Genomic DNA, 144,179 nt, shown 5'->3' on the forward strand with positions numbered 1-144,179 from the left:
CCTCATCAGCCATCTTGTTCCACATACACCTACACTCCAGCCCCACACAAGCACCGGGCCGTGCTCCAAAGGTACCATGTCCTTGACGTCTCTGCGCCTTTAACCATGCTGCCCATCCCCCACCTTCTCTTGACAAACTGCCACTCATCCTGCCAGAATCATTAACTCCTCCAACAGCCTCACTCCAATCACCAATCATTAGCCAGGTCCTCCTCCTGCATCTATCAAGCTGAAGGCAAGGAAAGTCAATTCCAACCTCAAGCCTTAGCAGGAGGCCATGTGGCATGGTGTCCAGAGCCCTCTCATTCCCGCTCACACCAGTTATGGTTGGTAAATACCAGACGTACAGTCATGTACAGCAAGCAAGTACTACTAAGTCACACTTTTTATCTGTTTTAGCTGTTTGGGTTCCATATCCGATTTCTTTAAAAAGAAAAGAATAAACTTGCTTTGTGCTTTTAAAAAAATTATGCTATGAATTTGACACTGGCTCCTGGGAACGGGTGGAGAATAACTGCGAATCAAGCTGTCGGAGACTACAGAGCATAGCACCTCCCAGACGGGACAGCGTTAAGTAGGGCTAGCCTGGGGGAAACAGGGAAGGGCATTTCGAGCCGGGGGTACAGTATGTACCAAGGCCCTGACTTTGACACATTCATCTGCCAAAGGCCACAGCCTCTGTCTATCTGCCCCTCTCTCCGGGTCCATGCCCCTTTGCCCTCTCAGGCCTGGCAGGGGCAGCTCACCCCTGGCGCCAGGCCGGGAGGCACTCACCAGCCCTTGTTGGTTTCATTTAGTTCTGCCCACAACTTTGTAAATGTCCTCTCAAACTCTCCAGTCACCCCCTTCTGAGCATGTCAACTGCTCCCCACCAGGACACAGACCTACATCGCCCACAGTCTCGATTCATCTACTCAACCATGGAGAAGAAAAGGAAGCAAGTCTGGAATTTGGAGAGTGCCCACATCAGACCAGGCACTTTGCCTGTGTCATCTCATCTGATCCTCAAACAATTCTGTGATACAAGTGCCATCAGTCCTCTCTTTTAGAGAGGAGGAGACAGAGGCGTACAAAGGTGAAGTGACTGGTCTAAAATAACAAGCTTTTTTCTTTTAATCCTAGAAGCATCTTTTCTAAACGTCTCTCTCTCACTGTGAAGTGACATGACTAAGGACCACTCTTGCTTCTCCCAGATTTATGTATACGGAGGATCTTGAATGATGGCCACTTAAGGTTAACGATGCTTATTGGAGGGTGGGGCGAGTGACAGGATTTGTGGTGTATGAGATTGTTTTCCTTTTACCTTTGTACTTTTGTATATTGCTTAAATTTTCAAAATAATGAACATCCATCATTTTATAAAAAACAAGGATAATTATTCTAAACAATAGAAACTGGGGCATAGGAAATAGTGGTGGGGAACATTTTGTGCATTCCTCTGTCATGACTGCAGGGCCAGAAAGGAGGGTGTAATCCCAACATCACCCTGATATCAGACACTGGCTCAGCTCACTGAGGCCACCCCTCACATTAAAATGGGTACCTGGGTTGCAAGTGTGTACTTTCATCCTACTCCAAAGTAATTTCCCCAAAATATTTATGAATTAGTAATTTTGTGACATAGAAATTTGCTTATATCACAGGCCAGAGTCATATATCTTGTTAGTGAAAGTGTTTCTGGTTCATATTTCAGGAATTAGGAGAATCTGTAGTTCCTAGTGTATCACAAAGAGCCCCGTGACATCCAGATGTGGGTGCTCCCTCCAGAATATATTTGTGACCTACTGGAGAAGGTGATATCCAAGGTCCCATCTACCCCAAGTGTCAAGATGCTGTGTATTAGCTGATGTAGATGTCAGCTAGAGATGATCCCATCTCCCAGGCTAAACCCAATAAAAAGTTGGTGACTGCCAGGAGTAAACTGAGAAGGATTTGATGTTACAATTGGGTTCATGGGGAAAAGAGCAATGATTGATTAGTCAGGTCTGCATGGTTGTGAGAGGAGGTGTTGGAGCAATAAAATCTCTCACCTGATTCCAAGTCCTCAGATTCAGGCAACTTGATCAAAATTTTGTTATATTAATTCCTCAAGATATTTAAAATTGTCTGAAATATTGCAAGGTGGCACGCTGCTCACCAATTCTCCACATTTCCTGCTCTCCTGGGCACATCTGAAGTTTAGTTTAGGCATTTTTTTTTAATTAATTAATTTATTTTTTTTGCTCTGTTGGGTCTTCGTTTCTGTGTGAGGGCTTTCTCCAGTTGTGGCAAGCGGGGGCCACTCTTCATCGCGGTGCGCGGACCTCTCACTATCATGGCCTTTCCTGCTGTGGAGCACAGGCTCCAGACACACAGGCTCAGTAATTGTGGCTCACAGGCCCAGCAGCTCTGCGGCATGTGGGATCCTCCCAGACCAGGGCTTGAACCCGTGTCCCCTGCATCAGCAGGCAGATTCTCAACCACTGCGCCACCAGGGAAGCCCTAATTTTTTCTTTTAAATTAGCTTTAGTGGAGTATAATTTACATACGATAGAATTCACCAATCATAAGTGTACAATTTGGTAAGTTTCCACAAATGTACAGTCATGTAACCACCACTATATTCATGATACAGGACGTTTCCATCACCCTGGAAGTTCCCTTGTGCCCTTTGGAAGTCAATCCCCTCCTCCCAGCCAGTGGCCCCTCCTACTCACTAGTCTGCTGTCTATCACTGAAGCTTTGCCTTTTCTAGAATTTTACATAAATGAAAAGAATTCATATAGAATCTTTGGCTTCTTTCATTTGGTTTCTCTCATTTAACATAATGCATTTGAGATTCATCCATGTTCTTGCACATATGAATAATTCAATACATTTTATTGCTGACTACTATTTCATTGTTTATCCATTCAAACACGATGAACATTAAAGTTTTCCCAGGGTTTTTGGCTATTATAAATAAAGTTAGGCAAAACCTTTATTATGTGAACCCATGTTTTTATTTCTCTTAGATAAATATCTAGAAATGCAATTGTGGGTCATACAGTAAGGGTGTACCTAGCTTTTAAGAAACTGCCAAGCTCTTTTCCAAAGCTGTGTATTATTTTGCATCCCCATTAGCAATATATGAGCATTCCAGTTGCTCTTCATTCTTGTTGGCTTTTGTTAGTCTCTGTCTCTGTCTTTTTAAATTTTAACAATTGACTGATGATGTTGTGCACGTTTTCATGTGCTTGTTTGACATTCTTGTATCTCCTTTGGAATAGTGTCTGTTCAAATATTTTGCCTGTTGTTTTTATCTTATTGTTCATCTTTTTATTATTGAGTTGTGAAAGTTCTTTTTATATTCTGGATACTAGTTCTTTCTTAGATAGTTGTTTTGCAAATATTATTTCCCAATTTGTGTCTTGCATTTTCATTTCCTTAATGGGACCTTTTGAAGAGCAAATGTTTTAAATTTGAAATCCACTGATTTTTTTGTTTGTTTATTTTTTAGTTCACCCGCTTTGTGTTTTATTTTTTAAATCTTTACCTAATTAATACAAGGTCATGGAGATTTTCTCTTGTTTTGTTTTTTTAAGTTTTATAATTTTAGCTCTTATATTTAAGCCTGTGATACATTTTATGTTAATTTTGAGGTGGGAAGTAAGGGTTGAGGTTCATTTTTTAGTATATGGATATTACCTTGGGACAATAGTCAAAAACCAATATGTATGTATGGTTCTATTTCTGGACTCTATATTCTATCCCATTGATCTATAAATCCATCTTTATGGCAATACTAACAGTCTTGATTATTATAACTTTACAGTAAGTTTTGAAATCAAGTGATGTGGGTGCTCCAATTTTTTAAATTATTTAGGCTATTCTGAATCCTTAATATTTCTACATAAATTTTAGAATCAGTTTGTCAATTTCTATTTTAGAAATCCTGATGGAATTTCAATTAGTATTGTTTTGAATACATAGATAAATATAGAGAGAATTAATATTGAGTCTTGCCATCTATGAACATAGTATATCTCTTCATTTCTTTAATTTCTCTAAGCAGGGTTTTGTAGTGTTCAGTGCACACACATGCATTTTTTTGTTAAATTTATTCCTTGAAATATCTTTTTTTTTATATGATTGTAAATTGTACAGGCATACCTCAGAGATATTTCAGGTTTGGTCTCAGACTGCCACAATAAAGCAAACATTGCAATAAAGTGAGTCACGTGAATTTTTTGGTTTCCCAATGCATATAAAAGTTGTGTTTACACTATACTGTAGTAAGTGTGTAATAGCATTGCCTAAAAAAAGTACATACTTTAAAAAATAGTTTATTGCTAAAAAAATGCTAACCCTCATCTGAACCATCAATAAGTCTTAGTAGTAAGATCAAAGATCACTAATCACAAATTACCATAACAAATTTAATAATAATGAAAAAGTTTGAAATATTGTGAGAAGTACCAGAATGTGACACAGAGACTGGAAGCGAGCAAATGCCATTGGAAAAATGTTGTCTATTGACTTGCTCAGTGCAGGATTGCCACAAACCTTCAATTTGTGAAAAATGCAATATCTGTAAAGTGCAATAAAGTGAAGCATAATAAAACAAGTTATGCTTGTATTGCTTTTTAAATTTTATATGACAATTATTCATTGGTATTTATAGAAATACCATTGACTTTTGCATATTGACCTTGTATTCTGCAACTTTATCAAATTCACTTATCTGTTCTAGTAGCTTTTTTGTAGATTCTTTGGGATTTTCTATGTGGAAGATAATGTCATCTGGGAAGAAACAGCTTTACTGCTTCCTTTCTAGCTTTTATTTCTTTTTCTTACTTTATGGCATTGTCTAGAATCTCACATATAGTGATGAACAGAAGTGGTAAATGCAGACATCATTGCCTTGTTCATGATCTTAGGGAAAAGCATTCAGTTTTTCACCATTAAGTAGGATGTTAGCTATAAGCTAACTTAGAAAGTTTCTTTCTGTAACTACTTTGCTAAGAGTTTTTAATCATTACTAGGTACTGAATTTTGTCAAACACATTTTCTACATACATTGAGATGATCATATGATTTACTTTCTAGTCTGCTAACGTGGTGAATTACATTAATTGATATTCTAATTCCTGGCATAAAACCCACTTGATCATGATGTATTGTCATTTTATATATTACTGGATTCAACTGGCTAAAATTTTAAATATTTATATCCAAGAAGAATATTAGTCTGTAGTCTTCTTTCTTGTAATATCTTTATATGGTTTGGGTATCAGGGTATGCAATTAATAGTATTCCCTTCTTAAATGGTAGATAGAATTCACCAGTGAAGCCAGCTGAGCCTGGAGGGATTTTTGTTGGTTTATTTTCGTGGGAAAGATTTAAGCTACAAATTCAATTTATTTGCTAGATATAGAGCTATTCAGGTTATTTCTTCTTGACTGAGCCTTTGTAGCTAGTGTATTTTAGAGAACTTGTCCATTTCATATAAGTTGTGGAATATATTGGCATTAAGGTGTTCATAGTGTTCTCTTATTATTATTTTAATATCTGTAGGACGTGTAGTGATGCCTACTCTCTCGTTCTTGATATTGACAATTTGTGTTGTCTTTTTCCTGATCAGTCTAGCTAGAGACTTATCAATTTTATTGATCTCACAAAGAACTAGATTTTGTTTTTATTGATTTTCTCTATTGTTTTTCTTTTTTCTATTTCAGTGCTTTCTGCTCTTATCTTTATTCCTTTTTTCTGATTATTTGAGGTTCAGTTTGCTCTATTTTTTCTAGTTTCTTAAAGTGGAAGATTAAGTCACTGATTTGATAGCTTATTTTCTTATATAAATATTTAGCGCTGTAAATTTCTCTTTAAGCACTACTTTAGCTGTGTCTCACAAATTTTTATGTTTTGTTTGCATTTTTATTCAGTTCAAAATATTTTTTAAATTTTCTTGTGATTTCTTCTTTGATGCATGAATCATTAAGTGTGATATTTACTTTCCAAATATTTTGGGAATTTTCCAGATCTCTTTTTGTTATTGACTTCCAGTTTAATCCTACTGTGATCAAAGAACATTAGTATGATTTCTTACCACTAAAATTTATTAAGACTTGTTTTTATAGCCCAGGATATTATCTGTCTTAGTGAATGTTCCTTACGTTCTTTAAAAAAAAATGTGTACTTTGCTTTTGTTGTTGAAGGGTTCTATAAATGTCAATTAGGTCACACTGATAGTGTTGGTTGGTAGTAATGTCTTCTACATCCTTTTTCATTTTCTATCTATTTGTTCTATCGAGTATCAAAAGAGGAGTATGAAATCTCCAATTGTAATTGTAGATTTGTTTATTTCTCTTTTTAATTTTTTCAGGTTTTCTGCACATAGTTTAAAGTTCTATTATTATATACATGTGCATTTAGGATTATTATACCCTCTTGAAGGTTATCATGGTCCCTTTTATAAGTGATGCTCAACTTTTTTGTCTGAGGCCCACTTAGTTGGAGCAAATGATCCTGAAGTTCACTACCCTGTCCATTCCCATTTTCCAAAGTAATTACCAAGAAAAAAAAGATTAACAAAATGAAAATCTAGAAGCTATTCTACCAGTATATTTACCAATGTGAGACTAGAAACCATTGAAAACGACTTGAATTCAAGACCACACTGATAATTCACTAATAACAAAGTGTCCCTACCCAAAACTAGGGAAATTTCAACTCTTTACCTATATATTTGATCTACTGTAATTTTGCATCAATGTCAGGAAGTCAGGTTCCTTGATGGAATGCTAAAATAAAGTTCTTAGTAAACTCCGGTAATGCACTAAATTCAATTTATGAGAACTATATTTGTTAACTTTGAATAACTCAATGAGTTACTGCTAAGTAAACATCAGCCATGCATAACAACAAAAATAAATGGGCTTGTGCATCATTCACAACTAAGAACTGGACTCAGAATGTACATTTCTAATTAGTTTGTGACTTTCCAGGAGTCCCTTACTTCCCACCAGTGTGCAGTGGACCACACATTGAGAACCACAACTCCATGCAAGGATTCATTAGAGAAACTGCTTTCAGATTAAAGTACCAGGAAACACTCTGCTTCCTCTGAAGCAGTACAATGACTATACTCATTGTATCCCTTTTCTCTTTGACAGCCAGGAAGCTCGGAGCCAAACTTGCAAATTGTCTTGCGTGTTTTCATTCTCACTTCTTCTATTTAAGGCAGCATTTGCCCTAATCGTATTATTCATATTGTTCTGATTATTAAACATTGCTCTTATCAGCCATCTCTTTATCTTTTTTCTTATTTGTGTGTGTGTTGAACAAAGCACTGACATGAATAAATAAATGCATGACTCTCTGTGGGTCGCTTCAGATATTCCCACCATCCTTGAATGCAGAATTCCAACCCCAGCTTTGCATTCTGTTAGTCCACTCCGGCCCCTTCCAAGGCGCTAAAAATACCCTTGCGTACTTAACTCTTTTAAGATAGAGGAGAAACAAAGTCAGCTTCCTGCCAGCCATCCCAGCATAAGAACATCCCAGAACTGCAGACGCGGCCAGGGCCTGGTGGGCATGAGATGATTGAGAAATGAAAAGCAATCCTGGTCACATGGCATCGCAGTGGAAGCCGGGGGATGCCTTGTGCATTCTGCTAGAGCAGTTACTGGGGTCTGGAGTCGCAGCGAGCATGACATTGTAATCTCAGTTATGTTTTATTTATGGGGAGTGGTGGCACATCGAGGGTGTGTTAACAAACAAAGATGATTGCTTCTGAGCCACTCTTGTCCTGAGGTAATTAACACAAAGTAATGCACCAGTTGGGGGATTCAAAGAGCCGACAACATTTTCCATAGGAAAATGATCTGCAACACCCAGGCCAAAAGGGTGGAATCTGGAGAAGTGAGGAAGTGTTTTATCTCTGGTTAAAGGTGCCTCATTAAAAGGCACTGGCATAAATTATCCTTCCTTTTTTAAAAAAATCCATATAACATTAAGAAAACTACAGAGTATAAAATGTCAGGGGCAGAGATGTGTGGATTTGCAGCTGTTGGTGAAGTGGGCCAGGGGCTCCTGGTGTATCTTGCATGGCATAAATTAAAAATATTGACTGCAACCCAAATAGCATTTGCAATCAGCTCAATGTGGCAATGTGTTATGCAGACCATTTGCTTTTAAAAAAATTAAAATATGAATCAAACTTGGATGACAAAGAAGTTCAACTCGGGAAAAATCAAATACATCATCAAAAGGTCACAATTCGTAGACAAATTGCTGTTAAAATTTATGACTTGTTTGCAAAATGTACTGTTGATCATTGGTAACTGCTAAATGCTTGGGCGCCTTCTGACAAAATAAATAAATAAATAAAGCACTCTGCATTCATTAGGGGGAAAAAATATGAAAAACTACCTGGGATGCTAATACCTAGCTGAGGGAGGGTAGAGGATGAGGCTGCTAGTCTGGGCGAGGCAGAGGAGGAAGGACTCGGGGAGCTCAGAATCCAAAAGCAAAGAGGGATGAGCATCAGCCAGGCTGACTCACGGTCACTCCTTGGGAGAATCTGAGATGGCCAATTGTCCAAAAATCACAAAAATCAGAGCATCTAAACATTAACCAGAAAGGTTCCTGAGGCCCCAGAAGACGTGCTTAGAGATTCTGTGCGATTTTAACCTTCCCGAGGGCCCCAGCTCTGACCCTCATCTGTGCCGGGTTCTCCAACCTCATTACCTACACATCTCTGAACTCCCTGGTGGCAGAGACCACGCCCAGGTCAGATGGGCCCCTCCAGTGCCCAGCAGAGCACCCAGCACCGAGCAGGGCAAACTGGAGGGCTTTATGGTCTCTCCCCAGCATCCCTTCCACCCTTCTTGCATTGGGCAGCAGCTACAGATCTAGGGTAGGGTAGAAATGCCCCCCCCTTCCAATCTTAGGCCCCTGGCCACCCTGATTGGTTTAGAAAACCAGGATTAAGCCAGTTGGCACATGGCTTTCTTCTGGCCAAGGAATTGGTTCAGAAATAGTCGTGTGGTCCATTTCAGGCCAATGAGAAGTGAGGGAGAGTTGGCTGGGGAATTCTAGGAAAGGGGGTTCCTCCCTCTTCTGAGAGAGACCCTAGAAACCTGTACCCTGGAATAGAAGGAGATGAAATGGGGAAGGTACACTGAACCCAGCTGTGAAGGATTTGAACGCCATGCTGAAGCCTCCGCAGCTCCCCCTAAAGTTAGGTTGGGGCCATGCCATTGCTTTCTGGCCAAGGGGCTGGGCACAGAAGTGATACTCACCACTCCCTGTCCTGACCCAGTAGGACACCTGCGTGTGACTCTCCATATTTCTGAATACTGATGGCTCAGCGCAGAGGATCCAGCAGAGACTCCCGAGGAGACTCTGATCAGCTCCATCCAATAGAACTTTCTGTGACGGTGGAAATGTCCTATGTCTGTACTGCCCAATATGATGACCACTAGCCACATGTGGCTACTGAGCCCTTGAAAGGTGGCCGGTGCAAATGAGGACCTGAATTTTTAATTTTATTGATTGTTAAAATTCACTTGAATTTAAATAGTTTCTGGTAGCTAACATATTGGACAGCACAGTTCTAGAAGATGGCAGCAAAACAAGACAGCAGGGGCTGGAGTCCCTGAATCTCTCCATAGGAAGCTGCCCACCATTCACTTTATGGGACTGTGACATTAACAAGATATCAACCTTCATTACATTGAGTCATTGAAATTTTGAGGTTGTGCCAGCAGAAGTGTGAATGATCCTGGCTGACACACTGGTGCTTATTGGGTGTTGACTCAGTGCACCGTGCTGAGCACTTTGCATGCCGTATCTTATTCAATCATTCCAACAACTGATGGAGGTGGGTAGCATTATTACCCACATGTTACAGATGAGGAAACTGAGGTGTAGGGTGGTCATACATATGGAAAGACGCTGAATGGGATTACAGCCCAAGACATCCGGCTTCAGAGCCCCTCCAAGGTTAAAACCAAGGGATCCATGAAGGATGTTCTTGTCGGGACCCAGATGGAAGACAGTGGCTACATTGGAGATGAACCCCAAAGAGTTCTATGATCTAAGGGAGCTCAGAGAAGAAGGCCCCTTGGCAAAAGAGGCACCAGGTACCTGGTGGTCTTGTTCCTGGCTTTGAACTCCTCCTTGCCATGCTGCTTTGACAGTGCCTCTGAGGGGAGGGTAGCTGATTCCCCAGGGTTCTGTACCCCCCCACACACACAGGTGGGTGTTCCCCCCACTGAGCACAATGGGACACTTCCTCCTTCCTCAACTCATAGCCCTCCAGGACCCAGGATGCTAAAAGCTACAGGGGACCGTGCCAGGGCCTATGTGCCCATAGGTGAGAAAGCACACATGGTCTGGGGTGCAGGAGGTCCAGGAGATGGGGCGGGAGAGGATCTCGATTCATACGTCCCGTAGGACATGGATGGGAGGGGACACGTATTCCTGAAGGCGGGGACAGAGTGGAGAAAGGCCAGATGTCTGGGAAGAGCTTGCAGTGTTCACAGGGGCAGGAGGCTTCCTCTGAGGGATGCGCTGTGGCAGGTGAGGTGGACTTGGGGTTGCCACCGTTCATTTGGTTGTTTATTTAATACATCCATCATTTTCTGATATACGTCTAGGAGCATAAGTCCTTCAGAGCCTTCCCCGTGCATCACCTCATCAATCTTCCAACCGTGCTGTGAGGACCGCACATCCACCCCTGTTTGCACAGAACGAAGCAGGCTGAGAAGTGACGGGACCCGTCCGGGGTGAGGCCTCAGAAAAAAACGTGGAGCCAGGAGGCGCCAGCTGATGGGGGCAAGGCCAACTCTCCCTCGCTTCTCATCGGCCTGAAATGGACCGCACCAGCTCTGGAGATGAGCACCCATTTAACCCACATGGGGCTTCTCGCATGTGAACCTCCCAAAAAAACCCGGCATCAGAATCTCTCAGGATTTATGTTTAAAATGCATACTCCATATTACTCAGCCACAAAAAAAGAATGAAATAACGCCATTTGCAGCAACATGGATGGACCTAGAGATGATCATACTAAGTGAAGGAAGTCAGACAGAGAAAAACATATATCATACGATATCACTCATATGTGGAATCTAATTTTTAAAATATGATACAAATGAACTTATTTACAAAACAGAAACAGGCTTACAGACTTAGAAAACAAACTTATGGTTACCAAAGGGGAAACGTGGTGGGGAGGAATAAAACACGAGCTTGGACTTAACATACATGCACTACTATATAAGAGAGATAACCAAAAAGGACCTACTGTATACAGGGAACTCTACTCAATATTCTATAATAACCTATATGGGAAAAGAATCTGAAAAAGAATGAATGTATGTACATGTATAACTGAATCACTTTGCTGTACACCTGAAACTAACACAGCATTGTAAATCAACTATACTCCAATTAAAAAATGCATATTCCAGGACCCAGACCTGCAGACTCAGAATCTCCGAGCAGCATGAGCTGGAAATCTGTATTTTAAACACAACCTCCATGGATGATGCTTCTACTAGTTAAAGTGTGAGAACCAGCAGATTAATCAGGTTTGGGGACTCCACATCTTCAGGGAGCCTGTGGGACTTTCTCCAAGAGGCAGCAGCCTCTGGACAGGGTCACTGGTCCCTAGAGCCCTCAGGATGATCTGGGTGGGTGCCACACAGCATCTTTGCCCAGAAGATGCTCGCCAGGGTGTGTGCACTGGGTGTGCAGTGCAGGGGAGGGAGGAAAGGATCAGAGACGAAAGAACAGAAGGAGAGATGGAGGCGAGTGAGGCTCAGTGATGACAGACAGACAGACAGAACGAGAAAGTGGAGGGAGAGGGAGGGGAGGGAGCATAAGAAAGACTAGAAGACAGAGGAGACAGTGCAACGTGATGGCTCCCATCTGCCAGGTCTCTGGCCCCTCCTGCGAGCGAGGGCTGGCCAGGCCGGAGCAGCTCCCCACCTCTGGAGCAGCGCCCACTCCACATGCCAGCCACCCCCTGCCCAGCTGCCCGGCACTCAGGGCCGGGGCAAGTGGGTGTCTCCGTGACTGTGCCCGGCAAGCCTCCCCCAGATGCACACATGGTGTGGGGTGCGTGATGGAGCCAGCCTTCCCAAGTCCAATCCCAATGGTGGTCAGGAGGCTGCAGGTCATCTGCAGACTGCAGGGGTCACGGGTGGGAAGCAGGGGGCAAAGAGGCTGGAGTGGTGAGGGGTGAGGGGTGAGGTCCAGGGCTTGCTGGGAACATGGGACCACAACCAGAAAAGGAAAGGGAAAGCAATGGAATTTTGTTGGGCACCTTGCTCGTACCAGGGGCCTTGGCTACCTTTTGCTGTTTGAGCCTCACAACTCTGCAGTGAAGAGATCTTGTCCCCATATTACAGATAAGGAAACTGAGGCTAAGAGATTACAGACCCCAGGTATTTAGCTGGTAAGAAGCAGACCCGAGATTCCTGATCAGTCTCAAGTGCATCCAATTCTGAATTCCATATTCTTTCCACTGCACAAAAGTTTCTAATTTCATAAGAGGACAAAGAACAGTACAGGAGATTTTGAAAACAGTGCAAGATGGCAATACCAGAGCCATCACAAGGCAATCAGGACCAATCATAGACAGGGATGTTTGGGAGTCTGGGGGATAGAAGAGTAGCTTCAGCATAATGTCTTGGGAAGGCTCCATGGGGTGAAGGGAGTTATCTATTTATTTATAATTCTCTATCTCACCATCTTCTAAAAAGTATTGAGGAGGTTACGATAAGATCACATATACAATAAAGCTGTCAAAATAGAAACTCAAAAATAATATAGAAGAAGGAATTTTTTTTTTTTTTTGCTGTGTTGGGTCTTCGTTTCTGTGTGAGGGCTTTCTCTAGTTGCGGTGAGCGGGGTCTACTCTTCATTGCGGTGCGCAGGCCCCTCACTATCGCGGCCTCTCCCGTTGCGGAGCACAGGTTCCAGACGCGCAGGCTCAGTAGTTGTGGCTCACAGGCCCAGTTGCTCCGCGGCATGTGGGATCCTCCCAGACCAGGGCTCGAACCCGTGTCCCCTGCATTAACAGGCAGATTCTCAACCACTGCGCCACCAGGGAAGCCCGGAATATTTTTTTTGACATCACATCGTAGGAGGAATATTTTTTTAAAAACTCAAACTATGTGGATGCTGTGGTTGAAAACTAAATTTACACGGAGCTTCCTGGCAGTTGTGGCAAAAAGGGAAATGCAACAAGTTACATGATTCAAATACAAGATGAACTATATGGACTTATCAAAAGAGATGTTTGTTTCTCAATGCTAAGTCCTAGAAATCAGGGATAAGAGTTCTAGATGAATAAAATATCACAAACACTTGTTATCTTGTTATACACTCAGACACACACACATATATAACTACATATATAAAACATGTGTGTATATAACAATATAGTTGTGTAGTTACACAGTTATACAACTATATAACTATACAAGTATAGTAGTGTAGTTGTATATAAAACTTGTATATGTAACTCTATATACTCTTATAGTTATATATATATGATTGTAAATACAGTATATAACTATATAGTTATATATACAACTGTAGCAATAGAGCTAAATAGTATATAGTTATATGGTACATAGTTATATATAGCATGTGCCTGTGTGTGTGTGTGTGTGTGTGTGTGTGTGTGTGTGTGTGTCTAAACCCAAAAGAAAGGGAATCCTTCCTGTAATAAACCATAATGGAAAAGCATATGAAAAAGAATATATATATATGTATAACTGAATCACTATGCTGTACATCAGAAACTAACACAACATTGGAAGTCAACTATAAGTTTTTTAAAAATTTAAGTTGCATGTACCTACTTAAAAAAAAAAAAAAGGGAATCCTGGAAAGAAAAAGGAATCAAAGCCAGAGTGGTGAGAACTGACTCCACAGCTCATGGGTTGCCGACCCACAAACAGAACCTGGAACTAGGGACTGGAGTTCTGGCAACAGTCCCTGTGATGCTGGGCACGTAGACTGGATCCTTCTATATAAAGCCTGGATTCTGAAGAGCTGCTCTGTTGGCAAAAACAGGACAAGAAACTCTATACCCACTGGAATGTAGTAAAGAAGTGTGTGGCCTCTCTGGGCCTTAGGTGGAAAAAAGTGCTGCGGCCAAGCATGTGTGGGACCCAGGTTTACACTCCTTTTCTAGACCAGCTGAAGTTGCTGGGGTCTCACAGAAGCATCCAGTAATGTGTTCTGAAGGATGTTTTTATAGCAGAAGTCACTAGACTCACCCAGAGGGGGAACCCACAAAGATTAATTCACAATCCGAAATCACAAACCACCATGGAATCAGATCCATGAGAGTCCTTGGAGGAAACAAACCAGAGAGAACTCAGAATGATGCAAAGAGCTGAGCAAGAGATCAAACTACTGTGTTTGAAGGATGTCAAACAACATAACAGAACGTGTCTTTAACAAACTTTTTGTTTGTTTTCATTGGCCATGGTTGAGAGAATTGTTAAGTGACAATAATTGTTTTCATAGCCAGCCCTAGAAATGACCATCCATGGCAGATGAAAGTATCACATTATAATGAACCCCATTTTAGGTGTAGCCATAGAGAAAAGTTAATTGCTAGTGCAGTTTTGTGAGGTTGTACCTGGAAATGAGGTAGATCGTGAAATTCAGAGAGAACTGGCCATCTTGAAGGATACAAGTAGTCAGACTCTGGTGAGAGTCTAAGTTCTGGTCTTCTTTAAGAAAGGGGACAGTCGTAAGCCCAGTTACAGGTGCTCAGAGGTTACCAAGTGGTTGGCTCACTGGATATGGAGGCACGTTTACAAAGAGTTATTAATCGAATCCTCATCATAACTCTATGACGTAGTGTCTTGATCAGCTCACGCTGCCCTAACAAAATACTACTATCTTCTGTCCTCCATCACCTGCTTTACCTCCTGTCTATGACAGGCCGCCCTCCACATGCAGCCAGAAGAGTCCCACTAAAATGTAATCCAGAATCAGCCACCAGTATCCTTCCCACGCATTTCCTCCTGGCACTTGTTTTGACTCATATGTGTCTTCATAAAATCACAAGTATATAACAGATCCTGTAATGTGTTTATTTTAAAACCTAACATTCCTCACAAACACCTTTGCAGTGCCATTTAAATCGATCCAATAACATTATTTTTGATACCTGAAAAATATTCCATTGCATGGAAGTTCTATCACTTACTTATCTCATCCCGTGTTTTGGGGCATTTTCTAGATTTCCAGCACAGTGAACATCTTTTTAGTTAAATCTGTGACAGAATTATAGTTTCTTGAGGATGACTTTATAGAAGAGACATCATGTCAGAGGTTAATCAAAAAAAGGCAAGTTTGCTTGTGTTGTGATCCATGCTAGGTTTAGGGATGTATAGGCATTTCCAAATTGCCCAATGGTAATTCTGTACGGAGCTTTTACATGTCTTAGAAAATCATCTGCTAGAGCAAATGGCTCCAAGAGAGAGCAAATACTGGAGAGACATTTATTAGAGCCTCTCTGACACACATTATTCACTTGAATATTTTCAGTTGCAAAGACATTAGCACTAACCTCCTGAAACTCTGGGAAAGGTAGGAGAAATGAGGCTCTCCTTGAAGCATCCACATCTGATATACTTCTATAGCCACACACACGTTTAGCTAGATAATTTGGAATCATAGCATATGAATATTTTCTATTCTTTTAAGAGTTAACATTAGGTAGGGCAGAAGATCTGAACATTTCTCTAAAGAATATGTATAGGGCTTCCCTGGTGGCGCAGTGGTTGACAGTCCGCCTGCCGATGCAGGGGACACGGGTTTGTGCCGTGGTCCGGGAGGATCCCACGTGCCACGGAGCAGCTGGGCCCGTGAGCCATGACCACTGAGCCTGCGCGTCCGGAGCCTGTGCTCCGCAGCAGGAGAGGCCGCAGTGGTGAGAGGCCCGCGTACCACAAAAAAAAAAAAAAAAAAAAAAGGACGTACAGGTGGCCAAAAACACATGAAAATGTGCTCAACATCACTAATTATTAGAGAAATGCAAATCAAAAGTACAGTGAGATATCACCTCACACTGGTCAGAATGACCATTATCAAAAAAATCTATGAACAATAAATGCTGGAGAGGGTGTGGAGAAAAGGGAACCCTCCTACACTGTTGGTGGGAAGGTAAATTGGTGCAGCCACTATGGAAAACAGTATGGAGGCTCCTTAAAAAACTAAACATAGAACTACCATATGATCCAGCAATCCCACTCCTGGGCATATATCCAGAGAAAACTATAATTCAAAAAGATACATGCACCCCAATGTTCATTGCAGCACTATTTACAATAGCCAGGACATGGAAGCAACCTAAATGTCCATCGACAGAGGAATGGATAAAGAAGATGTGGTACATATATACAATGGAATATTACTCAGCCATAAAAAAGAATGAAATAATGTCATTTGCAGCAAGATGGATGGACCTAGAGATTGTCATACTGAGTGAAGTAAGTCAGACAAAGACAAATATCTTATGATATTGCTTATATGTGGAATCTAAAAAAAAGGGTACAAATGGACTTATACAAAACAGAAATAGAGTTACAGATATAGAAAACAAACTTATGTTTACCGGGGGGAAGGGAAGGGCTAAATTGGGAGATTGGGATTGACATATGCAAACTACTATATATAAAATAGATAACTAATAAGAACCTACCGTATAGCACAGGGAACTCTACTCAATACTCTGTAATGGCCTAAATGGGAAAAGAATCTTAAAAAAGGGTGGATATATGTATATGTATAACTGATTCAGTTTGCTGTATGCCTGAAACTAACACAACATTGTAAATCAACTATATTCCAATAAAAATTTTTTTAAAGTTAGCATTATCTCACATACAGTTTTTCTACTATCACCAAAGTCAACCCCCTCATTTTAAATGGATATAAATATTCCATTTGAACAAAGTCTTTATCAATCATTCACTTCTTTTTTATTGAACACAGAGGCTACTTCCAACATTTGGCTGTCATGCATGTCATTGGCTGGAATTTCTCTTCATGAATAGTAAGCAGTGTGTCTATGTTTCTTTTTTCCCTTTGGCTACTGAGAAGCTTAGACTCAGATTTATGATTTAAGTGTAGCAACGTATAGCCTGCTTCTCTATGCTATACTTTTACACAGGTGCGTACGCCATGCTCTATCTTTTCTTCTCTCTGGTCCTATGTTTTACTGCTTACTTACATTTTATTATGTTTCCTATTGGCCTCCTCAGTGCTTTGTGGAATTATTGAAAAAGAATTTAATGAAATGTCAAAGTGACCATCTGTAAGCATATAACTCATCCTCTCTCTAGGAATCGCTGATGAGTATACTTAGTACAGTTGCTGAGAATAACATGACCAAATCAAATAATCACAATACCATTAAGCCCTTGATATGTACTACCCCAGAGCTTTCAGAAGGAAAAAGGGGAACGTGGTTGAAACACGATAGAGGTAACAAAACTGAATCCTCAATTACACCACCAAACACAGGCCAAATGGCTGAGTGCCAAAAGTGGTTGAACATCTGGGAGTGTCACCTGCAGTCTACCTCTTAATTTCTTCCTTTCACTTACCAATTCCTTGAGTCTGTTTCCACACTGTACTGTGGGCCATGGAGTAGATGCTTTGTACAATCTTGTCAATGGAAGGAGAAAGAAGGGCTATGAAGAAAGAAGGAGGAAGGAGACACCATCCCTGATCCTCAGTAGTTCCTGGCTTTGCTGGAAGACCTGCCTACCCTTTGGAAACTTCAGCCTGCAATGCATTTTGTGCCAAAAAATTTTCATATGGCCTGTCCCATGAGTGACATGCCAGTATTGTTATCACATCATGGGATTTAGACTGGGTGGGAGACCACCCACTTCCTCTAGACAGGACCCCTGGGTTCACATCTTGGATGTGTCCCAAATTAGACATTTCTTATTTTTTTACATCTTTGATTATAAAAGGTCACAGAAACACAAGTATATTTTCATCGTGGCCTGTGAGAAAGAGACCACAGTAAAGAGAGACAGTTTGGACTGCAGCAGGACACAGTGGGGCAAGGACTGGGTTTCTAATCTGTAATGAAGACATGAATGTCTCCCCCAGCCTCATGTTGGACCCTGAGCTCCCATCCAAAAGACAGAACCCTGCTTGTGTGTTCACTCACTGCCTCCCCAGCTAACTGGGAGTCATCCATGCTGTGGACTGCATCTCCAAGGTCTAGGAGCATGGGGCACTCAGTAGGAACGCCAGGGTCATTAAGGAAATAAATAAGTGAATAGATGGATGGATGTCCCATACTGCCAACTGAAAGATAAGCCCCTGGAAGGCAAGGGTGAGTCTTATTGATCTGTAACTTCCCAGCAGAGTCTGTGACACAGCATAGGTCTTTGATAAATGTTTATTAAATGAATAACTTGTGGGTGGTTGGCTGGATGGATGAATGGAAGGATGGATGGATGGATGGATGGATGGGTGGAATGGAATGGAAGGATAAATGGATAAATGGGTAGTTGGATGGATGAATGGTTGATGGGTGGAATGGATGAATGGATGGATAAATAAATGGATATATAGATAGAAGGATGGAGGGGTGGATGGATGGATGGACGGACAGATGGATGGATGGACGGATGGATGGATGTGCTATACTTTAGGGTTTGGGACATGATTCCGATATTACATGGGCTTGTAATAGATGACTTTTAATGGTCCCGGCCAACTATAAGATTTTGCTTCTCCATTGGCTTCACTGTGCTTTCCCAACATCCATGCATTTTCCTGTGCCATACCCTCTGCAAGACATGCCATTTCTCCCTCACCTGTCCTCAACTTCCCAGCGAATCCTTACTCATCTTTCAAGGAGCAGCACAATTTCCCTAGCCTGCCCTCTCCCCAGCGGATTAGTTGCTCCCTCTTCTGGGCTGCTCTCACTGCCCACATTGCCGCATCCTGCAGCGTTGTTTCATAATGCATTTCTTTCATTAAACAAGGAGTCCCTCGAGAGCAAAGACCAGGCCCTAGACCTCCCTGTGTGCTCAGGTCCGACCTCCAGCTCAGTCTTTGCTTTGGGAATTAAATAGACTTGTGAGCTCAACCTGCTTTGACTTCTTTAGCGCATCCTAGATGATCTTTAACCAGAATGCTATAAAATTGTTTTGAAGGCTAGACAGAGCAGGCAATTAGTGACTAAGATTTCACCTGCGCACAAGAAAGTCAGAATTTGATCCTACCTGGCTTGAAAGTTACATGAGTTTCATTATATATTTCATCACATTAACATTTTTTTAAAAGTTCTATTCATCTAGTTTTAACTCCAAAGCAGAAGAAGATGTTTTCTAGCTTTAATTGCTGAACTTACAGTTGAAGAGTGAGCTGTTTAGCAGCCTACTCTGATGTCCCCAACGTGCTCAGGACCGCTTAGAAAATGGGGAGACCCTGTGACTTGCAAGGTGGATTAAGACCCCGAGGTAAAACCAGCAAAAACATGGGATTTTCTGTTCTTGAGAACACATTCTCACCCTGAGTTTCGTCATCTGAATAGGGCACATTTCTGACCTTAACTTTCCCATCAAATTTTGTTATTCTGTGCACACACGGCATGCTCATCTGAAGGCAGAATGGGTCCTTCCAGATCACCTTAACTCTCTATTTTACAGGTGGGAAAACTGAGGCCCAGAAAAGGGAAAGGACTGGCCTGAGGTCACAGAGCTACCGATGGGACAATGAGAATTGAATGGAGCTTTTCCTTTGCCCTGCTGGTGATCTCCAAATTGGGCTTTCTTAAAAGGGCTGAGGGAAGGGATAGGCCATGAGTGTGAATGCCAAGCATTCACACATGTTCACACATCATCCCAAGCATTTTTTTTTTTTTTTACTCAGTTTAGGTGTCTGTTCCTCAACCCTAAGATGGAGGTTCTTCCCCAAATGACCACATCTCCGTATATTCCTATCAGAAAGCAACTGACCATTTCAGTTCTGCTATTTGCACCATTTTCTGGGCGGGAAAAATCACAAGTCAGTGGGGGATAGGCAGGACCTACAGCAAAGAAGAGAATTCTTCTCGGGGAATTCTTATTCCCTACACCCCTAGAAAGCAGGGCAGGCCACCTGCCCTGAATGGCTACCCACTCCGTTTTTAGTGCTGGACTTTAAATCCTACTACCTCTATTCATCCGGTGGTTAGATATGGCCTTGGGAGCATGGTGACTTTTTGAAGACAGCACACAGAGAAACACATCTCCCTCGTTCTTCCTATCATCTGGCCAGAACCCACGCAGCATCTTCGCAAGCATGGCTCAGTGTTTTCATTTTTTGCAAAGTCTCCTTGTGAAGATTCCCAGGCTGCCTACCTTGGTACCTGGTTTGTGGATGGTGCCCAGTGAGTTTGCAGAAAAGTGACTTGACTGGAATGTTCTTTGTGTCTTGAAGAGCAGGAAACATAAGAAGAGTGGTCGAGGGGGACGTCCCTGGTAGGTGGTTAAGACTCTGCATTTCTGCTGCAGGGGGCGAGGGTTCGATCCCTCGTTGGGGAACTAGGATCCCACATGCCACAGAGTGTGGCAAGAAAAAGGAAGTGTGGTCGAGAACCCAGTGGATCTTTGATCCCTTTTCACACAGGGGTGGGCTCTGACCCTCACTCATTGGAGGAAAGCAACAGTTTCCTAAGTGGGTGAAACCCAAAGGAAAGCTGCCATCTCCCTCTTCCATCTTGCCAGTTGCTCTGGGCCCAGCACGGGGAAAAGCCAAGCTAAAGGCTATTTCCTTCTGAAAGACATTGTCTCCTCCTGCAGATCTGAGATTATCCCCAAAGAAAGCATCCTCAGATCTATCAACCTCTCACACAGGGGAAGGGAAGGTGGTCCTCCTGTGTGATTCTGTTAAAACTCATGGATGGGTGGAGATGCTCTCTAGTCCAACAGCCTCCCTTCATGATGGGAACCCCAGGGGACCAGACCAGACCAAGGACACAGAGCAGCAGGGCCTCTGTCCCATTCATTTCTGACCCCTCGGTGCCTCACCCAGTGGCTCTCCCTGGGAATTCAGGAAATGTTAGCTGAATTACACTAGACCCGAGCCTTGTCATTCCCAGACAAGGGCTTTTAGTTCTAAACCACTTGTTCTCAAACTTGGCTGTATAAGAGTCACCTGGGTCATTTTCAAAAATACTCATGCCTGGATCTCACTTCCAGATTCTGATAGAAATTGGTCTGGGGTGAGGCCTTGGCAGTGGGATTTTGAAAAACTCCCATGTGATTCCAATGTGCAGGCAGGACGGAGAACCACTATTCCACATCACAGTGCTTCACAGGGGTAAACAAAGAGAACTGTTGGTCTCTCATGGCATTATTTCCTGTCCTCCCAAATACAGGAGTAAGGGGTTGAGTCAGGAGGAAAATGGAGAGGGACCTTTAAGTCACCCTTGGAAATAAGCTGTCCATTCCCTACCCTTGAAAGACACAGAAAAGGACAAGGTTTGGAGATCAAGTTAAATGTCCAATTTATTTTTATAACTTGAAACCAGAACAAACTTGGTTTTGAACAAGCGTACAAATGAAATGGCAGACACATGCTGAACTGAACATTGTGACATTAAGGGAAAAAAGAGGCCCAAAATCTTGTACAGAGAATAAAAGGAACAATAAATATTTTACTAAGCCATATTGAAATGACCTCCTGTCATCTCAACATTTTATCCATAATAAAAAAAAAGTGCCTGTTTCTTAAACAGAGCACAAATACCAAGCAATAATAAATAGTTCCAAACTTGTAGTAAAAGACAGAACCTCCAAGTAAACAACAAAATCTCATACAATAAGTAATAGAAAAGGTAATAAAAATATTTCGCCTTGCCAGTACAAATGCAAACAACTTAACTCAATGTAACTTTGCTTCACAGAGCTGATACAAAGAGCACCAAAATCATGGGTTTGCCTGTGTTCCACAAAATCTTTGACTGTCACTTAGGACAGGGGCGAAAGGCTGATTTCCCTACTTTTCACATTTTTGCTTAGAGGAATTCAGCTTCCTCCTCCCCCCGTGAAAGACCCTCAAATGGCAAGTGGCAGGTTCCAATTTGGGGCAACTTTGAACCAAGTTGTGGCAACTTTGAACCAAGTTGTGGCAGTGTGGAAACCGGCGGGGTCAGTGGGTCCCCCAGGCTCGGGGCCTCTCTCACTGGGTCATCTGCTTCAGTGTTGGCTTTTTAAACATGAAAGAGAAGCAAAATGCTCATTTCTCTGCAGTCAGCAGAGACAAAATCTTTGTGCTTTAGGATGGCTTAGTCCTGGAATCGTGGTGACTTTGCGGAAGCTGGTGAGAGCTGGCTAGCTTTTGTTAACTACAGGAGGATCGCCTTGGAGGCTCTAAAGGACCTTCCCAGGGCATCCGGAGGAAAGGGCGGTCCCTGGGTCTTTAGATCAAGCAGGTAGGAAATGGACATCTCAGCTTTATCTTCCACTTCCTCTCCCTTTCTTTCTACTTTGCAAAGGTAAATGGCAAGGAGCAAAGAGCATACTAAACAGAAAAGCGCCCAGAAGAAAGATTTCTGCATTTGGTAAAGAATTGCCCGACAGGATGCTTGGTTATACTTTTGTAACCTGAAATGGTTTCTTAGAGTTCCTGAAATAAAAAATGGCTTCCTGATATAGGTATTTTTTTAAAATGTATTATTCCCTCATCCAAAAAAACCACCATTTTATTATCTTAAAGCTACTTGGCTTTACAAAAAAAAAAAGAGTTGGGGGACAGAGAGGGAGAAATAAATCAAATAAAAACGAAAAGAACAAATAAAGGACTGACAGAGGCGTAAGGATGGAGAGGAAACACAGAGGAAGGAAAGAGAAAGAGATATGGAAAGGCACCGAATTCGTCCCAGGCCCTAGGCATTCGGAAACTGACGGAATGTAGGTTTCGGAGAGAAAAGCAGCAAAGCAGGTAAGAAAGACAACAGGCCAACACTCTCCAAGGGATAAAAGGTCCTGGTTGTGATGGGGACTCCTTCCTGAAATCCGATTTGCGCTGGTCCCAGCCACAGATCACGTCACCTGCGCCTAGCTGATACACCAGCTCCCTTTATTACAATTTTTGTTTGCTTGTTTGTCTAATGCTTTCTCAAGGACTAAAGAAAGCTCAGCTTGCATTTCTTTCTGCTCTGAAGGGCAGGGTGACGGCAGAGGAAGAAGATGCTCTGGGCTCTCCTCTACACCTGACATCTTTACAGATGCCTCTTAAAGAAAGGGAGGGCTCTGTGAAATGGTACCTATACCTTGACAAACACTGATTTTTCCACTCAACACGAATAAAGAATTTCCCATCTGGTCTGCTGTGGCCACACCAGGGAGCCTTGATGCAAGGTTCAGGGCATTCAGAGTGAAGCCCTATTCGAACAGTCCTTTGTAGAGGCCAATTCCGACAAAAATATATACAACTAAAATGATTTGTGAACCAAAGCATTTAGCTACTTCCTTTTGTTTCTTTTCCTCAAAGGTTGTCAAACAACCCTTTTTTCTCCTGTACAATAGGACTTAACATACAAATTTTTTTTTGCAATATTTTATCCTGCCAAATTAAAAAAATATATTATGGCAGCCTGCTTGTTTTTGTTTTTTTTTTTCTTTTTATTTCCAAATTCACTAACAAAAAGGTACATTAAATCCTTTTAAAAGGACAAGCTTACAGTTAAAAAATTACAAGCTCCAGTAAAAATACAGCAAGTGCCTACATCATATGAACCAACCAATATATCCATTCCAGAGAGAGGTGGGAGGAGAAAAATAAGTACAGATCAGAAATGTGGATTTTTTTTTCTGCAAAGCAATAACAATATTAAGCACTTTTTTTTCTACATACTTTTTCTACATGGTGTAGCAATCCCCTTTTAATCCCCAAATACAAGTTTCTATACATTTTTTTTGAAATAAAAATTCAACACCCAAGGCAGAAAAAAATTTACTAAAACTCCGACTTTACAGTTACTGTGACAAGAACAAATTATTATAGACCCCACCATTTAAATTTTACTGCAACATTTTCAAGGAAAAGAAAAGGGTTTTTTTTTTTTTCTTGTTTTGTCAAATGCCCAGGCATTCTCGATTATTACAAATACTGGTCCACTTTTACAGTAATCAAGAAATTTTCATATATATAATATATACTAAAACCCCGTCACCAAAAGAAAACAATATACACGCAGCCACTGTGGCATCTTTTTATAACCTATTAAGCAAACTCTGAAAAAAACGATCGCTCCAACACACATACACACAATTTTTTTTTACCCTTGTATGTATCCAATACTGTAAACGTATTTTTAAGACAGAGTGCACTAAATTTAACTTTAGAAAAAAATTAGCCGTTGTTCCTGAATTGTTTTTGTTCTGTTTTTCATTCAACGATATCAACTTGTACCTTGTGTCACTTGAGTTTTAATTCAGCAGTAAATCACCTCCACTCCACATCTAAGCAGCGTTGTCCCACAGACAAAAGGGGCTGAGGATAATTCAGCTAATGGATATCCAAGGTTGTGCTGGGTTTATTTCTTCATTTGATTGGGTCTTATGGCATTTTCATGTCTTCAACCAGAATTTTTGAAAATGTATTTAAAGTAAATGTGGCTTTGTTTGTTTCTAAAGAAATGTACTTTTCTCGTTTTACTTTTTTTTAAAAAAAGTCTTTTCATTTCAAAAAAAAAAAAAGTTTTGCATTTGTCTCAAGAGACTCAAATAGGAAGATCAGTTTTCAAGGCACTCACATCAAATTGAATGGCAGTAGAAAAACTGTCCAATAAATTATTTTATTTTGTTCTTTATAGTGCCAGTATTGTGAATGCCACGCTTAGCAATACTGACACTCAATCTCAGCCATCCCTTACAGTTTAACCCACCTCTGGGCCAAAAAGAAGAAGATGCTGCAATTTCTTGTTTAGAAGCCATTTAATTTAAATGCAAACAAAAGCTTTAAAGTGCGGGTCAACAGAATTCAAATGTCTAATCTTAACAGTCCAATGTTTAGTACCTTCCAACCTAATGGGATAGAAAAAAGAAAAAAGAAAAAAAAAAAAACTTGGGAAGTAGCGCTGGGCACCTTCGGATGGAACTCTTCCCGTTTTCCAGTAAAAGGGAACTGAAATTGGCAAGATCCTCCCCCAACTCCCCCCCCGCCCCCCCCGTACAATGTCATCAGTGTGCATTACGTGAGAGAATAGTAACTTCCCTCAATTCACTATCAGTACACCTGTCTGCTTGGGAAACGATCAGTTGTCACTGGCAGGAATGTATGACTTAGGATTTCTGTGGTGGGGGTGATAGAGAGAGAGAGAAGCTGTCAAGCCAGAAGAAGCCTGAAAGAACACGGTTGGTTTCTCTCCTTTCTGTGTCACTGCGGGCCACCACCATCTACCCCCAAAAGTACCCTCAGCCCATTTTATTTAGTCTAATCTACGGCAAATAGCAGAGATGGCATCCCAGGGCCCACCAACATTCCAAGAAAAGTACGGGATCTGCTGGGAATGCACAATTTTAGAATGCTTTTGGGCCATTTCCCAGGGGCAGCCCTCAAAAACTCCTGTTTCTCTGGCAGTGTGGAGTTTTCTGAGGGCCTCTCCCCCCACCACCACCACGCAAAGCTTTCCTTATGTATTGCAAAGTTGAAATCAACACAGAAAAGGCCTCTGTTACTCGGGACATCATCAGTGCTACATCTCCTTTCCGATTCTGAAACAAAGTGCTACAACTTTAAAGATTGTTATCCGCTGTTCATCCACCCCCTCCCCCAAAACAAAAACAAAAACAAAAACGCATGCCACTTTTTATTTCAGGACAAAAAAAAAAAAAGGAATAAAGAAGTAAACAACTTTAAAAGTCATTTAAGTGTTGGCTTCTTCACAAGAAATTACACATGCTTAGCTTAGATTTCAAAAAAGCAGCGCCCTCCCCCCCCCAAATTATAATTTAAAATATATGCTTCCCCTCTACATAGCTCGGGAGTCATCGCTCAGGCTACTACTGAGTTTTTAAAAAAAAACAAAAAACTGAAGAAGGGATGGATACCCAACAAAATCTCTTAAAGGAATTTCAACAGAAAGAATAATAATAAAAAGTACCTGCACATGCCAAAAAAATTACAAAACCCAATAAATACAGAAATTATTGCACAGTTAAAAGGCTCCACAATTTTTACTGCCTTAATCAACCCTCGGGTTTCCATAGGACTTCGCAGACACAGGTTAGGTTGGAGGGCCGCCTCCCCTGGGGCCCCAGGGGCTCGCAGGGGGTACCGAGCGGCGACGGCGACACGGAGGCAAGTGTCAGGTCAGCATTCTCTCGCTTGGCGACGGGGCTACTGTACAGGTGCGCGGGGGCCGCGCGCGCTTAGCTCCTCTCGGCCTGCTCGATTTTGACGTCGTTAGTCAGCAAGTGCTCGCCATGCCACTTTTTCATGTGTTTCTCCAGGGTGCTGTAGACGCTGAAGGGCATCTGGCAGATGTCGCAGCGGTACACCTCCTTGCCGATCTGCCCGTGCGTCTTCATGTGGCGCGTGAGCTTGCTGCTCTGAGCGCACGCGTAGTTGCACAGCTCGCACTTGTAAGGCCGCTCGCCGGTGTGGCTCCGCCGGTGCACCGTCAGGTTGCTGCAGTTCTTGAACACCTTGCCGCAGTACTCGCACGTGTCGCTGCGCCGGCCCTCCTTGGAGCTCGGCCTCCCGGGGCCCGGGCCGCCCAGGTGCGGCGTGCTGCCCCCGCTGGCCGTGCCGCTGCGGCCCGACAGCCCGCCGTCCAGCAGGTCCCCGGGCGGCGTGGAGAAGCGCAGGCTGCCGTTCTCGGACGAGTGCTCGGACGACGTGGCAAAGGGCGACTGGCGCGCGTCCGTGAAGCCCAGGAAGGGGTCCTTCATGAAGTGCCGTGACGCCGCGTAGCCCACGAGCCACTGCGAGTACACGTTCTCCGACGGGATGAGCGCGGCGGGCGGCAGCTCCAGGTCCTTCTCCACCTTGATGCGCTTGGCCGCGCTGTTGAGCCCGGGGCTGGGCAGCGGCGCCGGCTTGCGCGGGAAGAGGCCCGGGAAGGGCTCAGCGCCCGGAGCAAAGCCGCCGCCGCGCCCGTTGACTGCGCCGCCCGGGCCCGCATCGCCGCAGCCGCCCGCGTCGTCGTCGTCACCCGGGTCCCCGCCGCCCGCCGAGCGCTTCAGGAAGGCGCCGCGCTTCTGCTTGTCGGCCAGCAGCTCGCCATAGGGCGGCAGCGCGCCCAGGCCCACGTTCTCCATGACCTTGCCCAGCACCAGCGCCTTCTCGTCGGCCAGCGCCTTGGCCGCCCCGCCCACGCCACCGCCCGTGCCCGGCACCCCAGCCACGCCGCCACCACCGCCACCGCCGCCGTTCTCCCGGTTACGGCTCAGCTCCGAGTCCATGCTGAAGCTCGACTCGGGCCGGCTCTCGTTCTCCAGCAGCAGCTCCTCCTCCTCGTCCTCCTCCTCCTCATCCTCCTCCTCAGGCTCGTGGCCCAGCGACGGGTCGCTCTCGTGGTGGCGGAAGTCGCCGTCGGCCGCCTTGAGGCCCTCGCCGGCCAGCTCGCTGGTGCCGGGCTCCGGGGAGCTGGCGGCCGAGAGCCCGTCGTCGGAGCGGCCGGCCAGTGAGCCGGCCTTGTGCATGTGCGTCTTCATGTGGCGCTTGAGCTTGCTCGCCTGCGAGCACGCGTGGTCGCACAGCTGGCACTTGTAGGGCTTCTCGCCCGTGTGGCTGCGCCGGTGCACGATGAGATTGCTCTGGAACTTGAAGGTCTTGCCGCAGAACTCGCACGACTTGCTCTTGGCCGGCGGCTGGGGTGGTGGCGTGCCGCCGGGGGGCATGGGCGGCAGCGGCGGAGTGCTCAGGAACGGGGACTTGGGGCTGGGCTGGAAGGGGTTCAGGAGCCGGTGCATAGGGTTGCCGCGGCCCGGGGACACGGGCGGCGGCGTGGAGCTGTTGCCCGCCAGCTCGCGGAGCCGCCGCGAGAAGTCCATGGCGGGCGAGTCGATGGCCATGGGGTTCAGGCGCATGACTCGGTCGAAGGCACTGGGGTGCTGGGCGACGAGCCCCATCTCCTCGGCGCTGAGGCGGTGCGGGTCCAGGTGGTGGCGCGGCGGCGGGCTGAAGAGCGGCGGCGTGCCGGGCAGTCGGCCCTCGCCGAAGCCCGGGTGGTCCCGCAGGATGGGGCCCGTCATGCGCAGCAGGTTGAAGGGGTTGCTGTCGCCCAGGAAATTCATGAGCGGGGACTGGGCCACGGCCTCGGGCCCGAGCGGCGGCGGGATAGTGAGCCGCGGCGTGAGCGAGCTGCTGGCCGGCCCGGGCTCCAGGTAGATGCGGAAGCCGTGCGTGTTCTGCGCGTGCTGCAGCAGGAACCACGCGCTGTTGAAGGGCTGCTTGCATGTTGTGCAAATGTAGCTGGAAGGCTCATCTTTACCTGGGGAGACACACGGACGGAAAGGCAGAGAGAGCGTGAGAAGCGGAGGACGGGGGCTTGCGCACCACGGGGCCACTGACCTGGAGGCGAGCCGGGGCCGAGTGCGTCCCAGGACCCGCGGCCCTTGAGGGCGGCAGGAGCGGGACGGCTTCTGAGCAGGCCCAGGCCTGCGACCCCCTGGCAGGTCCCCAGCAGAGGGGCTGAAGAAGCCTGCTCTGTGGGCTGGCCGCCCCGGCAAAGCCCGGACCAGGCATGCGACCTCAGCAAGTTACTGCAATTCGGTAGACATCCCTCTGTGCCCCTAAAATACGGTGTCCTTAAGCCCATCACCTCAGAAGCCAAAGGAGATGTGTTTGTGAGAATGCCTGATTCCAGTAATAGGAAGTATGGGAATGCTGGACTGCATAAAAGATAGCAGGGCAGATTTCAGCCGTTCAGGGCTACCTTCACACTGGCCACGGTCTAGACCAGGGATTGTCAAGCAAGGCACTACTGACATGTAGACCCTGATGATTCTCTGCCTGGGGGCCGGGGGCCGCCCTGGGCTTTGTAGGATGTTCAGCAGCATTCCTGGCCTCTACCCACTAGAAGCCAGTAGCACTCCCTCCCCTCCCAGTCATGAGGATCCAAAATCTCTCCAGGGGCTTCCCTGGTGGCGCAGTGGTTGAGAGTCCGCCTGCCGATTCAGGAGACACGGGTTCGTGCCCCGGACCGAGAAGATCCCACATGCCGCGGAGCGGCTGGGCCCGTGAGCCATGGCCGCTGAGCCTGCGCGTCCGGAGCCTGTGCTCCGCAACGGGAGAGGCCACAACGGTGAGGCCCGCGTACCACAAAAAAAAAAAAAAAAAAAAATCTCTCCAGGCATTGCCAAACCTCCCTGGGCGGGGGGGGCAAAACTGTCCCCTCCCCCCCCAGTCACTGACTAGGCAATCTTTTTTTTTTTTTTTTTTTTTTTTTTTGCGGTACGCGGGCCTCTCACTGTTGTGGCCTCTCCCGTTGCGGAGCACGGGCTCCGGACGCGCAGGCTCAGCGGCCATGGCTCACGGGCCCAGCCGCTCCGCGGCATGTGGGATCTTCCCGGTCCAGGGCACGAACCCGTGTTCCCTGCATCGGCAGGCGGACTCTCAACCACTGCGCCACCAGGGAAGCCCGTAGGCAATCTTTGATCCAAGAAAGTTCTAAGAAGCATAAATCAAACCAAATCGCCTTGCGAACATTTTAAGAGAAACGGCTGATACCTCTGCATCACTCAGGATTTTAACTACAGGAAATCCCAGGGTTTCATACAGCAGGGTCCGTGCAGAAAGTGCCGTCAGATTTAAACACGGATGCGTAGGAACAGAAGGAATTCAGCATGTCATGAACATCACTGCTGGGTGACAGCTGCCCCCCACCATTGCCCTCCTGGCCTCACACACACACACACACACACACACACACACACACACCCCTAACCACCGTGTGGAATCTGGCCTCCAGAGACCCCTGGAGAGGGGGAGGGGTGAGGTCCTTTGCCAGAAACACTGAGTGAAAGAATGTCACATCTGACAGGACGGTCAGGATTAATGGTGGCAAGTGTGGATTTGTTACAAACTGGCTCTGGTGACATTGGGAGCCCGTCAGTGGACGCTGGTGGCATGGAGCCAAAACGTCCCTGTCTTTGTCCATCATTAGGGTCATCACAAAATGGAGCCTGGACCTTCCAACCAGAACCTCTTTTGTGGCCAACGTCCTCAACCTGCGGGTGAAGCTGGCTGCTTCTCCAGCCTGAACCTCTTCTCCTCATGCTTCACGTGAACAGGACAAGTGTGGGCAGGTCCTGCCTTCCAACATCAGATTTGCTCACTGGCTGGGAAAGGAAAAGGAACACGACATCACAGCCGAGATCTTGAAAAACCCCTTATTGTTTTTTCAAACCTTCTCGTACCTGGAAGATTTTAACGCTGATAAAGCACGGTAGCCGCAAGCTCCCTGGTGGAGCCAAACGTGCATGTTAATTTCCATACCCTGTATCAGGAAGGGGAGGGGGGAGTACACGGGGCAGGCTGGAGCAGACAATCCCCATCTCAGCCACTCCCTGGAAGATTAAGGACTTCTGAAATCCCGTACAGAAATGTATTTTTTTGGTTTTCCAGCCACAAATTATGTTTCTTGGGGGCTTCACCCTTAGCAGTAAAATCCAAGTGGCTCTGGGACCAAACGTCCCAAGTTCCATACAGGTTAAACTTGACCTCTCCCAAGGTCCAAGGTCCAAGGGGCCTGGACCTCCCTGAGCCATGCAGTGTGTGCGGGCTGTCCAGGGGGCAGGGGGGCAGGGTGGAGATTCTCCCAGACACAGAAGCAACCGGGCCACATCACCCATCACTGGAAACCAAGACCTGCCTTCCAGGTCTGGTGGTCTATGGGCATCACTGCACGCTCGTGTGCAATAGGACATGTGTCTGTGTGTTTGGTAGTGAGGAGACCAAGAGGGGTGTGGGGGGCAGGGAGGCCAAAAAGGAAAAAAGAATTCCGAAGGTCAGCTTCACCTCACTTTTAAACACAGCTCCAGGAGAACTTCGGAGGCAATTTTCTTTCTCCAGGGTGTCTGGGTAACTTCCTCCTCCCAGTATGTCTGTGTAATTCAGTTCCCCATGCTGGAGCCCCTGGGGAGAATTTCCCCACCTGGAAACGTGGCCTTTCCTTCCCAAGGCCCTGGGCGGCCGTGGTCCTTGCTGCGGAAGCAGTAGGCCACACGGACACCCCAGCCTTCCCATCCTGCGTGCCACCCCACTATGGCAGAGAGCGCCAGCTTCTTGGAGGCACCATCTCCTGTCCTGGCTTATTAGTAAACGCATGTGGGGAACAGAAGTCTTCACCTCAGACGGCCTCATGGGAAAGCTGGCCAGAAGCCATAATATTTAGAGTCGTCTGCAAATCCTTTTCTGGAGCAAGGCAGAATAAATAAGTAATAAATAAGAAGATAAAGGAAAAGTCCCTTTCGGACCCAGGAGCTAATACCACAAATGAAGCACCACCTCCCACAAGGTCATAGATCTTCCAATTAAAGATCACTCTGTACCCTTCACCTCTGCTGCAGCCACTCTCATTAACCAAACTACTGCACACAGCTGCTCTGGTTTCTCATGTTTTTAAGACGGGCCGCCTCCCTTCCCCCAATCTCTTTTTTCTTCATCTTCATTTCCTTGGGTCTCTCCAGAGCACTTCCTGTTTCTTCTTCTGATGGCTACACATTTTCTAGAAAGTTCTACTGCCCGTGAGGAATGTGGGTATCAGAAGACAATGCAAAACTCTTAGGCAGGCCAGGAATGAAATGGCCAATTAAAAAATATATATTTTTAAACTCAAACGGCAGTTGCTGAGAAGCATGTAGCTGCATGTTCTAAAGAGTTCAGATGTTTCCACGTTTTGTTTAAAAAAAAAAAAAAAAGAGCAAAAGACACTGCTAAAACTCTAACTTGGAGCAACCGGGAGGAAGTTAACTGTCCGGAATTCACCATCAGGGGGAGAAAAGCTCTGTGTGTATCCCTTGAAGAGGATTCCAGGGTCCCTCGTCAAGCCAGGGTAAGCTCTTTTCCCGCACCCCTGAACCCACCTGGCTCCCACACTTCTCTCCACGCCATGGCAAGATTCACTGCAGGTGCCGGTCTTCCCAGGATCTGACAGCTTCCAATGTTTTTAAAATCTCCCAGCCCTCAAAGGCCCTCCCTAGACAATGCACCTTCCACTCTCCTTCGGAACATTTTTCTGTTCAAATACTCACTAAATATTTTAAAGCCCCAACACACACAGTCACCAACGGCTCATTTTTAAATGCAGCGGAAGACCCTCGGTGAGAGGGCTGTTTTGGACTCAGGGCTGTCCCCACTCTTGGAGCTCAGGGCCACCTGCCCAGAGGTGAGCTGGAAGCTCTACCACGTGCCGACTTTGCTGGTGGCCCAGACAGGATCCACATCCCGACACGCTGCCACTGTGGCTGCCGACGTTCCAACTGAGAGGTCGACGCCTAGGTTATTTTGAAGCGACTTACCCAGCGACGCCAAAACTGGCCTACAGGCCTAGAAACGTCAGCTGCATTTGGATCACTACATCAGGCTTGGAGGCTCAGAACCCAGGGCCCGTGTCTTGTTTGCTTGCTTCCTTCCTTTTTCCTTCCTCAGACATTTTTGGTATCCATTGGCAGAAACCCACACTGGGTCTTCCTTTGCTCTCCTGGCTTTCAAGGGAGGCCCTGTGTTTTTCTCAAATTCAAAACCCTCCCTGCGATCTCTGTTAAAGAGAACCCTGGGGGCTTCCCTGGTGGCGCAGTGGTTGAGGGTCCGCCTGCCGATGCAGGGGACATGGGTTCGTGCCCCGGTCTGGGAAGATCCCACGTGCCGCGGAGCGGCTGGGCCCGTGAGCCATGGCTGCTGAGCCTGCGCGTCCGGAGCCTGTGCTCCGCAACAGGAGAGGCCACAGCAGTGAGAGGCCCGCCTACCGCAAAACAAAACAAAAAAAAAAATAAGAGAGAACCCTGGACAGCAGCGTGAGTTCATACCTCCGCCTTGACATTCCCAGCAGAGTGATGTTGATCAAGTCACTTAACCTCTCTGAGCCTCTTGTTTCCTCATCAGTAGAGTGGGAATAACATAGCTGCTTCCAAAGAGGGCTGGGGGAGCAAATGAGATCGTGCATGTGGACACACCCTACAAAATTCACACATCACTACGCACATGTTATGGTTGGGCTTTGCATGTTTTGTTTCTTATTATCCATCTTGTACCTGGCAGTGGATGTTTCAGGGATGCCTTTCAGTGTAACTCTGGCAGTAATAAAACCCTGGAGGAACTTTCTTTTCTTTTTTCTTTTTTAACATCTTTATTGGAGTATAATTGCTTTACAATGGTGTGTTAGTTTCTGCTTTATAAGAAAGTGAATCAGCTATACATATACATACATCCCCATATCTCCTCCCTCTTGTATCTCCCTCCCACCCTCCCTGTCCCACCCCTCTAGGTGGTCACAAAGCACCGAGCTGATCTCCCTGTGCTATGTGGCTGCTTCCCACTAGCTATTTTACGTTTGGTAGTGTGTATATGTCCATGCCACTCTCTCACTTCGTCCCAGCTTACCCTTCCCCCTCCCCGTGTCCTTAAGTCCATTCTCTACATCCGCGTCTTTATTCCTCTCCTGCCCCTAGGTTCTTCAGAACCCTTTTTTTTTTTTTTTTAGATTCCATATATATGTGTTAGCATACGGTATTTGTTTTTCTCTTTCTGACTTACTTCACTCTGTGTGACCGTCTCTAGGTCCATCCACCTCACTACAAATAACTCAATTTCGTTTACTTTTATGGCTGAGTAATATTCCATTGTATATATGTGCAACATCTTCTTTATCCATTCATCCGATGATGGACACTTAGGTTGCTTCCACGTCCTGGCTATTGTAAATAGAGCTGCAGTGAACATTGTGGTACATGACTCTTTTTGAATTATGGTTTTCTCAGGGTATATGCCCAGTAGTGGGATTGCTGGGTCGTATGGTAGTTCTGTTTTTAGTTTTTTAAGGAACCTCCATACTGTTCTCCATAGTGGATGTATCAATTTACATTCCCACCAGCAGTGCAAGAGGGTTCCCTTTTCTCCATACCCTCTCCCCTGGAGGAATTTTAATGCAGCCTGCCTAATGCATTAGAGGTTCCAGGGAAGTAGAAACTTGCAAACGTTGAGGAAACGTCATTTTTTATTGTGAGTCTTGGGAACCAACACGCAACTGGGCTCCTGCAATGAAGTGCTACCTCCCCACCACCTCTGCTAGTAGGAGTTTTTTTTTTCTTTTTTTAATGAGCATTTAAATAATTGTTCTTCCTTATTATGCTGGTTAATAATACCAATAAAGGTATCAGGAACGTTCAATATAAAGCACACCTTTAATTGAGTTATTATTCAATAAAAAGGCCATAATTGAGAGCAATAATTTAAGAGGGCTCTCCTAAGGCCAAGTGATACCCAGTAGAAGGGTATTCCTGCCTGCAGGGGATTTAGTGGTTCACGGCTGCTCAAAAGCCACAAGCAGATACCACCTCCCAGCTCAAACAGGGCCTGGGGTGATCACCAGCCAGGGCCTTTCTCCTCCCAAAGCTGGAGGCAAAAATGAGAGTCCTGACACTTGGACACTGAAGAAAGAACTGGGTCTTGGCTTCACGTGGCCCTCTACAGTTTGCAAAGCACTTGACAGTTGGTTTGGCATTTTCACAGCCATTAGCGCATTTCATCGTCACTCACACAACCGCTGAGGGAGGCCAGGCAAGGACCACCTCCCTGCTGGCACGTGATGGTGCTACAGCTCAGAGAGGCAGAATCCTCCAGCCAGCAAGGGGAGGGCCACGTCCCTGCCCAGGCTTCCAGAGCCCTGGCTCCATCCCAGCTGCACCCCCCAGCACCACCTGAGATCGTTCTCTTTACACTTGTCAGGGCCTGTTTCACAATGAAAAGGTCCTCCTGGCACACTGTGTGTGTCCTCCCAGTGAAGGGCACCGATTACCCTTTGATGGAGCCCAGTCGGGTCCACCACGGGCCTTGTCCCTGGAGTGGAGATGTTTAAGAGAACAGGTGAGCCTACAGGGCAACATGCCACTCAGGACCTGGCGAAGGGGTCATGAGACACCGGCAGCCAGATTCTGGGGAAGGCTGTTAGATCCAGGGTCTCCCTGTGGCAGGCCCCTTCCCCTCTCTGGATTTTAGGTTCCCCAGTGCCCAAGGAGAGGGCTGGATTCATTGGCCGACCACCCAATCCTCCTCCAGAATCTATGCCCGCTAGCAATGCCATCTCCTCAGTGCCCAAATGTTAATAATTATTGTCACTATTATCTCTAGATGTGTAGACCCCTTATTAGTTTAAAGACTGTCTTCCCTTTCATGATCCCAGAAAGAAAATGTCAGTTGGTCTCCTTGGGGAACTCTGTAAGTTTTGTGTTCATATTGTTTCTGAGCACAGTCACCTATGAAATCTATAAGCACCCCTGCTTGTTCTGAAAGCCTCCTATCAAACAAAACCTCAGCCTCTCCAAGAGAGAAGGTGGAGCTAAGGGAAGAATAACAGCAGTAACAAGAAACCATTATTAAACCCTTACATGAGCTGCCTGCAGCTAAGGAGAACTGTCCTCACAACTCCCAAGGTCAAGAACTATCATCAGCACCATTTCACAGATGAGGAAACTGAAGACTGGAAGAGATAAAGTGATCAGCCCAGAGCCACACAGCCAGCTGTGCTCTAGCTAAAAGCTTAGTCAAAAGAGGAAAGGGTGCAGACCTGGGCCCCTCCCAAGCCAAAGGACCCCAGGGTAGGAGACAGGGCAGTTGTGTGTGCCTCGGGATCTTACCTTTCGTTCCAGCCACGTGCTAGTGAAATGTGGAGACGTGTTGTTCTCGGCTAGAATTGCAACAACTTGGTGAAATCAGGCCAACTATCTCATGGAAAAGTAATAGATGCCCTTTGTTGGGTGTTGGTTCTGGTGGTGACGGCAGTTGCACTACTACTACTATAAATGGTCTCCCTGGTGATGAAGTGCTGAGCCAGCCTCAGTCTAACACAGCCAATGCCCCTCCGCCAATGCCCATGGCAGACATTGCCAATCCATCCCCACACTCCCCCACCAGGCCTCAGAATCCTCTTTAACCCAGAGCTCCAGACAGCCATTACCACCACAGAGTGTTTGTCTGCCTCTTTGCCGTCCCTGGATCCCAGCTCACATAAGCCTACTAAGTGGGGGGACCAAGATAGATAGAGCTGAGTGGACTAGGTAGCAGGATGAGTCCTGCTGAGAGCAATGCCTACGCTTGCCTTTCATTCATTCATTGAACACGTAGGAGCTGGGCACCCTTTATCCACTAGGTATTCTGCTGGTATCGAGGGATGCAGCTCTCGAATTCCAGGGGGAGACGAGAGCACCTAATAACCCTCTCAGTTATTTCATGAAAAGTATGAGTGCTGCTAGGACCAAGCTCAAGGTGCTGAGAGAGAAAAGCATGCAAGGGCTTGGCTGACTTTGGGGTTTAGAACCTGCATCACCCCATGTAGTCTCATGATAACTCTCTGCCCGTGACCACACAGGAGCAATAAGGGAGGCTCAGAGACTGCAAGTAAGTTGCTGGAGGCCACATGACTGGCCTTGGGTCATTTATTGAAAATTCATCCTCTGGTCTGGCTTCTAAGCTCCCTGAGGACCGGGGCTGAGCTGATCTTGTCCACTGCCGCAACTCCGGCCACCAGCAGGGTGACAAACGCACACATGCTTCAGAATTGCCGGTGCCTGTGTCAGCTGTGTTCTGTCTGTTTGCTCCCCCGTGGTCAACGTGGCTAAAGTCATCACAGCCAGAACAAGGGCGTCTGCCCAGGTCTGGGTGAACCTTCCCAGGCTGCACAGTCTGCCCTCCAGGCGAGGCCGCCTCTGGAGCAGGACCCCGCCCAGCATGCCCACGCCTCTCCGCTGGCTGTGTTCCAACCACCAGAGGATGCTGGGATCCAGGTGACTCCAAAGAACCCAGACGCTCTGCCACCGCCCCCATCCACCTCTAAGCCGCCCTGGCAGAGTGGGCGAGCAGGCCAGCGATCCTCCCAAATCACAGCCCTGACGGCCGCTGCTGCCCGGAGGAAGCACCAGGCTCTCAGCCTTCAGGATCCGGCCGGACTCACTGCCCACTCACGCGCTGGCCCCCCACCCTCCTGGTCCTCTCCTTGCCCGTGCATCTCACACATCCTTGCACCTGCCGTTTCAGCTGCCTGGAATACCTGCCTGTCCTCCTCTCCCTGCAAAACATCTTCTTAGACACAGCCCAAGCGTAGCCCCCTCTGAATCCCCATAGCCTTGGGGGTCATTACCTGCCTTTGACTCTGGTGGGCTTGACTCACATACCACTGCATGTGTCAGAGGTGGCCTTGTGGGCGCTCACAGCCACTCTGGAAAGTGGGCTCTAATCCAGATCTTATATAAAAGAGAAACTCAGTCCATCACAGTTAAGTGAGGGGCCCCGGGTCAGGCAGCCTGTGGGTCACAGAGCCCAGATTCACAGCTGGGTCTGAGCCCAGGGCCTGGGTCGTGTCTGACACACAACTGGCTGCCCCTCCACCGGGCCTGCAAACTCCGCCGTAACCGGCCCTGGACCAGCCACAGCACACCATTCCACCGGCCCCCGCGCACACCAGCGAGCTGGCCGGTGCCACAAGCTGGAGGCTCTGTGCAGGAAATGCCACGTGGAGCTTGGCTGAGAATCGAGAGGCCCCACGAGTAAGAAACCTCACCCCGCTGCGGTCCACTCACCCTGAGAGTGTCCATGCGGCAGAGGTCAGCTTTGTGCTTCCGATGCCCCGAGTTACCTCGGGCTGGAGGACTGGGCCTTCAGGCTTCACCACAGCCTCAAACTGAGGCCCCAGCATCCCCCTAGACAGCCAGGGGCACAAGAACCCCAGCAGAGCAAAAGCAGCATCCTGGGAAGTTATACTAAGGCCAAGGAAATCTAATCTTGTCCCAAATGGTCTAGGGACATCCCTTTCCCATTCATTCATTCATTCACTCATCCATCCGGTCACCATGTGCCAGGCGCTAGGACCCACAACAGGACCTACTTACTCGGAGGGGTCAGCCACAGGTGGGGGTCGGGGGGGCAGCGGTGGGTTAAGCTGTGGACACAAAGGATCCTGAGGCAGAGCAGCATCTGCCGAGGTACCTCAGAGCATCCAGGGAAGAGGCAGGCAGGAAACACCGCGTGGAGGTGAGTTCAAGCCAGACACAAGGAAAGTGGCACCTGCCCAGATCCAGCAGGGAAGGCACTCGGGGTGGAGAGCCCTGTGTGAGCACCCTCGGGGTGCACCAAAGAGAAAGCCGCTCTGTTGGCTGCAGAAGCAGGCAGGGGCGGGGAGATGGGAGAGGCGATGAGAAAGGCAAGGACCTGCGGAGAACTGTGCAAGCGTTTCCATCCGATGCATCCCCTGCTCGTTCTGCAGGGTTTCCCGTGCAGGGCTGTCCGCACTCACCCACACCCACCCTCCAAACCCAGGGCTAAATCGTAAACGTGAAGAAGATGCCCCTCTCTCAGTGTCCTCATTCTCTTCCTAAAAAGCCAGGAAGCCCCTCAGGACAACACCCAAGGTTGCCCAACACTACATCTGCACCCAGAAACCGCACCACTGGAGCAAAAGCTGAGAGGCTCTTCTCCACATGTCTGTTCATTTGCTCCTTCCTCCCTTCCTACCTTTACTCTACACATGCAGGCAGCGTGTGTCGTCTGCCAGGCCCGCACTGAGCTCAGGAGGGATATGCCCACGCAGAGCCTGCGGTCCAGGACAAGAGGCTCTTGACTCCACAAACATGCAGTAAGGGCTCAGGCCGCTAGTTCACTAAGAAAGGATGTGCCACACGGTGCAGGGCCCTGAGGAGGAGAGACTGACGTCCTGGGAGGATCGGGGGAGACTTCTCGCAGGAGGAGACCCTGGAGCTCAGCTCAGAAGGAAAAATGAGTCCATTGTGCAGAGAAAGGGCAGAAAGTGTGTGCCCAGTGGAAGAAACTGCAGGCACAAAAGCATGGAGGTGGGATCTTAAGATTCGCGGAGGGGAGGACCTGGATGTGGAACTGAAGAGGCGATGCAGGATCCACCTGAGGAGGCTCTGAAAACAGGCAAAGAAACTGATCTGGAGAGAGACCAAATTCCATTGCTGCAAATTCCATCACAATGAAAACTTTGATTTTTTTTTTTTTAATGAAGATTTCCAAGCCCACACTCAAGGTCTATTTGAATCACGAACTGTTCAGTACAACAAAATCTCAGTACAACGAAAGGATGGAGGTAAACCCCTCGGAGAGTTTGGTTGCAGACCAGACCTGCCCTTCCCAAACTAAGAAACCATAATGTATAAAGAAATGAAACTGGGGGGTGGAAAACACAAAGAGGGAACTTCAAGTACAATCTATGAGGATCACTAGCTTAGGAAGCGCGGTGGCTTCTAAATCACCCTCTCCAGCAGAAGTTCTATTATTCCAGCAAGCCTCTTATCTGAACACCCACGGCTGGGAAGCCCGCCTTCAGGAATGGGGTGGTCCGGACTCTTGGGACTGAACTATGAAAACTGAACTACGGCTGCAAGCCCCATACACCCCAGATTTCCCCCAAACAGTCTTGACTTCAACTGCTTGATTCTGTGGTCACACCAGGTGTGCAGTTCAGGCTCAGGAAACAGCCACCCAGCCCTGAAACAAAGCAACACCTCTAACTGTGGAGGGGGCATCTCGGGGCAGGGTGAGAACCGTGGTGTTTGCTAGTCAGATGGAAGAGCCAGAGGCAAGACCCACAGCATGATTTTATACGTGGCAACTCATTTACGGCATTCTGGAAAAACTACAGCGCACTCCCCAAGAGCATCTGTATACAGTTCCCCCGCTTTACACCAGGCTCTCACATGCGCTGGAGATAATGTCTTCCCCGAGATAGATGAATGCATCGCCAGGCTCCCTTGAAATCTGCTTTCTGTAGACTTCTCTGAAAAGGACCTACACTTTTCCAGTGCGTGTTGGTGGACTGAGAGATGAACGTACTTCCTCAACCCTTTCCCCCCCAATATAGGGTTTTCTGAAAGGATTCTAGAATTCTGGGGATGGGAATTTAGCAGAGAACGTGAAGAGGAGGCACAGAGCAAACCATCCTTATCAGTTAATGGAAAAATAAAGAGTGAATTAAGAAAGAAACAGGCAAAACCCATCACACAGTGAGCTGCTTGGGTGCTTGAGCGCTGGTGTGTGCACAGGTGTGTACACACGCCAAGCACATCTCACACACACATTCTGGCTGACACCGGAAGTCTCCCTTCTCTGTAATTCACGACTTCCTTCACGAGGCAGGTCTCCATCCTTCCCTTCCTTAAATCCCCAGAAGTCTCCACATTCCACCCCAAGAAGTATTGCAGGGGCAGTAAACCTCGTTTTAACGGAGCCTCGATGCCGAGTTACACGGGTTAGCTAACGCAGAGGGGACCCATAGCCACACACCGCAAACAAGCAGTAATATATTACGTAGACTGTTCTGAGCGGCGTGCGTTAGAGCAAAAGTGTGCGGGTCCGCTGGGATTGATAAAACACAAGGAAACAGCAGATGCGCACCTGTAAATTTGTCTCATTTGTCTCTGAAGCGAAAGGTTATTCCCTTGTTCGGAATTGGTGATAAAAACATGCTAGCCCAAGGTTTGTGGAGAATATCTGAATATTTAAGTTGTGTATAATGATAGGCGATTATAGGATAAAAACTGGGCCTTATGAATGGGGGGAGCACTGTCTGGATCACCAAGTACTTTCCACCGCTGAGTCACTTATCTTTAATGCACAAGCACTTCCATGCCACATGCCCCCCGCCCCCCCACAAAAGGGCTGCAGGGACTGTTACCAGACCCCACTGCCACGAACCGGTAACCACCCAAGCTTGACTTTGCCTGGGTGGGTGGATTCTTTTCTTTTGTCTTTTCTTTTTTTAGTTTTGTTTTCTTAAATATGTCTAGTACCTCCCTCTAACCAAGAGCCGAGACTGAAGTCACGCCCCTCCAGGACAACCTCCTCCAGTAGGCCATCTTTCCGGACCCGGAGCCCAGGCCAGGCGTAGGGAGGGGCCTCTGCCCCCGTGTGGGCACCCTGCTCCCCAGCACCCTCCCTGGAGGCGAGCAGGGGGGCTGGCAGGAAGCACCAGCTGTGCCACGCGCCCGGGCTGGCACCTTGGCATCCTGGCTGGAGCCGAGGTGCCCGCCTGGCCCCATCCAGGTTAACCAACTGCAATGTTACAGTAACTCCAGACAGCCTGTCACCGAGCACAAAAGTCACCAGCGAGTGAATGTTCTTTTCTGCACCACAATTAAGACGAATCAATACGACGGGCCACAAATGGTATTTTACTCTCAATAAGAACTCGAGCTGAGTTTATTCAGAATATTTTAGCGCTTCCCCGGGGGATTTTGGGCCGACGCAGATGGCAAATAAAGTACTCAGCCTAAGGCTACAGCACATTATGGTAATTCTAATGTCAGATGTACTTTAATATACAGCTCTATTTAATCACCCCATTATTTCACATTTCCATATGAAAAACCTGCGGCACTTCTGCGGTGCTTTGCCTCTGCCACGGTGCCAGCTTCCTGCAGCCCGCGGGCGGTGGGGAGATGGTCATCCTCGCCAGGCACGGCTCACAGTGTCTAAGTTCCCAGATGCCCCTCTGCACAGCAGAGCTGCCCGGCATGATCAGAAAATCAGGGGGTTCAGAGATGCACCAAATGCCACGGGAGGTTATGGGAAAGAGAAACCTAGCAGCCCCCGCACCGTCTGCACACAGGTTCACACACACATGCAGGGGTGTGTACACACACACACACACACACACACACACACACACACGGGTGAGGGCTCACCGCTCAGCCTCTCTCCAAACACCAATAACCCCAGCAATGTGGCTGGGTTTCCCAGTGGTTAGACCCAACCAAGGCACTGGGCTGGACCAGACGCGCCTCCTGCACGTGCTTGTCACAGCACTGCCCCACACCCCCACCCCACAAGGGCAGAGGAAGGCGGCAGCAACGCAAGGGCGGGAGGAAATGTGCAGGGGCAAGCGGAGGCTGGCTGGCGACAGAGGAGGTGGGGTGGGAGGGGGAGAGGAGCTGCAGCCCAAACCGACTGCACATCTGGAGCCAGGAGGCCCCCAGGATGTCCTGTCGGGTTCGTGCTGGAGAATCTGAAGCTGAGGAGCTCAGGCCCCAGGGGAGGTGGAGTCCCGTGAATTCCAAATGGCTGGAGCACCTCAAGGCTGGCTCGGGCAGCCAGCTGGCGGGAAGAAGCCGGCGGAAGCATGGGTTTTGGCTGAGCCCAGGAAATCACTCTAACGCTGTCACATGCATACTTGGCCACATGGCGTTCCAGAGAAACCCAGCACGAAACCCGCTGACCACCCAATTCTAGATTTCTCAAAGATGGGCTGCTGATGAGTGAAATGAAACCTGGCACCTGGCACCTGACCCTATTGGATGCCCCACTAACTAGTCAACATTTAAGGCCACAGAACAGGATTCCTGTACATGGGTACAGCATATGCCACCCAAATGAGGCCGCTGCTGCCCGTGAGCGGGCCCGGTCCCACTCCTAACATGAGGGAAACAACCTCTAAGGGAAGCAAGGAGGCAGGCGGGGAGAGAGGAAGGAAAGAGAGGCGACAAAACTGAGAAAGTCCTAGTGTACGTTGCCAGAAACACTAGCAAATTCCTCAGAATTGTCCGCTCACCAATAACTATCAGTTACCTAATTCTAGCAGATTTGTCTCATAAGCTCAGTCTGGGAAATTTTTTTTAGAGGAAAACTGCTTGATTATTTGAAGATACAGACTCTGGCTATTCCAAATCCTGCAGGTATCACTGCAACAAACAGCTCACCATCCAGCATCCACCACCCACCATAGTCACCCCTCAAACCAGGATCAGGACTTCTTCTTAAAATACACTTTGGGGGGGGTGGGAAATTCAACAGTGGGAATTCTTTCTCCATTTCCAAGGCCTTTGATTCCACCCTATTATTTTTGGTGATTCGTGAACCTAAAAATAGATACTAATATTCCCCAGTCCTTTTCCTGGCTGTAGCGAGCGCCAGATTGGAAAAAAGAGCTAGAACAGTGGTTCTCAACTGAGGACTATTTTGCCCCTCTCAGGGATTTGGCGATGTCTGGAGATATTTTTGATGGCCACGATTAGGAGGGCGGCGGTGTTACTGGCATCTCGTGGGTAGAGGCAGGGATGCTGCCCAACATCCTACAAAGGTCAGCAGCTCTGGGGCTGCCAATCCAAAGCTAGACGCGCCCCGGCTTCCCCAGCAGCACTGAAGCTGCACCTGGCAAAGCCGACTGCAAGGGGAAAGTGGGAATCGCGGGTAAGAAAGAGAGTGGGAAGGGGAGGAGAAAGAGGGGAGAAAGAGGGTGGAGAGAAACTCTGAGACCAGAGAAGAGAAGGAGGAGGGGCCCACATCACTGACTTTTGGCAGTAAGCGGACTTGTGGAATCCCAGTCAATTTCGTCATTATAGAAATCATATGAATTCCAGAACGGCCTGGAGCTGCAAATATCCGGGGCTCCTAGGGAGCTCTGTGCCTCGTAAAGGGGAATGCCAGCCTCAACAGGCAGAGGGAGCAGGGGGCATTCGAAGTGCCAGCACCCCCTCCCCCCCAGCCTGCCATCAAAACACCGTCCGCCTGATGGACGCCTCCCTCCAGAACTGGACTCGGCCACCAACGCCAGGACGTCAGGGGCTGCCCTAGATTCAGCTGCTCAGACGTGAGCCATGCAACAGCGGCTGCAGGAGATGAAAACCCAAATACACTTCCTGAAGTCAACGAGATAAAAATACAGTTTCTGCTGCGTACACCACTCTTTAACAAGGCAGCAATCCTGATGCGTTGAGGGAGGGGGAGGAGGGAGCAGAGAGGATGACCACGCAAGCTTAAGTCCATTAAAAAAAAAAAACCACGATCCGGAGAGATTACATAAAAAGTACAATTAAGGACCGCTCAGAATCCCGAGGCCTTGGAGAACGTGCTGCCTCCGGAATATTTTTAGAACAACCACTGCAGTGATTCTTCTGAGTTGTAGAAACACTCCCAATCAGAAAGTCAATTTTTCCTCTATTTGCAGAAGTGAGCTGGCTCCACGGGACGGAATGCGTGTGTTTTGCTTGGCGCCTGTTCACGACGCTGTCTTGGCAGCGTTTCCTTGGATCGCGCACGGTGAACCTGGCGCTCACACAGTAGCACTTTCATCTGAAGCGCCCGGGCCACGCTTCCCTAATAACAGCCTGGGAACTGCAAAGCCCCTGCAAGCCCAGCCCTTTACATGGGGAGCAGAGACGGGCTTTCGGGGGGCCCCTCTCGCCACAAGAGGGATTGTAAACTGGGGCTGGGGCTTTCAATAAGGCTGTTAAAAGGCGGAAAATAAAACAATGCCAGCGAGTTCTGGCGACCTTTCACCTCACCCCCCACCACACACACGCACACACACACACACACCCAGCCCTGATGGCTCCTCCTTCCCTCCCACTGACCACACAGGTACCAGATTATCTCTGGACCTTCTGAAGTCTGGATGGGAAGGGACACGGCCACTTCAGAACCTCATCGGGGTTGAGTCCCTTGGGCCTGACAGATCTGATTCTCCTGCTTGGTAGCTTTGGCTGAACGTGAATGCGTGAATTCAACTCTGAGCTACAGTTTCCTTCTCCACGAATGAAGTTAAAACCTGCCTTGAGGCTCTAGGGCACGCGTGTAAAGAATCTTACATCTGGCCGGCACCCAACAGAGGAAGCTACTCATGAGTAAGAATGTGAATGAGTGAATGAATGAGTCAGTGAATGAATGAGTGAATGATTAAATGAGAGAATGAATGAATGAGTGAGTGAACGAATGAGTGGGTAAGTGAATGAATAAATGAGTGAATGAATGAGTGAGTGAGTGAGTGAATGAATGAATGAATGAATGACAGCAGGATGGGGCTCGGAGGGAGGAAGGAGAGGGAGCACCCATGAGCCCGCCCTTCACCATCACTGGTCAGCAGCCACGGTCCCGCCCTCCCCATCAGGGGAGCTGTCACTCAGAAAAAGGACTTCCAGGTACCATTTCCTCCCCTCCCTGGCGTCAAGAAATGTAGTTATTTCGGCCTCTTGGAACTGGCTCATCACCACTGTCTTGCTTCACACATTCCCCTTTCTTTCTCTCTGTGTTGTTTACAAAGGTTTCACTCTGTTTTCAACTAATCAGAAAGGCCCCGCTAATACACAATTAACATGTGATTATAAAAAAAAATTAAAATAGCTCCCAGAAGAAGGAAATGTAATTAAGTAGAGAAGGCTTTTCAGTAAGTGCTTGCTTTAACCCATTGTCAGAACACAGTCTACGTTCATCCACAATGCCTGGAACAGACGCCAAGGGCAGAATATTAAAAACAAGTAAAAAAAGGACATTATTTTCGGGGGGAATAATAACCACCAACTTGGTACAACATGCTGGAGAACTCAGATTCCGGCTGCAGAGGGCTGACCTCCCCCCAGTCCTCTCACCACCCTTTTCTGTAAAAACGCTTCTCTTCTAAAAAATAAAATAAATGATTAAACCCAACTCTAACATAATAAGTGAAACAGAGTGAAGAAACAAGATCCAAACACACATATTTACCAACTCCACCATTAACAGAAGTTCTAGTCCAGACCACGAAAAGATTTTGATATCACCACTTTTTAATCAAGTCCGGGATCATTTTGTTTCAGATCATTCTGGCCAAATTTCAAAAGGGATCTCTCTTAAAAACCCCCAAATCGAAAATGGATTTTTAACCTCATGTTCAAGAAGCAATCTGACAAATCGAAGGAATTTTTCTCCCTTTTCCTGCAGCCACCCCGATGAAATCCAGCCATTCTATGGGCCCGATGTTGATGGTTTCTGCCAACCAATATGGTGCCACAGCAAACTGGAAATTCAAGGAGTTCTTATTTCCTTGGGAACCCTGTGAGAAACGTGTGTGTCCCCGCACACGAACCATCTCCCAAAATGATGGAGAAGAAGCAACATCGGAAAGCTCAGGGCTGGTGGCAGGGCCACCACACCAGCCACCTGTCTTCCATCCTTTGAACCCAAGCACAGAGCAAACGCTCCCAGCCCCAGACTGTCCCCAGCCACTGAGGGAGCAGTCAGTGAATGGCCCACACTTCCACCTGGCCAGCCAAGAAGCTGGGGCTTCTGGACAAACATCCCACCATGGAGGCATCCCTCTGGGCCACTCAGTATGCCATCCAGCGCTGCCCCTGCACCTTGAACCATGCACGAGGCACCACGGTTCTATTCCCGACTCGGCGGTTGTTAGCTGGGTGACCCTGGGCAAGGTGTTCCACTCCTCTGGATCCATCTCCAGTGTGACATTCCTCACCTGTGAAATGGCCCCAAGAGGAAGCAAATTTCTGTGTCTTACAGGAGGAAAAGTGAGATTCAAAGGGTTTAGGTGTCTGGCCCAAGCTCCTGTAGGAAGTGAGGGAGCAGAGACCACGGGTCAGTCTTCTCAACCAGGGGGCTGACTGCCCTCGGGGACAGCAGCCCCCGGGAGCCGACAGACCCTGAGGGGCACTGGGTACCCGCGGGCACCAGGTCAGCAGGACCTCGTTTCATCCCACAAGTTACGTGCTTTCACTGCAGTCCATGGATGAGAAGCCTGCGGCTGAGGATTTACTCATGCCTGTCTAACGCCACCCAAAGTGTAAAATTAAGGCAGGCAACAGCAAGGTCATCCAGCCCTCCCCACGTACCGGATGGGGAAACTGAGGCTGCCCAGTGGAAAAAAGACTTCCCATGTCACACGTGTGTTCGGTGAGGCAAGCCCTGGTTCCTAACCTGGGCTTCTGAGTCCCCTTGACAAACCCACCCCAGGCACCAACAGGCTGGTCCACTCTGACCCAGGGCTTCTTCTGAAGAAAAGAAAGAGTGGCTTTTCTTTGTCTTTTCAATGGCTCCCCCGATATTCCCCACGCCTCCTTCATGGGGTTTCCCCCAGCACTCCCATTTCACAGATGAGACCAGAATGCAGAAGGCGAACAGCAGGCCCACGGCCTACACTTCGCCACCCAGCACCCTGTCATCACCCCACCCCACAACCCCTGAGACCCAGGACCCTTCCCTGGGACCCCAAATACAACAGCCTGCATATCTCAGCATTTGTTTGATAACTCCTACTAGGGTCATTGCCTCGGGTTCAGATGGAGAATCCAAGGCTCAGAGACATAAAGTAATCTGCCTGAGGTCACACAGCTCAAACCCATCCAGGGGCCGGCAGCCACGGCGGTGCTCAAACTAAATGTAAATACATTTCCTAGTAAAGCGCCCCGACTCCGCTCCCAAGGGACAGCAGATCCCTCCAGAGTGCGAGCCTCTCTCCATCCATCCCGGAATCCTTCATCACTTGGCACCATCTTGACACATAGTAGGTGCTGTACCCACACCTGCTGAACTGAATCCTGCCCGCCGTCCAGAAAAGCCGTTAAAATTCTGCAGCCGGCGCCCGCCCCGCGCATCTGCACGGCGCAGCAAGAACTGACAATTCTTCCTAGATAAATATCTGGAGAGAAGTCGGGAAACAATTAAAACTAGAAGCTAATAAATGATGGAGAAGCCCATAAGCCAAGTCCTGGCCCACTTCCCAGTCTTCATTCATGCATCAAAAAACCCCAGCGGTCCGAGGCTTCAAGAGGGCAGCTGGGCAGTGGGGCTGTCCGGCGTAATATAAATGGGAATTAGATATGATCGAGTGTACTCATTGCATTCCCAACAGCAGACACTATCTCCCAACTCCCCCTCTCGTGTCTCCCCAGCCAAGCCCCCTCCTCAGGGAACTGGCGACAGATGATCTTGTAACCAGGCAACCAGGCGGAGGAAAGGTTCCAGAGTTCCTCCACTGGAGCACTGGCTCCCGGGATGCAGCGCCGTGACACCCTCTTCCGGACCTTAAAAAAATTGGGGGAGGGGGCAGGTGCACGAGCTATCCCCCCCACCATGAAAACTTAAGTGCTCTGGCGCCCTCCCTCCCCTCCCAAGCCAGTCCAGCGGCCAGCTTTTCAGGGAGACAGGTTTCCACGTGTCCCCCAATGATGACCATGGCTATGGACGGACCTGTAACGGAAGGTCCCAGGGCCACAGTCTTTCCAGAAAAGCTCTCGCTCTGCGGCGGCCAACCTCCTTGCCGATCTGCCACCTGTAGCTGTCTTAACAAATGCTCCCAAGATTCCAGGGAGCCTCAGAGGTTCAACCGGGTCAGCTGCACTTTGGGCAAATATGTGCCCACAAAGAGAATGCCCTGTATCCATGGTGGGGGGACGCGATGGAAGAAGGATGTTGGGGTTCTCAACCGACAAAATGGAAGCTCTGTGCGCAGGGAGCACGTGGACCCATCCACGCTGACAAGTCAAAATGCTTTCAAGCTGTATTAGACACCTCGAGAGCCCTTTCACTGGGCATTTGCCATAAGCCAGGTGTCCTCACATCCAAGGGGATACTGGGTCCACACCAGTTAGGTGGGTATCATGATTATCATGCTCATCATGGTAACAGCGAGGCTTGGGGCTAGAGGGGCTGCAGGCACATGTACCACGAGCTAGGAACTTGCTAGGAACTTGGCCAGGAGGATTTGTATACATAATCTCGTGAACTTTATGCTCAGCCTGGGAGGAGACCCAAGATGCACAACCAGGGGGGCAACTGTGTGGCTTCCTGCCTCCCTCACCTGTGCCCTTCCCAGGGTTCATGACAGAGCCTTTGCCAGCAGTCATCTCATCTTAGGGGACTGGGTAGGATTACGGTTGGTGGCATCGAGCAGATAAGTGAGAAGAGGACCACGGGCAGACGGGCACATCTGCAGAAGGCCCAGAGCCTGCCAGGCGCCGCCCCGGGTCTAAAGAACCCCCTGGCCCCTTCCTGCCAGCCGGCTGAAGTCGGTATGCAAAGCAGGGTCCAGACACTCTGAATTCAGGGCAGAGCTGTCATTTTCTTTCTTTCTCTCCAGTAACCAGAGTGCACACAATAAAGAAAAGGAGTGAAGTTGGAAAATTGAAAATTGGAAACAGAATAATTTTTTTTCCAGAAGGCAAGCCCCCAGGAGTTTCCTGTGGGTATCAGAGGGTAAGGGGCACTCAGGGAAGAAATGAAGACCCTGTTTGGGGGGGTGGATATCATCCAAGTATCTAATAAGGTTCTTCTGACAACGTTAAGATACACACACAAACCGCACACACCCTCTTCCTAGCTGCATGAACAGATATGATTCTTTCTAACATCTCTATCAGAATGGAAATGACCACGGCCAGAGACTGGGCAGACACTGGAGCGAAGAAGATGCAGAGACTGGGGCCCATCAACTCAACAGATGTCCTCACCATATGCCCCCACTTCTGGACCATGCAGCCCCAGACCCAGAGGAGGAGGACCTCTGACTCCCAATGTGGGGCCACAAGAAGGGAATGGAAATAATGCCAATAAAAAGAAGAGGCCTCCCAAACGCACAGGGATCCAAGCCTTCCGTGATGGGAAGCTATCCATCACCGCTGGGCTGACACAAGTGTTTTCAGCTCGTATCCCCCTGTTACATCTAAGGGCTGAATGGTTTTCTGGGAAGTGGGAGGAGCTAATGAAACCACAAGCTTGGCAGAGCCCGAGGCAGGGTGTCCGGCTAGGAACTTCTCTTTCCAATCAGCCAAAGTCACCACAACTTTAAATCAATGTTACTGCGTCTTCTGATTTTTAAAGGAACACTTTCTTCTTGTAGAAAATTTTACAGATACAGACCAGGATACGGAAGGAAAATAGAAACCACCAAAGTAACTTCCATTAACATTTCAGTGCTCCCTTCCAGTCCCTTTTCAGTGGACTTGTACAAACAGACATCCACTGATGGAGCTATTACTGTATACATTTTGGTTTGTGCTTTTCTCTCTTGATATTACATTGGGAGCATTTTCCCACGTTGGCAGAAACACCGTGAAATCCTTATTTTCCATTGCTATGTGATGTGTCCCATCATATGGCTGAGACACCGTTCATGTAGCCCTTCTCCTCCTATTGGAATCGACTTGCTTCCAAAACTTTCCACTGTGACAAGGACACTGCAGGGGCGTGCCCATGTTTTCAGGCATATACCTAGTTAATCTTCAGAATGGTGACCAAGAAGTAGAATTCCTGGATCCAAGGGCATAAGGGATCTCTCTACATGTTCCCAGCTATGCCTCCAGCCCTCTAAATCCTGAACTGCTTTATAACTCACCCTAAAAGGACACAAGAATACCTACGTATTCTCAAGTGAAGAAATTTTTCCACCTGATCAATAATTTTGGAAAAACGTTCCCCAGAGGGGCTGGCAGGCATGCACTCTCCTGGTCCCTGCCAGGCTGACAATACCTATTATACGGTACAGCTGTCTCCCCCGTGCACCCTAGAAGTACAGCCAGCACCGAAGACCCACCAGTGTGCCTCTCTGGATGCCCTGGATGCCACCTCCCTCCACATGGAATGATGCTATTGTCCACAATCATTTTTTAAAAAAAACAAACAGAAAGGGCATGTAGGCCAATACTTTAGCGAGATAACTTGTCCGCTTCCTGAAAATGCGAGATAATGAATAAAAATGTTCATTACGGAATTATTCACTTTCCTCCCCGATTCACGTCCTGGTAATTACCGTGACCAGCCTAATAAAAACTGCTACAAACCGAAGGTCAACTGGCAGTTAGAAGTGTTCATTTTCATTTCAATGTATTCATCTCTGGCTCCTAATGGCCTCATTTTCTCCCATGCTCCTTAATAAATACCACTGAATTACAGGTTAAATAGCTAAATTAAATTATTGCAATTACAGCGTGCAGAGCCCTGAATCTGGGTTTACCTTTCCCAGTTCAATTAGAGGCAAAGTTTCAACAGCCACGGAATCCGGACTGCTGTCCATATTCTCAATTGCTGAGAATCTGCGCAGACGCCCAGAAATTTGGTGAGAGGGCTTTTTTTTCCCCCTGCTTGTTTCTGAGGGGCTGATTGGAGCGCTCTCGACTGAAACAAAATCACACCATCAAAAGTGGTTTTTGGAAAGAGACCACAAGGCATAATTGATTCTTTTAGACTGAAAAGGGAAAAGACTTAGCAGGGTTCTGGCTAAATGCTCTGTGCATGCGTGTGTGCGTTGTGTATGTGTGCGTATGTGTGTGTGCGTACACAAAAGAAAGCCCCATCTTCTGAAGGGGAAAAGTACATTTCAATAAATCCAAATTCCCCCCTCCTCCATGCCATGGGCCCACAGTGATTTTACAGGTCCACATTAAAGAGCCTGCTCATCATTTAAATATATTTGAATGCTTGTTGCTATTGTCTCACCACAGGATTAATTATCCAACATCCCTTATAAGACAGAGTGTCTTAATAATACGGAGTGCCTGGGAAGGAAAAAAAAAAAAAAAAAAAACCCTCACCAGTTCTGTTTTCCCAAATCCCAAGATATGAGAGTCTATTTCTTGTGAAAGAGCTCCCCCTTACTTCTCCATCCCTCTGCTTCTAAAGGCACCAAATTCCACCACGGACAGGGACTCTTGTCTTGTTCTGGTTTGTTTTGTTTTGTTTTTTAACAATCTTATTGACACACAGCACGGGTGAGTGATAAAACCCCCCTAGGCCCACCCACGAGTGTTTAGAAATCTGGGATGCTGCAGGGGTCCACGTCATGGAGAAGAGAGCCCACCCACTTCCCTGGTCCCCGAGCCCAGGCCTGGTCAGACTTGAAGGGAGGGCTGATTCCACCCCGGTGGATGGGGAGGTAGGGGCCCAGCTGAAATCCCATTTGGAGCTTTGTCATCCCTGTTCCGAAAGCCCACAGCTGAGCGCGTGCCAAGCACTGAAAGGCTGGTCGCACGGCCAGAGACTGTGTATGTGGGTGGCGGCTGAGACCCTGGGCACGTCGGCCATCAGGGCCAGGGGTCTACTCCCCGCCCGTGGCTCAGGAACCGACATCTGGAAGCCCTCCAACCACGACAGACCTCCTCTGGAAGCCTGGGCACTTTGCCCCCGCAAAGGTGGAGGAGTCTCTGCCCAGGGCCCAGGGAAGCCACCTTGCCCGTGACGCTGGGGTGTGGGGCATCTGTGTTCACACTGTGAGGCCCACCACTCCAGCCAGGACCATGGCCAGGGCAAACGCCTGTTCCAGGCCTGGGCCACAGCCCACGAGGGACACGTGCCCCCAGCACAGGGCAAGAGGCTGGCACGGCCACTTCCAGGTCAACCCAGAACGGAATCAGAAGCAGGGGTCCTGGCAGGGAGCTCCCCGAGGGCAGGGCCTGCAGGCAGGTCACCTGTTGGGCTCTCTCCCGGGCCTGGCCCAGAGCAGCCGGCCCTCCGTCAATATCTGCTGATCCAGACTGAGTCGGCAACAGCCTCCCAGCTGTCCACGGGCTGGCCAGAGGGAGCCAGGCCTCCCTGTCCACAGCCAGGGGCCTCGGGGAGGCCCTTGGGCCTTTCTCCTCCTACACCACACTTTGCTGACATGGGGGCAGCCAGGCCCGGTGTGGTGAGGAGACGCCTGGGTGCTGAGGCAGGTCAGAGAGTGGAGAGACGTAGCCCCAACTTTCCAGGCCCCCAGCATTCTCCTAAGGACCGGATTAACACCACAGAGCATCCAATTTCCCAGGAGAAATGGCCAGTGGCCCATGCAAATATTTCTACAGAGGAAAATGCAACTCTAGCCAGCGATTTCTACCCCTGGAAGCCAAACCAAGACTCATTTTAAAGAATGCCTGAAAAACAAATTGACCATCCACTGCTTAAAATGGATCAGTAGTTGAAAAGCTGTCACACACAATTAACACATCACATACTGGGGGTTTTTTTTGTGGGGGTGGGGGGAAGAGGACACAAATGGTGACACCAGCCCTCCCAAGTACTAGGCATGTGCACATCTGGATCCCTATTTGAGCCTTGCAACAATCTGATGAGACATCACCATCATCATCATCATTATTCCGCTGGGGTGCTTCCTCCAGTTTACAGAAGACAACCTAAGATTCAGAGAGGTGAAGTGACTTATCCAAGGTCACACAGTTGGGAGCCCTCAGTCTCCCATTAGAGGGCTGCCCCCTGGAAAAACAGCAGACCCCCAAACCTGGCACCTGGGTACCCCTTGATCTGCTGCCAGCAGCCTGCTCCACCCGCTCTGCACTTTGTCCAAGGCCCCCGACGTCAAGCTGGCTGCTCGTAGGGCCCAGAAGTGTCTCTTCCCTCACACCCTGTGTGCTGTCACTCCCTTTGCCTACAGTGGCCTCCTAACCTCCGTGCAGACTGGGGAAAGTCTTGGCCTCCCATGACGGTCCCTGGATACATCGCACTGTTTCCTGGCCATTTACCTGGTGTCCTCCAGGGGCTGCCTCCCTTGTCCCTGGATCCCAGTGCCTAGAACAGTGAGTGGCCTGAGCAAGACCCTTCCCCCTTCTGGGCCTGGGTCTCTGGCTGGGGAGGGAGTCAGGCCAGACAACTCCCCACCCTCCACCAAGAATCCAGGGCCGCAGAGCCCGAGATCTCTGAGGCAGGGATGGCCACTGAAAAGCTATGTCCACGGAGAATCGTGTGGGGCTCCCTGGTCCCTGCCCTCGGCCGTCCAATACCACAGCCCACTTGGACAGGACAAATGGCAGCTGCCTTTTCCAAGCCTCCAGCACGCCCAGGCACCAGGCTGGGCCCTTCCACACATCATCTCAGTGAACTCCCCATTTCCCGGAGGAGGAAACTGAGGCTCAGACATGGGAAGGAGGTTCCCAGCCACTGAGCAGGAAGGCAGCGGCTGCTGCACTGCCCACCAGCCCCGTTCTCGTCCCTGCTGCCCCAGCAGGCAGAACAGGCCTCGATGGCCACAAGAGCACGGACCCACCAGAGAGTCCACGCTCGTCTCAGGTCTGCTCCCACAAATCCCACCGTCACGGGCGGAAATGGTACAGGCATCCCCAGGCTCTGAGCTGGGGTGGGGGCATGCAGTTATAAAGGGACCCCCCAACACACACACCTGAAGGCATCATTACAGCACAGCAGCAAGCAACTACCCCTACCTCTTGGGGCCCGATAAATCCTTTTGCAGCACCCCTACCCCAGCCTCTCTCACCCCTACCTTCGAGCCAACAGGCATCACAGAAAGGTCCGGGGTACCATGTGGTCCTGTCCTCCCAGGCTGCTGCAGATGAAAAGGCTTCTTCCTCATGGTTTAGGCCACTGCCCCTGCCCTAGACTTCCAGGCTCTTCCCGGCCCCCAGAGTGTGGGTACTCTGTGGTCCTGCTCAGTCAGAGCTGACCTTGGAACAGAAGAGGCCGCACTGGGCATGACGATGGGGTGTGCAGCTGAAGGGGGACAGTCCCCATCCTGGCCAGTTGCTGCAGTTAAGACCAATGCCCCAGCTGCGTGGTGGCGCCTGGTGAACTTTGGAGACCGGCTATTTCCCGGGGGTCTGGGGTGAAGGCAGAGGCTGAGGCTCCTCTGAAGCCCCAGCTAGCCTGTACCGAGCGCCCTGAGCTCCTCTTGTCTGCCGTGACTGAGGGCATCTCGCCCTACAGTGCAGGGGGGACGGAGGCGCAGGGGCAGGGAGGCAGGTGGGGGACCCAGAACTTGGCTCCCCCCGCCCTGGCATTTCACCCCAGCAGCACACAGGTAGGGGGTGCATGGCGACCCCTCCCCCCAGGACTCGCTCCACAGATGTCCTGCCAGTTGCCCACCATGACCCCTCAACTGCTCACTCAGCACATCCTCAGTGATGGGGCCACCGCTGGGCAGCCGGGAGCTGGGCATTGACATGCGTCCGACAAGCGTCCAGAACCTTCTCCCTGAACAGTGACTTCCCTCCTTCCCTGCACCCAGGCAGAGGGGGAGCTTGAGCCAAAGTTGGGGAGGGAATGTTTCAGACTGAGCGCCAGCATCTTAGTTCCACCCTTGGGTCCCTGAAGGTGGTCATGAAGGGCATTCCTTGTTCAAAAATGTTAAAAACGGGCTTCCCTGGTGGCGCAGTGGTTGAGAGTCCGCCTGCCGATGCAGGGGACGCGGGTTCGTGCCCTGGTCCGGGAAGATCCCACATGCCGCGGAGCGGCTGGGCCCGTGAGCCATGGCCGCTGAGCCTGCGCATCCGGAGCCTGTGCTCCGCAACGGGAGAGGCCACAACAGTGAGAGGCCCGCGTACCACAAAAAAAAAAAAAAAAAAAAAAAAAGTTAAAAATGCTAAAAACCGAAAGAAACTCATTAACTCATCCACAATAAGGTCACGTGGGCAATGTGAACACAGTTGATTGGCTTCGTTCCTAGTTTAAGCCCACCTAGTGTGACAACACCTCTTATCAAAGGTACCTGGGACAGGACAGGTGGGCCAGGTCCCAGACCTGTGGGCAGGTGTTCGGAAGATGCACCTCCAATAAGTTACTTTTAAAGGGAGGCTGAAATGACCGTTACTTAATGAAACGTGATTTTTCACAGCAGTGGGAAGGGGGAATTAAAACAGTTCCTTGAAGGGAGGGTAGGGCTGTCCTGGGAAGACGAGGGAGAATTCTGGGGCTGGGAACTCTGACGCTGCTTTATCCTCGGCCATTACTGCAGGGTGGTGTGGCCAGTGGCTCTTCAGACCCTAAAAATGAGCGTCCGGGGACATCCCTAACTCAGAATCCAGGGCCAGCTGGGCCCATGGAGAACTCCCATCCACTCTGGGTATCCCATCCGGGTTTTATATAGTTTGGGGAAATTCAAGGATTTTCCCAAAGGCTGCACTGCCCACTTCTGACAATAGTTAGTTAAAAGCAGCCACACTGCAAGGTGTCGGCTACACTGGCATCTAAGGAAAGGGGAAAGTCAATTCCCTGCATCTCCTGTGTGCCAGGTCCCACCCTGGGAGCTTTACAAACCTCCACTTTCCAGAGAAGGAAAAGCAGCTCAAACATAAGTGTATCTTAGCAGTCCTCGCCCCCATCCCAGCCTTTGGGGAATGAGGTCAGGAATAAGTAAACAAACTGAGAGTAACGGGCCATGAGCAGAATGCACAACCTTCTATTCCCATATAGCGCCTCCAACAATCAAAAGAAAATACCAGCGCAACTACCTCTTAACCACTGTGAAGCCATAAAGCCAGCCCCAAGGCCTTCCTTCAAACACCTTTCCTCTGCAGAACAAGTTGCTGAAGGAAGGTCAAGGTCACCCCGTAAGGGGCCGCCCTTAACAGTGAGGTCTCCCAGGAAGGGAACCCGCAAGGCCAGGGCTGCCTGAACACCTGAGGCCAGGGCTTTGGGAAGGGAACATCTAAGCCAGCGAGGTGCATCTGCCCGGGGCTGCAGCCGGTGGCCTCCTTGACCCAATTCTCTCTCTCTAGGGACAAAGATGCCGAATGAGGTCTGGGGATGCGGAATAAAAGGACCAGACAGACCCTCCACTTTATGTTTTGTCTCAACTTCTACCAGGGTCAGTATGAGAACCTGTCTCCATTTCTGTATGCTAAGTGCCATGGTGATCTGCAGTGTGACAGTCACTATTCCTTATCTCAGGGATCCTCAAACTACAAGCCATGGCCTGGCTACCTGTTTTTGTAAATAAAGTTTTATTGAAACAGCCACACACATTCAGTACACACTGTCCGTGGATGCTCTTGCCCTGTAATGGCAGAGTTGAGTAGTTGCAACAGAGATGGTTGGGGCCCGCAGAGCATAACATAGTTACTACCTGGACCTTTATCTTAGATAAAGTCCTGTCTTATCTAAAACACCCTGGGATGAAGTCTCCCAGACTTGAAGTTGATGCAAAAATCTCTCTGTCTTGAACCATTATGCTTTGTTTCATAAGCAAATCAGAACTCACCATGTTTCCCTTTTTGCCAAGGCTGCCAGGAAGCTCAGAGCTAAATTCTGTGCTCCTCTGCTGTGTAGTTTACTGGGATAACCTTTCCAATCGCTTGAATGTATGACTCCCATTGTTTCATCATTGCTTTAATGCTTCTGTTACTGGTTTACTTAAAGTAAGAGACTTTATATCCCCTTATTATCGATGAGGCTACGGTATAAATAATAAAGAGAAAAAGAGCGTGAGGACAGGATGACACTCCAGCTCAGGGGTCCCTCTGCATCATGATAAGTCTTTGCAGACCCCACTCTCAGAATTCACCCAGGCAAGGGACCCCCCATTCCTTCCCTGCCAATCTCAACTCCCTCCAGCTGAGTCCTCTGGACCAGGAATTCCTGCATGAAGCTAGGTGAGCTTCAGGCACTCACTCTGGTCACTTCCAGTGCCCTACCTGCTTCTGATGGGCAAGATGCTCATTCACTCAGACCCTCCTGGACAGTAAGGCCCACTTACATGCTAAGCCTCAGACAGAAACACAAAGCTCAAAGCACAGTCCGTGCCCTGGGAGCCCCCCATTCCACACAAGAAGGTGATGGACTCAGTCCAGAGGTGTGTACTAAGTGCCGCCCAGGAGAGCTGGTCCCGGAGATGTGGACGAGAGCTGGCTCTTTGGGAGTCAACAGGCTACCCAGAGTGCCTGAGGGGCTTGCCGGGCAGAGTGCAGCCAGGCCAAAGGGCAGAGGTGCCCAGGGCCCAGCAAGGAGCCCTGGAGGCCGAGCTCAGCCACCTACCAGCCACCACCAACGGGGTTCTGGCCAAGCAGTGTCCCACGGCTCCACCTGGAAACCAGGTGTGTGGGCTGGGTGACCCTGAGCTAGCTACAGATGCTCCCTGTCCTCACACCAACATCGCAGCAGCAGCCTTAGGAAGACGCGAGTAGTTTATCAGTTGAAGCTGTGATGCACAGCCTGGCTGGGTGGTGGAGCCCAGGGGCAGCACTGGAGGGTGAGGCCAGAGGTCCCGGAGGCCGTGAAGGCTGCAACGAGGAGCTTACTTTCCCCTGGGCATCCCCAAGCGTCCTGACATTTAAAAACAAGAGCTCAGGATCCAAGTCCTCGTCCTCCCGAGCAGCACAGTTTGAACTTGAGCTCAGCCAGGCCTGCCACGCCTTCCCCCCTATGGAAAAGCCCAGGTGTCACCGGGGTGCCAGCCACAGGCCCTGGGACTTCACTGAGCCCTGGATCCCAGGTGTGGACAGGGACCTGCCCCCGCAGAGGCCAGCGTCTCCAGGGCCCCCGGGCCTCTAATCACCACTCTATTTACTTGGAGTTTATTAAGCAGTTGCTGCCACTGGCTGCTGGCAGGCTCTCATATTGACACCCAGCTTTCTCGAGGTCTCCCGAAGTGCGGAAGTAATAAAAGGGCCGTTCCTTCGCGCCGCTGGCGGGGAGGCTAACCCAAGCAAAACCAAGGGCGGGGCTGCGTTTAACGAGAGGAAAGGGGCTTTTGGGCTCCCTCTGGCTCGACTTCAGGATTCCGGCTAACAACCCTCCCTTGGGTGGTGACACGCCCAGCTGCCTCCATCCTGTCCGGGGAGGCTGGGGACAGAGCCTCTGCCCAGAATTCAGCCAGACTTGCTTGAAGCATTCCTGACCTGGGGCGCAGTGGGCTAGCGTGAAGGTCCATTTGCTGGAAGGACCTACTCTGGCTGTCCATCCACCCATCCCCCAGACATCAGCAGGCCCCTTCAGTGAGCCAGGCAGGATGCTCACACCAGAGATACAGAAGTCACTAGACAAGGTCCCTGCCTCAGTCTAGAGAGGGGGACATGCAGGCAGACACCTACACTGCAGCCAGGCCAGGGCACCCAAGAGGAGGGAGGGAAGGCTCCCGGCAGGGAGCACGTCCCGGGGGCAGAGTGCAGATACGGCTGCACAGGAGGGAGGCAAATTCAAACCACATCTGGAGGGAGGGAAAGAAAAGCTGTGGCCTCGGAGACCTGGGATGAGCTTCCCTCTGCTGCTTCATAGCCGTGCGGTTCTATAGGAGAGCCTTGACCTGTACAAGCCTCAGTTTCCGCATCTGTAAGATGGGAGTGGCCACTGTGATGAGGATTCAGGAGGTAAAGGATTGGAAAGACGGGGCCCATGGGTCCCCAGTCTCTCTCAGCTCACGTTCCTACTGGACCCCAAAACTCTTTTTGTTGATCAAAACATACAGCCTCAGCTGACATCAGCTGGGAATTCTCAGGTGACTGAAGAGCACGCTCGTCCCTGGGGTGCAACCCCTAGAGACCCCGGAGACCATGTGACGGAACAAGCTGAGTCCCGAGCCAGGACCAGGTCAGCGCAAGGGCCTCCCCAGCCCGTGGCAGCTGGGACAAGCAGAGAAGAGAACCGGGCGGCCATAGTCCCGCACCCGCCCTCTAGGGCTCACAATGATCTCAACCAGGTACCAGAGAACACGGGTCCCTGGGGGCCGGGCGGGGAAACCTCAGCCTCCGGTGGGCCAGCGCCCACTACTCCAGGCAGCCAGGCCAGAGCAAGATCTGGGAGGGTGAGGCAGGGGCAGGATCCCAAAGAGCTCACCCGTAGCTCAGGTGAGAGGTGAGAGGACTGGGGTTGAACTGGCCGGGTCAACCATCCTCTCTGCCTCTATGTCTGTGACCTCACGCCAGGCCTTTCCTTCTCTGCATCTTCACTGCAACACTGGGCAATGCGGTCTGCTCCAGAGGGTCAGACTGGCCCCGGCACACACCAGCCCTCAGCGAGACAGCATCATTTTTACAATGGCTACACTTAAGCCGAGGCCTCCCAACTACCTCCCCCCAGTTGTCCAATGACTTGGAAAGACCCACAAGACCCAGACATTCCCCTCAAGGGCTGAGGACACAGTGCAAGGTGATGTCTCCTCTCCTATCAATTCCCTCACAGCAAAGTCATGCCAGGATGGAAATGAAATTTCGACTTCTGGGCTGGTGTGATCAATTAGTAGTGGCCGCCTCGCTTCGCCACTTCAGGTGCCCAGGCCCAAAGGACAGAGGTACCGTGATTGACTAGTAATAGCTGCCATAGGTACAGGAGGGAGCAACGGAGGTACACGTGCTATATACACACCTGACCCCAACACATCTCTGGACAACAGCATGCCATTTCTTCAGGAAGAAACAAACAAACACAGGCAGAACACGGATTGTAGAAAATAGGAAAGCTAGGACAGCTGGTCCAAAAGAATGGCCAAGACCAGGGAAAGGAGGAAGAAGCGTTGCCCAGAATTTCCATAAATCTCTGAGTTTTACCAGCAACAATAAACACAAGGCCATGGGTTTTCTAGTCCGTCTTGCCTGCAGAGGTGTTTACTGAGAAGGTTTTCTCCTGGGAGACATAACTGAGAATAGATCTCTCTGCTCAGCTAGCCACCTCCCTGGCTCTGGCCCCTTTGCTCTGGGTCTGCAACAGCCTCCCAAAGGCACCCAAGCAGCTCATGCCCAAGGACCAGGAAACGGCCATCCTGAGGTTTGGGGTCGTGGCGAGGTGCAGAGGGCCATTCAAAGAGGAGACACAGGCAGCGAAACCGGAAAGCCAGCACAGGGCAGGGGTTCCCAAGCAGGGAACTGAGGGCACGGCTTCCCACAGGGGACAAGGAGGTCCAGGCGAGCCCCAAAGAGCAGCTCACACTGGTCTAGCAGGAGACACTTGGGCACTCCAAAGCCTGGGGCCTCCACACATAGGACACGAGAGGACCCTGAGGCAGGGGCCCAGCCCTCATCATCACCCCCTCTGCTCAGCTGCCCCCAGCTTGGGTCATCATGGAGAAGACACATTCCTCTCTACCGACAATGACAATGATCATCACAGGATGGTCAGTGAAGGTGCCCTTGCTGGGGCCTTCCACGTGCCAGGCCCCGTGCTTAGCGCCGTGCACACACTGGAAACTAGGTAACACCACCATCTCCTCTTAGTAAGTGAGGAAACCCAGGCTCCAAGACGGAAGGGAAAGGCCACGGTCACCCAGTTAGGAAGGGGCAGTGCCAGGGCAAGCCCAGGCCGGGCAGCTCCCCGGCGGGGTTCTCTGCCCGCCCATCTCTGCCCCTGAAAGCACCAGCACGGTGGCCAATATGCACCAGGAGAGTAAGAGCCGGGGTCCCCAAGAAAGCCTGCATTCACACACTAGGGCATCACTTGGGTCTCACTCCCTCTTGGCCCTGTGCATGTTTCACTGCTCCCTGGCCCTTCACAAAGCAACAGAGCAGCTGATCACGGAGCCTGGTCTTCAGGATGGAGGGCGGAAGCACCGTTCATGCACACACATGCACATGCGTCCATGCACGCCAACACACACACGCATACACACGTGGGCATGCACACACGTGGATACACACATACATGTACATGCGTGATGCACACACACATGGCTCCTTCTGGATACTCAAGTCCATTGCCCTTACTCCCCAGGGTGACCTCCTTAACATAAATGAACCTGCTGCTGTAGGGTCCGAAGGCTCTAGCATGCTGGCCCACCTCTCACCCAGAGGTTCACTTGAAATGTTTACCCACCCTTCGGAGTCCTCCATCATGGGTTCCTCCGATCTAAACCTTTGTTTATTTTATGGGAAATGTAATGCGTAAACAAACTGCTTTTCCAGCCTGTGTTTCTCATGGTCTACACGGGCTTTTTCTTCTTACTCATAAAAAGAGGAAACATCCACTTAATAAAGGTAAATGAACTTGAACCCCTGGCCACTCCTACTGCCCCACACGCATCCTCCAAAAGATGTGATGGTGCCAAATTCAAGAAACCAAACTCCGTATCCCATTGCAAACCGAGAGCCTTCCCCGATCCTGACTGCTGACTTCACGGGTCCATCCTCCCAACACGCCTTCCGTCTCTGTCTTTCTCAGGTGTGTCCCTAAGCACTGTCCTCCTACCTGAGGATTCACCTGAGCGGTGGGCGGGCTGGAGCATCTTGTGGAATAAAGAGAAGCAAAAGCAAAATGGACCCCTAAAAAAGGCTAAATTTCCAAACATCAAGTGGCGCACCCAAAGCCAGAGAGACGCAACTCCAGGTTGGCCTGACAGCTACATCTTACAGAACTCAAGTCTCGTATTTCTTCAATATGCAAAGCTGCTGTTTCCCCTGGCCCAGCAGAGACTTCCCAGATGACGACACTCCCTCCCTCCCTGCCCCCCTGCAAGCTGCATCTGGGGCCGAAGGTCAGCTTACCTGTTGCCCAGGCCCGTGGTGAGAGGGTGAGAGGGTGGGAGGCACAGGAGACAACAGCCCGGGGGGTTGACCCCAGCCTCACTGCGCTCTTCAACCTCCCCGCCTGCCTTGGTTGCTTTCCCCCAAAGCAGGATGCACGGCCTTCAGACAAGAAGTCTCTGGGTCTGGCCCCTCCCCTCCAGTGACACCTCCCTGCCTTGGTTTAGGACTTGGGCATCGGAGGCTCCTGGGAAGGATATCCCAAATCTAGAGACCAGTTTTTCTTCTTCTTCCTTCCTTCCTCCCTCGCCCCTCCCTCCCTTCCTTTCTTTTTTTCCGTGCTGCACAGCTTGCAGGATCTTAGTTCCATAACCAGGGATCAGACTCGGGGCCGGGCAGTGAAAGCCCCGAGTCCTAACCACTGGACCACCAGGGAATTCTCAAGACCAGTTTCTTTGAGGGAACAAAACCTAGTCTGTCTTCTTCACCCTCACCTGAGCAGGAAATCCACCAGCAGAGGGGACCCTGGGATTCTGTGCCAGGGCCAGGCACGGAGTGGAGAGCTCACTGTACCCCACGCCCATCTGCTTCCCATTCACATGAGCAGACAGATATGGAACCCTTTCAACTGGACATTAATCATTCACAGCAATTAGATCCCCGAGACCTCGCAGAGGGAGTGCGATGAGCCCAGGAAGGAAGGAAGCCCCGAAGCGCTAAGCAGCATGGCTGTGCCAACCTAAGTGTGCCGACACAAAGGGAGATAAAGGCCCCGGGTTGCTCTCTCTCACCTGCCGCGTGCAAAGCCCCAACTGTGATCAGATGGCAGAGGGCTGCGCTGCAAAACGCTCGGTGGATTATTCTGCAGTAAGGTATAATTGAAAGGATTAACATGAAGGCGATGTTTCCCTTCCAAAAATTCGAGGAACGCCAAAACGACTCTCATCTGGTCTGGTATGACTCATGTTTTAATAGAGGAACTTAATTTTCACTTCTGAGGAATTTGGGCTCCGGGAAACATCGTCTAAGAAACACTCGTTTTGCTCCACCGACAAGAAGTACCGCCACCACGAAAGTCAAAGTAAAGGTCCCCCAGCCTGTCCCCTGTCTCCCAGAATCCACTGTCATCCACCGGGTGGGGCCTCCATACGCTGGGACAGAGCACGAGGTCTCAGGGGAAAGGGTGGGGTCTGAGGTCAACCAGGCAGGTCCTAACTTGGCGCGGTGGCCCTTCCCGTCTCGGAGGCACGGCTCAGGCCGGGTCTACCCAGAGGCACCTGGCAACACTGCACAGCGGCCCCTGGCACGGTACACTGTGTGGGCAGGACGTGAGGCTCCTGAAGAGGGACGGTCTCCATATCCCGACCCTATGGCATCCTCCGCCCAGCAGCACTGGCTCCCAGGAGACTGAGCCCCAGGACACTGACTCCGGCCCCTGCCTGAGGCTGGTCCTCACGCCCAGCAGGGGCCGATGGAACCAGGGCTCAGAGGTCAGGACAACCTGTCACCACCCACCAGCTGCCTAGTTAGTGGAGGCAAGGTTCCCTACCTCCGTGATGAGACATCACAGAAGCTCCAGAAACGCCCATCCCTCCCCAGACCCCGCCGTCCTCGCACCACCCATGTGCCCACATCCATGTCCCTGCCCTGAGCCCCACAGAGACCCTGCCTCCCAGGGACCCTCTAGACACCCCACCCCACTCCGGATTCCAACAAGTGTGGAGTATAACCTAAAAACTGAACCCACGATGAGCATCTGGGGTACAGATTTCTTGCAACCAGCAGTACCTGGCAAGCCTCTGCTTTTCTGCCTCCTTACCCTCCCAGCTGTATTTTCTTATTTACATTGCCCCCAGCAGGTCCCTAGCGCCCACAGCATCTAGCTGATGGATGGTCCCTGAAGGGGAGTAGGGGTCATGGGGGCCGGCTTGAGGCCGCAGCACCCGAGGACCACCGTCACACCACAGAAGAGCCCCAGAGGTGAGAAGTTCCCATCAAGCATGCCTGGACAGAGGATGCTCCAAGATACCACCAATCCTCAGGTGCTCATCACCGCATCCTGGCAGCTCTGTTACCTGAGCAGCCGCAGCAGGAGTCCCTTCTCTGTGCTGCGCACCATTCACCAAGTCTTCCGCAGGACCCGACAGTGACCAGGATGGCGCCTGCCACCCCTACCCCAACCCTGCAATGGAGAGCAGATATCCAGATCCCCTCCCCAACTCTTCCCCACCTCTGCTCCGGCCAAGGGAGAGGCGCTCATTTATAAGTTGCAGATAATGTCACCCACCATTCATCCAAATGTGTCAGTTACATCCCATTAGACAGTAATTATTTTTTAATTAAAACTAAGAAAACTGGCATGCCTGTGCCGACTTTATGCATCTGTTATGGGTTAAAATAGCTTTTAAAAAATGTTTCGGAGACCGCAGTCTATTGTGGCCATGGCCTCTGCCAAAGAAAACGCAAGCTTGCTTATTTTCTCTGTGGGGCGCGACAGCGCCTGTGTGTGCCGGAACAGAATCGGCTGGCCGTGAAAAGAATTCTAAATAAAACACAAACATGGAATTTGGCAACGCCACAGAAGCAAGCTTAAGACTAATTCCAGCATGCGGACGGCTCTCACATAGTAAGTCTGGCTCCAGCATAAATGAAACCAGGCACTGTAAAATACCAAGCAAGTTGGAGTCTCAACTTAAAGGGACAGGACGCTGGTTCCAGGTATAAAAGCTTATTAAGCCGGCTCACACTGGCTCCATAAATCCATAGGTTATTAGCGGTTTGCTTTCAGCCAATCCCTCCTTAAAGAGATGCATATTAGGAGAGAGAGAAAGAGAGAAGGAGAAATGAAAACCATCACTTTGCACTTGACTTTTAGTGCAGCCGTTCTGGAAATCCTGTGTGCATTATCTCAATTAGAGGAGAAAGACTATCAGACCTCGAATACACACAAACCCGAAAGGGAGGGGAAGCGGAGGGAGGGCCCGAGGGATCCCAGGTAGGAATGCCCATCGCACTGGAAAGATGAAAACGGTCCCCCGCTAGAAACCAGAAACATCAGGGGGCGGGACTCGGCCACAGGGGGAAAGCCATGTGGATGCTGGAATACCCCCACCCAGGGAAACAGCAATGGTAAGGATTTTGATAATAATTATAGCAACAATAAAAATAGTAGAGTAATACCTGCTACTGTTCACCACCTTTCATATACCAGCTGCGGCTGAAGGTGGTATAGTATAACAGGGACAGTTCTAAAGTCTAATCAAGTGGTTAAGGGCTCTGAAGTCAGACTTGCCTCAGTTTCCAAATGTGTAAAATGGGGATAACAGTGCCTTCCTCACAGAGCTGGGGTGAGGGATGCTGAGGATGGAGCCCACGGTAAGCATTTAGCAAAGCACCCCTGTCAGAGTCGGGACTTGAACTCAGCCGTCCAAAGGCAAAGCTGGCACCCCCCCTGCCACACTCTCCTGGGCAGGGCACCCACGGGACTGGCCAGATTTTCCGGACTGGGAACTGCGGGCTCCCTCTGAGATTGGGGAGGGGCAGGGACCGCAGTCTCCCCCAGAAGGTACTGAGAAGGCCAGTTCATCCCCAGAGAGAGACTTGCCCTCAAAGGCTTCAGCGGACCTCAGCGCTGAAACATGATCGCACACACCGCAATCCAGGAAGAACTGCAAAGTTCAGGGAAGAAAAATAATCAAAAGTGTCTCCACCATAAACACCCGGCACTGGGCGGAGGTGCAGGTAGGGGAGGGCCCTATTCTGTGCTGACAGTGCTTCCACACCACCACACATACACGCGCGCACGCACACACACACGCATACAAACACACGCTCACATACACACACACGTATGCATGTACAGACATATAAACACATGCACTCACATATAAATACACTCATACTCACATATACATACGAAATACACGCACATGAGTACACATACACATGCATGCACAAATACACACATTCATACACACATACACACAAATACACACTCAGATATTAACACACAAACACACAGGGCCTCCTATTACGGGGTCTGTGCCAGGCCCAAGGACCTGGCAGAGGCAATGGGAAAAACCAGGGAGAGTATTACATGAGGCGATGTTTTGCTCCAAATGAAAAAGCCATGGAATGTTTTCCCTCAAGTCTTGGTTATTTCTTGCAGGTCCACTCAGACCCAGCTCATCACAGCCTCGCCCAGAGGGAAGCCCTGACCCTCCCGGTCCCGGAGTTAAACCAGCTTCAACCCTCCCAGTGGACCAGGTGTGGCCACAGTCAGGCCGCTCAGGGAGTATCCTCCCAGCAAAGATATGCACGGCCAAATGGGGGTTCCTGACCCTCTGACCCACCCCCGTCCCCACCCTGCTCCACAGGCTGCTGCACCCTGACTTGGTGACATCACACATGTGCATCTTCCTGAAAAGATGCTCGACGCCTTAGAAAATGCAGACTAAAAATACCCCTGGCTTCTCAGAGCCGGTTTACAAAAATAATTATATTTTCTTAAAAAAAAAAGTAGATTATAGGCAAGTTTGTGTCCGGCTATTTTTAGCTTCTATTCAACTCTACTAATTTTTTCTCATAATAATCATTGCAGACTTATTTTTTTAAAGCCACCCGCCTCTATGTTAATAATTGTTGTTCTGACTTGGCACGGGGGATTGGGAGGGAGGCACACAACCCTCCGTAAACCATGCAGGTCTGAGTGCTGCCCAGAGGGGACAGCGTCTGAGAATCACCGAATTCCTGGGGAAAGGAACATGTGGCCATTCCATCGGAGACCAGCTCCAAGTTCAACCCACCACGCATTTGGGGGACTCCCCGCACGCGCCTGAATCTGTCCCAGACCTCAGGAGTTCACAGAGGCCACCGAACTGGGGTTCCTGGCCTGGAGGGGCTCACAGTCCAGGAAGGGGTATGTCGTGGGTTGAATGGCAGCCCCCCGAAATGAAACACCCATAATCAAATCCTTAGAATCTGTGAATATGACCTTATTTGAAACAAGGGTCCTTGCAGACCTAAGTTCAGAATCTGAGATGTCGCCCTAGATTACCCGGGTGGGCTCTAAATCCAATGACAACTGTCCTTTTAATTATCCAGGAGAGAAAACAGACCCCCAAGGAGGAGGCCATGTGACCATGGAGGCAGACACGGGAAGGATGCGGCCACAAGCCAAGGAATGCCCAGAGCTACCAGAAGCTGTAAGAGGCCAGGGGCAGATTCTCCCCTTCAGAGGGAGCACAGCCCTGCTGACATCTGAGCAAGGTTGGCATGATGACCCCCAAGCAGAGGCAGATAGGAGAGGCTCAGAGAGGGGCAGCACAGGCCCCGGGACACCAGCCAGCTCTAACCTTGCCCCCAGGTGTCCCCACTCTAAAGACACTTTCTGCTGAACTGAACCCAAATCAACGCCCTGAGGACACAGCAGGAAGGAAAGTGAAAACTGTCCCTTTGCAAAATGTTCTTCCCCTCAACTCTCAAGCTAGTGAAATGTTTAGCTGACAGCCAAAAACCAGCATCTGAGAGACGGGGCCATGGTGGGGAAGCATTTACAAGAGAGACTGATGTTAGAGACCCTGAAAGGAACTGAAGACACTGGCCCATGACCAGGGCCACAGGCACCAAGCCTGAGTCAGTGGGGGCCGGTTCCATGCCGGACGCTCAGGGCTATTAACCACATAACCTGGGCCAGCTGGTGTCCACATCCCTGAGCCTCGGATTACCATATGATCCATCAATTCCACCCTGGGTATTCAGCCCAAGAACTGAAGGTAGGGTCTCCCACTATTACGTGTACACCCACACTCCCAGCAGCACTATTCACAGGAGCCAGAAGGTGGAAAAAACCAGTGTCCATCACAGGATGAATGGATCAACTCTGGTCCAGCCACACAATGAATATTACTCAACTTTCAAAAGGAAGGTGTAACCTCTATGGGAAAAGAATCTGAAAAAGAATGAATATATGTATATGTATAACTGCATCACTTAGCTGTACACCTGAAACTAACACAACACTGTAAATCAACTATAATCCAACAAAAAATAAAAATTATATTTAAATAAGTAAATAGGAAGGTGATTCTGACACATGCTGTAACTTTGAGGACCTAATACTGAGTGACACAAGCCAGACACCAAAAAGACCGTGATTCCACTCATAGGAAAGCCCCAGAGTGGTCAGACTCATAGAGACAGGAAGTGGAATGACGGCTGTGGGCTGGAGTGGGGGGGGATGAGTGTTTAGTGCGGACAGAGCTTCCATTTGGGATGACAAAAAAGTGCTGGCGATGGATGGTGGTGATGGTAGCTGAACAGTGTGACTGTACTTAATGCAACTTGACTAAAAAGGGTTAAAATGGTACATTTCATGTCTTGCATAGTTTACCATGTAAAAAAAAAAAAAATTCCAGCACACATAGGCTCAAACCATAGCGAGAAAGAATCGGTACAGAGGATCGTATGCAGCCCGTGCACACAGTGGGCCCTCAAGCAGTGGTTCCCTTTACTAGTAAAGCAAGAATAAAACAAGGCGCTGGTTAATAAAGCACAAGGAAATTCAAGACGAGGGCGCCTGCGTCAGCGCTGCTTACATACAGCTCCAAGGGCGACTCAGGCACCGGGGGGCCTGGTCCCACCAAACATTCCTCACCTCTTATGAATAAAGGCAATCATTAAAAATGTCTGGACTTATGAAGAGACTCCAACTGCCCCTGTCTCTGCAGGTAGTGACTCCGTTTTTGCATTAACCTCCCTGGAGAAGTCCTGAGCCCTCTGATCCCTTCCACTGAAATCATAAAACACAGGCATTCTTATCACCCCGAGCTGCTCTGTGATTCATAACCTGTTCCTCTCCCTCACACCTGCCAGGTAGAAGGCCAGCAGGTGGGCAGTCTGGGAGCCAGAAAGCAAGCAAAGGAGCAGGCTGTGGTTCCCAGACCCAAGGAGACCTGGGTTCAAATCCCACCTCTGCCGTCTACCAGCTGTGCAATTTCGGGCAAGTCGCATCACCTCTCTGGTCACAGTCTCGTCACCTGTGAACTACAGAATAGGCTGCCTTCCTAAGGGAGAAGCTTACATGTGTGGGAAGGCCCCTAAAGAGAGCCTGATGCACAGTGGGGACACAAAAATGATGACCAGGCCATGACCCGGTGGCCCCCCTGCTGACTGTAAGGACGCTGATGGGAGAGGAAGTCACGGTGGATGCATCACCCACCCTGACCACACACCGTGGTCACACCCCACCCCCACCCCGGGCTCTCGGTTATTATTAAATAACACCCAATGAGCAGGTGGGGGTGACGGGCAGGCTATGATTCCCCGCAGGTATAACGCCGGGCAGCTCCTAGCAGCTAAACCCCACACAGAGGGACCCCCTGCCCGCCAAGGGTGTCTTCCCATTGTTTTTTGGATTAAATTGGCCAGCCTTGATTATGTTTGGATAAACTTTATTTCATGGTTTAGACTATTTGGGTTTGATTGTGAAATATGTACAGTACGCAGCCCCTCTGCCCCGACCGGCCCTGGGGTTTGAAAAGTCAAGTACATCTTGTTCCTCCCACCGAGAAAACAACAAAGAATACCTCCAGCTGTAAGGACGATGAAAAGCTGGTTTCTCCTGAAGGAGGGGAAATTGCTTCTAGGGAACTGTGTATGAAAATGAGATGGGAACAGCATTCCCTGTATTTCTTCGGCTTGCTCTCACAAACATGAACACACCTTTTCTGGGTCTTCCTCATCCACCAGCACCTAGAGGGCTCGGCCAGCCCAAGCACCGGGAAGACCAAGATAGGGACATAAGTCAACCTGGTATGTGAAGGAATTTGAGGTTGATTTGATGAGAAAAGCTTTTCCCATAGTCCAGGCCTCTTCTTCAAAACTTCCCTCTGGTGGTCTGAGGGTCCAGAAAAACTCTGTGTCCCCGCAAGTCACTAACAACTCAGACCCCTTAGGGGCCAGCCGGGGCTACAGAAGGCTCACTGGGTCAGCAGGACCCCTCTTGGCAGGTACCCACACCCACATCGGTCACTGACCCACGCCTTGGAAGAAGCCTGGCCCCTCCGCCAGCCTCACCTTCTCCATCAGGAAAATCCCAGTGGTCCTCGGGGGCCCTCCCAGCTCCCACAAGCCCAGTCGTTTAACTTCCTTTAAGCAGAGAAAGGCATCACGGAGCGTGTACCTCGCACTCTGTGCTCCCCCACTGCCGTGAGCTCCTCTAGGGCAGAGGCTCCAGGGAGCTCCTTCCTGGATCCCTGCATCCAGCCCAGATCAGGCACCAGCATGATCGGTGAAGGAAGGAAGACGCAGGGGACTCTCCCAGGATCGTGTCCGAATGTGGTCTGGTCTCTCACGGGTGAGCTGCTTTTCTGTTGCTCACGTCTGAGCCGCCAAGCAGCCCAACGTGAAGCCGGAAGGGAGAGCCGAGAACATGACTTCCCAGCTGGCCAGACCTGAGTTCCGATCTCAGTTCTGCTGTTTGTGTGCTGTGTGACCCCCGGGGCATTGCTTGGCCTCTCTGAGCCCCAGTATCCTCATGAGCAAAAGGATGGAGCTGCCTTTCCTTACAGGTCTTATGACGACGGGTGACTGAGTGAGGTATGCAAAGTGCCCAGGACAGTGCTGGGAACCAGCAGGCCCTTTAGACACAGCGGCAAGTCTTAGGAGCAGTGATGGCAGTGGGCCTTCCTCCTCTTTCATTCATGCTAAGAAAACCTCCCAGGCAGGACTTTCAAAGAGATGGCAACCAAGTCATCATTGAGGTACGGGGTACCCAAGGCTTTTCAACAGCCCAGCCTTCTCCTTCCTGCCCCCCACCAACACTTCCCTTTGCCTCTGCTTCCCCACGTGCTGGTAATCAGCAGTGGCCACCCACCCCAGAGTGGAGGCCCATCAGGGGACCCTCCAAGGCAGGGATCAAGAGTGGATACTCCTAGTGTCCCCATTTCCCAGATGGGGAAACTGAGGCTTGGAGAAAGAAAGCAACTGGCCCAGGGTCACACATTGACACCCGTGCACCTTGAGAACAAGGACTAAGCACAGTCCCATCTCTGGAGCTTCCCACCATGCCTGCAGCTCTCCCGCCAATATGTGTCCACTATGGCATTTAAGTTCAAGCATAAATCCACGCCACAGAAGAGATGCCCAAGAAGAGATGGAGCTGCCAGCGATCAAAGCACAACCACAGAATGTCTCAAACCTGGGACGCACAGAGGCAGGTCCCCACTGCAGATGGCAAAACTGGGGGTCCGAGAGGCTAGGTACAGGGCTCCCCAAAGCAAAATTTCTATCCGTTGCCAAATCTAACTGCACGTTTCACATGGCTTCAGCTAGACGATGAATTTCCTTCTCCAGTTTTCAATATGAACTCAAGAGGGGCAGTATAGCCTAGTGGGCAGAGCCTGGGAGACTCGGTCCAAGCCGGCTCTGCCACACCCATCTTGTGGTCTCTTCCCCACTCTCTTCCTCGGTGTCCCCACCCAGACTATGAAGGGGTTGGGTGAGATGATCTCTCGGGACCCCTGATCCTAGATCGTTTAAAATTAACTCAAGCCTTCAGGTCACCAGAGGCGGACCCATTTCTGGACCATTCCATCCAAGCAGAGGGCGCACAGCCTCCTCTGCCCCTTTCGCATTCCCTTTCAAGCTGCAGAACGTGGCCGCCTTGCTCTGAGACCTCTGATGTCGGTGGCCAGTGCTGGTTCTTCACATCCACTAACTGCTTTAAAGCGCTGCACCCAGCGCTGCATTAAAAATTAATTACACATGCTATTTTATTGCCAGTGCATAATGTAATGAGCACCAGCTGTGCTAAACAGCCAAACTCCTTTTTAAGACAGCTATAAAAAAAAGAAAGAAAGAAAGAAAGAAACTGCACTTCCAAATGCCTCTCCTGTCAGAGCAGAAAAACAGCAACATCTTGTGCGGATTTGAACAGAACTCTTTGATTTAGCTCTGCCTTCAGAACGTCTGAAGGGCCGGCTTGGAGAGGGAAACGAAATCTGGTGAGGCTGCACCGGTCTCCACTCCGGGATGTTGCTGGGACCCCCCTTTTATCTAAGGACAGTCGTGCGGGTAGGTGCCCCTGCCCCCCACTAGGCAGCATCGCACTCCTTCTGGCCCCCAGTCCCCGTCTGGCGCCCGGTGGTGCTGGAGGAGATGTGAGTCTGCAGCTCTGGCGGACAGGGGACTTTTCTGCACCCAAGCCCTGCCACCCTCCGTCCCTGGAGCCCTGCAGCTCTCCATGGCCTCTCCCGGCACTTCCTCCAATTACTGAAGGAGGTGCCTGCGTTCTAAAGGCAGGTGGTCAAGGGCAGCCTCTGCAGCAGCGTGATCCCAAGAAGCCAGCAGACACCAGAGCAGACTCCAAGAACCACCGATAAGCTGGACCAACATCCCCTTGCACGATGTAGACACCGGTGCAGGGCATACAGATGACTCTTTAAATTTTTAATAACTCCCCTGAAAGCCCTTCCTCCACAGCGATCCAACCACCATGGCCCCTGGGACCTGGTGAGCCCAGAAAGACCCCACAAGGAATGGGACTTTGCAGAATCAGGAGAAAGGCAAGGGCGTGTCTGGAACCTTCCCCGAAAGAGTGCCTCTGTCCACCCACACTCACCCACACTCACTTCTCTTCTTCACCCCATACTCACCCCTCCCTCCAAGGTCTCCATGGAGGCCCCCACGCCCCACCGGAGCGCCTCTGCACCCCCTGCCCCAGACTGGAGGCATGCACCAGCAGGGGCCCGGAGAGCGTTGCCATCTTGATCCACATCGCCCTGCGGTGCCCACTGATCCTCCAGTGTCAATCAAACCCAGACCGAAATGAAACTACGGCTTGCTTCTTGTTCTGGTATGAAATGTGCAAAGCACAGACCATATCATTAACATAAAACTTCCAGAAATAAGACCACTTTCCAGACAGACTGTATTAATTGCATCAAGCTTCCACAGCTAGGGTGGTCTAAGCCACGGCATCCCATTGGAAGGATTCGGTTATAAAAACCAACGCAAAACGAACACTGGGATATAATTGAAAGAGGAGAAAATGACGGATTCTACTGTGAAACCCTACTATTTACTTACAGGTATTCTTTTATCTTTATTGTCCCTTTAACCCATGCCAAGAAACCCCAGACTAGTTGAATAACACAGCAAGCACAATTCCAGTAGAAAAGTAAATTGAATTTAACTTTACAAGATTGCCCTGTGATTTCAGCATATACTAATGACTGCAACTGACTCCTTCTATTAAATCCAAACACTTCACTTCCCCGAGCCGGGATCCTGTGCATTCTTGCTGACGACCTTGAACTTCACCAAGCGCATGTATTAATCATTATGGCTGATGACCATTTGTGGCTTTTAAATATGCAATGAAGTTTCTCGGTTCCTTTTCCACTTCCCAATGCTGGTACATGATCTGAGCCAGCCAAGAGGCTAAATGCCTTTAAGAATGGAAACTAGGGATCCAGCCTGATTCCAAACAGAGCCGAGCAGGTAACGGTATAATGATGTGAAACCCATCCTGCTCATGCATGAGTCAGAATGTCTGGAGGGCTCGCTCAGCAAGAGGCATTGTTCTCAGCACCTGGCGTGTATGACCTCAGCCAGTCCTCAGAGCAAGTCTTCAATGACCCCCATTTTACAGGTGGGAAAACTGAGGCAGAGGGTGGCAATGACTTGTCCAAGGTCACCGGCCAGGTGGAGTAAAGGCCAGGACCACAGCCTTAGACTACTGATTCCCCAGGCACCTTGGAGAAGTTCCTACATGGAATTTCTCAGGGAAGAAATTTCAGTTTCCAGGAATACCCCAACTCAACAGAGTCAAAAAGCAAAGGGGACCCCTCCTTCCCACTGTGACCATCAGAAGGAGATCTGGGGTGGGGGTCCTGGGAGGCGGGGCTGTTGGGGATGCCGCCAGCCGGAAAGGTACACAAACACACATACCTGTGTGGTTTTCTCCCCCATAATATCACATCCTTCTATAAATAACCTCAAATGCATTCACGGGCATGCAATTAACCTGTGTGAAACACGGTTACACCAGGGTTTTCCGTATTAATTTGAAGAGATAGGTTCCGTGCATCCTGATCCGAAAAGGGACAAAACAAAGTAAGGACGGCGGCCCCTTTCCATCTTTACAGAGGACCGCTTCTTCCTAACGGGTTACTGGGGATTTAATGGCTCCATTCAAACGACTAATTAAACAGGCACTAAAAACACTTTAGCAAACAGCCCAGTGCCAGGGACAGAAGCCACAAAGGGACCAAAACCACTGGACAGGATATTTTCAGGTACTGAAACTGATCTGAAGATACGATGGCACAACCTGGTGCAGGCTAATTACCGCAGACCCATCGATGAAAGATCAGTGCCGGTGATCAGGGTAAAGCATCGGAAGCTGAGGATCGGTCCCTTAGCAGGTCAGGAGGAGAGGTCCCAGGGACCCCAGGAACAGACACAGCCCCACCTCACTCCCCTCCCCAGCACTGCCAGCAAGCTTAGGGGCTGCTCACGGGCTCTGAGCCCTCACGGCATCAAATTCTAAAATCGAAGAAGGCCCCTAAGCCAGGTGAGCCAACGCCAAAGGTGAAGCAGGTGCAGGATGAGCAACCCAGGATCAAACCCCACCTCTGCCCTTCCATCCCCTCCCTACAGGTCCCCATTCCCACTCCACCACCCGGCCCACCAGACTGCAAGCTGCAGGAGGGCTGGGACCTGCCATGATGGACCGCAATGTGGTTTGCACAAGAATGAATGAACGGGGCGGGGGGTGTTCCCCAGCGGTCCAGTGGTTAGGACTCCGCACTTCCAGTGCTTGGGGCCAAGGTTCGATCCCTGGTCAGGAAACTAAGATCCCACAAGACGCACAGCGTGGCCAAATAATAATAATAATAATAATAATAATAATAATAATGAATGAATGAATGAGTGAACAAATGAAGGTGAGCCTCATTTTTTCATCTGTAAGGTGGGGACAGTAAACCCACCTCCTAAGGTGGCTGTGAGGATTAAATTCAAGAACACACACAAAATGCCTAGCACAAGGCGGCACACAGTAGGCCCTCAATTCACGGTCCCTACAAGGAAGCGGGTGGCACTGTGGCTGAGAGAGTGACTGGGTGAGAACGTCCCCAGGATGTAGGCAGAGGCATGTGGCTCAGCGGGAAGAGGGGTGGCCTTGTCGGGAGGCATCCTGACAACAAATCCCAGTTCTGCAACCTGGGCCCAGCCACTCACCCTCCCCAAGCCTCTGTTTCCCCATCTGTAAAACAGGGGTGTAACAGCTCCTGCTCGGCACCGCAGCTTCTAAGCAGAGCCAGAAGTTAAGCAAAGCGGAAAGTTAAGCAAAGCCCCAGGCACTCCACTGCCAGGGAGAGCGTGTTCCCGCACCACAGAACTTAACCAAGTCCAGTCATGAACACTCAGGCTGATCTTTGACAGTACGGCCCCCCGAGTGGCTGCAGGGCTGCAGCACTAATTACAGGAAGCCATTAGAGCAGGGCAGCCACCCAGACGGAGTAGGTATCCCGCACTCACCAAGCAGGGATCACAGCACAGACCTATGGAGCTGGGACCGGAGCCCCAATCACCGTGGGCACCCGGGCAGCCCGGGGCAGGGAGCCGGCTTCTTTGTAAGCTGTGCAGACTCCTTCCCAGGTGATTCAGTCTTTGCTTTGTGCGTCCAAGACACAAGCCCAGTACCTATGATGTCACGATCTGTCATAGCAAGGGGTGCCGACGGCTGCAGGCCACCCCACCAGCAGGAAGGCCCGGGGAGCTCTTGACCCTGGAGCTGGGCTGCCTGTGGCCCTCTGCAGAGCTGTGGCTCTAACAGGGACCATCCCTTGGGACAGCTTCGATTAAAAGCAAAACCTGCCCAATAAACATAGTTTTCCTTTTACCGCTTGAGTCAAGAGAAAGCCTGCAACGTACCCGGTGAGAAAGCAGGGACACACAGAATCTGCCCCGGCTCGGCACCAACCCTCTCTTTTCCCGGCCCCTGCAGGACATTCGCCACCACCGGTGTCTGGGTCAGCATCCCGGCTCCCGCGGCCTCCGTGCTTTCTGCATCAGGGTCCACGAAAATACTGGGCAGGAGAGGCTGGAATGAGAGGTTCCTGCCTGCAAATTCCAGGGACCCCAGGCCACAGCAGGAGTTTGGGTTTCGCTTGGGGAGGGAGAAGGGATGTAACAGAGAGCAGGTCGGGTGGCCACACGGCGCTGTCTGCCCATCTGTATAATGGGCAGCCACGTCGGCCCGGAGCTGGGCGCTCAGCCCCGCCCCCTACCCCTACCCACCCCCGACACACCCCACAACGTTTCACTCCCTCCCAGAGCCCAAGCTAACAGGCTCCTTCAGAGAAAACTTTTTTCTAAAAGTTAATGGGCAACACATTCTCGCAAAGAGAAACTCAGCAGTTTGGACGGCTCCAGGGACGTACACAGACAACCAACGTATCTTCTCCTAGTGGTGAGCTGGGGGCGAGGGTACTGGCTGGGGTTGGGGGGGGCGGCAGTGGTGAGGGCAGAAGAAAACCTCAGATGTTAAGCGTTATCCAATGAAACTTTAGCTAAACAGCCCAAAGAGATGAAATTTGGAGGCTGGGGGACGGCGTTCTGGGAGTGAGACCTCAGAATGGGTGGAGGCCCGGGGGGATCTCCTGACCACGGGGGACCAGGGCACCCGGGTACAGCTCTGTCGACATCCTTCGCCATTTCCCCGGCACCTCCCCAAAAGTGCCTTCCGGGGTGCAGGTTGCACGTCTCCCCTGGGCCCCCTCCTTGCCCCAGCCCACCTGGGAGAGGCAGCTGCCAGCCCTGCCCAGGGCACACCCGCCATCCCCGGGAACCCGCCCCCACCGCGGCCGTCGGTTACCTGACAACTGACACTGGCATCCAAAGGGAGCCTCCGTCTGACCCTCACCCTGAGTCCCGTCACCCGAGACAGGGCGCGCGCTGCAGCACGGCAGGGGGAAGCAGGGCGGGAGAGCGCCCAGGGCCCGCAGAGGTGAAGTAATCACAGATGTGTGAGGGTGGGAGGAGGAAGCAGCTATGGGGGCCATCGCTGGCAGCTGGGCAGGCCTGCACGGCCCTGGAGAGAAAACAATAGAAAAGGCTGGTCAGTCGGACCCTGGACTGGGCAAGGGCTTCAGGGTGTGGAACGGGGCCCGGGGCAGAGGGCTGCAGGCTGCCCTTCCAGGGTGGGAGGCTCAGGGTGCCAGCCCCTGGTGGGGGGCTTGGCGGGGGTGGAGAAGGGGGATGCAGCCGGGACTCGGGCAGGGGCAGGGGTCAGGGAAGCGGGTGGGGCCTGAGGGGCTCCTACGTCCTCAGCTGCCAGGTTGGGCTGTCTTGGGAACAGACTTCCATCCCAGGGAGACCTAATGCCGGGGCTGGGACAGATAGGAGCTGTCGGGGGCCCCTGATCCCAGCAAGGTCTCCCCAGGTGGGGACTTCTGGAGTGTTCTGGAGCAGACCCCATTCAGGGATCTGTTTCCCCAAATCTGGGCCACCCCCCTCTGGAGGACCCAGGAAATTCCAGGCCACCACTGTTCACTCCATCAGGATGGGCTGCGGGCGCAGGCCTCGGACACCTCCAGGCCACCTCCCAGTGCCTGGGCTGAGCCTCTAGCCCGGAGGACCGCCAGCTGGTGCCCCCTCCGGCCCACAGTCCTCAGCAACCGACACCTACACGCAGCACCCAAGCCCCAAGGCCTGTGGGAAGGCTCTGAACCCCCTCCCCGAGAAAGCCCTGGCACTGCCCAGCACCCCTCTTCACACCTCCCCGGGTCTGACGGCCACAGCGCAGGGCCAGGGGCCTGCCTGTCTCCACCAGCCCTACAGCTCGCCCGGGCTCCCCGGCAAGGCCTGCGTTTGATTTGGCCGTTTATCTTAAATGGCTAAGAGACCACCAGGGCAAAACATTTGTGTGAAGCCCTTGCCAAAACCACAAGTGAAGAAGCCCAAATTCCCTGGGTAAATAATTGAGCGGAGAAGCATCAGACGAAAGGAAAACATCAACAAGATGACGGGCAGCTGGGCCCCGGGCCGGCCCTGCCAGGGATGCCACCCCACACCCCCATGCTGTCAGTGCCCCGCACAGGTCTACAGGGGCGGGGATCTGCCCACTCTACGGCCCCCATGAGGGAGTACCCCGTCCGGAAGAGCCACAGGGCCCTGCAAGCCCACTGTGAGCCAGCAGCCTATCAATCTTGATTGTGAGTGAGCTTCCTGGCATGCCCTTGGGGGCAGGGCTCAGCAGACCCACTGCACAGACCAGGAAACTGATGACATGACTGCAGAAAACTGCAGACAGCAGCAGCCAGCCCCACCAAAACCCCGGCTGGCTGCCTGGCTCCAGAACCAGGGCTCTTTCTCTGTGTCCCCTGTCTCTCCAAAACAGGTATTATCCAGGACCGGGGGCATTAGAGCATTTGAGGACCACTTGCACATGTCCTGCCAAGAGGCCAACGCTAACACCACCACCAGCACCTGGCCCCTCTGGGCCAATGAAGACCCTGTGCTAGGCTAGGCTCAGGACCCAGGCCATTTCTGAGCCCATGACACAGCCCTGGAAGGTGTGGCCAAGACCTCATGCGCTGTTCCAGCCACAGACACTGAGCGCAAGGCCGAGCCCCAGATTTGGTGCAGGCCCTCAAGAAAGGTCAGCACCTGAGACCAATGTCGTCCACCTCCTCCCAGAAGCCTGCCCTGGCTGGTCCTTGCCTGAAACTCCCCAGCAGTGGACACAGCATGTTCGTCCTTGTCAACCACGTCAGCCCCGCTTCACACCATGGAAGGCTCCGGGTCATGGTAACTGTGTGACAGAGGCTTTGTGCTGGGCCCCTACCACAAGGAGCTGGGCTCACTTCACCACAAACACCCCACTCGGCAGGGAAGACCACCCCCCATTCCACAGGGGGAAACTGAGGCTCGGGGAGGTCTGGACTCGAACCCAGTGTGTCTCCAAAGCCTGGATGTGCCCTGCCTCCACCTGGGGCTGCAGCTGGGATGGAGTAACCAGGGCACCCCAGAATCTTGAGAGGAAGTGTGGGAGGGAGCCTGAGGGTCCTTGGGCTGAGTCGGGCCGCTGGAGGTTACAAAAAACAACTCCGGGGCTTCCCTGGTGGCGCAGTGGTTGAGAGTCCCCCTGCCGATGCAGGGGACGCGGGTTCGTGCCCCGGTCCAGGAGGATCCCACGTGCCGCGGAGCGGCTGGGCCCGTGAGCCATGGCCGCTGAGCCTGCGCGTCCGGAGCCTGTGCTCCGCAGCACGAGAGGCCACAACAGTGAGAGGCCCGCGTACCACAAAAAAGAAAAAAAAAAAAAAAAAAAAGAAACTCCGGGCCCCCAGGTTCTGGGTGAGGCCACAGCACAGCCACCACCATTTACCATGGCTGAGAAAACCAGCAGGATGCCCAGGTAACTTCTGTCCCAGGCCGGAAGGGTGCAGAACCTGTGTGTCCATGGTTGGGAGGAAGGACCAAAGGGCGTGTCTGGCCGCACCCCTCTCCTTCTGGAAAGGTCGGGCTGAGTTAAGCCAGAGTCTGTAAAGGCAAAAAGTCATCCTCCAACTCAGGTAGGGCTAGGGGGCTGGGCCGCCCCCTGGAGGGGCTTCTGAGTGGCCTCATTAGACTTCTGGCCTCCATGAAGCCCACCTGCTCCAGGGACTGGCTCAGTGGACGCAGGGGAGAGGGCAGCAAGGGCCAGGGGCTTCCAATCCTAAGCTGCCCACAGAGGGCCCTCTGCCCTGGGGGAGGTCCCCTCATCCCAGTCGGAGCAGCTTAAACCAGAACCCTGCCCAAAGGTGGAACTCCAAAAACACTCTTCTGAAGCTGCAAAAGCCCAAGGTGATGCCAGGAGCCACCTATTGTATGATGACAGGAAGTGTCCAGAAGAGCAAATCCAAGGAGACTGAGATGGAAAGCAGAGAAGTGGCCGCCAGGGGCCGGGGAGGGGGGTAACGGGGGAGTAAGGGCTAAAGTGTGGAGGGTGTCTCTGGGGGGATGATGGAAATGCTCTGGTGTCAGATCGTGTGACGGCTGCACAATACTGTAAACATACTCAAAGCCACTGACTGCACACCTTAAACTGGTGAATTCTACATTATGTGACTCTTATCTCAATTTTTTTAAAGCCCAACGTGAAGACTGTCTCTGGCTGCAGCACCTGTCCCAGGCCACCTCCCAGCCCTGGGGGTGGCTGCCTTGAAAAGCGCAGCCAGGGAATCCAGAACGCACTTGACAGAGGACTTGAGACCCTGTGATGGGACTGTGCACCTAAGCACAGGCAGAGGAAGCCCAGGGCACAGAGGCTACGCTGCCTCGGAGAGAGGCCCACGTCCGAGAGAGGCCCACGTCCGAGAGAGGCCCACGTCCGTCTCCTCCTCTGCCATCTCCTGGCCGTGTGACTCGGGCTGAGTCACTGTCTCAGAGCCTCGCCTTTAAAGGAAGGTCAGAACACGCCTGGCCAGAGCCAGGCTTCTAGTAAACACCCAATAACCGTCACTATCCTTCATTTATTTTCCATTCTGGAACTTTCCCTAACTCCTTATGGGTCCTCCCTACAGCATGGCAGCAAAGGTCACCACCACCGGTCCCCACAAAGCCCTGAAAGGCACTCCTTTAAAAAGGCGCTTTCTTTTGAGATCTAGGCCGGCTCCCCTCTGGAACTGGAACAGACACACGTGTACCGAGGTATGTGGCAGAGGGACACCAAGACGCCACCTCAGCTTTACGTGGGATCCAGGCGGCTTAAAGATAAAATCCCGGCTGGCTCGATTCCTTATCATGGAAGTTCACTGTGGTTAAAGGAAAAAGAAATACACAATGGCTACATATGTCATCTCATTTAAGCCCAGCAGCCTTGTTATCAGATAGCTATTAGGACCCTCCTCTCACAGACAAGGAAACTGAGGCTGGGTGTCCACCACCACGAGGCTCAGACGGCTGAGACTCTAGCTCTATGCAATCCGTACAGAAAGGTACAAAATGACCAAAGTTAAGACCCCTAAGATGTTTCCTAAGCTCCAAATCCGGGTGATTTTGAATGCCTCCATTCTGCGGGAGTCTGTAACCACCCATCTCCCTTCTAGAGGGGCCCTGCAGATGGTCCTGCCTCACTCTGCACACATGCGCGCTACCCAGCAAACACGCCCACACCGACTGATGCAGACACAAAAAACTCCCTGGAAAAGCCCCAGCCTGGTTTCGAGGGGAAGGCGAGCCTTTCCCAACACTGCATCCTCGGTGTCCCCTCCCACATGGGAGGGTTACAGATTCCTAGCTAGCGAGAGTTGTTCTAGAATACACTGTGCAGGAAGGAGATGTATATTTTTCTCCCTACTGCTGCCTTTCAATGGATTCATTTTTTAAGCCAAGAACTCCTACTGATGGTGCAAAAATGAGTCATAGATCAAGGAGGGAGACAGACAGGGAGCGAGTGCATGTGAGTGAGGGCCACTGGCAAGGAAACCTGACAGTCCCCGCGCCCCCTCCCCCCATGCCAAGACATTAATTCTCACAAGTCGGAGAAAATTACTATGCATGAATGCAAAAAGCATGATCAGGAGTAATTAACATGGCTTCATATGCAAATTTTATTAATGCAGAAGTACAAAGTCATTATGCAAATGAGACTTACGTCAACTCTCTTGACAAATATTCATCTCTGAGGCTCAAGTTTCTTCCTTTTTATTTATTTATTTAATTTCTCCCCCCGCCCTTTTTTTTTTCCTGGTGATTTGGTTTGGTGTTTCGATTTTTTATTTATTTTTTTTTTGCAGGTGGGGGTCAGGTAGTGCTGGTGGCCACTTCGGGGACAGCAAACCACGAGGTCTGTTTGACAAGTCTGCAGAGTTGTTTTTCAACCAGAGAAATTTATTCTTGCATTGTTGATTTTTTTTTTTTGCGGGGGAGTGCTGCTGGCAGGTACAAGACAGCTCATAGGAGAAGAGGAAAAAGTAAAAAAAATTAAAAAAAGCTCTGGGCAGCAGGCAGCCAATCAAAACGCCAGAGCCTGTAATGAGGGCGATGGATGGCTGTTTGGCTTTTACTGCAGGGTAATGAACTAGACTCCAGTCTGAGGAGGGGGGAAATATGAATATTCATGAGACTGTGCTCCTGCCTTTGATGATTAAAGAAATTTTTAATATTCAAATAAGCACTTGCCAAGTGATTAACAAAGAACATGCACGCAGAAATATGGAAATGGGAGCCGGGAAAGATTTGAGAGGCGAACAGACTGCAGGAAAGGCAGCCCCAAATTTCATAAACAAGATAGGCAGATAACCCAGTTCGCACGCGGGCAAATAAAAACACTTCTTTCGATCGCTTAAATATTTTGCCAGCTACTTTGTCTTAAGGATGATAAAAATATTACGTATAAAGCGGGGGTGGGGGTAGCAGGGAGGGAGAAGGAGAGAGAAATCGCATGAAGTCAAATGCTCTGCTCACACTGAAGAATCCTGGTCCTCATCCTAGCCCACCTCCCCGCACCCTGATGGGAAACTGGGACTCTTTCTGGTTTGCTAGAGAGAGAAGATGGAGGGAAGCCACCTTAGACTTGAAAACCCAGTGATGGAGGTTCTGGCCTGCCTGTTTGGGGCACTGCGTAGTGGGGATATGGCCTGGGGTTGGCATGTCCGCAGCAAGTGGTCATTTGTTGCTTCGAGGCTGGTCCAGAGGCCCAAAGGCAGGGGACCATGACATCTAGAGGTGGAGGGGGTGTGATTCTTGGGGTCTCCAACCTGGAGAGCTCAGGGCCTCCTCTGGACTCAGACCCTGGTCAAAACACCTAAGGAAAGTAGTCATAGGGAATAACAGGTACATCTGGAGACGGTGAGCAGACTCAGACTCTAGCACGGGGTCCGGCCTGGGCCTCTGCAGGGCCATCGAGGGAAAGGGCTCCATCAGTCCGGCGGCCTCCCTGAGCTGTCTGCTAGGGCTCCTATTTTAACAGCTCCACCACGGGTTCACGGTGAAGCACATAATAACAGTATTAGCTAGTAAAACGATCCTGCGGTTAAAATACATCTAATTAGCAGCCGATGACATCCATTGTGGCAATTTCCTATTTGAAAGAATCAGAGTGCTACCTTAGAGACAGGCAGTGGATACTTACCCAATAAACCCAGGCCTTTCCATCATCTGTCTCTTTCTCTCTCCCTGTTTTGCAGGGACTGGGGAGGGGTGGGTAGAGAGTGGGGAGTGGCTGAGACAGTGGGAATAGAGAAGAAAGATTCTAAGGAGGCTTCTTTGTTACTCAATTTCCGAGCTACAAGGGTCCTGGGGGAGGGGTGCTCAAAAAATAAATTCCTTCACTCCACAGGTATTATTTCATGTCTTTTTCTTAGTTTTTCATAACCAAGCTCTGGGAACCAGCGAAGACTAGAACTTGTTTTTCATTTCATTTTATATATATATATATATATATATATATATATATATAAAGAGAAAGCAGAAAGGGAATCCAAGGCTTTAAGTGAACGCAGTAAGTCACCGTGGGAACCTGCAAGCCCAAGGTCAGGTCCCCAAGGTAGGCCCCGAGGATGAGTGGGTGTGGGGCATGGCTTGGTCACTGCACCAGAGCGTTTGGGGGACCTAAAAATCCTCTATGGGGAGCTGTGGCTCCCCAAGTCCCACTTCCCACTATTTCCCACTTCACATTTAGTCAGGCAAGTCTGAGCACCCACCAGGGTGTCCCTGGCTGCAGCAGGTTTGGGTTTGGGGGTGCATGTGTAAGGTCCTTTAGAAGAGAAGCAAGGAAAAGGAGAAATGAGGTCTCACGGGGTTTGCACAGCTGTGTTTCAAGCCTTCCTTTACAGTCATTACAGGAGAGACAAAACACATAGCTCCAATCCATGTCCGGCCTTTACTGAGGCTGCATGCTGCAAACAGCAGCCCTCTCGCCTGCCTGGGAGGGTGGAGATTCCGATGCAGGTGGAAGGGGCTGCTTGGCTTCCCTCACTGCAGCCTGGGCCTGGCCGGGCTTAGGAACACCGTGGGTAGCCAGTGCCGGGCAGCAGGAGGGAGGAGCCTGCAAGAACATCTCTGGGCTTAAGGCCAGGTCCACTGCCACTCGCCCAGAGCCCTGGGTTAACACCAGGGCATCTTCCTGCACCCACATTCTCAAGAAGACTTGGCCACCGAGAGGAGGCCAGAAGCACAGCCCTCCCGACACCCCGAGCCTGGCCACCTCCCCCTGGTGCATCTCCCACCTCCTGTGCTCCTGAGATCTGTCACGGTGAATCACCGCTTCAACTATTTTTGCTCTGCAGTACGCGGCACATTTAATGCATCCCAGAAAAGGGAGAGGCGAGGCACAGGAACAACCTTGCCCCCCAAAAACACCACCACACCCGCTTTCCTCCTTCCACCGGGGCTCGAAAAGGGAACACCCTCCCCGGCAGCTGCATCTTGCAGTTAGAAGCAGGCACACACGCACACCCCCTGGCCAGGTCCAAAAGCACCTGTTCCAATGACTACCAAGCACAATTTCCTCAAGATGCAAGCAGCTGAAATACGCCAGGGCAGCAGATCCCTTTCCTGCGCCCTGAGCCAAGGATCAGTGAGGCTACATCACAAATTCCAAAACCTTCCCTGGCCCTTCCAAAAGGTCCAACGAGGGAGCAGAGGAAACCTCAGGCACTGCTGGGGAGGCAGCGTGTGGCTGAATCATATTCTGGGAACCATTTCGGGGTAAGATGGAGGCAGCTGGGCAAGTACTCGGGCTGACCATGCCAACCCCTAGTGAGCACCTGCAGGAGAAAGTGCACAGCTTCAACTCTCCTTCTGCTGTCTTTCGGGGAAATCCCTGGAGCTCTCTGAACTGCTGGGATGCCAGTAAACACAATCACTTGTTCTCCAGCCGGGAGGTGAGGCCTAGGCACCGTGGCTTCGAGACACACACAGATAAACAGGTATGAGTCCTCTGGGATGACCTCAGCAGGAAGGGTCGGCCAAATTGGGGCCCACGATCCTGGAATGGGCAGGCCTGGGGACAACAGACGGTGAAACCATGTGTCTCACTAGCTAGAAAAATGTATGCATGCACATCTATTATAGAGAGATTGTACATATACGCATACACACACACACACACACACACACACACACACACAAACACACACGCATACATCAGCAATGTGGGCATGTTAAAATGTCTGCATGCATTCCACGCAATCTATAGAGGCCAAGGACAAGCCAGAGTTGACAGATTCTGTGAATCTCACCAGCAAAAACAGCCGACCAATACCTAGCAGAGGAATTTCCCCCTGATTTGGGCCTTCTGATCAGAAGCTGGGTAGCGGTTTCAATCTTCAGCAGTTTCTGCCCTAAAACACAATGTATGCAAGATCCTCAAGGAATCTTCTCTGGGGCTGCATCAGGAGCCACAAACAGTATAAGCACGTATCTTCATGAAGCACCCCTGGGCAAAAAGCTCAGTCTATACGTGGAAGTCAGAAGCTGGTTAAATCGTTTGGATTTCAAGCAGGAAGACTTTGGGACTTGGGGTCAGGGCCCTGCAGCCCTTTCTGAGATGGCCAAGCTCCAATGACCAGCTTGGCCAGGCAGGCCTTAGACATGTCCCCATTCATTTCAGCCTGGGGGGAGGGGGCAGGGGGAAATCCACAGTCAAGACAGAAGTCACGTGTCACATGAAGGGAAATAAGCCAGGAGGTGATTCTTCAGATTTGGTGCCTACAGCGAGTTTTAAACTAAGGGCATATTTTTGTTTCGCGTCAGCATCCACTGGGCCTGGTATCTGAGGGGTGCCTGGGAACACCGAATCCTGACATCTGTTTACAAACTGGTGAGTTCACAAGTTGTGGTGGTTTGCAGGTCCCACCAACTCCAACACTGGCTTTGCCATGTGCAGAGTGCACAATGGAACCACAGGACAAAGTCTGAACTATGAGAATCCCAGAGAATTAAGAACGAAAATAAGGCAGCACAGCCAATGAAAAGAAGAACATCAAGCCATTGGAATGCCCAGCAAGGTGCCCAGCAAGGAGGTTACCCTGATGACTCAGTCTGAGAGAAGCAGGCAGGAAAAGGGATTACAATTCCAGGTGTTGATGGAGTTGTGGATTTGAGGAATGTAGGCATCACCAACCTTTTTTAAGATCAGACCATAAAATTCTACCTGGGCAATAAGGGAACATGCAACCACAAGGGCCAGTGGAGTTCCTTGTTTTAGGTGGACTAGAAATTTAACTCGATTACAAGGATGTTTTAAAAAATAATAAATAATAAAGGGAGGGGGGGAGGGAGGGAGGAGGAGAAAGAAAAAGAAGAAAAAATTCCTATTGTATTAAAAAAAAAAAAACCCTGCTACAGTGTAAATGCATTTTTTGGTTTTAGTTGCATCTATCAGAGTTACATGCAATTGATCTCTACTATTGTAATAAAAAAACCCAGCTCTCCCTTGCATTTTGTTGTTGATTGAGTCTTCTTTTTCTCCTTTCATTTCTTTTCACCTTTTGCTAATGGACATATAAAACACTGAGGTTCAACGCTTTGCATCACGTAAGAACAAAATCTTTCTATGGCCTCTTCATGTTTCTAAGCCAAGTCTGAAATGTCACTGACTAAAACACACTGAACAGGCCTATAATTACTTTCAACAAAATAGTTCCTTTAACTGAGTTTTCTGTATGTAGATGGCATTTCATATACATATTGTGAGCCTTCCTTTCAGCGCAGGTAGCATTTGATGGCGAAAATCACAAATGTTTCTTCTCAGGGAGCCGTCTGACAGCCACCTTCTTACTTCTTTTTCGACGTGAAATCATTTTCCTTTCCTAACACACCAACAGGGACATACAGTGTGTGCACAACAAAATTTGTAAAAATTAACACTTCGCCAGATTAATTTAATAAAGATAGTTAGCACATTAACACCAATAACATTGCTCCTTGTGATTCAATCTAGCCGCGTTCTCGGTGTCGCTGTAACAGGGGTTTACGTTCAGCTGAGGTTTACACCGCCATTTAATGTAATTAAAGAAACCGATAGTGCAGTCCTCAATGGAAATATCATTTCTATTGCGGAGTATTCCCATTAGAAATTGGGGGAAATCAGAGCACGCTGACTTTGATTTTGTTGTAATTTTCTTTTCCCTTGGCTCTCTCTGAAACAGAGCTGATGTCCTGGACCTCAGACTGAATGCACTGCAAAGATTCCCTGATAAGACCCGCCTAGCCTCCTGGAAGCAGCACCCAACATTTATGTGCCATTGTTTTGAATCTGAAACTGTTAAAAAAAATTTTTTTTCATCTCTAGTCTATATTCGGCTGTAATTCTCTGCCCAGCAAACAGCATCACATCGTGAGAATGACTTTTCAGATACCCCCAAACAACATTATGGATGAAAACCCAAAGGAAGGGAGGCCTCCCTAGCTGTTCTTATAGATAAACAACGATAGTGGAGCTAGAATCCCAACAAGCTCCAAACCCCGAACCTGGACAAGAATTGAGCTATCACCTCAGAGGATGATCACAGCAAAGCACTTGCTCAGGAGGCCTCCGAAACTAAACAGACACAACACCAACCCGAAAACAGGAAAAAAAAAAAAAAATCTTTGTACCACATCATCCAAAATGGCAGAGAAAATTCAGTCCTGGGGCAGAAATGAACCCGACTCAGCTCTCCGGGCGAGCAAACAAAAGTGAGACGATTTCTAAGCCTGCTCGCCGCAGGTCCCTGTGCTGGGCAGGTGACTGAGTGGGGTTTTTTTTCCCCTTCCCTAAGTGCATTTTGATACCCTTATTCTACAATACATCCTAATTTCTTTGGGGAGAAAAAAAAAAATTAGTGTCACTTAAAAAACGTCACTCTGTTTTGCAAAATCCAGCAGCTTCCTTGGCAGCAAGAGAGGCTGGCTGGCATTATCCCCTCATTTGACAAAACTACTATTTCTGGGCATGTGCTCAAAAACAGGTAGGAAGCAAATGCTGAGAAATAAGGAAGTAAAAACAGCCAACAGATTTTTCACTACCAAGAGCGCCAAGCGTAAACATGATTTATTTAGCTGTGTTTAACGTCTGTCCTCCACACAGCTACGAGACCACTTGGGTTGAAGGAAGGGTGGGGAGGAGGGGATAGAATCGGTGCGGGGGTGGGGGGGAGCTGGGGGGACAGCAGGGGACCGTGGAGTGGGGGGCGGCCCTGGACGAGGACTTCCTGAACGGCTCTGTTCAGAGTTTTAGGAGAACAAGAATCTTTAGCCCCCAAATACATGCATGTGTCAAAAGAAGGCAGCAGTAATCTGCTGGTTAATTAACGAGCTGCCACTAACAAAAGATGGAAAACCCAGTTCATACAAACAATATTTACATGGGAGCTGCGAGATCCTGTCCCCAGCCCCCCACAGTTGCCTTCCTCTTTTGCAAACCACGTGGGCTGGGTGCAGGGAACGGCGAGGAGGCCCTCCGGGTTGGGGGTTCCGAGCTTCCAAGTCCAGGGGGAAATCTCACTGCCTTCCCTGCCCACCCTTGCACGCCCACGTGGAATTGACTGAGCTCTGTATTCAATTAAGGAGCACCAGACAGCTTCTGGCTCCAAGCCTGCACCAACACAGGCTACGGGATCTGCCGTGCCCCCTCCACCCCCCTCCAGCTCCCACGCCGATGCCAGGGAACTAGGGCTCCAGCGCGTCCCCCGTGGAGAAGGCGGAGTGCCACACTCCCCCACCCCGACCCCAACCCTCAAGCCTGGGGTCTCAGCCCTCCTGGGGTGAACCGACCACATACGTAAAGAAAGCATCCGTATTTTCCAACTAGCAAAAACTAAGCCAGAGGTTTGGGGCCTTGCCAAAAGTGATTCCTATGAAAAGTCGAATTCAAGTCATTCAGCCTTTGCTGGAAAAAGAATCCAAGCCTCTTCAAAGGAAAAACGGCAACAAAAATGTAAGACGAAGCCCCAACAGGACACTTGGGGTCTCCCATTTCCCCTGTGAAGGTACCACTTCAGTGCAGCCAGCTGTGTGCTCAGTGGGCATAAATGCCAAGTTTTGTTAGCTTTGTGACGCGGTGGTATAGCAAACTGAGGATTTCCTCACCAGTCTGCACTGAGTTCCTTCCTCACCTGCACTTAGCAAGACTGTGCACTTAAAGGTCGCCTGCTGTATGCACTCTTCCCCAACACAAATCTACACTCCCTTTGCTCCACTCCTCTCCTGGGGCCAGATACCAAATGTCAGGAAAGATGCCTTTTCTGGTGTCTTCAGGTCAAGGACAACAACTCTGTATTAGGATTCTGAATCACGTGACAGTCCCCAACAATAACAAGGAGCTGAGCGAGAGGGGGCAGCTCCCTAAAATGAATGGGGACTGGGAGAGGTGTTTCCTATTGGTATTAGGTTCCTAAATTGGAAATTCAAGTCCTGCCCCTCACACCCCTCCTAAATCTCCTAATTCTTCCCCCTCCCATTGAAAATGACAAGCTACACAAGTAGCTATTTGATTCCTTTCCTTTGCAAATTAGTCACCCTGCCCCCATGGACTAATAAACAAGAACAGTTTACACTTTTATGATGTCTTTGCAATCAGCAATTACTTCACTCCTCCAGAATGATTTGTTTTCATATCTGGATGGCAGCAGGAGCATAAACAATTGAATAGCCCCATTTTACAGATGAAGAAAGGAAGAGATGAACTGGTTTGCCCTGCGCTTTTTAGGAACAAACCTTGCAGGTCCTTGCCTACACCTAGGATGCTTCAACACGGCCCCCTGCACAACAGCAACAGCTAATACTGATCACAAGTCTAACCCAGACTCAGGTGCTGCCTGGGAGACCATGCTCATAGAAAATCCTCTAAGAAAATCTAGACTGCTCACAGCAGTAACATTGAAGATGCTTAACTGCACCTCTGGAGGAGGCCTCCCCGGCATCCCTTTGGCTACCAATTCCATGGGTATTTCCACAAGATCCAGCCGACAAAATCCCCCGTTCTCAAGCAAATCTCCAAAACATGTCTCCCAATCAAAGCAAGGCTAGTCACCTGTGCCCTGCAGACCTGTCCCACGGCTCAAAACCACATGCCACAATAGCAGCCCACCTGCCACTCCGACACTGAAAGGTGTGTGTCCTCCAGAGGAGGGAGAGGACCCAGAGGGGCTGCGAGCTCTCTTCGAGGATTCTGAACGAGAACCTTCCACCACTCTGCCCCAAGCCTTAACCAAAAAACTAGCGGGAGAAATCACCCGTAATTTTTATCATTGTCGAGCCGTCAAAATAAAGAAAACAGAAATAAGGTAGCCTCCTCCTCCCCGCGGTAGCCATTAAATCAGCCAGTCACACGTTTACCCGTCATGCAAGCCAAACATGAACAATCACACCCACACCCACACCCACACACACACCTGGTCTCCAAAAATCCTGAAATGGACATCCCTCTAAAGGAACTGCAGAGACCCAAGAGGAGGCCCCTCGAATACACACCCATAATTAGTGTTTCATGTTTCTTTCTGTAAAGGAATCCGGTAACATAAATATTAATCAAACATGAGAATCTGCCTTTCAGTCTTGGACCATTATGAGTGTCGGATTGTGATCTTTACCCGTATTTACAGATATTCAAAGGCAGATTCTGTCTTGTTAGAACTGTTATAAATGGCCGTCTGAGAAATCAATGAGCAAGTTCAGGCAGATATGAAAACCTTCCTGTCCAGGACTGGCAGCAGCTTTGAGTTCCCAAGTGTTGAATTTGTTACCTTTTCCGTAGGCCTTTCAAAAAAAAAAAAAAAAAAAAATTGAGCTAGCTGCTCAAAGTTCGGGTAAGCTAAATCTGAGATTTTCTGAGATCAACTCTTACTCAAAATGCCATGAAAGCATTGTTTACAAAACACTTTAGCCTTTGAGAGCACAGAAAGTGCCATATTAATATTGTTATGATTTGGGTCAGCCCACATCATAAATATATATGTATATACATTTTTTTAAAATTACCTTGACTCTTGTTACAGCAAATATATTCTGCTTAGTTCAGACCTACTTCTGAATAATGGAAAATAGAGACATGGTTCCAATTCTAGCTAGAAAAGCTGTCATGGTGAAGGTAAACTTTTAATCTTCTATAGGCAAACAGCATACATTTTTATTTCCAGAGCAACAGCTTTGGGGAAGTGTTTGAACGTTCTCTTAAGAGCTTTGTGGTAAATACATTGGGCGTCCAACCAATGCTTTTCTGGGTCTTTAAGGGCCTGTTGGAGTGCTTCAAACAATTGGAGGCCAATTTTTAGGAAGCAAAACTAAAGAGCGACTCCTAGTACGGTGACCATTTGCATTCAGATTCTCTTTGGGGGGGTTATTGTAAGAGGTCAGGCTGGAAGAAGGACTGACATTAATTCCCTGTAATTCCAGGAGGCTTTGTGCCCCATTCTAGTGGAGGGTTCCATTCCCACACAATTGGGAAAACACTTTTGTTCCTGAGTGCTTTAAAATCCCAGCCCCAGGAATTCCCTCTAGAAAAGCAGACTCCCTCTCCCCCCACCCCGCAAAAACAAAACAAAACTCCAAAGAAAACCACTTCGGGACAGGGCTTTTGGCCCGGGATGGACATAAAAGGCACAAGGGAACTCTTTGAGGCACCTTCCAACCGGGCCTCACCTGGATCCAGGGAATTGTGGGACTCTGTCGGGCCGGGCCAAGGCGGGTTGATGAGGGCGGCACGACCCTCTAGAGCACAGGAGGCAGGAGGAGAGGGGATCCCCAGGCGCCCCCAAGACCCGGGACCAACGCCAGGGAAGGAATGCCACCCCAGCCTAGGAGGCCCACCCCTCGCGCGCGGCGGTTGGGAAAGGGGCGGTCCACTGGCGGGAGTTTTCAGGAGTCCTGAAGTGCAATTCCCCACGCACGGAAAGGTCGCCAGCGCGGGCGAACGCCGGGGGTCTGGGGAGGGGGCGGCGGCGGCGGCGGGTGGAGGAAAGGCGGCCCTGCGCGCACAAAGGGGCCCCGGGCCCGCGGCCTCCCCGCCCTTGACCTTGGGTCTCCGCCTCCATCCATCTCCGCGCGCTGCCAGGGAAGAGGGCTGGCCCGGGGCCAGGGGCGAGCTCGCCGGACGGCTTCGGAGCCGGGGACCAGGGGGGAGGATATCGGAAAGAAAGACTCAAGGGCAGCAAAGTGCTCGGAAGAAACCTGCATTCCAACTCCCCCGGCTCCTTCGGGAGCCGAGCCGGGTCTTGGGGCGTCTCCGATTCACTGCACGCCTCCGCCCCGGAGGAAAAGTTGCACGGAGGAGCGAAGGAAGCCCCCTCCCCTTGGCTAACCCTACGACTCGCCCGCCCCCCGCCTTCCACGGACCCGGGCCGAGAGGGGGAGGGGAGCTGTCACGGGAGGAAGAAAGGAGCGCGCCTTCCCGGCCAGGCCAGACGCGGGCAGGGTCAGCTGCGCCTCCGCCCGCCCCTCGCCGCCCAGCTCGGGCAGCTGGTCCATTAAGCCCCCGAATTATGCATGGGCCTGAAGCCCCCTCGGCCCTCCCGCCCCTGGAAGACGCAATCTACGTGGGCGGTGGCCGGGGGCCGGGAGGGCAGGAAGGAGTGGCTGATGGTCGCACAGCCGCGCGCCCGGGGCGCAGACCGGAGAGGCCGCTGGAGAGTCGGCGAGCCCGGCTGCCCCGCGGGGGCCAGACGCGCCCAAAGGCCCTCGAGCAGAGCCTCTGCACCCCCGGCGGGACCAGGACCGGCCGGGAGAGGGGCACCGACCGCAGGGGAGGCCCCGGGAGCGGTCACGAAGTTGCCAGAGTGTCCGCCCATTTCCCGTACGACGTCGGGGGGGGGGGGGGAGGGGAGGGTTCCGGCCGCCCCCTCGCCGCTGCCTGAGCCCTGCACCACCCGCCGCGGAGAAGACCATTGTGTGCCCGGTCTTGGCAGGGAAGGGAGACTAATGGACCCCAACCTTGGAGGCCGCCCCGAGGGGCGGGGCCTAAAGTCCCCCGCCGGTGTGGCAGGAGGCGCTCCGTCCCCGCCCCCTGCCACGGGGGAGGGGATGGTTTGCAGGTGGTGGGCACCGTCGGGGGGAGGGGAGGGGACTAGGCTGGGGGTGGGGGAGTCGCTGGAGATCCGGAGAGGCGGCCAGTGGAGTCTTAACACTTTGTAACCGTCAGGACACACGGGAAATTGCGTTGGTGGTGAGGCAGGTGCCGGCTGGTTTCATGGGAGCGGGAGAAAGGGATTCAGCCTCAGAGTTGGGAGGGTTTAGGTGTCCATCTTCCCACCCTCGCCCGTTACGCGCCAACGACCCAGGCCCCAAAGCGCAGGGCAGCCTCGTAACCCCTCGGAGTCGGGCAATCCCCACAGCACGCTGCTTTCGTGTCTGGAACCGCTGTGCTCCGGGCGGGCAGCACGACCCCGACGCCAGAGTGTGGACCTTGTTTGCTGTCTTAGGCCCCATTTGCTTCCTCTCCCCTTCCCTCCGAAGCAAAGGCCAGGTCAGGAAAATTACATACTTCTTTTTCCCAGCGAATAAAGTCGCCTCGCCTCCTTTGCAGGGAAAGTTTTACAAGCCAATGATGTCAGTGATGCAGGGAGAAGACCGCACTGTTTAGATTTCTTAATTGGCTGGTTTTGAACTCGGGGTGGGAGGGGGAAAGAATCCACTCTGGCTCCCTTGGAGAACTTAGTTTTGTGGGGTCTACCAACCTCAAACGTTTTAGCCAGTTGCTGGGGTGGGAGGGGGTCATCAAAGCTCTGTCCTGTTTCTCCTTAAGGGAGAGGAAGAACCCGAGACGACTGTGGTCACACTGAGCCCTGGACAGGCAGTCCCTGGCCCCCAGCCCCAGGGGAGGACCCCTAGAACCCAGCTGGGTGCTATGCTCTCCAGATGCCACGCTCTGGCCCAGAAAAGCCTTTGAAATAAAGCCAGCGTTTCCTCCACTACTTTCAAGGATCCCCTGATGTCAGGAGAACTAGCGTGTTTTCTGGACACCTGGGTTAGACAGGCATCCTCCCTCGTGCTCCATCACAGCCCAGGCACTGAGGCTGTCAGGCCGCAGGGCTCTGCACTTGCGGGTTCTTCTTGGGTGGGCGAGAACCCACGCACCTGTTGGCACCTTTGAGTCTGGATTCATCTGCCTACACCTAAGGCTGTGTCCACACTTGAAACATGAAGGCGGTGGAAGCTGCCCAGGGTATTCAGCCAGGGTCAGCAGCCCTTATCAAATACTGCCTCGGCTTAGAGAACCAGCTTGCTGTCTCAGGCTGGGGGATGCACCCCACCCTTGGTGGTACATCCAAATAACTGCCTTCTCCTCTCCACACCAGGAGGGGGGATTCTGGCTTCTCACGTCCAACGAAAGGCCCTTTTGTTGCTGCTTTGCCATCCAAAGGAGCCTGGGGTCCCAGTTTCCATGCTGTCTGAGCAGCGGCAGGCAGCCCTTCTCCCAGACCTGTCTCTCATTCAAGTGGTCCCACCTCTCCCTCCCAGGCCTCCCCTCCCACACCCACCTAGCCTCAGCACAGACTCCTCCTTCCTGAGCGCCCCCCACGCAGGGGGGCCTCCAGAGCAAAACCAGCAGACCAGGAAGAGAGCCCTAAGGACACCCACTTAACAACAAAATAAAATGAAGCCTTGCCTTCTCCAAAAAGGCCTCCCTACCCCTGAGTCCAGCTAGGGGCCTCCAAGTCCTGATCCACCCAACCCTGCCATTCGGAGCTCCTCCCTGGGCTCAATTCCAGCAAAGCTGACACTCCTGCCCCTTAGGTCACTGGCTGCCACCTAGCAGTGCCTGGGCCAGGATGGGTCCAGATTCTGTGGGACCTGAGGTTTATACAAGGCGGGGCGGTCCTCTTAACAAGAAAACAAATACCAAGCCGTATCTACAACACTGGGGACAGTGCCCAGAAGGGGCCTGGGCACTCAAGGTACCCCGAGCCTAAATTCCATCAATCTCACAGTGTGTGCACCAAATCCTCCCAGAAGAATCTTCACAGCTTGGAGCAGAAAGAGACCCTGTTTATCCTTTAGTGTAATAGTTTTCATTTTCAGCCACCAATTTCTTCAAAGAAAACCTACTTCCAAGCCCAATATGTAACAAATGAGGAAAGTCCCTGAATGAACTTGCTTTAATTCAATAAAAGTAAACTTTTTGGCTTCTTAAAAAGAAAAAAAGGAAGGGAATTTAGGTGGAAAGTTGGAGTCCACCCGCTACCCTGCTGCCAGGCTCCGGCAGCTGTTAGAAACCACTGGTGGCTCCTTCTCATATTTTGGCTAAGGAAGTTCAGGCCCAGAGAGGTGTAGGGTCTGCGCGAGGTCACACAGCATGCGGGCCACAGGCTTGGGGCCTGCCCCTCCCACACTGCATCCAATAAGCTCACCTGCCTGTTACTAACCCTACCCTGGGTGGGGGTCAGCTCCTAACAAACCAGTTTTTTGCACAGACGGCAGTAGGCACAAAATCCACAGACATGCCTGAGACAGGGCTGGGGGGTCCACGGTCCTGATTCCTTCACCCCACACTAGACCCCAAGTGCCATCATGGAGCTTCACCCTTAGGGTGGAAATCAGGAGCAGAAGGGGCCTGTGCCAGCCACAAAGACCCACATGAACCCCGGGCGGCCTGGGCTCCCTGGAGATGACCCGGTGAGGACCCCATGCCACCCTGTGAAGGTCACTGGCTGGAAGTCAGGAGCCTAGTTTCTAGACACAACCGTGCCACTGACTCACAGGGTGGCTGTGCAAGGTGCCTAATGTCTCCAGGACTCAGTTTCCTCATCTACAAAATGAAAGTAATATCTGATTTACCGCCTTGGTGGGGCAGAGACAGTGGATGGGAACGTCAGATGAAATATGACCACCGGCAGCCCATGCCTCACCACAGGAAAGAGCATGACTGCCGGAGTTTACACCATGGGCCCCTGTTCACTGGCTGTGTGGCCTTGGGCAAATGACTTAATGTCTCTGTGCTTCAGTTTCCTCTTCTGTAAAGTGAGGTTGCTAGGAGGATTGAATCAGTTACTATGTGTAAAACCCTTCAGTGACTGGCACGTTGTAAGTTCTGATAAGGATGTGTTAAATTAAAAATCCAAATATGAAAAACTCTGTCTTTTTGTCTCCTTGGTGAAAAGAGGAATCCAAGGGCACAGGGGGTGACAGCCAGGCTGCCTTATTTATATAACTTACTGACGTAGAGCCCACTCCAAAGAGATTCTACAGCTGCTGGTTATGCATTAGTCAGGCACGAAAATTAGGGGCGGGGGGGGGAAGCTGTCAAATGCCTAATAAAAAACTTAAGTCAACTACTATTTACTGTCAAATAAAAACCCTAATAATAATAATAATAATAATAATAATAATTGAGGCTGAATGCTGGTTAGGTTCTCCGCTTGGGAACCCAGTGCCTTTTTCTCTCACTCTCTTCCTTTACTTTCCTTCTCCCTTCCTGCCCTACTGCTGGAAGCAGGGATCCACCTATATAAATCACAGATAATAAGGTCCAAGACCTAAAAAGGGGAGAAAAAAAATGACCCTTTAGCTGACTGGTATTTCATGTCTCCTTAATTCAAAACAACTTCCAACTACGACTCAGTGCTACAGTCACGTTGCGTAGCTGCTGACACTCTTTGCCATGGTTTGGACAGTTTACCAAGGTACCTGCCATCTCCTGCCTCCCTGGGAGGCCAGCAGGACAGGGACCACTCACCCCCGTTTACAGGTGAGGAAACCAGGACTCCGTGAGGGGAAATGGCTTGCCTCAAGCCGCAGGGCTGGGCAGCCTGGTGTGGCCAAAGGTCACCTGTTCCTATTCAAGATAAACGGGGTCTGGACTCAGCCCCGCCAGCAACCAGTTACACAGGCTCAGACAAGTCTTGTAATAGGCAAGAATGGGGAGTCAGCAAAGAGATCCTTCCAGCTCAGGCCAGGAGGCCAGAACCCCCATGCACCCCACTGGCGGCTCTATTATTAACAGTTAAGAATCCACAGGGACCTACTATATGCATACCTTGTCTAAACCAAACCTTATAACAAGCCTGAATGGTAAGAAAGATTATCTCCATTGTACAGCAAACAGAGATCTGGAGAAGTGAACATTTGGCTGTAGGTCACACAAGTCACTGGCAAACCCCAAATTCCAGCCCTGGTCCATCTGAATTCACATTTTATTGCTTGCTTTTCTGCCACCTTCACCAGGAAGTACGGGCAACTGTATGAGGATGCCTGGGACTGTGCATCAAGGTTTCTGAGGGCCTGAGGCCTCCTGGCAGTATCTCCAAGTGTCATATCCGGGACAGTCTTCAAAGACCTCCTTGAATGGGGTCTAGAGATAGCGCCTGCCACCAATGGCTCCATCAGCCAGGCAGAATTAGAATACCTCTTCTCCCTAAAGGCCTCCACACCCTGTGCTATCCGAGGAAGCCAGGCAGACCTGAATCTGATTCCACTTTGCTGTGTGACCTCGGGAAAGTCCCTTAACCTCTCTGAGCCCCAGCTCAAAGTGGGATTAAAAATATCTGTATTTCAGAGTGGGGCTAATGGTATCTGTTTCAAGACTGACATCTATTTCAAGGTGAGATAACCCGAGAAAAACACCTGGCACGGTGTGGGTGACCAAGTTGGCCCCCTCTTCCCCACCACCCACAGGCCCTGCCCAAGCTCTGAGGTCAGCCCTGCAATGCCCAGCACCCCAGCCGGAGCCCAGGGCCATGTCCAGAACACTCCATGACTCCTTGGTGCAGACAGAACTAGCAATTAGCTGTCACGATTTAATAATAAAAAAAGATAATCCATGCCACAGCACACATGGATTTAACTAATCTTAAGTTGAAGGGAAAATAACAACTCTAAATATATCAAATGCAAGTTTTTTAAGACAACCTGCAAGTGGGGTTTATCTCCAGTTTCCAGCACAAGCAAGTTATTTAGTTTCTCCCACTGGCCAAGCTAATATTCTTTTTTTCACACTTATTTATTTTTTACAGTCTGAAACAAACGTTCTCAGAGCAGCATGTAAATCCTCCAGCTGAGCAGAAGCCCTTTTCTGCAACGCATTTTGTCACTGGGACCCCACCCCAAACCAAAGCCCTGGTCTGTGCCCTGCCTGCTACGTGAACCCCATCCCTTACCCACAGACACACCCCCGGCCCTTCCCGGGTTCCCAATAAAGACATACAGAGCGGGTGGAGCCGTCACACCAAGGACCTGCCTGCCACCTCCAGCCCAGGAGGACCTGCCACCTCCTGTCATCCACTGCCTGTCTCCTGCATTTCTCCAGAAATCTGACATTTGGGGTTTCGGAGGAGGAGCCCCCCAAAAAGGCAAAAGGCAAACCTGTTTCTGACAGCTGTAGCTCGCTCCTTCCGTGATAGCTTCTTTTGGTTACGGAAGGGGTGATAACGCGCAAAAATGAAATACCTGTGATCGGGGGCTATAAAATAGGAATTCTAAGGAGGAATCTGGAGAGAATGGCTGAGAGAGATATCCAAAGTAAGTTTTCAAGATTCTGACTTAGAAAAGCAAGCACCTCATGCCACCAGGCAGGGTCCACGCTCTTTTAAAAGATTTCTAGATGCTTCCACTTCTCAGTGGTCTACCCAAGGCCAGACCCTGTGCTAGGTGGGCGTTTAACACCCTCACCTCATTGAATTCTGAGCCTGAAGCCAAAAAAGTAAGTGCAGACAAGGAAACTGAGGCCCAGAAAAGTCAAGTGACCTGCCTGGGTGGGCGCGTAAATCCCACCCTGGCCGACTGGCTGCAGAGCCTGTGCTCCTTCAACCCCCCGGACCCCACCCCCAGGGCGACCCGCCCTCAGAGCTGTCACCATAGGACAGTAATGTGACTGAAGACAGGGGAAGGAGGGGTGACACACCAGACGGGACACGTGAGAGTCGTCCTGAGGTTGTTTCTGATGATGGCATCCTCAGAACCCCATGGAAATTTCTCCCCGATCCCAGGGAGACCTACAGTCACTCACACCAGGAACTGACGGAGCCAGGGAGAGAGCGGAGCATCCATAGGGAAGGGAGAGGGGCTCATATTTGTAGTACGTGCACCGTGCACCAGGCACGTGTCATTTGAACGTCATGAGTATCGTTAGGTAGGTCCCCAGATGAGGAAGCTGCAGGTCAGAAGGTCAAGTCACAATGCGAGGGGCCGGCAAGCAGCAGGCTGGGGTGCAGACGTGGGCTCTCCAGTGCCGGCCGCAAACTCAGACACCCCTATACCCCCCTTCTCCTCGCCCCTTCCCAGGATGCCCATCCCGAATAACAGCTCAGAGACTCATGCTCTTCGCAAAGCCTGGACCCCACTCATCTCCCCTCCCAGGCTTTACTATTCCTGCTCCCCTTGACGGATGGGTCCCCCAGCTCCATCAGAACCCTCCACAGAGGCAGGGAGAATGCAGCATGAAGGGATCTTGAGAAACGTAAAGAACTCCTATACAGGCCGACATGTATCAGATGCCTGCCCCTGAGTCAGATCTCCAGCCAAAGCCCTTACCTCTGACCAGTGCCAGCCCTCTGTCTGCAGATGTGCCTTGGACACAAGCTCCAGGGACCTCCTCCACCCACAGCTCATGGTCAAGGAGCAGCACCCCGGACCTCGACCGCACACATCAAGGGCAGGGCCGCTCGCACTCCGGCCGTGTCCCCCAAGCAGGACAGAGCAGCAGCCCAGATGGCCATCCTCCCACATGCTCCCACCCCCTGGATGTTCTTTCAGGTGGGGATGTCCTGGGCTGGGGAACGGCAGTAGGTGCTCAGTCGTTGGTTGAATGAATGAATGAATGAATGAATGAATGAATATCCTCCAGGAGACAAGGCTTCAGAAACGTCCTCCTTCTACTCTCCTACTTCTCTATCATTAAAAAAAATAAAAAAGGAAGAGTTAACTATTTCTTTTATACCTGACTCCAGAATACCATCTCAAAGAAAGGGTCCAACCCTGGTGTAATGATCTACGGAATTCCAACACACTTCTCACCCTGGGGATGCCCTTAACGGTGGAAGGGATCCCACATATTTACAGGCCAGCCCTGCCCATCCATCTCTGGAGCCCTGCCTCCAGAAGCACCTGGCAGGAGGAGAGTTGGGACCTACCTGTCTGAAAAGCGGGACCCTCACAACCACCTGGGCACCTCGCCTCAGACAGCCAAGCCAGAGGTGGAGTCCCAAGAATCAGCACCCCCCACCCCGACCAGCTACCGACCGGGGCCAGCTCTGGGGACAACAGCGGAGCATGGACTGGCCGGAGCATCTCCCTGCCATGGCCGGGGCGCAGGAACAGGAGAGGCCTGGGCGAGGCCAGCGGTGCCAGCGGCTGGGGCAGCAGCTGTGTGGATTTCCGGAAGCCCGGGTGGAGAAGCAACTGTGATTCCTAGTTCCCCTCTTAAAATATAAAGACTCAATTATCTCTGAGCAGCTTGCTTTACACATGAATTGACACATTTATTTTACAATAAATAACTGAAAGTTATCTGTGTTTCCTTTACTGTTAATCTACACAGAGAAATAATAAACAGGGCTTGTCTACAAAAATGCAACTACTGCAGTCCTCAGAATTCAATTAAGCTAAAATAATTAATGCTCCCACCATATTAAATGACTATACATTTGAGCCACTGAAGTTCTACTCTTTAATCTTTCCTTTTTATTAAAAAAAAGAAAAGAAAAGAAAAGTTGGTGCCAAAGTAGGGAGGGGAAAAAGCAAGAAGGGAAACTGGGCTGTTAAAATGGAATGGTCGTCTTCAGCTGACACAGCATGGAGACTGTCTTGTGCTTTCGATTAAAATAACATTTTAGATGCTTTGAACAAACATATCTCTTTAGACTTCTAAGGGATTATTTTACATATTTCTTCAAGAATGAAGAAATCCATTCGTCCTGTTGCTGAACAGAAAGGGCCAAGAATATCTTTCGTCACACATAGAATAAAAATACTGTAGGCCACTGCAGTATTACAACCCAAAAAAGGGGGGGGATGGCGGGGGACGGGGGGACAGGGGGATGAGGACAAAGCTGCCCTGAAGATTAACTTTGCCTTTTATGAAATCATACTTAGCCACTTTCTTAAACAAACCTACCCACAATGATCTGCAGCCTCTCATTGGAAAATACCTTCAATGTGAAATGAGGACTCGGATGGGTTCTGGAGAAAGCAGGAAGAAAGTCCTCCCATTGAAACATGAATAGGGGACCGTCTCATCGGCAGAAGCCACCCTGAAAGGTCTGTGTGCACTGATGCCAGGTGTTTATACCACTGGTGAAAACTATCCCTCTAGCGTCAGACAAAGAAAAGAAAAACACAGACAAAAGGGGCCCAACACCTTTGTGGATCACGGCTCTGGCCCTAAGGAAGGAAGGATCACTCAGATCTACACGGTGCTCTGAGAAACCAGGGTTTACAGGACTTTGGCCTGAACACGTCAGACACTTTTCTCAATGCCCTTGGCAACTTAAGAGTGTGGGAGACTTCGTGCTAGGACACCCACAAGAAGGCCAGCCGCACAGGCCAGTCTGGTCAGACGGGGTCTCCCCAGGGCCCAGCCGGTGCCTGCAGGAATGTGCACACCACCACAGTCTCTTCACGGGAGAGAGAGTCCATTAATCCCACTGTACAGATGGGCAAAGGGAGGCCCAAGGTCACAGAGCTGCCAGGTGGCTGCCACAGAGCAGCCGGGCTTGCTGCATCAGCCTAACTGCCTGCTGGGTGATGCGGGGTTCCTGGCCATGCCCATCCATGTCACCCGTGGGAGCAGAGTGCCCCACTTCCATCAGGCTCACCCCGCAAGGACCACCCAAAGCCTCAGTCCGTCCAGTCCGTTTTGGACCAAGGCACGGTGGAGCTGGATACACAAACTTCCCAGCCAGGCACCTGCTTGTGCGCTGCCACACCAGAAGGGACCCCAGGAGAAAAGTTCCACTAGCAAAGCATCTGTGGAGCCTCTGCTGCTTTAACCCACACGCCAGGCCTGCCAGGATTGTCCCTCCTGGTGACACGTAGAGACACTGAGGCTCTGACCCTAAAGGTAGTCCAGAGTCTACCGGCAGGGTCTAAACCCTCACCCGCATGAACTCTGATAGCGTCTTGCTGCAGGACAGACTGCTGTTTCTAGTAAACACAGGCCAGCCAGGGCCCTGAGCTCAGAAGTACGAACCGGAAGCAAACACTCTGGGCTGCACAGAGCACAGGCTCCCTGGAAGAGGCTCTGGTGCGCCGTGACCTTGACCTGGAGAGGACTTGATGCATAAGCCGACCTGCCAGAGGACGCAAGCCTCTACACCTGTTCTTCAGGTGCTAAAAGCCAGCTGTCCAGGTGACCGGCCAAGTGGGCATGCCAGAAGGTACGGCCAACCTCCCCCAAGGGGCACACGCTCCAGCAAGTTCTCACAGGCCCCTCCCCAGACCTACGCCTAGGACCAGGCAACATCAGAAGGGGCCTCTTTTGACAGATGGGAAACTGAAGCCAGACAGCAGAGAAGAAATGAAGGCCCCACCCACATGCAACATCTCATTAAGCCTCACAGCCACCCCGACGAGATGGGTCTCATTCACTCCACTGCACAGATGTGGAAACTGACGTGTCCAAGTTGTGAAGAACGAATTCCACCCAAGACTATCTGGTTCCAAAGCCAGAGACTAAGCCAAGAACGCCTGCAAAGGGAGGGCCAGCTAGCCTTCCGAAGGTCCATCCTGTCCTCCTGGCCACCTACAGATCAGGTCCCACAATGGAGCCTATTGCCAAAAGCACAGCAACCATCATCAGCCCACTGGGCTTCCCCGAGCTCCAGGCCCGTCTCCTCCTGAGGGTCACTGGACGGTGGCCCCTCGGCAAGGGCGAGCCCACCTGTGGCCCCATCCTAGTAGCCCCCGGGCCCTCCCAGAACCAGCACCCTCAGACAGAGGGCGAGCCCCCCACAGAGCGAGGGGTGAGGGCAGGCCTGGGACCCGAGAGGTGGCTTTGGCAGCGGCCAGACGAGTGCAACGTTCCATACCTGCAATGTTCTCCTGCTTGGGGCAGATGCCTTTCGTGGGTGAGAGCAGGTGGTCATCTTCGTCGGGGGTGACCTGGATCCCGATCTCCACCGGCTCGGACACTTTCCTGAGCTCAGAGCGTGAGGAGGGCGGCGGGCTGCCCTTGTCCAGGCCTTTGTCATAGCAGCCACCCAGGCTGCCGCCACACTGCTTCTTCTTGTGCTCTATAAAAACCAGGATGTCCCCCAGGGGGAAGTTCATCTGACACTGTCCACAGGTGAGCAGGTCAGGGTCGGGGCCCCCCACCATCAGCCCCAGGCTGCTGGGCTCCTCTATCTCCAGACCCTCATCTTCCTCGAGGATGGTGGCCTCCACATGCTCAGGCTCTGCTGGAGAGAGAAAGGAGAAGGGGTGGGGGGGCAGAGAAGACAAGATGGGCTTAGGCAATCACAGGCACCCATCGCACATTCCAACCCTTCCCCACCAAGAGGCAGGCCCCTCCGCTGCAGGATGCTAGACGTCACCACGTCCTCCCCACAACTCCTGGAGGCAGGGGGTTCACCATCCTGCGTGCAACAGATGGGCAAACTGAGGCTCCCGGAGCAGCGCTGCAGCTCCCAGAGGTTGTTGCTTAAGTGGTACTGAGCTTACTGCTTTCTAGTTTATTTCCTGCCAATTTCCGCCCCCCCCCAACTCAGCATAGGGTCACACACATGACCACCCGCACATCCACACACATCTTGGTTTCACCAGAGACTGGGCCGTCTAGAGAGGTGTCTCTCAAACTTTGCAACATCTAAGAATCACCTGAGAGCTTTGAAAACCCCCAACACCCAGGCTGCACCCCAGACCAATTACACTGAGAGCCAAACGTCAGGCTGTCTTTTTTTTTTTTTTTTTTTTTGTAAGATTCCCAGGTGATTCCGATGGGCGGCCAAGGCTGAGAACCGTGAGCCAGAGCTGTCTCTCCCTGCTTAGGCTCAAGCTGCCTCCTCCCTTCCCTCCCACCTTTCATTCACGTTCTCCCCATTCATAAGAGTCCTGCTTGCATTCCTCTACCTGAGACCTGGCTGCACACCAGACAAGAAAACAGAAACCCAGACGGGCGTCCCAGGGCCAGTCCTTACGAGAGAAAGGAACCCACGGGCTCAGAAAGCAACAAGTGAGTGTTGGTTCAAAAAGAAATATTGAAAGAAAAAAAAAATGCAGGGAAGAGACGCTGGGAGTTGGCTGGCTGAAAGCGGGAGCCGGCTTTCCTGCCAACACTCTGCTCCTGGTCAGGCTTCCATTGCTTTGTAGATTTCCCGACACTCACCAACTCCCCACTGTCCTTTTTTGTTTGTTGGTTTTATTGTCACTCCCAGAAAAAAGAAAAGAAAAAAAATAATAATTCTTCAGACTACAAAAGCATTTCTTGGCAGATGACAAACCACACTTTCAACGGGCTGTACATTTTCATATTTCTTTAGCAGCCGATATATCTCCTTTCATTCTTTTTTGTAGGGGGGCACGGGACCCAAATATCTTGAAGCTAATAAATGCCTCAAAAAGCAGCAACCCCCTCAGGGAAAACTGGGAGACACGGCAGCCGAAACTGTCATAAATAAGGGAAGTGGACAGTGAGGTTGCATCCTTCCTCGGGGTCTGAGCAAATTCGGGGTGGAATTTTTCTAGAGCAAATGTCAGTCGTCATGTAGATAGCACAAGCGGCAGGGTCTTCAGAGAAGCAAGAGGGCAGCCAGAGGTCTGAAACCCGAGGAGGCAGGTACATTTTCTGTTGTACGGTATTTAGGAAAGGATAATGAAAACCACAGAAGAACAGAGGGAAGAAATGGAATGGGGGAAAACACATTCCGTGGCAGTGAAGTTATTGACGGGCCAGAGCCAAAGAACAGACAATTTAAGGAAAAAATTCTGTGGCATCTTCCATCCTACATATAAATCACTGTTCTGTATTTTCTGAACACAAGCTCCTTCAGGGCCTGTGAGAGTCCATGTGTAAGACCGAATAGACGGCACATGTAACATGTATGAACTAGGCATGCACGGGTCAGTGCACAGGTATTGCTGAGAAGGGAAGCGACAATTTGAGACCCCGCCTGTGCTTATAGAAAAGCAGACAGAACCCTCGCTGAATTACACGTAGAAACGCACTGGAAATGTGACCGCACAAAAACACCCCGCAGATGAGGAAATCCGAAATCTCTCGTCTGCATACCTCTCACAAAAAGAACCTATAAGGTAAGAGAAACAGTGTGCACAAAGGCAGCCCCAGAAACCATTAATTACACTTTAAAAAGAAATCGGAGTTTATTTTAAAAAGAGTTGGAAGACAATGCTACATAATTAATTTACCAATTTATTTTAAGAACAGACGCTTTGCTATGGTTAAAATGTAATCACAACCCTCATGCCGAACAGTGGTTCTAGAGGGGACTGGGTTCCAGGTTCCTGTGAACGGTTTGCCAGAATGTAAAAGGTAATTATTCGGTGCCTCTTTTCTCTTTAATGATCTAACATTGAGCAATACTGTTTATATTGAAAAGCTCGCACCTTTAATTACCAATTACATATACATAATTTCAGAGCCAAAGGAGAGGGCTGTGAAAACAGTTCTTTAGAAATATAAGGATGTATTGTAGGCCATTTCTAGAAAAGGAACTCTAATAAATGGGGGGAGGATGTCAAAATATTGTTTTGTTAAAAAGAGAGAGAGAGACACACAAAGGAAATGTGCTAAAATGCAAAAAAAAAAAAAAAAAAAGGACAAAATGAAATTGAGAATTCAAATGAAACAGGGGTGAGTTCTGTGGAGGTACCCGGGCCCTCCTGAGCAGGCCTGGCAGCCGGCTGCATCCATAAGGGCATTTGATAAAAATCAACAAAGACAGCAGCTCATCCATCCAAATCCCAACTGGATCATCCTTTCTGAGGATGGGGAGGTGTTTTCTGCCGTCTAATTTCATCTTTGGTTTCCTTGTTTTGGTTTTGCTTGGTTTTGCTTTTCATTAACTTTTTCAGCCGAGTCCGTCCATCCGTACTCCCGGTGGGAGTTTTGGGAAGAAGCATGAATATTTCCTCTCTGTTGGGAGGTTTTAAGCTACATAATTTCAAATTTCTTTTCTCTTTTCAAAGAAACACAGACTAATTTAAAAATGAGCAAAGGTCACCTGTTCACAAGTATCCCTCCCTCGCCCCTCCATCTTTTGCTAAGGACTCTGTACCAGTACTTTTTCCTTTTTCTCCTTTTTTTTTTGTTTTGTTGTTTTGGTAACATCTGGTATTCTTTCCTTTATTTGGCGGCCTCTGCCTTTTCACTTTCCTCACGCAGCAAGCCCTTGTGAGCCCCAGTAATTGAGTTTGAAAATATCCGAAGCCGTTCACTGGGCTGCAGGTCTAATTTCTCCCTCCAGCCAACCAGCCTGAGCAGCCAGGCGCTGCTGGCGTCCCATCCCGCAGACGGCTCTGAGCTCGGGTCTCCAGACCCCGGGTCCAGCTCACTGCCTCCTCCAAGGGCGCGCAGGAGAAAAAGAAACACAAAAAAGTCCCCTTCCAGCCCCCCCGCCCCACTTGCAGTGCTGAAAGTAAAACTCCTTAGGATGACAGGGGTTTTCACCCAACTCCAAGAATGGGGTTCCCTCTGCCCAGCCCCTGGCACGTGGAGCTCTGAGCTTTGACTCTGCAGGAGGCACTTCTCAGGAAGGCAGCGACGTCACCCCGAACCCCAAAACTGTCAAATTTCTAGGCCAGAGCAGGTGGACCAAGACAGCTTGCTGAATCTCATGTTCAAGGCCTTCGGAGACACCCCCAAAGGGCTGTGGTTTCGCTTCCGCTGGCAGGCGGATACCGAGCTGGGCGTGTGGGGTGCATGTGTGTGCGTGTGTGTGTCTGTGTGTGTGTCCCTTCTTAGAACCCCGTCGCTCACAGAAGAAATAAAAGGAGAAAGAACCACTTGCCCAAGCTCAGAGGAGGGCAAAGTGAGACGGGCCTGGCCCCCACCCCAGAACCTTCCTTCCTCTGACCTGTGGGCACCTTGATGGAGCCCACACAGCCTCAGAGAACCCGGCCTCTGCCGGGACAGGCACCCAGCGACGAGAAAGCACCAGGAAAGTGAAAAGCCACATACAAACGAAACAGCCTTTCAAATTCCCAGACCCTACAAACCAGTCCCTCAGGCTGCCCTGTCCGGCAAACTTCTTCAAAGAAAGAAGGCAAAGATGAGGTCTTTTCCCCTGAGAGGATTTCTGCTTTCACACAAAGTTCCCCGAGTGTCAGGCAGCCCTGGAAAATACTGCTGCCCTCACTAGTACGAGCTGAATAAAGTAGAGGGATCGCTAAACTGTTGGACTCATTAGGAGGAAAACTGAATGAATGCAGCAGATGACCTGTTTAAACGTCAGGTATCAGGTTGGGGTGGGTTCTGAAATGTGACGTCCGAAAGCACATGGACAAACGTGTACTTACACACACACACTCACACATTCGTTGTCATTTTCCTTTACAACAAAACCACATTTAATTCACAAGGCGAGGCCTCCTCCCAGCTGATAAATGCATTCAGAAGCAATGAAATCAGGGTTCGCAGATAATAATGGACGTTGTTGTTAAGTGGACGGGAAAGCACTTGGTCCTGAGACTCGCTTCCCCAGGCTTGGCTGGGAAGGAATTTGGCCAGAAGACAGATGGAAAGACATCATTAACACCGGCCCGGCCAAGCAGCCCACAGGCCCCCGGCAGCTGCAGAGGCTTAGCGGGCCTTACCTGGTCAGTGACTGCCCTACACACACGCTGGGCTCCAAGGGCCCCGCCCACCCCACCCCCCCGGGTCTGCCCTAACAACTGCCCCTGCACCTGCCCCTCGGGGAATTCCAGCCAAGGGGCGGGCCTCCTGCTGTCCCCAGAGCACAGCGTGTGTGCCCTGCTGCACACACAGCGCACAGGCCCGTGTCCCCTTACCCCTGCGCTGATTCAAATCCAAATCGCTCTCCTTAATGGCTAAGCCACAGACCAGGAGAAACCTACATAGGATTATCGATTCAGTGATGGGGGGGTGGGGGGTGGATAGGGAAAGGATGTGGGGAGGAGGGCTGCCAGGCTCTCAAAATCTTGTGCCACCAACGTCACAGCCGCCATCCTATTTGCACGAGTGTTTACAAGAAATGTTGAGCATCCATCCGCCCGCCGGAGCCCTGCCTCTGACTGGAGACGTTACACCTGCTTCCTACGAAGACGGAGCCTTTGCCAGCCAGCCCGTGCTCACCAGTAATCTGCAAAAGGATCTTTTCACTCTCCTCCCCGCGAACATTCAGGGAGGGGCCGAGACCCCAGGCGACACCTAAGCGCCACTAAAACGCGAACGAGACGGAGCACAACACTTTCTGAGCTTCCATCAATGTTTAATTTATTGGCTCCAAGAGAAAATAACAACCGTGTGTGGCGGGGGGGAGGGGTGGATGGGAGAGAGAAAGAATCAATTCTTGGTGGAGAAAATAATCTACGACTAGATGACGCTTAAAGGCTCGACAAGACATTTATGAAGTTCTCCGCACAGAGGGAATCGCGCAGTGCCCGGCAGAGGAGTCGCAGATAAGCGGGGAGCCTCAGCCGAGCCAGGCACGTGTTCCGAGGACGTTTCTCGAGGGGCCACGAAGGGTCAGGACGCAGCCGGGTCCCTGCCCCCATCTGCCCACCAAACTCCCGCCTCCAAGCAAGGACCCGGGGAGGGTGCAGCCAGGCTGGTCGGAGACAGGCTCCACAGAGAGATGACCTCTCTCTTCCCGGACCACCTGCCCTCCAGGGAGAAGGGCTGAGGACTCCAGCCTGTTCCAGGTGTCACCCAGACCCCGAGCCTCCTTGAGACCCTCAAAGGCCACCTCCCCAGCACCCTCAAATCAGCTGCAGGGACGGGCACACACCAGGGCCGGCCACCACCCCACAAGGCCCCGTCTGCCCCATGCCAGACACAGCACACGCCTCAAAATGAAATGCTCAAGATTTCTGACATCTGGGCAGAGAGAAGGGTGCCAGGGCACAACCTTATCTGTGACGTGGATTTCCCTTCCCATGAAAATGACCCAGGGTCTGGCTGACTGGGCCCATCATGGGGAAGGCTGGGGCTTGGCCTGCATTTCAGGAAGGCGGGGATTCCTGATCTGAGGAGAGGTGTGGGGTACAGGAAGAACCCAGCCGGTAGACTCCAGGTGGGGAGTTTTGAGGGTGTGAGGGGCACCCCCACATACATACACACATTGTCCTCCATGCCCCCTGCCTGGTTTCAGAATACTTTAGCGTATTAAAATCAGCTCGCTGCAACACACCCTAACTTGCTCCATGGACTCAGTCCAACCTCTCCCCCCTCCCCCACTGCATCCACCTCTCCAGATCCCGCAAAACTGAGCTCCGGAGGCCGGGTCTCACACATTCAAAAGCTGGAAAAAGAGCCCATCAAGGAAAGCAGCATTCAGGTGTATTCACAGAGCCCGTCCACTACTAAAAGGTTACTAAGAAAAAAGTCAAGTCCATGATACCAAAGAATGGAGTGACCTATGATTTGAGAAATAAAATAGTTCTTTAAAGAAAAGAAAAAAAAAAAGGAAAGGTACAGAAATACTTCTAAACACATTCAGAAGATTCCATAAAATTGCAAACGCCTTAAATCTTCAGAGACACGACAGAGCTCATAACGATGCGATATAAAAGCATTCTTGGGGGCCCAACGAAGAGATTTGTTTTATTTAACGCTGTGCTTTTTCAAAGGTGCTAAACAGAAGAAAAGAAGGACCATCCATACAGGACACTGAACTACAAGCCCTTAACTGGAGGAGATTCTCTGAGGCTGACAGCAAAATAGCAAGAGTGGAAGCTGCTTTCAGCATCTCGTTTCCAAGGTAGACATTTAAACATGATCCTCCACCCCTTTTTTAATTCTTAGCAGGGCATCCATTTCTGAGGTACACGTTCATCACAGTAACATTGGCATTCAGCTTTCTTGAGTCATTTTTGTGTGTTGTTTTAGCACAGAAGTTGTTAGAACATTCTCAAGTGTATTTGCATTTCAGCAGTTCAATTGAAGGGGGTCATAAAAAAGTTGTGTAAAACAGAGGATTTTTTTTTTTTTTTTTTTTTTACTTTGAAGTTACCTAATTTTGTGTGGTCTGGGATTTCATTATAGTACCAGAGCTCAGGCTGGCTGATTCAACACCCAAGCAGATTATCAGCCGCCTCGGAAAAAGAAATAAAGAATGAATTTCTTGAATTTCAGCAACTACACAAAAGACTTGCATATGTCAAAATGCCGGATGAGAGTCCCCGTGAATGTAGCACCATTAATCAAAGCGCGATCTGGTGTCACTTTTGCCAGTAAAAACGATGCTGTCTCCCTCACCCCGCTCGCAGGCTCGTGCAGAAGACACACGGAGTGTGTCCCTCTGCTTTTCATGTGTCTCCAAATAGCCTGCTCTCGGCACTTTTTATACACGCCTGGGGAAAACTACTGCTCCAGGGAGGCGGTCAACAAATGGCTTTTCTTGGGGAGGGGACGACAGCTCGGGGTAGATCTCACTGAGGTTTGGCTCTCTGGGAAGGAAGGAAGTTTTGTGGGATGGGGAGCAGGGGGTGGGGAACAGGACACGCAGGCCCCCAGGCCCAATCGTGTGAGTAAATAGAGCTGGAAAGTGACAAAGCCATGCTCAGAGCAGCCGGGTGACACAGACGTTCATCCATGGTCTTCTGATGCGCCCTCTCCCCATGAAAAAAATGCGCCCGTGGGCCCACAGCTAACACCACCTGCAGGTGCTTGGCCGGCATCAACAACTGGACCGTGGGCATGGTCCCCAAGGAGCACTTACTGTCCCTTGTCCTCCCAGATGTGACAACAGCATTAAACTTAGTCCAAAGTCCCTGGAGAGTTTCAGCTAAAGGTAAGACCTAACTGGACAGCCAGAAGGTCCTTCCTTAAGCCATAGGAGATGCAGGAGATAGTCCCCAAAGGTCAAGGACCCCATCTTTACCCTCCCCCATATAATATTTTTCTTCACACATTGTGGTATCTGTAGTCTGTGTTTAGTTACAGCTTGTGAAACTCCCCCAAGTTCCAAGGCAAAGGATTGGGGATTTCTGAAATGAATTTTTTTAACGGTTTTCTGCAGGCCAGAGGCAACTGCCCCAGCCCAAGGCTTCGAGGTGACAGTGACGCCTCATCTCTGAGTTGTCAAATGAGCTCGCTGCCACAATATGCTTACAGTAGGCTCGATTCAAACGTTAAATGAAGTAGAGAAATCATCAGATAAATTGCTGGCCCTCTGTACTGGAGAGTGAAGGCTCTTGCTCTGGCTGATGACAGCGCTAGGCTTTTGTCTGACCTAATTTATTTCTCTTTCAGGTTAGAATAAAGCACTCCTTTCCTGTCGCCATGTAACCTCTTCTGCCCATATATTGAACTCAAGCAGAAGACTCTGGGTTAACTGTGCTGTCTGCAGATTTCTTTTTTTTCTCTTTTTTTTTTTTTTTTTTTTTTTTGCGGTACGCGGGCCTCTCACTGCTGTGGCCTCTCCCGTTGCGGAGCACAGGCTCCGGACGCGCAGGCTCAGCGGCCATGGCTCACGGGCCCAGCCGCTCCGCGGCATGTGGGATCTTCCCGGACCGGGGCATGAACCCGTGTCCCCTGCATCGGCAGGCGGACCCTCAACCACTGCGCTACCAGGGAAGCCCTCTGCAGATTTCTTGAACTTGGAGAAGAAGATATTATAGATCCACAAATTCCGTGATCAAAAGCACACATATTCCCCAGCACGAAATTACACGGTTAGGGGAGAAATCATCTCATTAAAAGCCATCCATTAAGGGCACCGTTTGGGGTGAAAGGTATTAGCAACGCTGGGTCTAGCAAGCACATACTCCTTCCAGACAAAGTTTTACACATTATTTGAGTTGGCATTTTATCTCTTTGAGGAATGGTGCTATTTCACTTAGTACAGTGGGAACATTACCTAATAAATGGAATTGAGAATCCAAGTGTTATAAAATCTGAGCTGAAAAGATTTCCACTCATCAAGCTGTTTTAGACGCATGACTCCCCAGAGCAGTGGCAGATCCCCAGGTCTGTGACATACAACACAGGAATGGACAAAGCGAGGTTCACTCTTCCCAGACCCCCTCACTCCATCAGGCATGCCTCAACGACCTAATGCAATTCAGAAAGTCAAGACCACAGACTAACCGGAGGAAACACGCCCGTTCAAAGCTAACAATTGTAACTGTTTTTTTTTAAAAAAAAAAATTAAAATAAAGAAAATTGCCCCCATCTGCCGAGTGAGGGCTTGTAAATCAATGCCGATGGCTTGAAAATAGATTTCTCAAACTTATATTCTCATTTTATCCTGCTCGACTCTCTGCAGGAAAATCAATATTACAACTTCACACTTAGGACATTTTGCAGCAACGTAAACTGCTTTCGCGGCTGATGGAAGCCGGGTCCCGGCCCCTCGCAGCGACGGCTCCACGCATGACACGGGCACCGAGCTCCCCCTAGCTGCCAAGAGGCGCCAGACGCTGCTGGGCGTTGCAGCCTTGCCATCTACTAAAAGCCAATTCAACTGAAAGTTTATTTTGGAAAGTATTTTATCACAACAAGCAACAGAGAATGCAAAGCGATCGGAGAAAGGAGATGAAAAGGAAAAAGAGAAGGCGGGTGCAAGCCGTGTTCTAAGCCCAAAGACGGTGCCAAGAGCTCGATTCTGATAAGGCGCTAGAAACCGGTGCCCTGTACAGTGGGAAACTGATCGATTGCTTTGCCTGCTTCCATCTCACCTGAGACAGATGCTAATTACTGTCCGGTGCACCCAAAATTGGCCTTCTCTTTGGTCAAGAAGACCCATCTGGCCCTGCACAGTGGTCAGCAAAGCATCACACCCCACCATCTGACTCAGCCTCCCTCCATGTTCCTATGGCCGCCTTCACCAAAGCAACTGCATTCACTCCAGCACTTGAGAAATGACTCCTTTTCTGTTACGAAATATTTTGAAGGCCAGACAAAAATCGCCAAGGCCAAAGCAGAGACAGAGAGCCACCTCCCACCCTCAAAAAAAAAAAAGGAAATATGCCCCCGTACATAATTTTCAGGGAGGGAAAGACTACCCTTTAAAAATATTATGGGTTGTTAAAATATGCTCATGGCTATTTTTTCTCTCAGGTGTGAATTACAAATGAATAAAATCCGCCTGGCATAACACCTTGGATGAACACATTTCTATTCTCCCTTAGAATCGGAGCAGCTGACATATCACACTTCTAATGATATGGGGTTCCCTTCTGTGCAGAAGGGAGACAAACTTCACTCCCCCCACCAACTACCAAAAAAAAAAGAGGGACCCAGGGCTTATGATATTTATCAGAGGCCCAATTTTGAAAGATATGTGGACACCTGGAGATATACTCTACCCTGGGGAGTTAAGATAATTGTAAGCACAGCGGCCTTCAAAACACACAGCCACAGCAAAACCTAATTTGAAAGGCAACCATGGAATTAACACAGCCTAACTTCCGTGTCAAATCTTGGGTCTCTAGTTGTTCTGCAAAATCGTGAATTCATACGGAAAATTACTAATCTCCCAAGGAAACCTGTTGGTGGGTTGTTGAAAAAATCACCTTCGCTGGGGCTGTGTAACCTACCCTGGCCTTCTTATTTCCTTCGGGAAGCCTCAGAGCTCCTGCACGGCCTGGGGTTCATCTGCCTCCCCACTCTCCCGGCCTGGCACAGTGGGCTCACGGCCCTTCCCTCTGCCTGGCCAGTCACTGCTCCTCATCCTACCCTGTCCACTACTGTCACTGTGTTGTTTTGTGTTTGTTTTATTAAAAGCTGTGTCTGTCCTCCGGTTTTAAAAGCCATATCCATCTGGGTCAAACATTTTGAAACAAACCAGAAGCCTAAGTCTTCATCCCCAGCTGTCTCCCACTCTCTCTTTTCTACCTCACTCCTCTTCTCACTGGCCCTGTCTGTAAATTTAACTAGCTCATTATGGAGCCCTTCTCCCACTTGCCAACCCCCCTGCAAGATGATCGATGCTGTTTGTGGGCTCTTCTGTTTCTCAAACCATCAGTTATACTAAGTTGCATCATCTCTAAAGAACCTGAGGCCGGCGGGCTGCCACCCAACTGAAGATGCACCACGTTTTAGACTGTTTCTTTCACATTTGAAATCTAAAATGTGGACACCGGATCGGGTCTGTGACAGCACCCATTTTGCTGGCCAGGGCTCCAGAGCACCCGAGACCCACAACTCCTGCATCATTGTGGAAAGGCACACTTGTACAGGCCCTACAGCTTAAACTGCATCCAATTCTTGCCTTTCCCCTGCCTGCACTCCCACCTCCCGGGTGACATAGGACAGACAGAAAAGCCAGCTGCTTTTGGATAATAAATAGCCTTGTCTGAAAACTGGTTGGACCACTCTCCCTGCTTAAACCCCTGCATATGCCCTGGACTCCGTGCGCTCCAGGAAGGCAGGTGGGATATCCTCTCCTTCTCCCCACCTCTCCTTCCCTGCCACTGCTCCAGTGTCAGCCGGCTTTACCCAGCACTGCTCTGAGCAAGACTGAAACAGCCGTGAAACAAATGAAAGATGGAAGGATGTTGCACTAGGCACCCCTCGCCCCCCATGCCCAGCTGCCGCCAGTCCTCCTGGCCAGGGCTTGCTCCTGAGGTCCCAGGAACACCAGAGAGGAGAGAGCAAAAGCAAAGCGAACCTACCTGCTTCTTTCCCCCTTTACACACAACTGCAAACACTCCTGGCTCCTTCGCTGCTGCCAGCTTGGCAATGCACCCCAGACAACTCCCCCTTCCCGGACTCCCCCCCCCACAACGTCCCCCTCCTCAAAAACAACCCTTGCAATTATACAGAGGCTCTGTGGGGCAAATTGCCTCCTGGAGAAATTAGGCGTCTGCAAGTACAGACATTCTAACAGCCACTCCACCATCTAAACGGGGGAGGGGGTAGAATAAGCGATTGCTAAAGGACTGGTAAAGGACGATATGTCAGCTGGCGATGAGGACCTTGATCAAACCAGGTTCAAATATGGTTGCAAAACATTTTGTATTAAATGCAACCAGCGAGTCTTCTTTGATGTTACAACGATGAAAAATAGAAGTCCTCTTCCCTCCCTCCAGAAAGGTATCCCTCTCCCAAAGCAAGCGCACTTTAATATCTATTCCCTCCCCCCAAAAATAATAATAAATCCACAAATTCTTACTAATGTATCTGCTGTAACAAAGGAGAGATGGCAGCAGCAAATGCTCCGAGCAGATGGCGCCTATGCTGGGTTTTCAGGGGAGGGGAGAACCCCTTTATATATTTATTTATTTATTTAAATTTTTTTTAAATATAACATAAATATTCGGCTCTCGGCCGCCCCGCAGCCGGTCCTCGGCGGCGGCTGGGCGCGCAGCCCTCTCCAGCTCCGCGCCGGCAGTCCGGCCCCAGCCTGACGAGGTGCTCCAAGGATTGCAGGAACACAACTTGCCCGCTGTTTCGATGGCACCCAGAGGACGTTTTATTTCTATTGCAGTTTCAAAAAAAAAAAAAAAAAAGCAAAGGCGACCCAGGCACCGCGAGAGAAAGGACCGCGGGGAAAGGTTTGCGCGCCGCGGAGCAGCGGCCCCGCGGGCTGCGGTGGGCGGGGAGCGCTGCGAGCCGACCTTCCGGGTGCAAGCGTGCAGGCAGCCGGGCGAGCTCCCCTGCAAACCCCGTACCTGGCCCGCTCCCGCACGCTTTTTCCCTTTGCTAAATAAACCCGACTGGGGCGCTGGAAGCTGCTGCGTCTCTGCCCCGTTGCCTGAGTTTGCCCGCCCCGCCACTTGCTTGAAATCCACACGATTTCAGCCGGTGGATTTCCACTGCGACCTGCCTTGTTTATTTAGATAGGGGAGATGAAAGATCCGAGATAGGAAGATGGGTGAGAGATTGATAGATCTCTTTCCTTTTTTTCTTTTCCCCCCCCCCCCACTATTTTACAAGCACATCCCACTCCTAGCTAACAACGCTTTTTTCTCCCCCCGTGGCGGGGATTTTTCACCAGCCCCCGATGCCCCCACCTTTTTTTGGAGTGGGGGAAAGAAGACAAGATCATCCCAGGAGACAGACGGAGGTGGGGAAATGGGGGTTGGGGTGCAGGAGCCCGGCAAACAGCCACGCAGCTGGATTCTTTTGCAAATAGCAAGAGGAGGGGAGAGAAAGGCGGCTGCGGAATCCTAGGACCGGCGTGGCCGGCGCCCTGCTCGGCCGGGTGCAGCGCCTGGGGGACTCGGAGCCGGCGGCCGCCCCTCGCCCCGCATCTCCCCCAGGCCCGAGCGCACCCCGCTCTCCTCCGCCCGCGCCGTCAGCGCGGACCCACGCGCTAGCCAACTTTTCCCCACTTCCCGGCTCCCCCCTCCCCCTCCGCTCCCCCAGCCCCCTCCCCCTCCTCTCCAAACCCCGCCACCAGCGCCGCCGCCGCCACACACGCCGCTCGGAGGGGCGAGCGTCCAGCCTGGATCCGCGCGCACACACACACCTCCTCCAGCCCGCGCGCCCCCTCCCCGGCCCGGAGCCCGCTCCGCAGGCCCCCGAGCCCGAGGCGCGTCTGAGTGCGCAGAGCCCGGACTCTCCGGGCTGCAAAGAAACTTTCCCAAGGCCCCCCGCCCCCTACCATGCTCTGGGCCGACGCCGCTGCCTCTGCGAGCCCGCGGGCCTCCCCGGCGCCCGGCCCGGCTGCGCCTGGCTCGGTGTCCCCAGCCCCGGGCGCCCGGAGCCCCATCCTCCGGCCCCTCGTGCGCACGCCGCAGACACTTACGGGTGATGAGCTCCCTCTGGGACAAGTGCTGCGGGTTGCCCTGTTTGCGGCGGGACATTGCCCCGGCATCTATTCTGGCATCGCCCGGAGAGCTGCACCGATGGGGGGAGCCGGGGGAGGGGTCCGAGCCGCCGCCGCTGCCGCCGCGCCGCGCCGCTGCCGCCGCTGCCGCCGCCGCCGCGCCTCCTCCTCTGCCCGGGTTGGTGTTTTGGTTTTTTTTTTTTTTTCCTTCCCCTCCTGCCCTCTCTTCCTCCTCTTCTTCTTCTTTATTTTGCGCTTTCTTCTATGCTGTTTTTTGTTTTGTTTGCAAAAAAAGAAAACGAGAAGGAAAAAGGAAAACCTCTCGATCTAAAATAGGAGAAAGGCAAAAAAAAAAAAAAAATCTGCTCTTGCTTGCCGCGGACTGGCTGGTTTCTTCAAAAATATATTCTTTTCAAGGAAAAAAAATTGCTTACACTTCTTCAAACTGCTTGGCCTCCTGGACTTGCAAATGTCTTCTTGAACTTAAACCGGATTTTGCACCGGCTCCTGACACTTTCTTTCAGGGTCTGGTAGGTGGAAAGCGCACTTCTACCAGGAGGGGGGAAAAGGGAAAAAAATGCAAACAAATAAAAAATAGAAGAAAAAGAAAAGAAAAAAAAGCAAAGAAAACTTGGGGACTTGTCTCGTACCCCCTCACCCCGCCCCCTCCAAAAACCCAAAGCAATGTAAAACTGCCCCGGTTCGGTTGTTTCTGGGTTTTCTGCGGGCTGCCTGTTTTTTTCTCGGAGACTGACCCTTCCGAGGCTCTGGGGGGACTCCAGGAGCGGCTCCTTCCCAGTTCACCTGGCAGGCTGGCGCCGGCCGGAGAGGCTGCCGGGTCCCCGCGAGCGCTCCCCAGCGCTCCCCTGGCGCCGCGGGCCCGAGGGGAGCTGGGCCGAGGGGCGGCTCGCCCAGTGCGCCTGGGTCGGTGCGGGCGCGGACTGGGAGCTATAGATTGCAACGTGAAGATGGCGGAGTCCGGGTTCTCTGGGAGCTCTCGGTCTCTCTATGGCTGGGGCTGCCTCTGTACAATGGGATAAAATTCAAGTTCAAGTGCGGACGTGACGTTTAATCTGCACTAGAGACAAAAAGACCCAGAGAGTCGGAGCACTGGGGGCGACTAGCGGTGGCTTTTTAACATTGTACCCTGTAAGAGAACAAGAAAGCACACACACACACACACACTCGCGCGCGCGCGCGCGGACACACACACACTCACACACACATTCACCCGTGCGCACACCCGCAGTCCAGGCCGGCCACACGTGCAGCGTTTTAGTGCGCTCCTCTCCTCCCCGTGCACTGCCAGCGCAAAACGCCTGGGGGAGCGGGGGAGGGAGGACGCTGGGCAGGATATTTTTAAATAAAAGAAAATCCTCCATCCCTCCCCCCTCCAGGGAGCTGGACCCCGAGAGAAGGGGGGCGGAGTGCGCTGTGCGTGGAAGTAAGTTGAATCAACGCAAGTCCCCACCCACTCATCCGAAAGCTCTTGGGAGGGGGGGGCGTGGGGATGGCTGTGAAAGAGGGTTGGGGTCGACACGGGGACTGGAGGCAGATGGTCAATTGCTTCATCTCCCTAGAAAAGTAGCTTGGTTGTTTTCACTTTTGTTTCATTGAGGGGTCGGGGTTAAACTTCCAAAAAGTGTCTCCATATAAATCCTGATATTCCAAACTCGGCGAGAGCGAAGCGGACAAAATAAAAGATGCTAAGAGGAGAGAATTAAGAGCACATTTGGGGGAGGGGAAACGTGAGACCTTGTCTGAGTCGCATTCCGGAAGGAATGTTCACCCCAATCTGTGCGCTCCCTCCACCTCAGCCCATTAACTCCTTGGGGTGTACACGGACACCCCGGCCCCAACGTCGAGATCTGTGGGAAGCGTGGGGGTGAGGGGCAGGGCTGCTCCACGTGGGAGAGGTTCTCGTACCTGCTGACCCAGAAGTAGGTGTGGCCGGATCTCTGGACCCACTCGTGGGGGTGACCCCCTCAGGTCCCGCAGTTCCCTCCCACCCCCTGACAATTACTGCAGCCTGGAAGTAACGCCCCCCTCCCCCAGGGCTCCTCCGCCCAGGGCAGGACTGGAAATCTCCCGTCAGACTGGGAAGGACACAGCTGCCTTGTCAGCCGTTTGATCTGCAGCCGGCGAGGACAAGAGGAGTTGTGGGCGCCTGTCCGTGGCCCGGGGACAAGGCCAGGCCGCAGTCCGCGTGGACCTCCACCCCCACTCCAACCTCCTCGTCCCTCCCCAGGCCGCAGCCAACTTCATCTATTTCGCGACTTGCCCTCCCGGCTGGGCGTGCCACGCGGCCGGCCCCCTCACCGTTCCCAGGGCATCTCGGGTCTGGGCCGGGAGGCGGCGAGGGCGGGTCCGGGCCTGGCTCCGGACTGGGCTTCGCGGGCGAGCCCAGCTGCACCCACCCCACCCCGCCCCCAGGCCGGGCCCTGGCGGCCTCACCGGAGCGAAAGGCTGGGCCGTGACGCCTCCGGGCGCGCCGCCTCCCTCAGGGCCTTTTCCTCGGGGGAGGATACGGGGGTGGGGGCGTTCTCCCCCAAGGTCCTGGGTCGGGCGACGGCACCGACAACTTAACAGAGCGCAGCGCCCATTAACGAGGACAGAAAGACCTCCCAGCCCAAGCCAGACCCCACTAAAAAAATAATAACAATAAAATGTGCCCTAGCGTGCAGCTCTGCGGACCGGGCGGCAGGGTCGGCGGACGAGCGGGTGGAGACTGGGCGGAGGGGGCGGCGTGGGGGGCGAAGGGGCGCGGGGGGCGAGCCAGTCCGCACTAGCTACCCACCCGGGGCTGCACGCTGCAGCCCATCACCCACCACCTACACCCCACCTCCACGTGGTCCAAAGTCTGGAAGCACCTCCTCCCATGCAGCCCTACCACGAAAATCTTTCCAGGAAAGTGGCCTAAGTAAGAAAAAATGCCCATATGCACCTTAAATAAACTTCTTAAGAAGGCCATAAACCGGCCATCCCAACTTGCCCACATTCTTAAACTTGGGAGAGCTCTCTTTCTGAGCACTGGTGGTGTGAAGTCCAGAGAGGGATAACGCTTAGGCCAAGGTCACACAGCGCACGGGGGCAGGTCTGGACTCAAATCGCCGCGGCTGGCCTGCCTCCCCGCGCCGCCGGCGCTCCGGCGCCCGAAATCCCAGCACGCGACCCTCACCCTCCCGGGGCCGATTACAAGGATGGGGGACCCGGTCTGTGGCCTGGGGGAATGGGGCAGCCCCCTCCTAGGAAGGAGGCCCCTCCGCGGACTGCGCAGGGTGCCCGGGGGCCCCGGCTGCAGCTGCCTAGTCGCGCGCGCTCGGGCGGCTGGGTCCAGGGAGGGGGCACCCCCGCCCCACCCCCAGCAGGAAGTAGCGGGCAGGGGGCGGCGCGGGCCGCGACTGACCCGGGGAGCACTTCCTCATTGGCCCCACGCTGCCCCGACGGCGGGAAGAGGGACGCGCGGGCGGGCCGGCGCAGGGCTGGACACGCCGCCGCCCGCCGGCGCGCTCCACCTCGCGGCGGCCAGGGAGAGGCTGCCCTGCCCCTGCCCAGCCCTGTGCTGGCCCCTTCGCCTTCCTCCCCCTCCTCCTACTTCTCCTCCTCTCGGGAGAGGCGGCCGGGCGCAGGCAGCGAGCGATCCCAGCTGCCGCTCCAGTCTCCTTTTTTTCCCTCTGCCCGTCTGGCACGGGCATCATTAGCGCTGAAAGCTGTTAATGTCTGGTCTCACAGCTCCCCCTTTAGTCTTGCTATGCTCCCTGTCTCGCGTTCCAAGTCGGATCAATAGCTGCCTCTCCGCCGACCTTGACCTCTCCCTCGACCCCGCCTGGCTACGGCAGCTGGCCCACAGTTTCCCCACTCTCTCGATGCCCAGACAACAGGCAGGCGGAGCGAGAGTGCGGTGGCGGAGCTCGGGTCACAGCCCCGTCCCTACCCCCTCCTCAGGACCCCTGGCAGGCAGGGGATCCAAGACCCTTCTGAGAAGGTTACTGCACACACACACACACACACACACACACACACACACACACACACACCACTCCCTGACCTATCAAGCCTTTGTTCAGAGTAAAAGTCACTCCCATCCCCAAAATGGGGGGTGGGGGGCAGGTGCTTAACATATGAAAATATAAATGGGAAAAGTGCAAGTACAAATGTGGTCCTAAAGTAATACCACAATCCTTCCGACTCTTTTCTTCAGAACCTGCTGTAGACCTACTGTGTGCTCCGCCCAGGGCTGGGGCTTTGTGCAGACTGCAATCAGACAGAAAGAAATGCCACATTTTCTGCACCATCTTTCAAAAAAAAAGGAGAGGTCAGAAAGCTTTTTGAACTCACAAATATTTCTAGCTTCACAGTGCGTTCCAGCAGATAATCCTTAATATTTTTTCAGTTTATTTAAATTTCTTTATTGAGGACTAGGTCGGAAATCATAAATCATTTATCAAATCAGAGTGTCTTTTTATTAACCTTGTGTGGGGCTCTGATTCCCAGTGTGTGCTGCGCGGACCACGCCATGCAACGGGGGGGCAGATTAACAGTCACGTGACCCCCTAGCCGAGCTTCTTGTTTAAAATTTTTGGAACAATTCTCAGTGCTTAACTCTTAGCTAAGGTGGGGCTCTATTCGAGATTCTGCAATGTTATCTTTGCCTTCTGAGCTGTTATATTTTATATTATGTCTTTACAAAAAATTGGAACGAATCGAGATGTGTAGTGTCAGTAAAAATGGGAACTCAATATTTCTGCAGAAAGAAAATCGTCGTTTCATTTGTTTGTTTGGTTTTTAAACACGGATCCACCCTCTAAAATGTATTCAGATAACTTTGTAGCAATATAAAAACTCAACAACACATCTTATCAAATTACCTTGGGCTTCATTTCTGATGCTTTAAAAAAGAAAAAAATCCAGGCAAAGAGAAGGCAAATCTTTTCGTATTCACAGGTGTAGGGCAAACTCAGAGGCAAACCATGTCTGCTGATTTCTGTTCCTTGGAGTCTATAAACGCTATTGACTGCGAAGATGAGGATAAATAAAACACATCGATCTGATCAGTGGATTGACTTGTTTTAACTTTCGAAGAAACTGCAATGGAAGGCCTAAGTAAGTCATATTTATGTACATATTAATAAGGTTCCCAAGATGGCCTTTATCTCCTTTACTGTTCCAGAATCTCTAGGAGCTATCAAATCCCGAAGCCTAAAAAGACAAAAGAGGCATTTTAAGCTTCCTGGCATATCTTCTAGAATTATTTTATGTCATTTCTGAAAATTACAGCAAATTTCTAGGAGCCATAGCTCTCAATTAAGGCTTTGCTAGATTTGGAGACGTTTTTTGCATTGTCACCTTATAGCAGAGACAGGACCACAAAACTTGCCTTCCAACAAGTGTTAGGCTGATTCTTTCCGTGCACTGAATTTAGCAACATTGCTTTTGTTAAAACATGGCTTCACTTGCACCTTATTTGTTTCTGCAGTAATACCTGGGCTTGATACAGTAGTAGATTTCGGACTACCAGAAGCATGGAAGCTCTAGGAAATTGAGGCATCCCTGCCTGCAGGCTTTATAGCTGCAGTCTGCAAGGGGTTAAACCAAAGTCACTGCTCCTGATTCATGTATTATTTTCCTTAAAAAATACTTACCCAGCTCTCCGTATATGAAAAAGACTTACGCCCACATTGAATGTTCCTAGCCCTGTCCCTGTCATCAGAAATGATATTGAATGGCTCAGTACTAGGGGATCTGGAACTATTTCTACAGCTTTCTCACCTCATTTGGAATTTTCTTGCCTTGCTAATTTTAATTCTTTAGTTGAGTCATCAATTCAAATTTGGTTGGGATTGGCATCAGCCAGTTGGTCGACTTGGTAGAAACATTGTTCACGAAAATGATCAGCCTCCACCAAATCCCACCCCCCACACACATACACAGAGATCAGAGTGGTTGTGGGGAGTGCGGTGTGTGAGTGTGTGTGTGTGTGTGTGTGTGTGTGTGTGTGTGTTGTACAAAAAGGGTCTCTCTGCTGCTTTCCGTCCTGTCACCAAGTCTCCAAATTGTATATCTGAAAATGCAAAACGCACACACAGACACCAGTTTGAATTCAGTGGGCTAGTGACCGTCAATCTACCCTATTTAGAGCACAGACAGGGAAGAGAAAGAGAGTTAAAATGGTTCATTTGGGGAAAGAACTGGGATTCAGAAGGGAATTTTCAGTTCCAACTCTGGCTGTCAGCGGCTGTCGTCAGACCTGGCGCTACAATGAGGTGTCGTGGTGACGCGAAACGGGGAGGCGCCAAGGAGGGAGGCAATAATGATCACCTTCTTAACAAGGGTTTTATGAAGCTATGAGGATTAATTAGTTTGTATCCTTAAGCAGTTTGAGAAAGAGGACGTTTCAGTAAATGCTAAGCTGGAGTTGTAGACACCTCTGACTCAGTTGTGAGCTCTGCGCCCCTCCCCCTCCCCCAATGTAGGCTCTGAATGCTCCTGTCTGTGCTGTGATGCTCTACAAAGGAAGTGGTGAAAAAGGGAAGTGAGGGGGAAGCGCTCACTTTGGGAGCAGCAGAGGAGAGAGAGGCATGAGTCAGGCAAGCATCCCTCTGAAAGGCAAAGGCACCGTTAGTGAGGATGCTGCAAGGAGCACTTACCAAAAAAATAAAACTGAACACCGGCCAACACCTTGTCTTCAGATATGCCTTCCAGAGCTGGAAAAGACAAGGGAATCTGGGAGAGCTCATCGGCTGTTTCATAGTTTTAGAAAGACCCACGGTATGCTTTCAAGTGAATTCAACAAAGGTAGTTTGTATCCTAGAAAACACTTAAGGGTCATTCCCTCTCTTCAAGAGCGGAGGGTTAAGGTTGCAAGCTGACAAATAAACTAGCCTCTACAACACAAAGTTTGAACTGCAGGTGCATTATTGGAGGTGGAATAATATATCTACAGTACGTGGAAGTTATCAAAGTTCTTCCATTGTGCGCATTCTAAAACACTGCATCTGCTTGAAGACACAATTTACAAGGCTCAACTTACAAGGAAGACAATTTGCTACAACAAAAGATAATTAATGCTGTAGAGGGAAAACTGAGACGCTGGATTGCTGTGCATTCTGGTATTAGTTTAATCTGGGTCCTTTAAAAAATGATTTCAGTGTGATTTTAAGCCTTTGGAATCGTTGAAACAATGGCTTCTAAAATTTGGATATGGCAATAATGTTTCCGATTTGAACTTGCAACAAAGCCCCTCTGCTTCTCTCTCTTTCTCCCTCCCTCTCTCTCTCCTCTCTCTCTCTCTCCCTCTCTCTCTCTTTCTCTCCCATATGTGTCCTGAAATGGAGCACTGCACAGGAGCAAAGACACCCATCTTTGACCTGTCTCCAATGGTCCACCATCTACACAGGGCAGATCTGTGGTCGGTTTTTTCACATCTGAATTTGGACTTCCAGATTCCAACCCATAGATTCATCAACTGTTGAGATTTAGCACAGGGATCTGCAGTTTCATTATTTGTATCTGATTAACAGGAACAATTAGAGAACTGAAGAGTGAGGACGCCTGTTTGGGGACCGTTTCGGTATTGTACCCAGACCACACATTCCAGCTGGGAAGGAACACAGTAATGTAGAAAGCATTAGTGGATTTAACACTCTGCATCGTGTTCGGGGAATCGAATTGTTGATGTTTCTGGCAAGAACTCATACTCCAACTGAAATCTATCAAACACCTTAATTAGCTCTGGGTACCTAAAGGCACCCAACCCAGAGGCAAGTTGGAAAGCAGGAGAACACAAGGGCAGGAGCTGCACAAGGGTGGCCGGGGACTCCCTGAGTTCCCCCCAGGGTCCTGTGGCCTCAGTTTCAGGACCAGGATGTACGGGCCATGGTGCGAAGTTGCAACAGCCCTGACTCTCACCGCGGCGGTCATGGAAGACAAGATGGAGGATGTTTGGATGGTTTGACGGGTGTCAGCTAACGGGATGGGAAGAGGCCACGGTGACACGAAGCCGTTGCCGATGGTAACTGAAGTCTTTTCCTTCAGCCAACCATTCCGCATGGACCTCAGCACAAATTATTGTTTTCAATTACCACCTGTGTATTCCTTCCCATGCAACTTATTGATGTAAAATTACAGCTACACCGGTATAAATAAGTTATGCTGCAGTTGTAAAATGGAAGAAATTTTGTTGTAGCAATTATGTTCAGTAAGATGACAAAATAAATTTCCAGAGCTGTGCCTGCAGTAACCTGGGGAATTTAAACCTCATAATTTCCATTCATTTCAGATAATTTGGAGTAATTTCTATATGTAATAACTTTGTAATGAAAAACACAGCGGTACTGAAGTGATTTTGCTCAGTTTTTTTTTTCTCCTATGGTATACATGGCACAAAATAAATGATAAAAATAATATTTCCTTTTTATACGTGTGTGTGTTGAGTAATTCCTTCGGCAAAAAAATCATAAACTAATACCCAGACTAAATCTCTGTCCACAAAATGAAAAATAAATTGAGTTAAAGAAAGTGAAAAAGTATGAAAGGCTTTGGATGTTTTATTGTGACTTTATTGAATTGTCTTATTCTCAGGTTCCTTCTGATCTCTAAGGGTTACACTTCCCAAGTAAGGGAAGGCAGGCCTGCCCCCAGATTCCCAAGGGGGGCCGCAGGGAGACCCCCAAATCTGGAATATCCAGGCCAGGTAGCGATTTCTTCCCCAGAAACTGTAAGGAAAGGCGGTCTCCTCCTGAGATCAGCTGGGTTGTTCTGAGTTGCCGCTTCTCATCAAGGTCTTTAGCAGCAGCTTTCTCTGCGACTGGAAATGACTTATTAGGCTGGGCAGTGGTCACGGAGGGCCTCCTTTAATTAAAGACATGTGAGGTGGCGCTGCTTCCCTGCCTGCCCCGGTGCCCTGCCCGACCTCTGACGGTGACACCCGCCACGGATGTACACAGCCCCCAAACGCCCCGTGTGATCCAGCGGAAGCCCCCACTGCGTTGTTGGAGGTGACAAGGATTACAGCAGCTGCATTACTCCCAGTGCCGTGCAATTAGCCTCCGGGGCCCATCAAGGGTTTCCTCCAGAATGTAAAATGGAGGCTGGATCTGGATGAGCCATCTTCCCCCTAAACCCTGCCTGCCAGGAGGGAAGGCCAGACCACTTGTCAGCCGCCCCCGAGAGGGCTGCCGGCTGCCTCCTACTAGAGTTTCTCCCCCTGCCCTGCCCGATCCTGTCACTGCGTGCAGCCAGGGGCTCAGACCTGGGGTCTCGGGCTGTGTCCCAGGTGCCCACTGGCTGGGTGGTCTGGGGAGAGGGGAGAGGGCCTTCGTTCTCAGCTCAGCCACCTCCCTTGTCAGATGGGGCTCCAGAGCACCTGTGGGCTACTGGCTGAGCAGAGGTAAGTGCTGGCCCAGTCCCTGGCACGTAGCAGTCACCCCATAAGCATCGCTGTGACTCATCCTTTCAACAATGCACACTGATGGGTGCCTGCCGTGTGCCAAGCATGCAGAGGTCCAAAGACTGCTGTGTGGTTCCTCGTTCAGACAGACCTGAATTTGCCACACCACCCCTGCTCCGAGGACCACGTGGTAAAGCAGACACAGTTACAGGACTGTAGTAGTTGTAACCTAGCCCACCAAAGGGTCTCGTGGCCGTGCATTCTAAGTGCCATAGGAGCAAAGGAGTAGGGGACAGGGGTCCTGAACAGACTACAGAATTTTTCCCAGACCCTCAAGGCCTGCTAGGTCAGAGAGAGACTCGGGCGGTTTATCTTATCTAATCCTGGGAAGAGAAGGACCTTCATTCCCCAGGAAGCCCAAGGCCAGTCGTGAAGAGGCCGGGCCAGAATCACCACCAGGTTTGTCTCGGGTACAGCCATGCCACCAGCCTCTGCCCAGATTGGACTCCCAGCCATCCTGCAAGGCAGCAGCAGGTGGCTGGAGGCACCACTGGGTGTGGAACTAAGTCAGCAAAGTAAAGTGAGTGCAGGACCGGAACCCAGGAAGAAAGAGAAAATTTAAGGAGAAGCAAGGATGGGGTTAGGAGAGGAAGTTTTCTTCCACTGGGGACAGCAAGATCCAGGAAAACACGACCATGGCTCTGAAACCAAATAATCTAGAAATGGGATGAAGGAGCAAAAATAAAGAAGACCTGGATATGCTGAGTCTCAGAGAGGGCTCAAAAGAAGAAAGGGGCTTGAAGTCCAGCCAGACGGAGTGGGGGTAGACAGAGGGGTCTGCTGGTTAAATGTCAGAGTAGACAAATACTAATACTGGAACAGACTGTTACAGAGTGCAGAGCCCGGTCCCCACCCCGACTTGAGTTTCTCCTTCCAGCAACCTTGTGAGATGTGCAGGGCGGGGCACAAGCATCTTGCTCCACACCTCCGAGAGGCACAGGGGTTGAGTCCCTGCTGGACCCACTGTTTGCTGGGAAACCTCAGGAGAGCTCCTTCCCTTCCCAGCATCCCCCCAGGTCCTCCTATGTTATGTCCTAGACTCTCAGTGAAGATTACATCAGATAATCTATTTGAAAGCCCAGGTCACGGGGCCTGACACGTAGTAGGAATTTAATAAATTATAGACATTATCCTTTTCCTGGAGCCTTACGCTGAGATCAAGAGGAAATTCACATCCAACCCAATCTATGGTGTACATTTGAGCATTTCATTTCAGGAGTGAAAAGAATAATTCTCCCTGGATTTCATTCATGAGCATATTTAACTAATGTTGGTGAAGCACCTACTGTGTGTCAGGGACCAGGCTAACCTCTGGGCAGACCCAGAGGTTAGCCTTGTCTTTGTCAGCAAGCAGGCTATAGCACATCACTGGACTCTGAGCTCCTCAAAGCAGATGGCAGAGTCTGCCTTTTCTCCTCCGCCCATGATGGGCATATAATAGGTTATCAATGAACAAGACAGCAAGACCTCCATACAAGACTTAATAGGTCTGCACGGGGGCCCTGAAAAAGCCAAGCCTGCAGAATTAAGACCAAGAAGACACCCTTTGGTGTGTATGCGGGCACCATCTCAGAGATGGGGACCAGAGCCTCACCATTTCCTTCTCTTAATCTCCAAATTCCCCATAGTCAACATTTATGGCTTTTACAATCAGCCACAAGAAATTAAAAATTAAAGGTTGTGGCCACTGTACTTTGTGTTAGCAGAGAGGGGGGAGATAAACTAACCACCTATGAAAAAAAGACTGGAAGGAAATAGAGAAATAATGACCACTATTGTGTTAGGGTTACGGGATTAGAGTGTCTTTTTAAAAAACTTAATTTTCCAAATCTTCTAAAATGTCGTAGAAGATTTGCCATACATTTTTAATAAAGTTTTGCACAGGAGCAGTCACTGGGCTCTGAAGAGCTCTGTGGACTCATCTGGCCTTAAGATGCGGTGGTCAGCGGACACTGTCCTGACACAGGGACCATCCTGGGGGCAGGGGCCACTGCAAGACAAGGTTGGATGGGATCCTTTTTAAGAAGCTCCCTCGTTTTTTCCCTTCATTCCCTTCTGTTTGGAGGCCTCCATCACCTGAAACTGCACATCGGGTAAGACTCTCAGAAGTCCAAAGGGGCAGGTGTTAAATGCCCCCTCTCCCCACCTGCTGGGGACACCGAGGAGCTGGCATCCTTCCCTTCCCCCTCTGCCATCAGCATCCGGGAGCCGCCTGGCTGGGCTCTGTGCAGGGTACGTGCTAAGTGGGGGTAGTTTTAGACACGCACGATAAAGAATGTCCTCTCGAAGCTTCCCTCTCTTTCCCACCTTCTGTCATCCCGGGAGATAATTCATTTATGCAGCTTTCACAGAAGACTGACATTTTTGACTTTTTTAGCAGAATAAATTTATAAGGTAAATTAGGGGGTGGGAGCCCTAGTGTCCTAGGCAGATTCAAACTGGTAATTACAGAGGGCCTAATTATGTATTCACCACGGAGCCTTCTGGAACAGGGAAGGCTACAGGGTGGCTCTTGTTCCTCCTGCAGAGGACATTCTCCCCTGGAAACTTCACAACCAGCGTGTGAGACGCTTTTTCTTCCAGCCCCGAGCCATTGTGGGGAAGTGCTCCCGTCAGCGACACCCAAGCCCTGGTATTTGCAAAGAAAATCCTGACCCAAGTCAGAGCGCCCAGATTTTCCCCAGCAGTTGTGAGGTCAAGTATTCTTCAGATCAAGGGGGCCTGACTTGGATAAAATAAAAGTTATTTTTTAAACCACAATTTTTTCTTTTTTTTTTTTAATATTTATTTATTTGGTCGCTCCGGGTCTTAGTTGCAGCTCGAGGGCTCTTTCGTTGTGGCTCACCGGCTCCTTAGTTGTGGCATGCATGTGGGATCTAGTTCCCTGACGGGATCAAACCTGGGCCCCCTGCACTGGCAGCACAGAGTCCTAACCACTGCGCCACCAGGGAAGTCCTACCACAGTTTTGAAAAAATCTTGCTCCGCCACATCTTCCCCAAATTCCACTTAGAATTCTAGATCTACATCTACCAGCCTATGGTATCAAATTATCATCAGAGCTATCTTCTGTGCTTGGCTGGGGGCTCCTTGGGAGCCGAAACTGTGTCTTTTACTTCTCCATCTCTTCAGAACTCGGCTTGGGAGGCTGGCCTCTCTATAGTTGCTTAATGAATGAATGAATGGCCAGCAAAAGTGCACAATGACCCTCAGAAGGGAAGGACCCTGGTCCTCAGCAAAGTGGTGATCTGGGTAAATGCCAGCCTTTCTCACACATCCCAGCACACTCGATGTTTGCATGTATCCGCTCATCTTAAATGCTGAGCCCTCCTCTCTGTGGCCAGCTCTCCCTCATTTTCCAGTGCCCTCTCTGCTCCCCAGGTGTCTAATCATTCACTTGGTAAATATGGATTGTGCTCTGTTGTGGGTTAAATTGTGTCTCCCCCCCCCCCAAAAAAATATATTGAAATCCTAGCCCCTGTACCTGTGAATGTAACCTTATATGGGAACAGTCTTTGCAGATAACATTCGTTAAGGTGACCTTACACTGGATTAGGGTGAACCCTTAATCTAATATGACTTGAGTCCTTATAAGAAAAGGAGGGGACACACAGAGAGAAACACAGAGAGGGCGGTCATGTGTCCACGGAGACAAAGATTAGCCCAGCAGCCACCTGAAACTAGAGAGGCAAGGAAGCATCCTCCCCTAGACCTTCAGAGGGGGTGTGGCCCTGCCGACACCCTGATCTCAGACTTCAGGCCTCCAGAACTGTGAGGCGATAAATGTCTGTTGTTTTAAGCCTCCCAGTTCATGATACTTTTGTTACGGCAGCTCTAGGAAGCTGATACACGCTCCTGCTGTGTGCCAAACCATGAGCGAGGCACGGGAAGCAGAGCTGGACCACGCAGGTGAGGGGGCTGCTCTCAGGTGGCTCAGAGGCTACAGGCCTTTTCTTGAAGGCCGTGAAACACTGTGAGAAGCTTCCCAGGAGTTTCACATTTGCAAAGAGAATGTTGACAAGAACTGTCAGTCCCTCCTTGTCACCCTAAAAAGAGCAGTGATGACTGGACTAGAAACACCCCGAGGCCAAGACGATGGCGGGTCCCTCCTTCCAACCTGAAGCCCCACTCGTACACCCACGCTGCCCTCTCATCCTCTCTTGGTACTTGCACAAACTTCAGACTCCAATTATAATGGCAGAACTTGGGGAAAAGCAGAACTTCGGTGGGGAGAGAGGCGCTGAAGAGCCTTCCCATCGGCCCTCAGACCACACGCCCCCAAGTAACTCACACCCAGCATGGGTACAAGGTTGACTCTAAAATGAGCCGGCACCTCTGAAACTCTGCAGCCGCTTGAGGTGTTAGCTTGATGTGTGGTTGGGTTTCGTTTTCATTTTGGGGTTTAATAAACAAAGAATAAAAAGCAAGAGACAACAAAGAACAGCCCACTTGGTAGTGGTGGTAGCCAACGACCATGCAGGGCTAAGGAAATGGAACTGGATAAAAGTTGGGTCCCTGGAGTTTTACTGAAAACTCCTTGGGGTGAAGTAGAAGACCCACTGCTTTCTCTTCCCCCCCCCGCGCCTGATCATCCAGTCAAACAAAACCAGCCCTGCCCTTACATGTGCCAGAGAGGAAGGAAAACTCTTTACCTTTCTCCCCCATGGACCCTCTTAAGAAAGCGCCAGCCTGGGCAGAGCTGACTCCGGATGGCTCTACCACTTTCTGGCCTGTGTGTGCAGCCACTGGGGAGCCAGATGGAGAGTTCACACTTGAGAAGTGCTGGGTTCACACCCAGACGCAGGCATCTGCAACTTTGACCAGTCGCAGGGACGAATGGCAAGTGGATATTATTTAGCTCATGCAGGGACTGTCTTCCTGCTAGGCTGTGAGGGAGTGGAGAAGTGGGGATGGGCTTCCAGACATGGTCTGGAACGGACATGGTCTGTACCCCTACTATGTGCCAGGCCTAGTACACATAGTAGGGGTACAGTTGACATCTACAGTTGAACAGTTGACACCTACTCTTCCAACACCCGCACCCTGTCAGGTACATATCAGTATATCGCATTTTACAGGAGAGGAAACCAAGTTACGTAGCCAGCCCCGTGCTGCACAGCCAGAAGCGGCAGAGTTAGGATTCCAAGTCTGGTGGTGCGGGTACTATTCATTTCTACATCCTCACATTAGGCTTAGGCAGGCTGTGCTGCAGAAACAAAATAATCTCTAACAGGAAGAGTTTGACACGAGAAAGGCACACAGTTTTCCTGATGTCCTATACTTCGCATGTTAGAGGCCCTCCCGCCCCTCTAGCCACTCCAGGTGGCCTCCAGGGCCATAGCGGCTGAAGAGGGACACCAAAGAGGCCACTGGCTCTTAACTGCCGCAGCCAGAAGTGACACACATCACTTCTATTCACAGCCCATTGGCCAGAGCTAGTCATGTGACCCAGCACAACTGCAAGGGAGAAATGTGGACCAGCACCTGGGCTATTGGAAGTCTGTGCCTGTTGCCACCATATCCAGAAACAGCACTTACTTGAATAAACGGGCAAATGGGCCTTAACTGGAAATTTCTCTACCAGGCAGTTTGGGGAGCAGAAGTATGGCTCCAGGACAGTAATAACATGCCTGATTTGTTACATAACTGTACTTAGGATTCTTATTCTGAGCTTTTTTTTTTTCCCCCATCTTCTGATATTTACTCATGACACTGTTTCTTTATCCATCTCTCACCAGGCTTGCCCCCATCACATGGAAGAAGTGAGGGCCTTCAAGGCAACACAGAGATCTTAATCTAGAAGACTTTCTTCCTCATTGTGCAACTTGCCATTGGGAGCAAACAAACCTACAGGATGTAGAGAGGACCAGTCAGCTCCACAGAAAAAGAGGATCATGGATGGGACCCCTCCGGTCCAGAAATGTGTCCATTTGACATGACAGTCAAAAAGACTTTGAAACTCTGGAAGGTGTGAAGTAGGTGTGTGGGATGATGTAAAACACCCAGGCTTCACTTCAAAACCCTCAAAATAGTGTTTGATGGATGGATTTGGATCAGAGAACTTTTAGGCTGGGAGGAGTCAAGAGATGATGCTGTCCACCTACCTCAGGGAGAGTCTGAGGCTGCGGGAAGGGGCCCGTGCCCAGAGGGAGAGCCCGAGCCTGGAGGGTGGGCCCCCCTGGCCCCAGCTCCCGGGCCGAGGCTGCAGCCCCAGATTCCCCAAATGCCCTTTGGATCTGTCAGTCAACAAATGTGAAATGAGTTGTTAAGAAACCACAGGACTTTGTCACCATTAGACCTGACAAAGTCTTGGAAAAGCTCTCAAATCCCAGTCACCTAGGACGACAGCTGGTGACAGGAAAATGGCAGGCGTGATGGGAACCTTCCATCGTCAGAGGCGACTCAATACGGGGCTTCCCTCCCTCCAGACCATCTTCTCCTGGTCTCCCCGTAGCACTGGGTGCCACCCATGCCGTGCTTGAGGTCAGACTGGCCAGACCTCACCTCAAACAGGGTGTCTCCCTTCAGGAAGGTCACCAGGTCCTCAGAACCTAAAGGGACTGACTCAGGAGGGATAAGGGTGTCGGGGAGCAGCAAAGAGCACCATCCAGGCCACGTGGCACCTCACTGAGGCCTGGCGGGATCCCGGTCGGGATAGGGGCCTCTCCCAGGGGTCTTGCCTTGGAACACAGGCCACCCAGAGGTGAGTCTCACCACTCTGCCATGTCCTCGTGGGTCGTGAGGCCCAGCACCCCTCCGAGTGGGAAATAGAACCCTCCAAACTGCCAGGGACTCATTGTCTGGATGGGTCAGAATGGACAAGCTTCCCCAGGGAACACTGAGAGCTAAAGGAATCCCGGGATGAGTGGTTTAGTCTCAGCTGGTGACGGATGGGGAAACTGAGGCCCACTGAAACCTCATCTCCAGCCAGGCCACCTCCTCCCTGCAAACCAAGCATGGCCTCCCTGCCTGCACCCGTTCCCTCTGCCTGGGGGGCTCTGGCCTGGCTCCTGCAGCAGATGACAGGCGGCAGCTCATCATTCAGGGCCCCATCCTGGAAGCCAGTCCCCCTCAGCCCACCTTCCTTAGGCGCTCGCTCTGTCCTCCTGCTTCCGCAGAAGTTAGTCCTGCTGCAGAAGCAGCAAACCTCCCCCCAGGCTTCGAGGGTTCTCTCTCAGCCCCTCACCCAGACACTGAGTAACTGCGGGCAGAGACCAGGGCTCACTCAACCGTGTGTCACCGGCTTCCCCCCCGCCCCGCCCAAAGGAGGCTCCCAGGGTTAATGCAGGGAGCAGCGAGGGGAGAGGGAGCAGGTGAAGCAGAGGATGAGGGTGCAAAGACGCTGATGGGGGGAGGGGCAGGATGAGGCGGCTGGACCAGTGAGTGACCCACGAAGTGCTGCCCTCGCTGGGACCTGCTTCCTCACCAGACACTGGGCTTCCCTGGTGGCGCAGCGGTTGAGAGTCCACCTGCCGATGCAGGGGACACGGGTTCGTGCCCCGGTCCGGGAAGATCCCACATGCCGCGGAGCGGCTGGGCCCGTGAGCCATGGCCGCTGAGCCTGCGCGTCCGGAGCCTGTGCTCCGCAAAGGGAGAGGCCACAACAGTGAAAGGCCCGCGTACCGCAAAAAAAAAAAAAAAAAAAAAAAAAAACCCAACACACTGCCTGATCTCAACTAAGAAAAAGAAACGTATAAACGAAAATAGTTTATGATATTTTTAATAAAAGGCAAAGAAGGCAAGGAACAGAGAGAAAAAGAAGAAAGGGAGGGCGGGATTAAAAAGGCAGGAAGAAGGAAAGAAAGAAAAAAGAAGAGAGAGAAAGAATGAAGCGTGGGAGGGAGGGAGGGAGGGAGGGAGGAAGCAGGGGGCGAAGGAGAAGGAAGGACGGGGGGAGGGGAGGGGCCGAGGGAGGGAGGAGAGACAGACCAGAAGACGTGCCACCCTGGAGGGGTCTAGGCAGGCGTGGGGCACGGGAGGATTTGGTGCCACACGGGGCCCCTGGAGTTCGCCTGGAGCAAGGCTCGTGCCTCAGGCACGGCTCACCGCTTAGCTCAGGCAACCAGGTGTAAACCACTCAACTCCCCCGCAGCAGGTCCTGCGATGGGCTAGCATGGATGCAAGACATCCTCTGAGTTGTTATCTGTGCAGCCAGCCAGGAGACATTCTCCTCTGGCTTCTGAAAAAAACAAAAACAAAAACAAACAAACAAACAAAAAACCTCACTTCTTTTTTACATCATCTCAAAAATCATTTCCTGAGCCGCTACTATGTATAAAGGCTCCTGAAGTGAAGGACAAGGTTTGCTGGGTAGGGACCAAAACGAATTCAAATCAGAGCTCCAATACTGCCTTGCAGGGTGACCTTGGGCAAGGTACTTCACCCCCCAGCACCTCAGTTTGCTCATCTGTAAAGTGGGAGTCATAGCAGGACCTCAGGCCCCCTGAGAACTCACTGAGATAATGCAGTCAAAAGTACCAAGCTGAGCATCTGGGTATGGAAGTTTCCTGATACAAGTAAATGGGATCCAGATAAATGACCAATACCAAGCAGAATGAAGCAAGTTCTAAGGAGATGAAGATGGGAGATGTTGTGCAAAAACAAAGGCAAGATAACTTGACTAGGCAGATCAGCGGAGGCTTCCCAGAGCTGGAGGCTTCTTGCCTCCCTTTCAAGGCTCAGCCGAGCATCACTTCCTCCAGGAAGACTTCTGTGACTGCTCAGCTGGGTCAGGTCCACCTGCAGAGCTTCCACCAGCCCTGGGCTTCATCCATCACACTGCATCCCTCCCTGGGCTGTAAATTTCTATAGGTCCATTGCTGCTGCTAAACTGCCCGGGGCAGAGATGGTGTCTCCACCCCTGAGTCCCCAGACTCTCACATGAATGACACATCCTAAGTACAGAGTAAGTGGTTCCTATATTCTGGGCTGTAATTAAAACGTGCTGTGATTTTCCCACATCTCCCCCAGGTACCACCCCATTTCTCCAAGAAGAGAAGATTCTTGAAAGAAGTTATGTACACTTACTCATTGAATTACTCTCTCCCATTCCCTCTGGAAGCCACTCCATCAGGTTTGGCTCAGCCAGCTCCAGCCAGCTGCTCTTGTCAAGGTCACCACTGTCCTCCATGTTGCTAAACCCAGTGGTCAGAGCTCAGTCTGCACTCTTCCAGACCCATCAGCAGCCTATAGTCCAGCTGACCACTCCCTCCTCTTCAACGGGCTTACAGGAGGCCATATGCTCCTGGTTTTTTTTAACCCCATCTCACTAGTCAGCAATCCCTTTTCTGGTCCCTCCTGTCTCTTGACCCTCTGGACATAGCACAGCCCCAGGGCTCATGCCTTGGCCTTTTTCTCAATTTACACTCACCTGTTTGGTGACACCAACCTGTCAAGTCCTTTAAAAGCTATCTACATGCCAATGACTCCCAAATTTATATTGCCGTCCCCTGAACTCTCACTCCATCTACCCAGTGACCTGCTGACCTCCTCACGGGGGTACCTAATAATCACCTCACCCTTAAGGCCTCCAAAACTGAGTCCTGAACTTCCTCCCCCAACTTACCCCTCCCACAATATTCCCTAACTGGGCAAATGGTCATAGCTCAGGCTAAAGTCCAGAGAGTCTACCCCGACCTTTCTCTTTCTTCCATGCCTGATATCCAATCCGTCAGTACATCTTACTGGTTCTACTTTAAAAGTCTTTCCAGACGTGACCATTTCTTACAACCTCCACTGCCACCTCCCTGGACCAAGAACCTTCTGTCTGGGCTTTCCCTCTCCATCCTTGAGTCTGTTCCCAATAGCCAGTCTGACCATTTGAAACGTAAGTCAGGTCACCACAATATCCTACTCAAAGCCCTCCATCACTCAGAGTAAAAGCCAAAGACCCCACAATGGCCTGGGTGGTCTTAGGTGGTCTGGGCTCCATTACCTCTCTGACCTCATCTCCATCACCTCTCTGACCTCTTCTCCATCACTCTTCATCTCTCTTGCTCTCCACTGACCTGCATTTTGTTCCTCAATTCACCAGGCAAATGCAGGCCTCGGGGCCTTTGCACCTTCTGTTTCCTCTCTCTGCTATACCCTCCCCCTCCCCAGATATCTGCGTGATGTACTTCCCTCCCTCCTTCAGGTCTCTGCTCAGTGAAGCCCTCCTGGTCCAGCCTATTTTACATTAAAACACAGACAACTTAGATGAAATTAACTAAGTTCTTGGAAAACACAACTTATCAAAACTGACATAAAAGAGACAGAAAATCTCAACAGTCATGTCTATTAAAGATTGAATCTGTAACTTAAAACTTTCCTCCCCTCCCACCTCTTTCCTTGCCTTCCCCTACCCCAACCAAAAACAAAAGCAGACCTTTAGGCCCAGAAGAATTCACTGGTGAATTTTTCCAAACATTTAAGGAAGAAATGATACCAATTTTTCTCAAACTCTTCCAGGAAATAGAGAAAGAGGGAACACTTCCTAACTCATTTTATAAGGGCAAATAATGCTGATACTTAACGCCTGACAAGGATATTACAAGAAAAGAAAATGACAGTCTTTTACCCCTCATGAACATAGAGGTGAAAATCCTAAACAAAGTATTAGAAAATTTAATACCACAATGTATTAAAAGGAAAATTTACATCATGACAAAGTGGGATTTATTCTAGGAATGTATGTTTGACTTACTATTCAGCAATTGATGTACTGATGTGGAATGACCTCTAGGATATAGTATAAGTTGAAAGAGCAAAAGAGTATCTATAGTACATTACATTTGGTGTAAAAGAAAGGGAGACATAAGAAAATATACATACATCTGCTCATTTGAAAAGCAAGGAACAGGAAAGATAAATCAGGGACTAGTAGGTTGGTTACTGTATTAGTTTCTAAGGCTGTCATAACAAAGCACCACAGTCTGAGGGGCTCAAACAACTGACATTTATCTCCTCACCGTTCTGAAGGCTGAAGTCCAAGATCAAGATGTCAGCAGGGTTGGATTCTTCTGAGGCTTATCTCCTTGGCTTGTAGATGGCCACCTTCCCTCAGGGTATGTCTGAGTTTTAATCTCTTTGAGAAGGACACAAGTCCTATTGGATTAGGGCCCATCCATATGGCCTCATTTTAACTTAACTTACATCTTTAAAGTCTCTATCCCCGGGCTTCCCTGGTGGCACAGTGGTTGAGAGTCCGCCTGCCGATGTGCGGGACACGGGTTCGTGCCCCGGTCTGGGAAGATCCCACATGCCGCGGAGCGGCTGGGCCCGTGGGACATGGCTGCTGAGCCTGCACGTCCAGAGCCTGTGCTCCGTGATGGGAGAGGCCACAATAGTGAGAGGCCTGCGTAGCGCCAAAAAAAAAAAAAAAGTTCAAATAAAGTCTCTATCTCCAAATACAGTCATATTCTGAGGTACTGATGGTTAGGACTTTAACATATGGATTTGTAAGGTATGCAATTCAGTCTGTAACACTTACCTACAGGGCTTGGGTGAGAATGGGGCGGGAAGGATGGAGGGGATAGGAGATGGTAGAATAACATTTCTCTGACTATAATATTTTATATAATCCTGACCATGTTGATGTTTCACATTCTCAAAAAAGAGAGGAAAATCAGCAAGGATGAGGGAGGGGACCTAAATTAGAAGAAACAAAGTAAGAGCTGTATTTCAAACAAATAACATGACTACACTGAAGGGAGAGAACTAAGTAACTTTTGGACACAGTATTTGCATTATATGCCCTCAGACAATAGAAAAAAAGAGTTTTAAACAAATATTGAATTCTAATTAGTAGGCTTCCTTTCTGCAGAGGTATGGGTTAGCAATTCTGAAACTACTCTCTGCACATTCTAGGATGGGACAAATAAGTGAGTATATTGTTGATAACAAGAGCCAGGCTTTCCACTTTTGAGAAGGGAGTTACAAATATGGAAAATGAATCTGAGGCATTGTTGGAAATTGGAGTTATTAGCGTGAACCCATAGTTTTTAATATACATATAGATAGCAAGATACACAAATAAGTATAAATGCGTCTGGATGTGTGTGTGTGTGTGTACAAAATTCCCCAGCTCTGTCTGATAACAGAGCTGCGTAGCAATGGGCATATATAAAGACTAGATCTTGGTTTATAAATACTATTCTCCACTCAAAGGAACTAATGGCTGATTCCACTGGGGCAGGGAAAGCACAAGATGAGCCTGGAACATCTTCTTGTAACAAAAAGTAAGGAAATGTTCAAAAAAAAATGATGGAGGCAGGTCAAAAGAACAAGAGCCAGATCAAAGGGGCTTCCACTGCACCAATCTGGGACAATTCAAGCATCAAAATAAATAATGACAAAAAATAATTATAACCTATAGAATAAAGTAAGACTCTATGAGTCCTTACTGATTCATAAATAAATGAAAAGAAAGGTTCTTCCTTACAGTAGAAAGTCAACTAATAAAAGTAGAAGGAATGACATCATTAGAAAATCACCATTTGGTAGTATGTAGTAGTGGTAATGATAATAACCCATTCTAACAGTAGAATAAATGCATAGGATAAAAACCATTTTAAAACATAACTGGCCTTTGCTCTTTAAAAGTATCAGTGTCATAAAATGGGAGACTGACTGAAGAGTAATGACGAATGTGTCCAACAGATGACCTTGGATCTCCTTCTAGTATAAAGGACATTATTGGGACAATTGGTGAAATCTAAACAAGGGCTACAATTTAGATAATAGTTTTGCACCAATATTAATCTCCTGATTTTGATGACTAGACCGTGGTTATATATATATATTATATATATATATATATATATATATATATATATATATATATATATATAAAATATATATATATGAGAAACCCTTGTTTTTAGGTAGTACAGACCCTGAAATATTTAGAGATAAAGAGGTGTCATATCTACATCTTACTCAAATAATTCAGGAGAAGGTAAATGTAGTAAAACATTAGCATTTGAGGAGTTTGGATGAAGAATACCTGAAAATTATTTGTACTATTCTTACAACTTTTCTGTACATCTTAAAGTTTGTTAAATAATTAGTCAATGTAGTAAATTGAATACCATTCTTGGCACTTTCCCTCTCCTCCCTCTGCTTTACTTCCTTCTGTAGCAGATATCGACATACATCAATGTAGTATATTTTACGAATTTTGTTTGTTGTCTGTCTTTACTTACCAGAATATAAGCTCATGAGGGCAGAAAGTTGTATCTATTTTGTCCACTGCTGTGTCCCCAGCCACTAAAATAGTGATTGCCACAGCATTTTAACAATAAACATTTAAATAAATCATTTGCCCAGAGTAGTGTTTAATACATATTTGTTGAATGAACTAGTGGGGGCAGGGGGGAATGAATGTTAAGCTGGGCTTGGAGACCAGAGTTCTTGTGGCCTCAAGATTAATATTTGAATGCACACATTAATGGGAAGAACCTAATAGAGCATCCTCCACAGCCTGTCACTGGAACTTGCTCTGCTGTGCTGCTACCCCAACCTGGTTTTGATGAGTCCATTGCCACCCCCAATAGGAGTGAAGGCGCTCTTGGCATGGCCCCAGGAAAAATGTCTAAGACATATTTGTCCTTAGCCCCCAAGGTGAAATGGAAATAAATTCTCCAGAAGCCACCAGAACCCACCAAGATCCAATCACAAACCCAGAACTATGAGTCAAACCTCCCCAAATATTCTCTCTGAGTATACTCACTGCTTTTCCTTGTAGGCATGACTGGAGGGCAAAGGAAGATCCAAAAATGCCTGCTTTATAGCACAAGTTTGGGAACAACTTGGGAAGAGGCAAAAGGTCCCGAGGAAGTTAAGACAGCAGAAAAAAATACCCGCTCCCTTCTCTCTCTCTCTCTCTCATCCCAGAAAATTTATGATCAGCTGTCATGCTTTAGCAATCCTAGTCAGTTTCTCATCATAATTTCCACTCCTATTTTAGAGCAGTAGTTGTCAAATTTGTGGAATCATGAGACTCACCTGGGATACTGATTCAATAGGTCTAAGGTGGAGTCCTGGAATGTGTATTTTTAACAAGATAAAGGACCAGAATTCAAATCCAGGAATCTGCCTCAGAGCCCATGACCTCAACCACTATGCTATGCTCTTCTGATTCTGATAGAATCATAAAAGTGTGCAAAAAGTAATTACGAAGATGTCCATTGCAAGATTTTCCAATATCGCAAGTACTGGAAACTAGCTAAATGTTTACCAATAAAAGAGTGATTCAGACGCAAGAGGGAAGAGATATGGGAACATATGTATATGTATAACTGATTCACTTTGTTATAAAGCAGAAACTAACACACTATTGTAAAGCAATTATACTCCAATAAAGATGTTAAAAAAAAGTAACAGTGGAAATTTAAAAGAAAAAAAAGAGTGATTCATTAAATTATGATACAGTGGAATTCTGCTCTCAGTTAAGATGGAGCCGCTTTCAGGAGACCAGTGTGTCTGTTAAGAAAAAGTATAAAATCCAGATAAAGTTTTAAAAATTCCTTTTGAAAGCATCATGGCTATAGGCTGGGATGTAAAGCAATTCTCAACAAATTTGAAAAGACTGAAGTCATTTAAAGTTTATTCTTGAACAATGGTGGAATTAAGCCAGAAATCAATAACAAAAGAAAAACCCAAAATGTTGGAAATGAAGTAAAACACTTCTAATAGCCAGTTGGTCAAAAATACATCGAAATAGAAATTAGAAAATATGTTAAATGAAACGATAATAAAAATACAACATATGAAAACATATTGAACTTAAACTGTGATTAAATGAAACTTAAAAGCAGATATTACAAATGAAGAAAGTCTGAAACTTCATGACCTAAGTATTCATTTCAAGTTAGGAAAAATAAAAGCAAACTGAACACAAAGACAAAAATAGGAAAGAATAAAGCAAAAATAAATTAAAAAGAAAACAAGTGTATACTAAAAAAAATTAGCAAAAATAAAAATTAGTTCTTTGAAAAAACGATTAAAATCGATAAATATTCAGAAAAATCAATCAAGAATCAAAGAAAGAGAAATCAAATTATCAATATAAGAAATGAAAAGAGGACATCACTACAGATCCCATATACATAGAATAACCATTTTCCAACATTTGAATTCTTGGAAATGTCCAAAGCCCTAGAAAAGTTCAACTTTTCAAAATGGACACAAGAAGAAATAGAAAATGTGGCTAGTATATAATTATTTTTAAATTGTTTTATAATTTTAAATCTTCCCAAAAAGAGATGTCCAGGCACATACAGTTTCCCTAATGAATTCTTTCAAACATTTAAAGGAGAAGTAATGTCAACATTACACAAACTTTTCCAGAGAACAAAAAAAAGTGAGATTGCTTCCTAATGAATTTTATAAGACCAGCATTATCCTGATGTCAAAATTCTGCTAAGGCATATCAAGAATGTAAAATTACAAGTCAGTTCCTCTCATGAAGATAGATGCTAAAATCCTAAACAAAATTTAAGCAAGTTGAATCAAATTATTTATAAAATCATGACCACATATGATTTATTTCAGAATTGCAAGGATGGTTTAATATTTGAAAATCAACCAATTTGATTCACTAAACTCTCAGAAAATGCAGAAAAATTATATTATCATTTGATAAAATTCAACATCCTTTTCTAATTAAAAAATTCTTAGCAAACACAGAATAGAAATGAACTTTCAGAAATTATAGCCATCTATGTAGTCACATTATTATTTCACACATTGAAATTAGTATCTTATATTTAAATTCGTATTCTTTTAAAATTCATTTTGCAATGCTTATAATTTTTTAACAATAATGTGTAGTGATAAAGGTACAATTTAGTTAAAAAACTATGCTAAAAATTAAAAAACAAGAAATGAGCTTTCATACTCTGATATAACATATAAAAAACTGACAGTTATAATCATCTTATCCTTTCTTCTTAATATAGAAAACAAGGATCCCACTACTACCATTTATATCAACATTGTTCTGAAGATTCTAGATGGTGTGATCAAGAATGAAAAATAAATAAATGATATAAGAATTGGAAAAGATGAAACAAAACTGTCATTTTCTCAAACAACACAACATATGTAAAAAATCCAAATAACCCACGTATGAACTATCAAAATTAATCAAAATTAGTTAATCAAAATTAATTAATTAATCCAAATTAATAAGTGAAGGTAGCGAAATTGTTAGATACCAGCTGAGTGTGAAAATATCATTCTTACTTCTATATAACAATGGCAAACAATCACAATATGAAATTTTGAAATGATACCACTTACACTTCTGGCTTATTGTAATGGCAGAGGGAACTGGTTTGGCAACTACTCCCAAGGATAACAATTGTAGAGTATGAGCAAAATTTATCAAAAGAAAAAGTATTTGAAGATATTGTAAAGTAATTAAAAGAAGGCAGAAATCACAGGAGACTTTTGTTATAAAAGAGGCCATTGCAGTGGGATAAAATTGCAAATATGTTGATTTTTTCCCTGATGTGACTGAGAGTGATCTCCAATCCTCACAAAACCTATGTCAGAAAACCTCAGGTTTAAAGGCTTGATGAGGTAGAAGTGGTATTTCAGAGATAGCAGAGTAGCTAAAAATTTAAGGGGGGTGGGGAGGTTCCTGGAAACAAGAGAGCAAGAGAAAGAAAAAAGTCTAAAAAATCTGAGTGTAAACTCTATCCAAAACCCTGGATGACTGCTAACTTGTACATGCATACTGGAGAGCACAGGGAGCCCAGTGAAAAATCAGGCAAAAATAAGAGAAGAGCTTACCTTTGAAAGATAGAACTGCATTGGAAGAAATTTGAAAGTTTGCTGCATTTTTTACTAAGGCTATTCCCCAGTATACAGAGCAGGTTGCAGAAAGCTGAATTGTTACTGCATATAGAGGTCAGAGCTCAAGATTGGTAAAACAGCTAGAAAGTTAAGAGAGAAACCATAGGAACAAGGAAGTCAGAGAAAGAGTGAATGACAAATTGTGGGCATAAACTGTCCAAATCTTTGGCTAACCACCAAATTATGCTGGTACACGGGAGACCCCAGGGATCCAAACTAAAAATACAGCAGCTAGAAGCTGAAAAACTGAGGATAGAAGAGATGATGTTTGAAGATTGAGACCTGGCAGATTACCCACCAGCTAGAACCAAAAAACAACAATCTTTAGAAGAACATAACAGAATGTAGAATAATGTATTGTCTACAATGTCTAGTTTTCAACAAAAAATTACTAGACATGCAAATAAGCAAGAAAATATGACATGTACCCAGGAAAAAGTTAATAGAAAGTGACTCCAAATGGGCACAGAAGTTGTATTAGCAAACAAAGACTTCAAAGTGGCTATTATAAATATTTAACAGAGATGTGGAGTTTTAAAAGGGCAAATAAAAATGTGATCTTAATGAGTAAACAAATAGGAAATTAGAGAAAACAAAACTGTCAAAAAAGTTAAATGAATATTCTACTGCTGAAAAGTACAGAACTGAAATGAAAAATGGAAAATTTATTAGATGTGCTTAACAGCAGATTGAAGATGAGAGAAGGAAAAATATCATTGAACATGAAAATAAATGACTAGAAGTTGTCCAATCCAAAGCAGTAAGAAAAAATTGAAGGAAAGGGAACATCAGAGAACTATAGAAAAATATCAAGAAGTCCAATATACATATCAAGGGAGTTCAAAAGGTGAGCAGAGAAAGAAAGTTCTGAAAAAAATATTTGAAGAAATAATGTTCTAAAATTTCCCATATTTGGTAGAAAATGTTAAGTTACAGACAAAGAAGCTAAACAAACTCTAAGCAGGATAAATACAAAGAAAATGACACCTGAGAACCTCATAATCAAAAGGCTGAAAGCCAAGATAGAGAGAAATTCTTGAAAGCAGTCAAGAAAAATGGTATATTACATAGAAAGGAAAAAG

General features: G+C 49.8%; 1 protein-coding gene across 5 annotated transcripts; it reads right to left on the reverse strand.

Moving 5' to 3' along the window:
• Positions 1-26,390: 26,390 nt before the first annotated feature.
• On the reverse strand, positions 26,391-117,103 carry BCL11B (BCL11 transcription factor B; the record flags this gene model as incomplete). 5 transcript variants are annotated; one of them, XM_079700325.1, is made up of 4 exons in its annotated part: positions 116,789-117,103; positions 102,986-103,351; positions 76,939-77,154; positions 26,391-28,456 (listed from the first exon to the last, which is right to left on the reverse strand). In XM_079700325.1, the coding sequence occupies exons 1-4, from the start codon at positions 116,844-116,846 to the stop codon at positions 26,391-26,393; spliced, it is 2,706 nt and encodes a 901-aa protein (XP_079556451.1). In that variant the 5' UTR covers positions 116,847-117,103. The 5 variants fall into 5 exon arrangements, with proteins under 5 accessions (XP_079556451.1, XP_079556450.1, XP_079556453.1 ...); XM_079700324.1 differs by having other exon boundaries at positions 102,986-103,354; XM_079700327.1 differs by lacking the exon at positions 76,939-77,154.
• Between the last annotated feature and the right edge of the window lie 27,076 nt (positions 117,104-144,179).

This window comes from Hyperoodon ampullatus, assembly GCF_949752795.1.
Source record: "Hyperoodon ampullatus genome assembly, chromosome: 3".
In the NCBI taxonomy this organism is placed as follows: Eukaryota; Metazoa; Chordata; class Mammalia; order Artiodactyla; family Ziphiidae; genus Hyperoodon; species Hyperoodon ampullatus.